This window comes from Accipiter gentilis, chromosome 17 (genome assembly GCF_929443795.1).
Source record: "Accipiter gentilis chromosome 17, bAccGen1.1, whole genome shotgun sequence".
In the NCBI taxonomy this organism is placed as follows: Eukaryota; Metazoa; Chordata; class Aves; order Accipitriformes; family Accipitridae; genus Astur; species Astur gentilis.
This window is the reverse complement of record NC_064896.1, coordinates 459,228-599,127: the sequence shown is the minus strand read 5'-3', so window position 1 is coordinate 599,127 and position 139,900 is coordinate 459,228. Positions and strand designations below refer to the sequence as shown.

The 139,900-nt window shown below is 49.3% G+C and overlaps 7 protein-coding genes across 19 annotated transcripts; 2 read left to right on the top strand and 5 right to left on the bottom strand.

Moving 5' to 3' along the window:
- The first annotated feature begins 27,237 nt into the window (after nucleotides 1-27,237).
- On the top strand, nucleotides 27,238-29,383 carry MANEAL (mannosidase endo-alpha like). The gene is given in 4 exon segments (XM_049820563.1): nucleotides 27,238-27,560; nucleotides 27,677-27,812; nucleotides 28,228-28,304; nucleotides 28,753-29,383. Coding segments are annotated over 4 exon segments (1,167 nt in total).
- A 1,122-nt stretch (nucleotides 29,384-30,505) lies between these two features.
- YRDC (yrdC N6-threonylcarbamoyltransferase domain containing) lies at nucleotides 30,506-33,875 on the bottom strand. The gene is made up of 6 exons (XM_049821216.1): nucleotides 33,693-33,875; nucleotides 33,374-33,569; nucleotides 32,976-33,090; nucleotides 32,505-32,624; nucleotides 31,628-31,770; nucleotides 30,506-31,300 (listed from the first exon to the last, which is right to left on the bottom strand). The coding sequence occupies exons 1-6, from the start codon at nucleotides 33,862-33,864 to the stop codon at nucleotides 31,237-31,239; spliced, it is 810 nt and encodes a 269-aa protein (XP_049677173.1). The 5' UTR covers nucleotides 33,865-33,875; the 3' UTR covers nucleotides 30,506-31,236.
- A 5,926-nt stretch (nucleotides 33,876-39,801) lies between these two features.
- Nucleotides 39,802-56,831, bottom strand: MTF1 (metal regulatory transcription factor 1). Of its 2 annotated transcripts, none has more exons than XM_049821208.1 (11): nucleotides 56,755-56,831; nucleotides 55,907-56,371; nucleotides 48,851-49,089; nucleotides 48,280-48,411; nucleotides 47,684-47,757; nucleotides 47,007-47,140; nucleotides 46,113-46,190; nucleotides 44,951-45,053; nucleotides 43,815-44,371; nucleotides 42,860-42,926; nucleotides 39,802-41,818 (listed from the first exon to the last, which is right to left on the bottom strand). In XM_049821208.1, the coding sequence occupies exons 2-11, from the start codon at nucleotides 56,318-56,320 to the stop codon at nucleotides 41,430-41,432; spliced, it is 2,187 nt and encodes a 728-aa protein (XP_049677165.1). In that variant the 5' UTR covers nucleotides 56,321-56,371; nucleotides 56,755-56,831; the 3' UTR covers nucleotides 39,802-41,429. The 2 variants fall into 2 exon arrangements, with proteins under 2 accessions (XP_049677165.1, XP_049677166.1); XM_049821209.1 differs by lacking the exon at nucleotides 39,802-41,818 and adding an exon at nucleotides 41,854-42,770.
- Nucleotides 56,832-57,067: 236 nt separating this feature from the next.
- On the bottom strand, nucleotides 57,068-80,047 carry INPP5B (inositol polyphosphate-5-phosphatase B). Of its 8 annotated transcripts, XM_049819910.1 has the most exons (23): nucleotides 79,945-80,047; nucleotides 79,591-79,658; nucleotides 78,855-78,950; nucleotides 74,301-74,398; nucleotides 73,898-73,927; nucleotides 73,336-73,446; nucleotides 68,414-68,507; nucleotides 66,878-67,048; nucleotides 66,066-66,167; nucleotides 65,547-65,661; nucleotides 64,762-64,878; nucleotides 63,713-63,900; nucleotides 63,002-63,113; nucleotides 62,728-62,837; nucleotides 61,674-61,809; nucleotides 60,963-61,073; nucleotides 60,188-60,350; nucleotides 59,796-60,031; nucleotides 59,080-59,193; nucleotides 58,618-58,702; nucleotides 58,109-58,236; nucleotides 57,831-57,942; nucleotides 57,068-57,491 (listed from the first exon to the last, which is right to left on the bottom strand). In XM_049819910.1, exons 1-23 carry the CDS (start codon nucleotides 79,957-79,959, stop codon nucleotides 57,367-57,369), a joined length of 2,637 nt encoding a protein of 878 aa, XP_049675867.1. In that variant the 5' UTR covers nucleotides 79,960-80,047; the 3' UTR covers nucleotides 57,068-57,366. The 8 variants fall into 8 exon arrangements, 7 of the variants coding, with proteins under 7 accessions (XP_049675867.1, XP_049675868.1, XP_049675869.1 ...); XM_049819911.1 differs by lacking the exons at nucleotides 78,855-78,950; nucleotides 79,591-79,658; nucleotides 79,945-80,047 and adding exons at nucleotides 74,816-74,895; nucleotides 75,047-75,176; XM_049819912.1 differs by lacking the exons at nucleotides 78,855-78,950; nucleotides 79,591-79,658; nucleotides 79,945-80,047 and adding an exon at nucleotides 78,550-78,669.
- A 5,392-nt stretch (nucleotides 80,048-85,439) lies between these two features.
- Nucleotides 85,440-94,080, bottom strand: SF3A3 (splicing factor 3a subunit 3). Its single transcript, XM_049819918.1, has 17 exons — nucleotides 93,929-94,080; nucleotides 93,801-93,848; nucleotides 93,553-93,605; nucleotides 92,953-93,058; nucleotides 92,405-92,477; nucleotides 91,915-92,006; nucleotides 91,381-91,463; nucleotides 90,862-91,000; nucleotides 89,876-89,944; nucleotides 89,437-89,504; nucleotides 88,975-89,082; nucleotides 88,579-88,648; nucleotides 88,030-88,194; nucleotides 87,805-87,915; nucleotides 87,309-87,399; nucleotides 86,346-86,401; nucleotides 85,440-85,735 (listed from the first exon to the last, which is right to left on the bottom strand). The coding sequence occupies exons 1-17, from the start codon at nucleotides 94,022-94,024 to the stop codon at nucleotides 85,658-85,660; spliced, it is 1,506 nt and encodes a 501-aa protein (XP_049675875.1). The 5' UTR covers nucleotides 94,025-94,080; the 3' UTR covers nucleotides 85,440-85,657.
- Nucleotides 94,081-101,030: 6,950 nt separating this feature from the next.
- On the bottom strand, nucleotides 101,031-132,622 carry FHL3 (four and a half LIM domains 3). Of its 5 annotated transcripts, none has more exons than XM_049819957.1 (6): nucleotides 132,420-132,622; nucleotides 105,790-105,971; nucleotides 105,535-105,709; nucleotides 104,694-104,863; nucleotides 104,326-104,512; nucleotides 101,031-103,041 (listed from the first exon to the last, which is right to left on the bottom strand). In XM_049819957.1, the coding sequence occupies exons 2-6, from the start codon at nucleotides 105,943-105,945 to the stop codon at nucleotides 102,890-102,892; spliced, it is 840 nt and encodes a 279-aa protein (XP_049675914.1). In that variant the 5' UTR covers nucleotides 105,946-105,971; nucleotides 132,420-132,622; the 3' UTR covers nucleotides 101,031-102,889. The 5 variants fall into 5 exon arrangements, with proteins under 5 accessions (XP_049675914.1, XP_049675918.1, XP_049675913.1 ...); XM_049819961.1 differs by lacking the exon at nucleotides 132,420-132,622 and adding an exon at nucleotides 132,017-132,136 and having other exon boundaries at nucleotides 105,790-105,974; XM_049819956.1 differs by lacking the exon at nucleotides 132,420-132,622 and adding an exon at nucleotides 132,017-132,114.
- Nucleotides 132,623-133,283: 661 nt separating this feature from the next.
- Nucleotides 133,284-138,703, top strand: UTP11 (UTP11 small subunit processome component). The gene is made up of 8 exons (XM_049820975.1): nucleotides 133,284-133,524; nucleotides 133,612-133,673; nucleotides 134,350-134,452; nucleotides 134,717-134,830; nucleotides 135,557-135,650; nucleotides 135,956-136,086; nucleotides 137,682-137,792; nucleotides 138,411-138,703. The coding sequence occupies exons 1-8, from the start codon at nucleotides 133,462-133,464 to the stop codon at nucleotides 138,492-138,494; spliced, it is 762 nt and encodes a 253-aa protein (XP_049676932.1). The 5' UTR covers nucleotides 133,284-133,461; the 3' UTR covers nucleotides 138,495-138,703.
- The last annotated feature ends 1,197 nt before the right edge of the window (nucleotides 138,704-139,900 follow it).

Sequence of the window (139,900 nt, the reverse complement as noted above, 5' to 3'; positions counted from 1 at the left end):
ATTATCCCTTAGTCATGGTGTGAGGGTGACAGGGAGGTCATGCAGAGTGAGTCTTTTTCATTTGTCCATGATAAAAGAGGGTAATATACTTTGCAAATGATAATTAGCAATTTACTCCAGCTGGGGCTAATTCCTAGATGCATTTTGCACTCCAGGACTCGGCACTTGGGCAGACTCTAAATAAGGCACCAGCACAGTGTGTCCAGCTCCATTAAAGCTCTCTGGTAATTACAGAGTGCTCACTGTGCAGTGGAGAGCTGGACGCCTTCCCATGCCTGTGGGTGACACCGCTCCGCCTGCCACTGTGCTGGGGTGGATGCGGCCCCCGGAGAGGGACCACCAGGCGCTGGCCACGCTGTCCTCCAGGATGCCCACTACAGGGGTCCTGCCAGCTCCGTCCTGCTGATGGGCAGAGGGACGCTCCCCAGCCCCACGCTCAGCCCCACTCCCAGCCCCTGGCTCAGCGCTGGCCGCTGGCAGAAGGGGCGTTGGGGGAAAAGGCCTGCAGCTCAGGGAAGCAATAAACTCGGTTTCATTATAACAGTGCACTCACATCCCAGGGTGAGATCGCCATGTAGGTTTGCAAAAATACTGCTTAAATAAACAGAAAGGGAGGAAATGCTGGAGAGAGTGTCCAATCTGCACTATAATTAGGGAAAAGAATAACAAATGGCAGAAACAACCTGTTCCCATCTGCAGCTGCAGTTTGTTCCTACTGTATCTGAAAGGCCATGCACCATCCGTACCAGGAGCTTTCTCTGGAAATGTATGAATGTTTCATTCAGCAAGAGTGGAAAAAGAGCATCTTTTTGCATGTATTGCTGATTCTGCTGTAATGAAGCATCAGAGAGAATGTTACCAACACAGACGCTTACTGCTGTCTCCAGTCTGGTAGCAAAAGTGGGGGGCTGCAGCCCTGAAAGGGTCTCCACAAAAAGAGCCAACATGGGGACAGCAGTTAGGGTCCGGAGCTGGGGGTCACCCTGGTGTGGGGCCAGGTCTCTGCCCTGCGCAGCGGTTCAGGGCCACCAGACCCACATCTGGCCACCCAGAGTCGGAGGGTGCAGCGCTCAGTGGATGCGTTTGGACACATTATTCAGTCCCAGACTGACTAATTTATCCACAAACCTTCCTAATGAGGCTGATAGTGTAGGAATGGAGAGAAAGCAGCATTATTATCTGTAAACAGTGGCGGCTGACAGCATTTTTAATCACAGGCTGCATAATGGTAACATCAGTGGAGGACAAGATTAGACACTTCTCCAATTAGTCACACACCAAAGGCATGAACGTGGAGCCTGAGCGTCACTTAACCCACAAACTAGAGGAGCAAAGATCAAAGCCGGAGGCTGTCCCGGCGAGAGGGAGGCACTCGAGGCCGAGGGCCCGCAGGGCTGGAGCCATTTCCGACACCCCGGCTTGCGCAGCCTGCGAGCGGGGAGAGCCTGGGCACCGCCGTGGAGCCAGGCAGAGCCGAAGCCACAGCCCGGCACCGAGTGCCCTGTGCTGCCTTCCAGCTCTGCCAGCGGCCCGCTCCTAACAGGATTTTGCAATCTGTGGTGGATGTGCTAATGGGATAGAGAGGTAAAGAGTTCATCCTACTTCCTTTTCTCTGCTTCTTTCCTTTTTTTTCTGAGCATCTCTCTCCTGGTTTTCTCTGGCTCACCTCTCCCTGCCTCGGTGCTCCTGAGGTCTGCAGATTAAAAGCATTAATAAGAGCCAGAAATTATTATGTGAATCCTATTTATCACAAAGCAAATGGTGTCTAGCAGGCTGCAGCCTTAGGACCCACGGCCATTGGTTTACAAGAAATGCTGTCAAGGCTGCGGGGTTTCTCTTTCTCCAGCCCCTAAGTCTGGGTGACGCGGCTGCAGGCGGGCAGGCAGCTTGCCGGACTGGGGGGAGCGCGGGGGAGAAGAGAAAGCAGCTACAGGAGTCCCTGCCGGTGGACCACAGCGAGAGAGCGAGCAGTGATGGCACAAAGGCAAGTTGGTGGAGGCTGGCAGACTCTGCCCAAACTGCGGGGAAGCATGGGCTGTGCCAGGCACCACGAGGCAGCAGGATATGGCCCTGACCCCAGGGTAACTGGGGCTGTGGCATTCCCACTGCCAAGTCTGCTTCCACAGTAGACAAGATTTTAGCACATGCCCTCTCTTCTTCCTAATCCCAATATCTTGGGTTAAACCAGTAGCTCCTCTGTGGTGAAATCCAGGTGTTTTGATTTATCTGGGAGAGACCTCATTATCAGCTGCAGCAACAGAGACTCTGACCTTTCATGTCAGGGCCCCTTTGAATTTACTTTCTGCCCAGAGGTACAAAAGAAACCATAAGAAATCAATTTTCTTTCCTCCAAGACCCCCTAGTTTTCAAGAACTTTTAAAGGGCAGAGAAACCATAACTGGGCCATCTTCTACCTTTAAAAAGGTCCTTCATCATGTTAGATTTTGATTAATCAGCCTCCTACTCTCCTGTCACTTCCACAGTGGAGAACGCTGGAGACCTCCCTGCAGCCCCTCTCAGGAGAGGGAGAGGAAGGCTTCAGCAGCTGGGGGAGCACGGCCGCCTGCGGGGAAGGCTCCAGCTTCAGTACCAGCCAGCACTCCTGGTCCTGCTCCTGCTCCTGCTCCTGATCCCGTGAGCCGGGAGACACGGTATCGTGCTGGGCACGGGATGCTCCAGTGGGCACTGCTCGATGCTGATTTCTGCTCCCCCGGTACCGCTCACCATGGCTGCCTCCAGGCTTTGAGACAGTTCCTGGGGCTGCACACCCTGAGACTCCCCGGCTTGCTCCGGCAGGCGCCAGACTCTCGGTGCAAGCATCATGCTCGCAGACAAGCCCAAAACCACGGGGGTGAGGCTGCTCGCCCCAGCCCCAGCCCTGGCCCTGGTTGGCAGGCACGGGGGCCTGGAAGCCCTGCAGACTCTGGCAGCAGGCAGCTTCCTCTGCCTGCCAGATGACATGCATAATTCAGGCAAAATATTCATTTAAGACCATCTAAGCCATGGTAATAAAGCAGACATTATGACAATACAGATCAATAAGTCCAGAGAGGATCCTTCGCTGAAACACGCTGCAATTGTTCAAACCAAGTCTTAATTGTGACAGGAATTGATTTCTCTTTTCTAATATCCCTGACTTTTAATTAAAAGGTAGTTAAGTAGACGATACATTTCCAGGATCATTTAGAGGCAGGGCAACATCAAGGAGCATGCACTTAAAATGCAGAAATGGTGCCTTGTTAATACAATGAGACTGCAGCTTGGGGAGTTGCTCCGTGCTGATTCAGAGATGCCCACGGCTGAGCAGGGCACGGGGATGCTGGGACCCCCGTGCCGGCTCCCGCAGCCTGCGCTCCCCTCTGCCCAACCTCAGCAGGGACACGGGCACGTCCCCTCTTGTTCTGTCCCACTCCCCAGGGTCCTCCATCCATCTGCATTTCACACCCTCTTGCGCACGCGAGTGCCTCTAATGGCTCTGATTATCCTGCAGACTCCAGCGCTTTGCTTTGCCCTTGGACGGTGGCACGTGGCAGAGGCTGGCAGGGCAGGCAGCGCTGCTCCCGCGGCATGCCGGGGAAGGCAGTCGCTGCAGCACCAGCTGCCCCAGGAGATCAGCAGGGTGGGCGCAGCCCCAGCACAGCCTTTTTCCCGCTCCCACCCCACGGCCACACGCTCCTTGGGATGGTCCCGAGATGTGTCCGCAGCAAGGAAGAGGCGGGGAGGAGGGAGTGCTGGAGCCCCTGCAAAGGGAGGGGATGAGCTTCTCCAGCCTTTGTTTTTATAATTTGCAGGAAGCTTCTCGTTGGCAGGGGTGGCAGCAGCATGGCAAGACGTGTGAGAAAACCAACTGTGAAGCAGCCAGACGCTTCTCAATCATCCTTGATTAGAGTAAAACAGGCCAAAGCACCTTAATCTGACTGGAGGGAGTCCAGTAACATCAGAGACTCCATTAAAAGAAGAAATGGGCCTTTTATCTACTCATCAAGAATCATAAAGGAGAAAACCTTGGAAGACACCCATAAATCCCCTAACACATCCCCAGGGAAACCCGCAGCACGGCACAGCGACGGCAACTCTGGCAACACAGCTCCTGCGCTATCCCAGCCAGCCAACCCCACCGACACGTCTGCGAGACCAAGGCATCTGCCAAACAATTTAACACGACAGAGCTGCAGCCAGCCATCCATATTGGAGGCAGCAGCATCTCACCGGGTGTCCGAGCCATCCCTAAGGGTGCCCTGTCCCTGCCGAGCAGTCCCTCACGGGAGAGCAGGGCTCCTGGGCTGCATGGGTGCTGGGATGGATGCTGGCAGTGCAGCCCTGTGCCCCATGGCACTGCAGCACTGCCCTGCCTGGACCAGCCCACCCAACCCGGTGGAGCCGAGCATCTGGCAGAAGCCCCTCTCCTGCCTCCAGGATGAGGGGCTGGACCCAGAGCCACAGTTTTGCCAGGTTTACTCTCCCTAGGCACAGGTTTACTCTCCCTAGGCAGATGGGCCCCGAGGGACCATTACCTCCCATCACTTGAGATTTAATAATGGAGCATTAACAGGACTAATCAGATCTCCCCAGTCTTACCACCCAGTCTGGTTGCTGCTTGGAAAACATGTGTGATGTAGTCAGGAAAGTGGCATTTGGACCGGGTCCATAAGAAATGAGCAGTAATTTAGGACTTGCCCTGCCACCTGGAAGCCAGAGTGGGACTAGCGAGTCCTGGCCAAGCAGCCCCTGTCTCTCGTCCCCATCCTTCGGCACAGCCGCCCCTCTGCCCCACACCCAGTGGCTCTGCCAGGCTCGGCCACACGGCTCGTCAGGAGGAAGGGGCTGCACCCCCCCACCCCAATTCATCTGACTGGTCCGCGTGCCCAGGAGAGCCCCTTTTCCCACTGCGCCCAGAAGCGGCACCCGTGCAGCTGGCTCAGACGCGGCACCCTCAGCGCAGGCAGAGGATAAGAGATGCGTGTTACCTCCTCGTGAGCTCTGACCATAGAAATGGGAAACACGGCTGGAGCAGGCGGGCGTCTGGACCACAGCACTTCACCTGTGGGCTCCGAGGGTCAGGATGGGGATGGGCTGCATCCCGGGGGAACAGCCAGAGCCAATGCAGAGCTCAGACCCACAGAGGAGCAAAGCCACGTTTTCAAAACTGACGTTTTTAACCGCAGTGGTTGCAAGCATGTCTTGTCATTGGACTATGGTCACAAGCAGTTGTTTACACTCTTTGAAAAGCTTTTTCTCTTTACCCTTATAAACACACACAAGCACCAGTACAGAGCGGATGGTGAACTGCTGTATCAGTCCTCATCACAGGGCTTTAGAGAGGTGTGATGGGTTGACCCTGGCTGAACACCAGGTGCCCACCAAAGCCATTCTATCACTCCCCCATCCTCAGCTGGATAGGGGAGAGAAAATATAACAAAAGGCTCGCGGGTCGAGATAAGGACAGGAGAGATCATTCACTATTACCGTCACGGGCAAAACAGACTCAATTTGCAAAACATACTCAATTTATTACAAATCAACCAGAGCAAGGTAATGAGAAGTAAAACGAAATCTCAGAACACCTTCCCACCACCCCTCCGTTCTTCCCGGGCACAACTACCCTCCCGGATTTCACCACCAAGCCCCCCCAGCGGCACAGGGGGACAGGGATGGGGTTTATGGTCATCACACGTTATTTTCTGCCGCTTCACCTCCTCAGGACGAGGGCTGATCACACTCTTCCCCTGCTCCAGCGTGGGGTCCCACCCACGGGAGACAGTCCTCCACGAACTCCTCCAACGTGGGCCATTCCCACGGGCTGCAGTTCTTCACGAACTGCTCCAGCATGGGTCCATTCCACGGTGTGCAGTCCTTCAGGAGCACACTGCTCCAGCGCGGGTCCCCCACGGGGTCACAAGTCCTGCCAGAAAGCCTGCTCCGTGGGCTCCTCTCTCCACAGATCCGCAGGTCCTGCCAGGAGCCTGCTCCAGCGCGGGGTTCCCACGGGGTCACAGCCTCCTTCGGGAACCCACCTGCTCCGGCGTGGGGTCCTCCACGGGCTACAGGTGGATATCTGCTCCACCGTGGACCTCCCTGGACTGCAGGGGGACAGCCTGGCTCACCAGGGTCTTCACCACGGGCTGCAGGGGAATCTTCGCTCCGGCGCCTGGAGCATCTCCTCCCCCTCCTTCTTCACTGACCTTGGTGTCCGCAGGCTTGTTTCTCTTACATGTTCTCACTCCTCACTCCGGCGGCAGTTTCTCTCCGTCCCAACTTTTTCCTTCTTAAAAATGTTATCACAGAGGCGTTACCACTATCACTGATTGGCTCGGCCTTGGCCGGCGGCGGGTCCGTCTCAGAGCCGGCTAATATGGGCTCGCTCTCTCTTGAACACAGGGGAAGCTTCCAGCAGTTTCTTACAGAAGCCACCCCTGTAACCCCCCCCCGCTACCAAAACCTTGCCAAACAAAACCAATACAAGAGGACAGTAATTACTTCTCCATACTGGAGTTCCTTGCGTACGTATCCTCCTCTGTATCAATGAACCTGCCTGCCAGAGTCTTGCTCAAAGCTGGCAGTCGTGGAATTTGGAGCAGCAGCACAAAGCGGGGAGAGTTCCAGGCTCCAGAGACCCTGTCTCTGCATTAAAAGTTGCTGGGATAGCTTTTGGCCATTCTTACAAAATATATCTGGTATTTATTCTGCTGGTGGGTACCTAAGTGGTCAGACACTGCGGCAAATCCTGTTTCCCTAGGACTGATTAGATTAGAGAGCAGAGGTGCTTAAGAGCTTGCTGATATTGCCAGGAAAGAAGAGCAAAGACTGAAGAAGATTCTCAGAAACATCCACACCCTGCTATTCTTCCCCAAAGCTGCTTGTTCAGGCCAGTTAGAAATGCAGAAGCACCACCTTTGCAAATACAGTCCATTTATTTATATTATTTGGCTCATAAAATACAAGCCAAAACACAGACAGTGACAAATGGTCTCCTGGCTTTTTGAAACACCCCCCCCAACAGCCCTGCCAGGCTGCATCCCTGCCAAATATGCCAAATACAAAGTGCAACCCCTCCGCCTTTCTGCCCGGTTCCTGACTGCAGCGTGTCCGTGAGCAAGGCACCCCTTCTCTGGCCGTGGGGACCCACCGGGGAGCTGGGGCAGGCAGCCGTCACCTGCAAGGGACAGGGCAGAAGCAGCACCGCCACAGCCTGCCTTCCTCTAAAGCCTCCTTCCTAGAAAGAGGAACTGCAGCAATCCAGCATGTGAACAACCCCTGAGGGAAGGATAATGCTGTCTGGCAGGGACACCAGTCTCAAAAAGGAGTGGGATAGCCCAGACAAGTTCCCAAAGAATTTGTGATGCTATAACACCTCTTCATCCTGTTAAGCTTTTAATTCATCCAGTTTTGTTACCTTGGATATTTTGTTCTCTAAATCAATGCAGCCCCCAGAATGATAAAAACCTTCATTAATACCACTGGGCTATTGCCTAAAACAACAGCATGCAATCTGGTGCTTTTTAGTTTGATTTTGCTGTCGCCTGGGACAGGATTAGAGAGAAATACATCTACTAATTCTTCCAATATCCTTCAGCAAACATCAGCTCGGACCAAAGAGGACATGGGATGCCAGTGCTAGTAATTGGAAAGAAGCTCTTCACCTGCAGATGGTCGGAGACCCTTGATGGCACCCCAGGCTTTGACATAATTATCGCCGGCACAGAGCAGCTGCCAACCAGCACAGTACTTGAGCGAAAAGGAAGAGACCTGCTTAGTCATACAGCCTCTCTTCCTAAAAGGGGGCTTTCATCTTTGTTCAAACCCTTTGCAGGGGTGCTGTGTGAAGCACAAATCAAATATCACGGAAGGGGCTTCCATACAATTAGTGGCTCTTCTCGCTCAGACAGAAATTAGCATTTTGCCTTTAAAGGGGTGGAGGCAGTGCCACCTCCTGCTGCAGAGGTGGAAATAGATGCCAGCAGGACCCTGGCCCGGTGCTGCCAGGGCCCGCACCGCCATCAGCAGCCGGTGGGTCTTTCCTGGCACTGTCCCTCCGATGCGCTCTCCTGGCTGCAGATGTGCCCGGGGATGGGACCAAGCCCTCCACCTGCAGCAAGCCCAAAGGCGTCAGAGGGCAAACAGGCACCTGCGATGCAAAGTGCGATGCTTGAGCCCCTCTGTGCAGCCCTACGAGACCACTGTGCGTCTGCTGGAAAAACCTCCTTGTGAAGCAGCTCAGGCCATTTTCCGCAGCCCAGAGGCTGGTGATGTTGAAGGCCAGAGGGAATCATCTTATGACGCACTAATAAACTCAGGTCTTTCTCCAGTGCAGCCGTTTCTAGCGGATGAACTCTGCTTATAGCAGAAAGAATTGCCAGGCCAGAAGCACAGCAGCGCACTTTGTACGAACGAATTCCATTCCAGTTACCTTACTCCTGCACTTTCCTCTGAAATATTCCAGTGCCCCGAGCCATCAGTGCCCTGTGCCTGCAGTCCATTTCCCAGCCCCAAGGGGTGCTGGATCCCCACCGCCCCTTGCCACTGCCCTGCGGCTGCTGTCTTTACCCAGTTCTTACTCGCCTTGCCGTTCTTGCTCTAATCTCAGTTTGCTGTGTTACAGCCAACAGTTCATCTCACACTTGACTGCAATGCGTGCGGTTTAGATCTCCTGCGCTCCCGTTCTCTGGCAAGTAACTGCTCGGATGCCTGCCTCGCCGCGGTGCGCAGGGGACAGCCTGCCCGGATCGCTTGCTGAGGAACCCATGGTACATCTCATCCCACTTCCCCTTTACTGCTGTTTTTTTGGAGCTGTTCATAATCTAGCTAGCTCAAATGTTGCAGCATCACAGTGGCCTTTCCCAAACAAGCCAGAATTTTCCAGCCGGACACCTCTGGCTTTGCGTCAAGTTCCAGTTACCCAGCCAGCAAGTCCCATTGCCTGCCAGTCATTAAGTTCACATCCAGTCATTAAGCTCACATCAGCTGTCGTCCCGTTGTTACAGTGCCAGGATGGCTGCGCTCAGTGCTGACAGCTCTTCGGGGCTGTTTACACACCTGTGGAAAGGTTTAGCCTCACCGAACATCCCCATAAGGGAATGTGGCCGTTGGGTCTGAGATGACTTCCCATCCATCCCTGTCCCATAGGAAGGCACAAGGAGCACTGCCTTTGCTTTCACCGGCAGCGAGCGTAATTAACACAGGGCCACAGACAGCCCCAGGCAGGGAGCGGGGCTCTGTGCGTCCTCGCGCTGCCGCACACCGCGGGAGCCCAGCGGCACCAGGACCAGCGCCAAGGGAGCAGCCTGGCCCTTGCACTCGGCGTAGGGCTGCGGTTTATGTTTTGTTTTCTCTTGTAACTCTCTGTTCCCAACCCTGTAGCTGTTAACTCTCAAAACCTGACCTTAAGCCTCGCTAAACAAATTTTTCCTCTGCGTTACCGTAAGGGCTGTGCGATGCCAGGAATGATGCTCAATCAAGGCAAGCCAGAGAAGCAAAGGGTCTCCGCAGGGCACACCAGGCATGCACACCACAAGGCTGCACAAGGCTGGGAAGCTTTGCCAGCTGCCAGCACAGACCTGCGCCTCGTAACACAATTGCCTCCCTGCAGAGCAGAGCAATAGCAGAAACCCCAAGGAGTTTTGCAGGGTTGGGAGGCAGCACCAAGTGGGGTCCACAGCCAGAGCCCAGAGCCGTGCAGAGGCCCTGTGGGAAGGAGCCGGGCAGAGCTGGGCCACTGACACGTGCTGTGGTTCGGACAGGCTGGGCCAAGTGCAGAGCAGGTCCCCTGTGCCGCAGGCACGGACCCAGAGCTGGCTGCGACCCACCACGGCACATCAGCTCTCCTGCCCTGGCGTCCCGCTCACCCACTGACCACTGCAGAAGAGCAGCCACAGGTAAATCACAGCAGTGACCATGTCTCAGGAGGGGGAGCATGAGCAGAGCAGCCAGATGCCACGTAGACTTCAGAGAGCAGTAAAGTAATTAAGTATTGACTGAGAATGTCCTAGGCGAGCCCTGGATGCACATTACATTCTGCTTAACTCAATAATTACCATATATATTATCCCTTTCTGCACTCTATCTTTATTAAGCTAAAAGGTCTGTAATTAGCTACTTGGTTTAAGTGTAAGATTTTAATTAATTCATATTATGAAATATAATTGCTTATTAGAGATAACGTTGCACGTTCTATCACACCAGTATCTCTCTGTAATATTTCAACCAAAATACAATAGTTTGTCACAGTGGGTAAGCAGAGGTTTCATTAATCAGACACCGGGATGCAAAACATCCTCTACAAAGCCAAAAGAATCCAACAAATCAGTAAACGATTTGGTACAAACCCACCCTCAGAACCGTTCCGCCTTCCAAAACTGAGCAGGACATGTGAAGCCACTGCAGCCGCACAGCGGTGTCCCCTCCACCCGGGGGGAGGCTTCGTCCCCGTCGGACCAAGGTCTGCAACAGCCCCGTCCACGCGACCGCGCACCAAGCGCACACGGACACCCGCACGGCGGGGCGACGCTCCTGCCGAGAGCTGCCGTCACCGACACGGACCCCACAGAAACACGAGCAACAGACACCACCTCCACAAGCAGTCGAGACACTTGCCCAGTGGCGCTTTCAGAAACAGGCAGGGCTGGCAACACCGTGGTCCCAGAAAAGAGGGGACGGTTTCTTGGCATCGCCTCTGCGGGAGCCCCGTCCCAGCAGCGGCCAAGGCAGACCGGGTGGGCTAGAGAGCAGTCAGCAGGAGCGGGGGCAGTCAGGGTCTGTGGGCTTTGTCACCCCTCCTGACATCCAAGGAATGCAATTAGCAGGGAACCATGTTCTTCACTTAACGAGCCTTGTCAGTAAACCTCACCCGAACTCGTATCCAAAACCTCGTATCCCCTTCACACTGGCTGGCGGCCGCAGAGGGACCCTGGTTCAGCGAAGAGGCTGCAGCTCCCACTGCCGAACCCAGCCCCACCGATAGCACGATGGCCTGGCATCTGCAAATGTATTTAGCTGATGATTTAAGCTTTGATTCCATTTAATTTAGATGTTAGAAGAGTTTTATTTTAGGACTTAATATGTTATTTATGAAGGTATGTCAACACAGCATATCAATTTAGCAGCTGTTGCTAGTTTACTATGAGACGCTGTTTAAGACAGGACAATCTGTCTCGCTATATAATGTCAATTCTGTGGCACTTACACAAATGCAAAATCACTACAACATTAGAAACAAGCAACAGCCATACTAGAGACTTAGAGAAATACCTTGTAAACTGCACAATAAATTATTGACTTTATGGCATTTGGTGCTGAATTAAAATGATAAACTAAAGTTTTTATCTGCTGAAAGCTGTTTCCATGGTGTTGAAGCAGCAGATGGTCTTTCCTGGAGATAAAGGACTTCAAAGCTTTGCCAGTGGAAAGGAGAACTGGAGATTTAACATATGTATTGTAAAATTCAAGAGGAGAGCACCTGGTGGTGCAGCCTGACAGTGGCTGGCAGGGCTCTGCCTCGCAGGTGGCAGCCTGCCGAGTCCCAGCCGTCCCGAGCAGGGCCAGGACCCACCGCGACGCACAGCCCAGCCCAGGGTGCTTTCAAAGGGCTGTATAGACCCAACTGGCTCTTTGTCAGGGGTACCTTCGTACTTGTTCAGCAGGGAAACCCCAACAGTCACAGCCTTCCCTTCATTCACACTAACAACCTGTTCTGGCCCTGGTTTATGAGTCATTAATCCCTAATAAGTAGAAAACTGCATGATGGGCTTTGGATATGAATAGTTTACTGTATCAGAGACAATCCATGATCTAAATTACCAGCTATAAATCAATTTTTGAATGTTGACATATCTTTAATAATGATAAATGAAGAATTTATGGATGCTGCTAAAGTTCACATCAAGATTTTGATTTACGAGCACACTGAGCTCAGGTGGAGCCATCAACCCCAGGTCCAGCACCTTGTCCCAGACCTGGACACCAGCGCATCTCTCACCTGCACTCCGGTGACTGCCAGCCCCTCATCACCCTCCTGCGCTGTGGGGCTGGAGGTCCCCATGGACCATGGCCAGGCAACTGCAGGTGGGTCTGAGCTCCAGCAGCTTCTGCCTCTTTTGCCAGCTCCTGCCATCCTCACCTCCACGCCGCAGACAACCGGGACAGCGAGAGGTTTTCTTTCCGTTCGGTGAAGGATGCTGCCCCTTGCCCAGAACGTCTCATTCTCAGGTGGTGCTTCTCCCTGCCCCTCCACTTCACCTGCAGACACCCATTCTCACCGCCCGTGAGGGCTTGTGGGGGGACAGGCACTAGCATGGGGTGAGCTGTGACCACCTGCAAGGCTGAAGATAGTCTCATTTTGTAAGAGCATCGCGGTAATGGTAGGAGCTCCACCAGGTACTCTACACAAACAAGACACGTGAACAACTACAGACACAGGCACAGCCCTCTTCCGTCCATCTGTCTGCTGGCTCTGCTTGTCCATTCATGCTACCTGGTGCTCCAGGATGCATCTCTCTGATAGGGGCTGTTGTTCTCATGCACGTGCCAGGAAGGCCTTCTGGGCTGGAAAGCTGCTTTTCATTTGATTTCAATTTACTGTTGGAATTAAGGTGGTGTAAAACAGTGTGCGAAGAGAAAAATTACCATGTCTGTTTAGAAAGCGTAAAATAGGTACTTAACTGTTTGACCACTTAGATGGTGGGTTCCAAATCAATTTTCACTCAGCTCAAGTCCTGCCATAATTAATAAGCTGAAAATGATGCTTCTTAGAAGCAAACAGTAAACAATAAATAACCTCAGTGCTTGTCAGTCCTCTCCTTCAGGCTCATACTCTGCCCTTCTCCTGTCTCACCTGCACCCTGGCAAAGCAGCCACGAGCAGCGTTAGTGGGAGCCGCAGCACTTGGGTTCGGGGCTTCAGACTGCGTGGCGGATTTTGGGGGGCTCCCTTTGAAGATGGCAGCCCGCCATGAACCAAAGGCACCTGCAGCACTCAGCCCTGCTGTGCCGGTGCAGGACAGGCCCCAGCCCCGTCCATCTTTGCCGAGGCCGATGGAGGGAGCCCCCGGCACCGGGGATGGAGCAGAAGGGGGCTGTGCTTGACAGAGCTGCTAGACACGTTTCACTTAAAAGCAAAATTACAAAGCGACGTCCCTCCACTAGACACTGTGGGACCTGCCACCAGCAGACCCTGCCCGCGCTCTGCCTGTCAGCACCCTGGCTGCTCCCCGGGGATCCAGCCAGCCCCCCCCGGCCACGGCAGCGTCCCCTCTCAGCACCGGCCTCTCCTTCCCCGGCTGGAAGAGCCGACCCTGATCCGCGTTTCTCAAGTGAATACTACACACGTGTGCCGCGAAAAGGCAAGGCAAGGCGCGCAGATATGGAACTAGCTCGTTCCCGGTAACGAGGGTGAGACCGTGACGGTCGTTACTGGCATCCCCACTCCGGCAGCCAGGGGTGCACGTCGGCACGCCCGGGAGCCCCGGGACGGCGGCAGCTCCCCCGGGGCAGCACCCACCGGCTCTGCAGCAGTGGACGGGTGACACGGAGGGCACCATCCTGCTCAGCTGCAGTTGGGCTGGCAGGGCCGGGGCTGGGGCTGCTCCGGGTCAAAGCAGGGGACTGATTCCCTTCGCCACCCAGCCCCACATTTAACAAGGTCTGGAAGCTGTACAATGAGAAGCATCGAGCTATTTGTCCCAAGCCAAGGCCATGACAGCTCCCCAGGCAGCCAGAGAAACATTAATTGCGAAGCAGGTAATTAGCGGCTACAAAATATGACCAATACAATTACACTGAGGGTTTTTTCCTCTATCTGTCCAGAGTCTTGGCACTGAACAGTCTTATAATTAGATGACAAAACTGACAGGCGGCTCCACTGAAACCACCCGTCCTTGCCTTTTGCAGAGACTCCCCAAGTGTTCTGCACCAATAATTACTAATCAAGTTATTTCCTTCAGTATTAAAAAGGCGTTCCACAGGTAATTTGCCCATAAAAGCGTGGGCCCGGCACTGGCAAACAGCCCCATACCTGCAGAGCCCAGCAGGTCTAGGATGGCTTCAGCTCTGGGCTCACGGACGCTCCCTGAGGTGAGGTGACCCCCCCACCCCAGCTTGGGACCCTCCTGTGCCCCCATGGGCTCCGGGCCTGCTCGGCCGCTCTGTCCCCCAAAATTGCCACGCAAGGGCACTCAGCATGGTGCAGCCCACCGCCATCGGGAGCTCCCCAACACAGCCAGGATGCGAACGTGGGTGAGGGACGGGGCAGACCAGAGAAGCAGAAGCAATACCCGAAGAGCCCTGTTCCCTCCAGCCTGTCATCGGGCACAAGGATAAACGGCGTGGGGGAAAATGAATGGGCATGGAGGCAGCGGCATGCCCGAGCTGCCTCTCCTGGAGGTCCAGCCTGCTGACCCAAAGCCAGGCTCCCCTGCACCTGCATGGGGACATGCCCTCCTCGGCACCGTTTCATCCCAGATGTTCACAGCTGCTGCTGCTGCTGCTGCTGGTGTGTTCTGGCTCAGCGGCGCTGTAATGATGTCATCCATCTGCATTTTCTAAGACTATTTGGAAAAAAAGCCCACGAGTCTGTAATTTGTCATTATAATACAGACCTGGAGAACAGCTGAACAAACCACTAATATTGAACAAACAAACAAACAAAAACCAATAATGGCTTCTATTGAGCAGAGATGCAAAGCTGATGGATGACCTGTAGCAGCACAGGAGAATTATTTGTGAATTGCAATTGATTTCCAAAATCCAAATGTAAATTTTGCCTCACAATTTAAGTATCAGGGGAAGTTTTTGCTTTTATATAGTCTTTTCTCTCCCTGTGACTTTTTTGGGGGAAATAACATTCACTCCAGCCAAGCTCACATTATTCTCGCAGACACAAAGCAAGCTGGTTAAATTCGGGCACCTGCATGTTAGGCCTGGCCTGGGTTTGAGCATCACAGGACATCCTCAGAGTCCTCCTAGACGCTGAAATGGTGACACAGGGGCAGAGCATCCGAGAGTGAGCAGGGTGCGATTCAGGACAAGGGCCTGCAAGGCTGATGTAGCACCAGGGCAAACCCCATGAGCCCCCACGTCTGCATGACCGGCTGCTCTCACGCCAGCGCCGGCAGGAAGGGTCCCAAGCCCTCGCTGTGTTTCAGCACAGAGCATCCCTGCTGCTGGGGTAACAGTGCAAGACTGACTCCCCAAGCACCAAAACCTGTAATTTAGACCCAAATAGGTGCCCACTAAGGTTTCTGAAGGACCAAACACCCGCCGCTCCACCATGGCCCCAATATGCGGCTCCAGCCCACGGCTTTACCCCAACAGCCCATGTCTGTGACCAACAAGCTCTACAACTTCTGCCCCACCGCCTCCAAACTTGGCTCTGCATTTGCGCAGGAGCTCAGCATGTTACTGTGAAATCTAAACCCACAGCGCTCACCCTGAGCTGTTCCATATCATTAACAGAACATCTGCCACGCTGCAAACAATGCGGAGTGTTCAGCGCATCTCCCATCACTTACCACTAACAGCATTAGTCCTACTGCTATGAACAGAGTGTGCAGCAGAAGGCCAGAACCTACTAACGCCTGGCAACCCGAAAACGCTAGAAACAACCTCTCTCCATCCAGCGCAGAAGAGCCAGCCGCTGGTGCCTCTGAGCGATCCTGCCTGGCTCTGCAGACCCAGCAGCCCCGGATGGCACTTCCCACATCAGCAAATGCTGGCGGTAGCTGCCACTGGTGCATGTGCTGCTCTGCTTCCAGCAGCTCAGTATCTGCTGTTCCCCTACGTCCCCAGCCTTTTGTCATTATCTAACCCATGACAAACCCATTACGATGCTAAAGATTGGAATTACTGTGATCCCAGACAGATGCCCAAGAACTGGCCCAGAGAAACAGCAGTGTTTTGCACAAGGCAGTAATAAATTACTGAAGGTCACCTATGATTTATCACTGCTTTGGATTCCAGACAGTGACACTGCTTCACCCAGGGAAGCAGCCTCGTGGGTGCCGGAGCATCTGCTGTGGTTGAGCCTCCAACAGCGATGTTTTTGCTTATTTTATTGGATTGGAAGCATCCCCAATAAGCATGCTGTCTACTTGCTTGAGCGATGCCTTTGCCTTACAACGCTGTGAATTTACATCCCATCCACCGCGCACAACTGCTCTGACAACTGGAAAAGCACCGTCTGGGGAAAGGACAAACTCCAGGTACCACCGGCAGCTCCCATGCAGGGCGAGCTCTGCTCCCCCAGCCCCACATGCGCACCCCCCGCCCTGCCCGGCGGAGCGAGTAAAGGACGCGGCTGCAGCCAGCTTCACGCCGGCAGAAAGCAGCACCTTCCAGCGTGATCCCAGCGGCACAGGGACCTGCAGAGCTGGCCTGGCAAGGGGTACAGACACAGACCCTTCCTCCCGTGCCTCTCCATGCGCTTCGGCCACCCCCCTCCCTGGGGCTCTCCCTCCTGCCGAAGCATCCCCATCCCAGCTCTGAGCCAGAGGTTTCGGCAACGCTTTAGGGGCTCCGAGACTCCTGCCAGCAGACCCTCCTCCTTGCTGACTGTTTACCTGCCCGGTGGGAGGCAGCCCACACGCTGCCCCAAGACGAGCCCTGCCCACAGCGAGTGCAGGCAGAGCACAGCACCACCGGAGAGGCAGCCGGGGCAGCCCCCAGCCACTGGTCACAGCCTCTGTGACGGGTGCGACCCGCAGAACTGACCAGCCATGGATGCTCCCGCGGCTCAGGCGGCTGCAGCGGCTGCAGGACCGCAGCCTGCAGGCACTCCTGTGCCTGCATCCCTTTGCGCAGGGGCTGTCCTCTCTCCTCTGGGCTCCAATTCTGCCTCTCCCGGGGCTGGGAGAGGCCAGTGCGGCCAGGGAGGAGTGAAGGGCACAGACAAGCGCTACTGGCAGCAAGACCCTGCCAGTCCACACTGGCAGTCACAACCTCTCACTTTAGAAGCAGGAAAAATAATTACCAGCAACTTTTGGAAGTAAATAAATAGCTGGTGAGCTGAGCCGCTCGAGTTATTAATGGTCAGTTTAACTGTTCAGACATCTTGGTCGTTACTAACAAGAATATCTGATGCCACTAAAACTCTTGGCCTATTGTGCTGCCAATATAAAAAAAATCCAATGTGTATACAAAACCAGCTACCCTCAAGTGCAGAGAAATTATCCGAAAATCAAGCTCAGAGGCTGGCAAATCCCCCGAGTGCATCCCTGGCGCAGGCTGGGTCATTATCACCAGGACAGGGCAACTACGCCTGCAAAGAAGGGAGCAGGGACCAGGCTGGGGTACAGCTGGGACATCCCAGCAGCTCCAGGAGGCTCAGAGGACCCAGAGATATTAAGAACAGCTCACATACTCTTTTGTTGCAAGTTCAAGGGCTAGACAACAGCACATCAGCTGCCTGCCCAAGCCAGAGGCTGCTCTGTGCCCAAGCCCAGCAGAGCTGCGGGAGACGCAAGACACATTCCTAGTTTCAACCCCGCGGCTCCCCAGACTTGGTCCCAGCAGGAACGAGCCTTTGCCGAGCTTGTGAATGTGCCAGAAACGGCTGCAGGTGACAGGCATTGCCAGAGAGATAAGACTGCACCGTGTTTTCATCTTCAAAGAGCTTGAAGATGCTAAGAAATTAACAGCAGCTTCTCCTGGGCACAGCTTTTGTCCCTGCGTGAAGGTCTGAGACACCACGCTGGCATCGCGGAGACACGCTGCTGGAGCCTGTCTGCAGGCTTGAGCTGCTCTGATTAGGAACAATTAGACAAGAGGGCAGAGAAACCCCGAAGAGAGCGGCTGCCTCTGACACAGGCGCTCGGCAGGGCTCCTGCTGCAGCTGCCAGCGGGAGAAGCTGAAGTGGCACTTGTGCAAGTGCAGTTAATGCTGCTGGAACCTCCACCTCGCTGCAAAGGGAGCAAGGACAGACCGCTCGTAGCCAGCCCTTCCTCCGCCATCACCCACTTAACGGGGGGACATGACATCAGCAGGGGCAGGGTTACCCAGGGTTTGAAACAGACAGGTGTTTTCAGAACAGAAAATGGGGAAAACCCAGGTTTTCTCTGCAAACAGCCCTCCAGCCCCCTGCATGACACCTCCAGCCCCTGGAGCCAGGACCTGCATCCGTCAGTCTCTGCAGCCTCCTTCCCTCCCTCCAGGCCCTCCTGCCTGTGTCCCCAGGCGTGATGGGGACAGGCAGCGTGCCACCACCAGCAGCGCCTGGCCCCATCCTCACGTCTGGCTGGTGGCAGTGGCTGCCTTTCTAGATAGCCCTTTCATCTCATCAGAGGCTGCTAGATTTAATTCCCTGCACTTTAGTATAAAGTCAGGGTCCCATCCGGAAAGCAATTTGTGTCTCCTGGAGCAGGCAGTCGTAACATTTCCCATTAAAATGTAAATTTGGCTAAGTTTTCTGGCATCTCTTTTCCTTCCTTAAGGTAAGAAGAATATGAACTTGTATTATTTTTTCCATCAATGTTATCTTCCTCTAAGTTTTGTGCTAAGTAAAAAAGCTGCCCGATATACACTTTCTGCAAATTAAATTTGAATTGAGTCTGACAGCACAACAGGGATCCAGATTACAAAGAGATGTGCTAGCCTAATTGGAATCATTTCTAAGAGGTTATTCGCAGAAGCGTTAACCACGGAAAGCACAAGTGGAGCCGCACATGGTCTCTGTACCGAACGCTCATCTCGGCCGAGCAGGAGCGGGACGGCTGCCCGGCCGGTTGCGGGACCAGCCTGCTCCCAACAGCAGCAGCACCTTGCTGGCAGCGTCGCCTCTCAGGAACGTGCTGGATGCTGAGTTTAGTTTTACTGACGATTGCAGCCTTCCAACCAAAACCAGCCTTCCCCAGCCAGGCACTGCAGACCCCCACCAGCCGCTCCTCCCGCCAGCCCCTGGGGCTGCCAGGACCAGCCAGGCGCTGGTGGTCCCTGCTCCGCCGCAGTCCCTGCTCCACCAGCGATCCCTGCTCCACTGCTTGCCTCCCCAGCAACTGCAGCAACATGCTGTGCCCCCACCACCACCACCACAGAGGGGTAGGGACATCTTGTAACAGGCACAGGATTTTGGCCAAACATGCTCAGAATAATTAAACCAATTGTCCTGCTCACACTGCAGTTTTTAAAAGATGATCTTTCATGATTAAAACCCCAAATCCCTGTAGACTCACCACTTCTGCCTTCAGACACCTGGAGGCAGGGAAGTGCTCTCTCCATGCCTCGGGAAGCTTGTCAGAGTCTGAAGGGTATTTAAAGGATACGACTATACACCAAGGAGAAAAACCTGAAAATTATCTTTTGACGGTCAGCCACGCAGAAACCAAGGGGGACCAGGCTGCCTGTCCCAGGGCTCCCTGCCCAGAGCTGCTGCTGGACATGGCTCGTCAAAGTCATGCTGGAGCAGAGCAGCTGCAGAATTAATATGGGAGCACGGTGAATTAATTACTACCTCCGGCTGCATTTCTAGTGGGGATAATTTCAGGTGCAATGGTTTAAATGACATCGTTTCAAAGAAGAGTCCCCCATTCTCCTGACTAATTTGAGGTTAACTAAATTTGTTTCTCATCAGGAGACAGCTCATCAGCTCAGCCCACAGTAATGACAGCTCCGCAAGCTCCTGCACGTCCCTGAGAAGCAGGAGATGCTTTGGGGTTTGTCCCCAAGGAGAAGCAGGGTCAAGTTGTGCCATGTTCTTGCTTCTCTTGCCGAGTCCCCCATGGGAGCTCCAGCACCACTGCTCCCATGCTGTCCCATTGCCCCACGTGTGGCTGCTGGCCCCCACATCATCCTAAACACAGGCTGCTGCATTCTGCCTCCCTCAAAGAGTTCCAAGAGCTGCCCAGATCCTGTGCGCAGAGTTAGTGGACAGCATCATCACAGACCCAGGGGAGAGCGGGCTCATGAATAAAGCTGAAGAGCTTCATTGCAAGGAGGGCTCTGATCCAGTGCTTCCCCTGTCCCGGAGACCCCCAGGCCCCGGGGACAAGAGTGCTCCCCGGGGAGCCCCAGAGCCACAGCATGGCTTTCCTGCAGGGCAGCTCCTGACACAGCACAGGCAATACCAGCTCCTGGCAACCAGCACGTGGCTCAGACTGCAATCGAAACCTGTGTCCCTTCAGCAGCAGTAAGTGAATTAGCAGAATCAGCCGGCATTAATTATGCAGAGAATCATTTGCTGGTGAAATTAAAAAAAAAAAAAAAGATGATCTAATTTAATCAAAATATAATTAAATGAATAGTTAATTTAACAATTCCGCAGTGAAAACCCCTTGACCTCCAGAGCTATCCTCCCTGCAAGCACGGGCTGTTCATCGCTCCAGCAGTTGGGCTCTGGCAGCAGTGGCAGCCTGTGGCACCCCTGTCCCCCAGCACATCCCCACCTTGACCTGCGCCGCCCAGAGCCCTCTACCCCGGGACTCACCCTGCAGCCATCTCCAAGGTAAGGGTAAACTACAACCTTTTTGAAAAAGGGAGAAAAAAAGAGAAGAGTTGGGCATACACAGACCACATTACCTTTAAGCTCCTGAAAAATTCCAGTCCCAATAAATATTTTTTTAAGGAACTGGAAAATAGGAAGAAGATGAGCAGCAGCCAGGTGGAATTTCCTCCAGAAAAGGGAGCTGAGAGCAAATCTGACAAATGTGTCTGGAGTGACTTGGGAGAAGGGATGCTGTCTGGGGAAGCGGACTCTCCAGCTGGCCTCAAGGTCCCTTCTGTCTCTATTGTCTATGCTTCTACGGACTAATTCCTTAAATCAGTATCCTGTGGAAATTTGTCAGGCATCCTGCCAACTCCGGAGCTGGAAGAAGGGCTGGAGGACAGTATAAGTGGGTATGCATGTGCAGCATGTAAACGGAAACTGGGTTTTTGTAATAGGCCCCTATAATCTCCAGAGATAAACTCAAAGGAGCATTTTACAGCAGCCTCCTCTCGAGACAGCAAAGCCCTCGTTCAGAGACGCGAGGTGTGTGTACGAGAGGCAGAACAGCCCCAGCCGAGAACTGGCTGTCTCATGGATGCCCCTTCCCACGCACTGTTTCACAGCCCTCTCCTGTTAGAGGCGGACTCATTCCTGCAGCAAAAACAAGAACTGCAGCTCAGCATCCCCCTCTATGTACAAAAATGGCCTAGATGGACAGGATCATCTCTCCTGGCTGTAACCACAGTGAGTGAAAAGTCCTCACTCTGAGCTTCAAGCATCTGGCAAGGCGGACTGTGCTCCATCTGGAAGCATTTCCCCATGCACTGGACTATGTCCTAGTCAAGGCATTATAAGAAAATAAATCAGAAGGAGATTAACATAAATATTGTTTGAAAGATTTAATCAGCTACAAATTGCAATGTTGTGTTTCCAGCTTAATTAGCCCAAGCCTGGTTTTCTTTGCTCTGTACTGTGAAGTAGAGCGAGGGCATTTAAAAGCAGCATTGCAGATCTCAGTTTGCGGCGATGGAGGAAAACTTCTCCCTGGCTGGGGCTAGCAGCTGCCTTGGATAGCAGGAGCTCTGGGGGAGCCGGCTTTTTGCAGCAAGAATGGTGCTCCGGTGGCTTCCAGTGCCACTCTGCGACAAGGAGGATGCTCCAGCCTTGCAGGCACATTGCTGCTGCACCCACCAAAGCGGGACTTAGCTGCTTTGCCTTCATGACATCGGTGGCGTGAAGGCAAAGAGCCCTCAGGACACAGAGCTGGTGTTTGTGAGTCTCCCCAGGGACAGCACCTCACCCCTGCACAGGCACAGGGCAGTTTTGCCAGACTTCCCGACTGCCCCCTCAAAGACATGACTTGAGGCATATCTGCACCTTTGCAGACCATGCCTGTACTGTGGCACTGTGAAGCCATACATGTTCACTCAGGCCTGCAGAGCTTGAGGAAGGACAAGGAATAAATCCAGTAGCAATCACTGTTAGAGATGGCCAAAATTGTGTAAAAAATATTAAAGCAATTAAATACATTGTCTGAGGCACCTTCCTGTAACAAGTTATTCCGGGGTTGCTCTGATTTATGTCCTGCTTCCTACAGTACTCCAAACAATAACCAGAAGTCAACAATAAAGGGTGCTCCAACTATACCAGCTGTGAAAAGTTCTCAGCACAACCACCTCTGCCATGTAACAGCTGCACAAAATAAAAAAGGGTATGAAAAGCCAGAGGATTTAGCCACCAACTGCAGCAGCAAGAATGACATTGTGGACATGGGGAAGCACTCAATGAACATCAGTAGATAAGATCACAGTGAGAAGCAAGAGTTACCCAGCAACTGCCTGACATCAGACAGACCAGATTACTCAGCCAAGGCTTCCAAACACAAACCCCTGACAGCATTTTTCCCCAATGGCTTTAACGGGGATGGAAAGGGTCAGACACTCAGCAGCTTCACCTCTGATATCAACTCAGACTAAACCTGCCTGGTCTGTTGTTGCTCATTTAAATCATTGCTATATGAGTTTGAACTGGCTCTGCTAATGAGGTTCTAAAGATGCATTTTTATTTGGAGGGCAAGTGCTAATTAAAATGCAAACCATGTATCTCCTGCTCTGAGTGCTCATGCCAATGTGATTTCAACAAGGGTTGCAAACACAAGAGTCACCCTGATCTGTATTGCTCCTGTGAATTGGCTTATGCAAGCATTTATAGTTCCACCTACAAGATCTAAAAAGGCATCTCTCTCCACTCCAGCAGAAGCTATTTGTCTCATCAGCACGTCCTAACTGGTGATGAGCCTATTTTCACAATGTGTCTCAGCAGACAACTTGCAGTGCCCCAGACGCTCACCACTGCTGTCGGTCCTGATGCCATGTCTCCCTGCCCGCTGCACACATGATTCCTGGCACTGAGTCTTTGCACAAAATCACTCAGCACAGCACCAGGGTCCCCACTTTGGATAGTATCAAGAACACCTGAATAGGCAACAAAGCCTGGGTTTGCTCCATGCTGGTGTGTTCCAGAGGTTTTGACAGTGCCCAAGTGCTGACACAAAGGCTGGTCACTTTAGCTGGTCCTGTGTACATCACCCTGACAGCTACAGCAGCCTGCAGACACCCAGCAGCCAGAGGAAAGAAGTAATTTATAGCGTCTGCATTTCCTGCAAGGGAACAAGGGCACCAGCCATTTCACCCATGCCTGACGCGTGGCTCATCCTCTTGATGCCAGTGGTGCAAATAAAGCTGTCACTTGCAGGGACACTGAACGCCAGCAGCATGGAATGAGCCAGAAGCAGAGGCACCAGCTGAGATGCCAATCCGTTTCCCCAGTTTCCTGCCCACCAAGGCTGCTTGCAAAGGCCATGCCAAGTTGTGGCAGAAAGACGAGGCTTTGGGCACCCCAGAGCAGACTGCAAAGCCAGACCCCGTAAAGCAAGGCTGCTCTGCCTCAGGCCCTTGCCTCACCTTCTTGAAGACCATCACCCCCCACCCAGCTATGGGAAAACAGCCCTTCCTGGCCACGAAGGCATCACCTCCATCTGCACACTTCTAGAGTCCCCAAGGGGAGGGATGACCTGCTGCAACAGAGACCCAGCAGCCGGGGAAGCGGCTCCCAGAAGGCCCCCGCAGCTCGGCTGGCTCCATCCACGCAGGGCAGAGCCGCGCGCCTGTGCCAGCACAGAGGTCAGGAGCACAGCTGCACCCCGATTATTGATGGCGCAAGATTAGCTTGTCTGAACAGGGAAATACATCACCGGAAAAATAGGAAACATTTGGAAAGTGGATGGCGGGCGTGAGAGTGATGAATGAGTGCTGGAGGAGCCTGGCAAAGATCAATGAATAGCTGATGAGCTGAGAAACGAGACGAGGGGGAAGCTCACCATGCAAATACAGTGGGAGCAGAATCAGTAGGGAAATTGCTCGCTACGGCGAGACGTTACAGGGAACCCCCAAACAGCCTTTACATTCGCAGTACAAGTACGGGGGAAGCCAGGCATCAGGGCAGCTGGTTCTGGCTCTGCTCAGTGTCGGTGTGAACCGGGGGCTGTGGGGAGCAGACTGCCCGCACCCACTGCCTGCCAGGGCCCAAGGAGGGACCCCTTGTGCCCCGCTCTGTCCCCTCCACCAAATCATACCCTCTGCTCAGTGCCTATCCACACTGCAGGGACAGTCGCGGAGGGGAGAGGGTCCTGCGCAGACAGACAAAAGGGAAGCGATCCCTCTTAGTTCCCTCAGCCCCTCTATCCTGCAGGATACCCAATTTGGAAAGATGCAGTAAGAGCAAAGGGTCAGAGAAGGGGAAGCACCCAGAGACCCCTCACGCACACGATTTGCAGATGACAGTAATTCACCCAGCCTGGTGCTTCTGGGCTTTTACAGCAGAAGCTCCCCAGACAGGCAATTTCTGTGAAGACATCATTTTGGGGTCAGCTCTGTGTGTATTACAGTCCATTAGCAGCGACTGAGACACCTGCTCAGAGCAATAAAGATACATAACCACTCTGTGGCACTCAGACACTGGGAAAAATCATCCCAGCGTGGGCTTTGCAAGGACCACGCACAGGCGGGAGAGCAGCACCACATCCTGCTCTCCCCGGCAGCCGCTCGCCTGCGGCGGGCAGCTCCGCGCGCAAGCCACCACCTGCGCCAAGCCCCTGTCAGCAAGGCCCCAGCGCAGCACTCGCTTATTAATGCTTTTAAGCATCCATACACACGTCAGCCAGTTCAGCCGCCGGCTCCAAGGCTCCCTGCGGTGGCCTAGCTCTATCTAGTGGTGGGAGACACGGCTCCAGCGCCTCGGCCACCCTGGAAGCAAAAAGGCTGGAAGTCCAGCTCAGTTCATGGGGCTGCTCAGAGAACAAACCTGTACGGGCAGAGGCGTCAGGGAAGTCAGCGTGAGAGTCGTTTAGAACAAGCATCATCTCCAGCGATGCAGTAGTGAGAAGCATCCTGGAGCAGTAATTTTTGGGATCTCATCTTTCTGGGCCTCCTGCACTACAGGGCAGTTGCGTCGGGTGGGCTCAGGGACGGGAGTCCAGTAAAAGCTGATCCTTGCGATACTGCTGGAACACATATCACATGGGCAGCGTGGAGACCCAGACTGAGCCACACCACCATTTTACCCAGTTAGATGTGGCTGTTAGACCTGAAGATCCCGACCCATACACCATGCACCCCCTGCTCATTGCTTCCAGATAATTTTTATTTAGATGGTTCTGCCCTGCCTTCAGGTATTTCATCTGCCAGTTCATAAACTAAATGTCATAGACAGTTTCTAGAGGTATTTAATTCACAGATGGAGAATAGTGACAGCAAATTCTCTGGTCTGCAGATTTCTGTCCAGCGTCCTTGTCACCAGATACAGAAAGAGAAAGCTCTTCCCACCTCCCTGGAGCATCCACCCTCTGCAGCCTGACCTCTCCAAGTAGCCTGAAGGTAGCTATTTGAAAGAAAATGACAGCAGCTACTTGTGGGATGATGGGCTGAACAGAGCAATTTAAAACTGTCCATCAAAATGAGTGGTATTTAGCCCCACTGCCTCCTTCCCTGAAGCTGGTTCTTGGTGGCTCTAGTGTGCTCAGGCGCAAGGGTCTGCCAACCAGGAGGTCACAAACAGCAGCATCCTTTGCACAAGCCAGTGAAAGAAATGACTCGGAAAAAGACTACGAACACAGCACCGCTAGCTTCCTGAGCTAGCTGGCTCAGCATGATGCTCACTACACTCACAACTGGCAGCCGTGAAATCAGATTAAAAAGTGTCCTCATCTCCAGCAGATGACAGTAAGTGAGAGGCAAAGCAGGGAACCAAGCTCACCGAGTCCCTGAAGAGGCCAAAGCGGATGTGAGCTGATGAATAAACACACAGGAGTGTCACCCCCCAAGCATCAATCAGGCCTCCAAAATTATCACACTGGTCTTAAAGAGATTTGAAGAATAAATGGGGGAAGCAGGAGAGGCGTTTGCCTGCCTTATACCCCCCAAGCCACTAAAGTACATTTGCGCCATGGTTTCTGCTATCTCCCTGCAATCGGGAGGTCCAGCAGCTTCCTTAGGAAGTCGTAGCTGCATTTGTGTTCTGACCAAACAGATCCAGAAAGCAGAGAGGTAAGAGTCGGATGCCTCTCTCCACCCCTCTGGGTACAGCATTTAAACACAGAGATGAAGTAGTCCTAGAGCAAGTCCCATGTGTGCAGAGTTCAGGCTCCGGCAGCACTTGTGCCCTACACCCAGATGAGACAAAGGACAAAGATGCGGTACTCCGTTTTACACAAAAACCTGCTCATCTGAGCAGGGAGACGTTCCTTGCTGCTCTTCCAACACTGGCTCTGTGCTGCTTGTAGGAGCCACATATGGTGAAGCATGAAATACAGCTGGGACTAGGACTTGAAATAGCTGCTTTGGAGAGGACGCTGGTACCCCCAGGAAGAGAGGAGCAGGCGTCACCCCTACAGCAGGGCTGGTGTACAAGCACCAGGGAGAAGTTTGCCATATCTCTTTGGCAAACTCAGGTGGCAAGAGGCCAAAACGTACCCAAGGCAATAGAGCGCCCCACAGGATCACACCAGGACTGGCCAGGCACTCTCCTCACTGGAGTCCCAGCACACCAGCCAGAACCGGGATGCTCTCCCAACACCCCTTTCCACTTTTGTCCTACCAGAACCACTGCTGCCAACCTGGCACCCAGCCCACAGTTAGTTCTTGCATGCGTCTAACCCAGCCAAAAAAAAACACATAAAGCTCTGAAAGGCAAACTTCTAGCTGTCTCTACAGCTCGCTAACGCTTACCCACACTCCTCCTGCAGACCATGACTCTGCATGGGTGGCTGTCGTGAGGAAATGCTGCCAGAAGGCTCCAGCGCTGTGGGGCGGCACGAGCTTCAGCCAAGCAGAATAATGGAAGCCCCAAAGCTGCTGGAGCGCCTCGGAAGCCTGTTTCTGATTTGCAGGCAATTTGTTCCCTCGACAGGTTCATCTCATTACTGGGTTCCCATTTAGCAGGAGTTTTATCGCCTGTAACATTTGTGCATAACAGATTCACCCAATTAAAATGTTATTTCCTTTAACAGCTCGGATAGTCACACTTCAGTGTTTGCTGGAGCGTGTTTTCCTTTCCTCGAGTAAGTTTAGTCCTTCATCAACAACCCATTTCAGCAGCTGCACTTCGGAACCGAACACGGGCGGCAGCCCCTGCCCTTGCCCATCACCGGGTCTCCCCACCACCGTCTCCACCAGGACAAGCTATGGGCCGGTCTTGCGGGGAGCATCGTCGCTCCTGTGGGGGATCAGTCCCCGGCACCAAGGGACCCACCACACATGCATCCCGGTCCTGCCGTGATGGTGGGGGACACCGGTGGGGGACACCAGCGGGGGGTCCGCCAGCACTGGCCCACCAGCCACCCTCCTCTGTGGCTGCAGGCGGCCCCGAACCCCCCCAGTCATCGACCCCAGGGGAAGCCGACCGTGCCAGGCACGGGCACACAGCAGCCCCCCACCACCACCCCACAGCCCGTCACCGGGGCCACCAGCGGCTGCGGTCGCTCCCCTCCGCCGTGCCACAACACCCCAGCACAGGGCACCCGCGCCTGCTGCCCCCTTGCCGGTGCTGCTGGCACACACGGGCCCCGACGGGTACCTGGGAGTACCGAGTACAGCCTCTCGTAACTGGGGCTTAAACACCGCAGGGCTCTAAAGCGCTGGAGTGACAGGAGACGCTTACTGCTCTGCCACTGCACGGGGAGAGGAGAAGCTCAGGCACAAGAGACATTTGACCGAGACCTGCTCTGTCTGGTGCCACTGTGGGAGTGCTGGTCCCACCCCGGTACCCACCTGGCCCAGCAGACTACAACGGTGAGCTGTCGGACAGCCTCGTGCTCTCCGTACTGGATGCTGCGTGCAGGTATGCCATAAAGGTAAGGCTCTTGTCTGCTGGCGGAGGCCATTAAAGTCGCTGTTCAACTCCAGCATGAAGCCGATGCTGTGCTTGGGCAGAGGCCCTGCTCCTCTGCTTCAGTGACCATGTTAAAATAAATGAGTACTTGTGTTTAAGACCATGGGAACAATAGCTAAATACAGGGCTTTTCCTCTTCTTAATAATTGGGATTTTCAGTTTCCTTTTTACTAGCATTAGGGAAAACCAGTGAAAGCCCCGGCTTCACCGAGTAGAGCTGCTGTATTCTACATGTGTTGTGAAGTGGTCCGCCCAGTCTGGCCACAGTGGGCAATAGAAGGTCCTTTATGGCAGACCTGTGGTCTTCTGGGAGGTCAGGGTGCAGAGAAAGCAGTACCATGTGATGAAAATAACCATCTCCATGGGCTCTTTTGAAGGTTGCCTTTCATATCCAGCTGTACAAAGGGCGCGATGACCACACCATGCATGAGAATATCAGATACATCATGAACAAGTTTTTCATGTATGCTAAATCCAGCTGAGTAATGTTGCTTTAAGCACAAACAGCGTGCAGACCTTTGAATTAAAAGCATCAGAATAGTGTCCAAAAAACCAGTGCGCAGGGGAGGGAGCTGCCTAGAGCGAGCCAACAGGGCAGTACTGGGCAGGGGTCACAATCTAATCCCGCTCTCTCTGGCACTTCAATACCTTGCCTTCAGAACCCAAAATTGCTTTCTTCTGCTCAGGTTTCTGAACTTACCTCCTGTAGGCTGGCACCTCTACCCTTTCTTTCAAAAAGGAAAGGAGCAGGCACAGGCACTCCCATGAAGACAGAGATAAAGGTTCTGGGAAAGGAGGCCCCTACAGCAAACCACGTCTCACACCATGCTTGCCTTATAATAGAAGTGCCTGCTGAGGGCTTATCACCCCCGCCTCTGAAAAAGCTTTGTGTTCTCCTCTAGATACAGATCACACGCAGCTTTTTATAAGTCCAAGACCAGCACCGGCAATAGTCTCCCACTGGTTTATATCTATGATTCCTACTTGACATCGGCTGAATCCTGAGCCAACGTTCTCACGTCATCAGGCTCCCATTTTCTCCGCAACACCTCTTACAACGCTGTGTTTGTAGCGCTGCTGGTGGAGGAGGGACACAAGCATGAAATCCTCTCAGCAGGGTATGATGGCATGTACATATACTTTGTGTCCAATGGTTTCTCTTTTGGCTCATCCCACCAGAACTGGAACACAGTCAAAACTTTCTGCAACTCCAACAAGCTGATGTTCATCCCCAGGGTTGGCCCAGGCTATGTCGACAGCAGCGTTCACCCCTGGAACAACCTCAACACTCAGAACAGAGTCAATGGGAAGTACTATGAAACAGCTCTGCAGGCTGCTCTCATGGTCAGGCTAGAGATCATCTCCATCACATCCTTCAACACATGGCACGAAGGCACCCAGATCAAGAAAGCTGTACCCAAGAAGACGCTGACACGCCTTTATCTGGACTACCTTCCTCATCAGTCGAGCACATACCTGGAGCTGACTCACAGGTGAGCAGAACATTGCAGCAAAGAGATGACGTCCCAGTGACAAAGCTGCACCATTGAGCAGCACTTCAAGAAAAAAGCACTCAAGGAGATGCAGCCACAGAACCTTCAGCCTAACCAGGGTGCTGAACGTGAGCAGCCATCTGGAAGTATCCGAAGGACTGTGTAAGCCCTGGCTACGGACTGACAGGAAGAAGCATTACAGAGAGCAGGAAATCTCCAAGCAGCAGTCAAATCTAATTTTCTGCAGATTTAGCACAGATGACCCTTTCAGAGCTCCTCTGGAATTCACAAGGGGTGCTGGCTTGGGGGCCAAAGATCTGGTTTTCCTTACCGTGTGTCTGTTCTGTGATGTTTGACATGGTTAGCTGGGTTCCAGCATGCATTTCACCATACACCCTTGACCCACTGCCTGCAGTGATCACATATCCCTCACTCTGCTAGCAACTCTGTCAAAGCATTTCTCTATCAGCTTACTGTAAAGAGGAATAAATATTCCTCCCAACTGTCTACTGTAGGTGAAACTAAGCCATGCCATTACATACCCTCTACTTTATCCAACCCTCCTATACCAAGGAATTCTGCACTGGGCATTGTCGCTGTGGTCCACTGTGTCCAAATAACTAAAGATCATTAGAGCTGGAACGCTAGAGACTATTTATTACTAATACTGTATGTGTTGGAAACCAAGGACATACAATAATCTATACTAAAAGCTCTTAACTGACTGTTTAGTGTTCCCTGTTTTGAAAATTTAGATCTGAAGTTGCTTTATCCCCTTTAGAACCAAGGAGAAAAAAGTATTTGCAATAAAGACGCAACCGAAAAACACCGTTAATTTGTGATTTGAAAGAGGTTCAGCTCACAGTAGCTTTCCCTTTTTTGTGATTTTAGCCATGCTCGGACCCTTCTAAATTAACCATAAAATTCATTTATAGTTGTCTGTATCAATAAAATGAGAGAAGGGGCAGCTCTGGATGTGAAACAAGGTTCTACTTATGATGCCTCCATACATGTTCTCGCTAGCCACGTAAGTCCATCAAAAGTGATGGACAATGTCTAAAAACAAGCATTTGTAAGAAAATCATGCAAGTTGCTTTCCATTTTTTAAATTAATAGCAGCTCCATAAACTTTATTTTTCAATGAAGAATAAATACCAGCAGAAACTTTCATCCATTCCCTATTTACTTCAGCTTTGCATTGTTTTCAGAACAACATCAAGAGAAGGAAGTCCACATTTAAAAAATGAAGATCAGCAAGCTAAGAGCTTGTTTTCATTCTTTGTATTATGAGGAAGCCAGCTCCTTCTGAGCAGCTCTTGTCTAGGTAGGGACCATTTGAATACTGCTAATTTTCAAAAGCACTTAGTTTCATCTCAGTAGTAGGTTTTGATTACATTTAGAACAGAGAAAAACAGCGAGAGAACACCACAGCTATAACATCGTGAAAGCTCGAAAAACCTCTTTTCTATCTTTGCTTCTCTTTCAGTGCAGATACAATAAACAAAGACATGGAATAAGTATTAAGGGGAGGGTAGATCAGACACTATCTTCATCACCCCATCCTAAGAATAGTCTAACATTCAGACTACTGTATTTCAAAGGCCTAATCATGTTAATAAAACAGACAGGTATTTGGGAATGGTATAGCAGCACAGAGAGGTCAGCATACATATTTGGGTGGGTTTCTCAGACCACAGCAGATGTGATATTATTTAACAGATACCATCAACTGTTGCTTCGGGTTTTTAATCTTTTTTTTAATCTTTTGTTTATTAACCTTCACATAACCCATTGACCTTATTAAACAAGGCCACAAACGCCCATTTCCTGAATGTGCAGGCACACAGTGCCCAGCTTTACCAGCTCTGCAGAGCCTCCTCAGAGTCTGAAGTCTCAAGATGATTCTGGTATCAAGCCATACTTCTGCCTCAGGATTTCAACTGTAGGTGTCAGTGCACTGTGGGGTGAAACAGAACCATCAGAAAAAAGGTGTTGAAGGATTAAACTCCATTTTCTGGGAAAGAGCAATCAGCTAGACCCCGTATTGCATTTTGAATCGAGGAGAACTTGAACTCCAGGAACTAGAGTGTTTCACATAGAAGCTTCTAGAAAGGGGTCTCCTGTGCTTGGAATCTAGAGCACTTCCAGTATTTCTGAGCTTGCTGGATTAACATGAAGGTTCAACTGCTATGGGAAAAAAAGCAAAAACACAACCCACCCTAACTTGAAAGCTTCGTTTAATTTAAAGAAAAAGCTACAGTTCTACTCAGCAAAGAGTGCTCACCAGCCAGGACGAATTATGGTGAACTTCCCTGACACAGATAAGTCAACCACAGTTGACCCCAAACGACACTCTGGGCTCTGGATGTCCCCTATTGGGCCTCCATCGATGATTAAGGACAACTGAGGCCACAGGTCTTGGAATTCCTGAAAAAAAGAGATGTGCCTAAGAGTCCCGAAGATGGCTTGCGATTGTGTTTTAAGAGACACTACTGGACATTCTGTTGTTAAGGGAGGTGGTCTCTCCCCTTCTGCTATCAGGTCAGCTCACTTTTTTTCTATCATGAACACATCTCAGTTTGATTTCTTAGAACAGATTTCTCTCAGATATGCAGGAAAGCCATAAGGATTCTCTGGTTGAAGACTTCTTAGCTGCACCACTGTTTATTAAGGAGCGCACAAAAAAAGCCAGAAGTCTATCAAGACATGTGGGGGCAAGGACGAGGTGTCTGTCTGCTACTGTGCCCAACTACACCATCACCAGGGTCACAAGCTTTGCAAAAAGATATCTCCTTGAGTTACTGTTCATTACCAGGCTGCAAGGAGCTGTACAGGCAGCAGCAGTCTCATTCCACAGCCACCCCTCCTACAGCCATTTCCATCTTTCAGATTTGGCACCCACTTCAAAAGGCATGTATAAGCCTTTAAATACTACTTTTCAGCTCTGCCCTCCTCGCTTTTCAAGGTGAGGATCACAGCAAGACAGCTACTCTACACCACGTATCTGCAGGCTGTTTTAACTAGAGATTATCACTTTAAAACAATATATAATAGCAGCAGAGAAATTCTTGGTTTATTGCTAAAGCTGGCTTCCAATTGTGAGAGCCTGGGGCTCGAGAGACTACCACAATAACGTCACTTAGTGGCAAAACCGGCCTTACCGAAACCGTCAGTGTGCTCGCCTGACAGCTGATGTTAGCACTTGTTAAAGCCAGTGGTCCAGAGCAAGCTCGTGCCAACTCCCTAATAAAAGGGTGGTTTGGAATACGAACACCAACCAGCTACAAGGAAGAAGAGAGCTCGGTGTTACACACAGTAACCATTTTTAATCTCACATTGTCTAAAGCCCTCTTGACTTAAAGCTGATACTCGAGACAATCTGTACATCAACACCTGCTGAACTAGCAATAATACAAGATGTGTCTTTGTAATTTAGCCCCCAACACCAGGTTGTGCCGTGTTCAAATAAGTCGCAGGGAGCACAACAGCACAGGGACCAGCTTTGGGAGAATGCCCGTCACTGCTAAGCATGCTAAACACACACACACCAGAATAAAAGCCACGACAGCAGAAGCGCAGAAATAGCTCCCCGTCCCTCAAACCCTGAGATGTGTCCTGTAGCAAAGACCTACCGATGTGAAAGGATTCAAGTCTTTGTTTAGTTCTTCTGAACGTTTTAAGACCAGGGTCACAGGTCCTGGAAGCAGGTCCCGCAACAGCTCATCCGGCACATTCACCTGGCAGTACCTATGCGGCAAGAGGAAGCATTAGAGGGCCCGGACCGCGGGTGCTGGCCGCTGCGAAGAGGCTCCAGCGCAACCCTTCCCCGCGGCCTCACGCTCTGCAGCGCGGAAAGCGGCCGCTCCCCGCCACGAATGGCACCGGCAGCCCCCAGCCGCCCCGTGGGAAGCAGCGCCGTGCCGCTGGGCTCTGGGGAAAGCTCGGGAGCCCAGCAGAGCCCCGCGGACCACCGGCGCGGACCGCCCAGCCCCGGGGGGCTCCGCGGGCTGGCCGCAGCCCCCGCGCCCACCTGTAGAGGCGGTCCACGTCCCCGAGGCAGATGGCCAGCGGCTTCTTCCCGTTCCGCCCCTTCAGGCTGTAGATGCTCCGCACCGCGCCGGAGTCCTGGGCCAGGCACGCCACGCCGTACACCGTGTCCGTCGGCACCGCCACCAGCCCGCCCGCCTGCAAGGCACCGACGGCGGCCGCCACCGCCTCCCTCCAGCCTGCCCGACACCGGCGGGTCAGCGAGGCGGCCCGGCACCCCCCGTCCCGCCCAGCCCAGCCCAGCCCAGCCCGGGCCTCCCTCCGCGCCGCCACCCGCGCCTCCCCCCGGACCCGGCCTCCACCTTGCGGGTCGGGCTGGGCGGCGCCGCCGGGCGGCAGCAGCAGGCGAGCGCTGCGGGCGAGGCCTAGGCCCAGGCCCGGGCCCAGGCCCAGGCCCGGTGCCGGTGCCGGGCCCGGCGCTCCCTCTCCAGCCCGAGCCAGCCCCGCCAGTGCCGCCCGCCGCACCCTCAGCATCCAAGAGCTGCTTCCGGTCCGCAGCGGACGGCGCGGTGACGCACATCCGGGGGCGTGGCGGACGGCGCCGTTCCCATGGCGACGCGGGCCGTACCTGCGCCGGCCCGGGATGGAGGCGGCGGGGGAGCCCCACGGGCGGCCCGCGGTGGGTGCCGGCGGGGCGGGGGGCGGCCCGGCCTGCGGCGGCGCCGCCGCCCCCCGTGACCGCTGTTTCCCCCGCAGGTGGAGGAGGACCTGCGGAGGCTGCGGAGCCTGCTGGAGGCCCGGCAGCGGCACCTGCGGGCCCGCATCGCCGCCTGCGAGCAGCTGACGGCGGAGATGGCCGCCCTCCAGGCCGCTCTGGGCGCTGACGGCCGCCCGCCCTGCGGAAGCGCCGGCCCGGGCCCCGGGCCCGGCCCCGGCCCGGCCCCGGCCCGGCGAGGGGAGGCGAGGTCGGCCCCGCGCCCGCCCGTCCCTCCCGGCTCTCCGACTCGCCCGGCGCCGGGCCTGGCCGCGGGGAGCCCCGTGCCTGGTGGCGGGGTGGCCGCGAAGCCCTGAGGAACCTCGGCGAGGGACCGCGGCGGGTCTCCTCGGGAACGGCTGGAGGAGTTCGTCTCCGCGGGGGCCGCGCTCCGAGCCGGCAGCACCAGCAGGGACCAAAGGTTTTCACTCGGTTACGGGCTCCGTCGTATCGGACATACCGTTGGCACGTCGTACTGGTTAGACCGATAAGCCCGTGAACGTAGCCAATTGCCTCAGTTGCGGCCTCGGACTTCGCTTTCTCTCATTGCACTGATGCCTTATCTGACTGAATTTGCACTTTTAAAATAAAGCAAGACAGGCTTAGTCTGTATCTCACCCCTGTGCCTGCGTAGAGACCAGTGGCTTCTTGCTGAAGGAGGAACGGCCTTCAAACAGATCGCGCCGGTTTGTCTCAAGTGTTGGCTCTTTCCTTGACAGTTAAGGGAAGCAGGACTAGCTAATGCCTGACTTGAATTCAGAGGGGCTGGGGAAGCATGAAAGCTGTGCATTGTTCTGTGCACCATCTCCAATAACTACAATCCTGCAGTCACAGACACCGAAAAAGCTACAGCTGGCCAGGTCTGGAGATGGGGAGGTAGGGGTTTTTAGCCACATGGAAATGTTCTGTCACACTGAAAGCTCGATTTATTCAGAGTGGAGAGTCAGTCTGCTTTCCTCATTGCCACTAGCTTCCCCCAAAGTCCTCATTCTCTTCATTAGAAAGTACTTAAGAGCTAAAACTTTCAAAGGAGGGATGCTAAAACTACCATCTTTACCACCAGAAATTTTGCCTTTCTTGCTTCCCTACAGTGCCTTGCTGGTGCTCGACATTGTGGTACCTGCACTGAACAGAGCTGGTGTTTGCATGAAAGGGACTATGCAAGCATTTCCCATTTTCACAAATGAAGAACAATTTGCCAAGTCACAGCATCTGCTCTAACTCTTAGCCATAACTGAGTGAACTTAGGGATATGAGGTTTATGAAGGTCACCCTTGATGGGGGAGGGAGGAGGGTGCTAAGGCAAATGCTGTTGGTTGTCAGGATTTGGAAATACCTTCATGCCCTGACCTGTCCGGAGGGGGCAGGGGAAGGATGCTCACACATCTCCCAAATAATTTATAAATCCTCTTAGGAAAGACTATTGTAAGACAACGTTTAAATAAGCATTTAATTAGGATTCCATTAGTATTAATATTGCTTTCAATTCCAAAAAAGTTAATTTCCACTTCTTTGCAGATATTTCAAAGTACAATATTAACTTCATACAAAATGAGCAATTAAGCAAACACCATTATTTCACATTTTACATTCTTCAAAAAATACAAATTCATATTTACTCTTTTTTTGGGTTTTGGAGATGCTCTTCCTTTGGAAGTACTGTACCTGTAACTAACATCTTCACATTGCTCAATGTAAGCACATTTGTTCCCATGTTTCATAGTTAAATAAATTCCTTTAATACCATACACACATTCTTGAAAAACTGGGGTTCCTTTATTTTGTCATCTCCAAGACCATTGCCCAGCTCCCCATAAGTGTCAAACAAACAAAAAAAAAAAGCAGTAAATGGACAACCTACGGTTTTCCTTAGACCTCCTGGTTTGACAATGCTGCAGATGTTGATGCTGAAGACGACTTCGGTAACTAACCAGGCTCAAGGTTTGCACATCCCTGCCTGCTGCGCCGATGTTGGTCTGTGTGAAATAGAACTGCAACTCTCTCTCTCCAAAACAAGGGTCAGACAGATAGCTCCGATTCAGTAAGCAAGTGGAAGGACACAAAGCTACACAGCAAGAAATACCAGCTACTGTAACTACGGTACTGCAAAAACATACCCTTGATTTTGCTGAAAAAGATCATATGAAAAAAATTTCTTTTAAGAAAAAGTAGAAACTGCATTTATTTGAGAAAGTGTACACTGCATAATGAACCAAATTTTGGCCAGCTTGCACACCACCAAAAGCATGGTGTGGGATTTTTAAACTAGTTCCAAGAACACACACACTTAGACTATGTACACTACTACATAAATATCCAGTTTAATTTGCATTTCTCAGTGCAGACACAGAATCCAACTTCTAGAACATATGATATATATCAAGACAAGACGCAAAAAAGTTAAAAGTTCAGCCCTGTCCATGAGTATCAACTACAGGTAACATTTATAAAAACTTGACATTGTTTCCAAAATATGTTACGGAAAAAATAGTGTACAATTAAAAACTATGCCATCAGAAATTTGTAGGGTTTATTAAAGACATGCTTTTGTTTTTTGCCTTACAGTCCAAATTGAGTCTAACAGTTCTGCCCAGCTAGCTCAGATCACTAATGCCAAGGACTTTTCACCCATAGATCTCAAAGCATCTTACAAAGACAAGTTTCATTGTCTTCATTTCACAGGGAGGAAACCAAGGCATGGAGAGGTGAAGTGACTTGCCCAAGGTCTCACAGCCAGCCAGCGGCAGAACAAAGAACATGACACCAAGCTCCTATCTGCTCTACAACACAGACCTGGCTGCCTCTCATTTCAGTTGCCAGCTGTGCTCCCCCCCCCAAATCAGGAACAGCTTTTCATCTCCAATCAACTCCAAGGTCAATTAAACCTTAACTAATCTCCCCCAGCAGTTCCATAACCAACAGGCCAGTCTTTAGTTCGTTCTCCAAGCCTTATTTATAATTGGTGCAGGAAGAGTACTGTAAACAGTTTAACAATGTTGCTGCAGTTGCAAAAACAATATCTTGGATGACTACAGACACGCCATCCTCCATGAAGTAAGGCAGATAACATGACATCAAAAACGATCTCGAAGACAAATTTTAAAGGTGCAACATGCCTGTTTCAGAACAGCTTGTCACTTCTGTTCATACTCGTGTGGCAGAACAGAGCGGAGGACAAGGGAGAAAGGATATACACCAAGAAACACAGCTGTGTCCAACAGAAGTGACAAGCAGCCCACCAGAAAGCGTGAGAGAAAAGGCCTGCTAAAGCACAGTGCTCTCAGTGGAGTATTTGCATAGATTGGACGTTTGCTAATGATGCATAATTTCTCTTGGGTATAGACAGGGAAGGGCAGTATGTCACTGAGCTAGTTACTATATATATTCAGTTAGACAGACACAGACAGACCGACCACATGGGACAATGATCTTTAGCTACAAGTATTGCACCAAGTTAAGTGCTCATCTTTGCACACCCCTGTTAACTTTTACTCAGAGCAAAAATAAACTTTGTGAAAGTATATACAAAAGAAATTGCAGCAATTGGGTTAAAGATAAAATAACCTAAAGTGCATTTTAGATACCAGTATGAGGTTCTGCGAACTAGTCTTTCTGGACACAGTCAGCATTACAGAAGTGCCCAATTCATACTTTGTTCTATATAATTCAGTACCAGCATTTAAACAGTGCTGATTTTCCATCCCTCTACCATCTACAAGCATGAAAAGCAACTTCTACAGCCTTCAACTGCATGCCAAGTCTGCTTGCTTGGGTCACTGCTTGGCAGCTTGAGCTACCAATGTTGGTAATTTGACCCATTCTACGTTTAAGCTTCTGCACCCATCTAGAAACTGCATGTAACCAAGGAAATCCCCACAAGCCACAAAACAGCAAAACCCTTAACACAGAATGACCCAGGAGCAGTGCAGTTTTGCTCTCTGACTCATAATTAAAGGGGTTCATGAAATGCAGATTTTGCAGAGGGAGGGCACACTATTCTCAGAGGCTGCAGTGTATTAACAGAACAGGCCCCTTTCTGGGAATTCAACATCTTAACAGATCTGCAACAGTTGAAACTCTCCCCTCTATTAAAAATGTTATTGTGATTATGCTAAATGCTGGGGCAACAAGGGGAGAAAGACAGAAAATTCTCTGGCATCGAGGAATCTCAGGGCTTTCCTGCGACTGCCCTTTCTTGCCAGCTGCTCACGGATCTCCTCCCATCCAAGCATGTTAATGGCCACCCCAGCAGCACAATGTTGGATCACACAGCACTGGGGATGATGCAAATGTCCACTGTGAAACGTATCAGATACATGCAGCATAGAACACTCTGGAAAGCAGACCAACGATTAAACAACAGAAGCACACATCTGTACAATGCAATCAGGTGGGTTGCACAGTCCGTGGTGCAGCAGCCTGTGCATTCACAAAATCACACTGCTCTTGCCTCATTACAAGCTCTAATTAGTTTCACCTAAATTGCAGCCTGCCTGATGTATGTACAAGAGGGTAATGGCAAACCCAATGCACCTAAAAGTCAGCATAAACTTGGAACACATTGCTTTTCTTAGAACACACCAATAGAAAACAGTAGCTATGAAGAGAAAACAGCAGAGAGGTTAACCTCTGACACCCACTCAGAAAGGACATGTGCAGCACCTCACTGCTGCCAATCACCACACTTCCAAATTAGCTTCCGATTTCAAAGCCTTTGGTAGATTCTTATTTCTGTCACAAAGGAGTTTCTGAAGATGCTATCTGGTCCAACCAGAAGCATGTTTTAGGTGGACTAAGTCAGGAGTAGGAAAAGTAGCATGGAAAAATGCCTCCCTGAAGGACAGAAAGGCTCAGAAGAGGTTGCTAAATCCCCCAGCTCTCACATTTCAGGCCACATCTGGTACCCTTGTCCCCATCAGAGAAAACTCCGCAACTCCAGGGGAATCTACATGCTCCTGCATTAGCAGAGTCTCCCACATGCACACATGCATACATCCACTCACCCTCAAACACCACTGCTGCACTATGCGCCTCACGGTGGCCTGTGCCCCATGGGGACCCCCCCACAGTCCCAGGCACCGCTCGCACTCCTCCGAAGCAGAGCTCTATGCAAGAGAGCTGGCAGGAGACTCATCCCTGTGAGGACAGTCCCAGCAACACAGGTTTGAGACACCTTCTTTTGTGTTCAAAGCAGTTCTTGCTGCTGTGCAACCAAACTGCATCACAAAATGAAGCTGTAGGAAAAAAAACAAAGGGGGCCACAATCTCACTGCCCTCTAGGGATTACCATTACAAGAACAGAATATAAAACGTTTTGTTAATTCATGTTTCGTGGATGCAAACCTTATTGCCGCAGGACCCACATCCCTGCTGCGATAGCACTGCACAGCACTACAACACACACCAACGTGCACAGAAAGGAAACACAATTAGCATGTTTCCAGTTCAGCTGGTATCCCCAGGCTCATCACTGCAATTACCAAAACAGAGCACTCTGCCCTGGTAGAGTGACACAAGACCTCCCAGGCACAAAGCATTCTTTGCACAGCCTCTTCTCCCTCACGTTCACCCTAACAGGACACAGTTTTACCCTTCTGCACTTAACAACTGGAAGACAGTTGTCACAGAGGTGAAAAGCCAGTTCCCTTCAACCCATTTCCATCTGTGCTGTGACACCACATTCGCATGGGAATAGCACGTGAGATCACTTAAGCAGTGTTGGTAAGGCTACACAGAGCATGTCACAAGAGGGTTAAGAAAAACCTGCTAATCATCCAGCATCCTGGGGAGGTCTAGCTGCACTCATACAATTCTCCCCCCAGCAGGTACAGAGAGCAGCTTTGATCAAATACAAACAAAGAGTAGAAGATCTCTATCCACTAGGAGCTGGTATTCCTAAATTTAGTGAGCAGAGACACTCCACATTAATTGGCTTACAGTCATTATCTTTGTATCTCACTAATGACAACACTGTAAACTGAATAAAGTCTATTTAATATTCTTTCCTTTAACACAAAAGACTGACAGCCAAAGCCAAAAAGATGGATAAAACACTATAAAATTACATCTTTTAAAATAATGCAGCATAAATAAACCATTTAGAATGAGACTGCATTTATTGCAACATTACAGGCTTTTTGGTGGAAGGGGGGTTTGTGTTTTATTTACCCTGAGTAGGTTAGAATATAGACTTTCAGTTTGATATGAAAAACTACTATGTTGTGTAACATCTTTTCATCAAGAAATAGCCCCGTGCACAAAAAGCTGGCATCGCAGTAGGTTGGAGGCAGATTTAGGCAGAAATTATATAGCTTAACAGAAAAAAAGAAAGCATTTATGGACAGCTGAAGGATAGACTCACTGAATTCAAACTGAATTTATGTTGAATCATTCTGAAAATTTTCCTAGAGTTGTTCTTGACAGGTGAGAGTAACCAGCAAAGGCACCATGCTCCTGATTAAACAGTCACGGGGGTTAAGAGGATGACTTGTTTCTGAACAGAGCCAAATAAATCAAAAGAGCAGCAGGCACCAATCTGACTACATCTGGGACTCAATGCATCCTTCAAAGAGAGGCAAAGAAAACAGACTCGAGCCTGAGTAAGCAGGGGCTCCAACTGTGTTTCCATGTTGTAAAACAGTGTCTGCCACCACACTTTTAAGTCCTAATGAAATTAAATGAACAAATCTACCAGGAGCACAAGGTACTTGTGCTCTACTGAAATAAACTTCCCAAAAGTTTCTGTAGGCTTTAGTAACAGCATTAGTACAAAGCAAACCCAGGCATCAGTTCCCAACTCAGTGATGTGACAATCGCATTCCAATAAAATTGCAGATAAATCATCTTCTACAATAATGCCATTTTCTACTACAGCAAATTCCTTCCCTGGGCTCCCCTCATAGTGCATGGTTAGTATCAGACATAAGAGACAGAAGAAAATTATAGACCCAAGGAGTTGTAACAAAGACCCACTTGCTGCCAGTACCTTAATCCCAAACATAAGTGATGTGCAACTGGAGACAAACTAAACCCCCTTTTTCTTTTTAAAATCTTTTTGCACACGAGTAACCTTAACTTCTGTGTTCACATATGACAAGCAAAAGTGACAGACAGTGCAGCCAAAACAGTTCATATATAACTTAGCTTTTTTTTTTTTTTTACCTTTTCTTTTTTTAGATAGATTCTCAAAGATGGATGTACCTGGGACGTGACTAAGATGACATCTGTGAAGCAGAAATAAGCCACAAAACTTCCAAGAAGGAAGGAAAAAGAATTGATCCTTCAGTTTCTGCTTCTAAGGAGAAGGGTTTTACCCTCCAGGTGCAAAGGAAAATCTGGAACATCTTCACTTAGAGAAGCTGCTATTCAAACCAATTTCTTCCTCACCCTGCAGTAGTGCTTCGATTGGAATTATATTAGATGGGGTTTCAGGGCTTTGGAGGGACAGGAAGTCCGATACATCCATGGCACTTAATGTTTCAGTCTGTGAGTCTGAAGGGTTAACTATCTGACTGCTCTGCCCACATGAAGGAGAAGGTGAAGAGGAAGGAAAGGTCTGAGGCTGCAGCTGGGGAGCTGGCTGCTCCAAAGCTTTTGGATCCGGTGAGGAACATTCCTTCTTAATGGTGGCTTTGTCCTTGGCAGAGTCTCGGCAGGCACACTGACACTGGCAGGCCTCCTCCTGCTTTATAATAATGACAGGAACACTGAGACCAATCTGCTGAACAGGGTTTCCTGAAGGTGAAACAAAGACAAAACAAAACAGAACTACGTAATTTCACAGCAGGGAGAGACAAATCATCTTTGTTTAATTAGATTGTATGCACCTTGCAGCAGAGATTACATGTTACTTTGTTCAAGTACAGTGAACACCTCTAGCAGATGAAAAACAAGAAAAAAGTGGCAGATACTATCTGTTGATGAGCAACCTCTTCAGGTTGAACCCAAGCATTAGAAGTCTGATCTAAATTTTTTTACACAGCACAGTATGTCTCTTCTCTGACAGCCATGGTAACTTTCACTGCATAAAATCCAATAAAGAATGGCATTCAAATGCCCCAGTCCCTATGCACCAATCTTTGAAGATGATGATACAACATTACACCAGCAATTCTAGTCCTTGACACCAACACAGGCATCATGCTGTTCACTTTCTCCACTCTGCTTTCTTCTCCCATCTTGCTTCTCATACTTCCTTCTCACTCTTCCTATGCTGCTCTACTTGCCTGGCTACCTTTCTTTTTTAAAATATAAATTTTAAACTTACCTGATCTCTCTTGATTGACTGATTCATCTTTGCAATATAACAACACTGTGTAGGAAGCATGTTATGGAACAGAACTTCTACAGTTGTGTATCATTTTGATGAATCTCACAGATAGTGCTTACCAAAAACAATTGCTAAAGAACCGATTAAGTTTACTAGTTTACTACCCGTTTTGTGTCTTCATTTAAAAGAACAAAAAACAAATTATGTCCCTGCATTTCTGTCTTTTATTCTTCTATGTAAGTTCCATTAAAGTACCATTTTTATCAATACTGGATCTAATTTGTGAACCTGATTATCTTACAAGTTGTTAGAGAAACTACTACAGGACAGATCTCAGCACAAACCTCTGAGCCTGCAGCAGACTGCACTTAAAACCTCAGGAAGGTAAAAAAAATGAAAGGATTTTCTTCAACATTTCTGCAAGCAAAAAAATCACCACAAATGCGTCAAGCTAACAGTACTACAAACGGAGAAAGAGAGAAAAGCAAGTTCAGTGTCAAGCTTACCTGTGTTGCCAGCTACTGGTAATGCAGTGGTAAAAAAAACCTTTTCTACTACTTTTGGAACTTGTGGCTTTAAAAGAAAACAAGAAAAAAAAGCATGAGTTGGTTCCAATCAAATTTTTACTATTCAAATTCTAAACAGCTGCAATCAAAAGAAACAGCTACACACTTATTCCAAAGAGAATGCACAGGAAAATAAAAAAAAAATTTATGACATTTAGCTTGGTTCTGGGCTATGTTCTGGCTATCCCAAAACTCAGAGTATTATTTCAGTAGTCCTAAAAATGAGGAGTAATCACCCTCCACACTACATGCTTGTTAACCCAGCTTGTGGTTTTTGACAACTGAATGACTGAATTCTTGAAAAACTGTTGTGCTTGCTCATACTCCTTGTACCTGCACCCATTCACTCTTGACCATCTGCAACTGAGAAAGCCTAAAGGTGGCAACAGTATTCTTAAAGATAAAACACTTGAAGTCTCAGCTATCCAGATTTACTGGAGAACCAGAAACATTCTGTTTTCCCAGAAAACTTTTCATTATTGAGCTAAATTAGGAAGAGACAGAGATTACAAAATACCTAAACACAGAGTCTTTTGCGTTTCTACTTCTCAAAAGTAATAGATAAAAACCCAGATATATTCTCAGGCCACATGGTGCACTGTCCTGGGTAAACCAAGCTGATACCTGCTGTGAGAAGTCTGCCACTAGGGAAAAAGAAGAAAGCAAGATTTTTCTGCACCCTGGATTTCTCTATATATTTCTATTTATTTCTCTATTTTAGGGGCTACATTGGTGACATGTTTATGCATATTAACATGGTAAGCATTATACAATACTCCATCCTGGTTTGTATCTTACAGTTAGAGGTTTGATCTCCTTCCTTTTCAAAAAGCAAGGACTCTAGGAGGAAGAGAGATGGTTCAAGCTGTTTCAAAGCTGTGCTGGGTATACTAACCATTTGTTCTTGGCTTTGCGGAGAACCAGTGGCACCATTTAAGATCCATTGTAAGTTTTGCTCTCCCATGACAATGCTGGACTGCAGAATAGCGGTGCTCTGAGAAGGAGTAATTGTTATAGTTGGATTACTGGTCAGAACCGAGTTCGCACCAACAGGCACAGTCTGAACTACAGCTGGCAGGGGCTCAGTGGCACTTGATGCTGTTGGGGCAGATGCCCCAGCAACCACTGAAAGTCCTTGTACAATGGGCTGTGGCGGTGTCTGAGTATGCTGCAGGAAGTCTTGGTGACTGGCTGCAAACTGTGTGCTGTGAGGAACAGGCACTTCTGGGGATTGTAAAACAGTTGCAGGATTTCCAAATGCAGCTTGCTGTGAGCTGGTTCCTATGGAGGAGGGAGCAGCAGGTGCTGCTGAGGCTTGTAGTGCTGAATGCGAAGGCTCAGAGATGCCAAGCTGCAGTACAAGTGGAAGAGACAACGATGCCGAGTCTCCTGCAGAAGGCGGAACAGCAGTGACTGAGTCTGCATCGCCGTTAAAACCTTCAATCAAGGCAGCTGCCAAAAGAAACAAAGAAATATATAAATACATCAGTCCTTGTACAATCTGAATAAACAACTTTCTTCCATGAACTTAACAGCTAGCTGATGGATTCTTGCTAAGTAACCTCTTTCACATCTTCAGACTAGTGCTCAAAAACATGTAACACTAGAATCTAAAAGTCGGTCCAAATTCAGGAAGGTGGTAACGCTGAATACTACACACAAGCTGATCGGCCTCATTAGCTTTCTCTGAGAAGCCCTTTTTATCAGCCAGTTTGTGCAGCTACATCAAGAGAGGAAGCTTGAAAACAACACTTATGTGGAAAGTCCAAGAGCATCAATGTCAGCATTATATGACAACATGCTGTAAATACTCAGTCAGTTCCCCTGTCACTGCCTGTGTGTTACACCGTCTGTGAATACAATGCATTTCAACACAAAAGAATTTCAACACTGAAGTTAAAGTTCTGTTTGCTACTTCGAGTTATGTGGGGCAGTAATCTTCAGTCTGAAATACTGAATTAAGTACCTGTATGCAGAGGGGGGAAAAACTGTCAAAAAGCTCTCTTAAAATACTGCAGATACAATTTGTACCTGTCTGCTGAGAGTCATCCTGATTTGCAGTGTGATCCGGGCTCTGAAACATGGACTCAAAGATGCTTGCTGGTGAGATTGTGCTAAGGTCTTGTCCGTGTGTCTGGCAAATAGAAAATACAGAGGAAGACATCAGATAACATTATATTTCAGGTCTCCATAAACTCCAGTCAAGCAGTGTATGAATGTCAGAAATGCCTCTCCAACTAACTAGCCACCTTCAGGAAAGGCAATATATTTCACTTACCTATTGTAAAGTGACACTTAGTTTTTATTACCCACAATCAAGTTTACCAACATAATGAGCAAATCCTTACAAAAATAATAAGTCCTTCAGAAGTAAAACATATTCTTCTGCATCCACACTTTGTTTAACCCTTATTTCTTGTAATACTCTGTTAGAAACAGACATTAATTTGTTCTTGGCTGTTTGGGAAACCTTTTCTGGAGCAAAACCAAAATAGCTCCGCTTAGATTATATCCTGGACTGTCTGTCCACTTATGGACTCTTATGCACTACTGTCACCCACCCTGCTCTAGGAACAGAATATATTAAAAAGCTGCACACTGCTTCCACATCAAAGCACAAAAGAATGACACAGCCTCATCAGTATATAATTTTCCTCTATGTAAAATTTGAGCTCAGTCAACAGTTATCAATAAGCAAGAACATTATTACGGTAAAATCAGATGCAGAGACTTTAAAAACAGGTTGGATTAAGCACTGCATATTTTGGAGGAAACCCCCTCTTTCACTCAAGTTATTCTGCTTTTAGACAGAATTTTTTTTTCCAACATTCCAGAAAGGACAGCAATAGTATGTCATATTTACAGGCTCAATAGGGTGTGTAAGAAACAATCATTTTTTCATCAAGACAGTGCCTCCTGCAAACTGCCAGAAGACACAAAAAAACCCCAAAACCAGTATACAGTACATCTAAAACAATTCTATGTAAAGTCACTTATTCTGTGAAAGAGTACGTCTCATTCACTAGCAAAATAAAAGCCTGAAGTAGAGTATGCTGGAGGCCTGAACAAGAGAAACAGAAGCCACCGGCCATCCGTATCAAATCTGCTGTGTTCTATTTGACAGGACAAGCACATTGCCAGAAAAAAGCAAAACTCGGATTATGGGTGAGGCAATTCCAGGACAGTAACTCACTGTATTAGAGTTCTCCCGCAATTCTGAATCTGTTGATATGAGGCTTAAGTCACTCAGACAAAGTGAGTGGCTTGTATCCTGTAAAGAAGAAAAATAAATTGCGTTATGTATTAAAAAAATGTCAGAAGTGTTTTAAATTACTTTCTAAGAGTCCACACAATTCTGCTAATACAGAAATTTTTTTACCTGTATGTGACCCAAGTCTCATTTCTAAAATCAATATTACTAAGCAAAGAATATTTAGTAGCTATCAAGGATTCTTAACATCTCTTTCACATTACTTCAAAAAAATTAACCTAGAATTTTAAATTAGCACAGGAACAAATCAGCCTATAGAAAATAAAAAATTTAAACCTTAGCAGTTAGTATTTATTTTACTTCACACACTTATTACATAGTATTGATTAAAACATAAGAATCTACAAGGAAAGCATGATAATATATATAATTGTCTATAAACTTGTGTCAGTATGTGGCATCTCGTCAAAGCAGCAGTAACCTAAGTGTTAATTTTAATGTGATTAAAATTAATAGAGAAATTTAGATGAGCATTTCTAAATAAAACTTGGTAACCAAATACCATGCTAGAAGTTTAAAAAATACTGATCCCATTGTTTCTTATCAGCACACTGTAAACACAGCATATGAAAATAAACCCTACGCTGCCACCTTGAATGCCAGCAATTTCAGAATTCAAATTGAATTCTTGCTTCAAAAGAGGCACCTGTGGGTCTCTTCATGGGAGACAGGGCACCAAGTAGTTACAATTCCCTTTGAAAATCCCAGTCTTAATTGTTATACCTTTAGAACACCCTACAGACAAAATAATTTCTTCCCCAAAGTATGGTTTTATCTCCATCTAACACAGAAGCATTAGGAAGAAGTGATACTAACCTCAGATACATTGTTATTGGGAAGTGCATTATAGGCATGTCCTTTCTCATGACCTTTCATGTGACTCTTCAGGCTATACTGTGTACTAAAAGTCTTCTCACAGCCATTACTGGGACAGAAGAAGGGCTTCTCCCCTATAAGCAGGGCAAAACATATATAACAAACTTACAGACATTATATCAGACACATACTTTTAAAGCACCTAGGAGAGTAATAATATTTTATACAAACAAGATTGTTTAATGCCACTTCACACGTTCAGCATTCTTGGGAGTCTTGCAGACAAAAGTTTCTGTCTTACCACATGAACTGACACAAGAACACAACATTTAATTTTTATGCATCATTACTGATACATTTGTGAAACACATTCATGATATTCAAGACCTGTCAGGCATAAATGGAAGTGCATAAGTGGAGTATTGGGGATTATCCTGATCCAGGTGCAGGAGTTAGCACTTGGCCTTGTTAAATTTCATGAGGTTCACATGGGCACACTCCTTCAGACTGTCAAGTTCCCTCTAGATGGCATCCCTTCCCTCAAGCACATCAACTGCACTGCTCAGCTTGGTGTCACCCCCATATTTTACGTAAGTATAAATATATATTAGGATTCTGAGAGTTAGTATAGACTGACTAAGCTCAATTAAGGAAAAAAACAAACCCTATGGACTTACCAGTATGTGTCCTAACATGTGTTTTAAGGTGGTGGCTTGCAGCGAAAGCCTTTCCACAGCCGTCATGCTCACACCTGAATGAGGCATCACAGAAGAGTTAGCATCAGGCTTCTTTGATGCATTAGTTGCAACCTTAGATCACACTTTACAATAGTCCCAGGACTCTGAAAAGCTGGCCTAATGCTAATCTGTGTTAGCAATCAGGTTATCTCCCAACAGCTGCTATGCATGCTACAAAGACTATAGCAGGGCTCTGAATAGGACTCAAATTCAAGCATGATGTCAGCATTTGGGTAGTCCTCTTTCATGGAATAAACATTGCATCATAGCAGAGCAGCAGCAATATGATTTAAAAACATGGTCTTTGTGGCACACATTTACATTAAAAAAAATAGCTTGACTATTCTTGTCTTTGAAGACAGTCATTTCACCCACTTTTACGGGCAACTGAGAGAGCTCTAGAACAAACATGCTCAAATGCTAGCTGCCTTCACTTTTTTCTCATGAGAATAGCTTTTCATTTAGGACAGTAATAGATGCCTCTTGGCCCACTACATAAAACCCACAGAAGTAAAAATTGCCATCCAGCAACTTACCGAAATGGCTTTTCTCCTGTGTGTGTTCGAATGTGCTTCCTCAGGTCACTGTGCGTTGTGAAGTATTTACTGCAGCCTTCTGATTCACAGTTAAATGTTTTCCCTGTGTGAAGCCTCTGATGTGCTTTCAACCTAAAAAGCATGCCAAAAAAATCCCTCTTGTGACTTGTTGGATGAGACAGCCCCTACCTGAGGCAAGCAAGCCATTCATTTAAATGTGCAGGACGGGATCAAAGGCTTAACATACTCTGAGCTGAACGTAACTAGCTTATGAAAGTAACTGATATCACTTCTGAAGTTCCCAAGCAAATCTGAGAATTCCTTGTGTTTGTCCACCACCTTCAATACTATTGTAATATAAATAAGCTAAATATGTCATCATAGGTTCTGTCATCCTACTTCTGGTATAGCATTTCCACATGGGGGGGGGGGGGGGGGGGTGCGTGCATTATATTCATATCTGTACTTGGAAGAAGCATAAGAATTGTATTCAGACACAAACAAAAAGTAGATGCAACTTGCAAAACAGCAACAGCCACATCTACAAGAGAAATAGGCTGAGACTTCCTACCTGTACAGTGTATTGAATGCCTTTTCACAGCCCTGCACATCACATTCAAACGGCTTTTCCTTAGTATGCACTCGAACATGGATTTTGAGGCTGTAGGAGGTAAGAAAGGCCTTGCCACAGCCTTCTTGATTGCAGACAAAAGTATATTCTCCACGATGTGTCTTTTGGTGAGTGCGCAGGTTTCCGGCAGTGCTATAGGTGCGTGGACAGCCCTCAAAGGTGCACTGGTATCTCTTAACCTAAGAAACAAAATGCTGCATACTTAATTTTTAAGCATTTCTGGAATCCAGACAGGGTAGAACTGCAGTTAAACAAAGACAATGGAATAGATTTTGACCCCAAAGGCAAAAAAAGAAAAAATATTGCCTTTTAATTATCAGGTAACTTAATATTTCTGCTGCACTATGTGAGGAAGGAGTGGCAAACATTGGAAAGCAGGCCAACCTTATAGAAAAATAGTAATCTAATGGGGGGGGAAGGAAAAAACATAATTCAAAACGTTTCTATCTAAAAATCTGATAGAACAGTTAGAAAGGATGCTAAGAGGCTATCAAACCTATCCACTATTCCCATATGTAGCACCTGCATTTAGCTCAGGTGCTTCTAGCAGAGCTATTTATTTGTGGAGGATGAAGACAAGGGAAAATACACTTTCACAACATGACCCTCAAAAGCACTGCCCTGTGCGCTGAATTCCCATCAACATCTTGAATGAGAACTATAGTTTTTCACCATCTCCTATGGTCTAACCGTCAGTCCATTTATTACTTCATCTCAAAAGCAGCCTTTATTGTGCTTCATTCTTCTCTTCAGTGTTTACTGAAGTAGTCAATGCCTGAAGTGTAATGAATCAAACAAGGTGCTTTACATCAAAAGGCAAGTGTTAAGATTTCTCGGCCAGCTATCTAGATCACCAGGAAACAATTTCACATTGAACTAGATCTGGTAGCCTTCCCAGCTTCTGCAACAGGCAGAAATAAACCATGCAGAAGCTTCCAGTGTGCAAGTTATAACACTTAATTAAATCTCATTCTCTCTTGTGAAGTAGAAGGAATAAGCCATCTGATATGCTTGAATAAATTTATCTTCAATATTAATTATCAGACTGATGGCTTTCATTTGACTGTTGCAGTTGAGAAATCTTAACATCTAAAAGCAATTATAGAGCCCAAGAGAGGACTTGATGGTTGACAGGCAAGAAGCAGAAGAGTATTCCAGAAGATGTTGATTTGGAAATGTTTAGAAAGGGGCAATACAAACTCACAACAGAGAAGCAGGAACTTTCAGATTTAGTATTCTAACAAGTAGTCAAGAAGATAATATAGCAGGACATAAGCCAGCAATTTTCCTCTTTTCCAAGGCACAAAGCACCTATCTCACAGTTCCTAGTATTATTGCTTAGAAAAGGCTGCAGACTGTCTTCAAAAAAACCAGATACTGAATCGGAGGTTGATACCAGGAGAACCAGATGAACCTATACATAACCAGTGGGTAACACTTACGGGTTTCTACCCATCTCATGGCTCATCAGCTCTTCTTCTTTATATACACCCAACAGAAAAGAGCATTCAATAATCACAGTTCTTTACTACCACAGCTTGGAAGCTGAGAACAGAATAACATGGGATGCATTGATCTATTGTCAGGTAAGTATAAAATCACTTTATTTGAAATCATGCTCCTCTCAGAATAACAGGAGTTTAGGCAGATCCATTAAGTAGAAGTAACACCAAAACCATATCGTTCTTGGTGTGCCTAATTAAGAACTGCATATTATTTAATCCTTCCACAAAGTAACTAATTTGATTAATGCTTTGTGCAATACCACACAAATGAAAGGAACAATGGGCCCTCAGTAAAACTACTATGAGGTCTGTAAATGGCGCTCTGAAACACATTTGTTTTGTCCAAGAATTGTCTCCCATTCATGTACTGCAATGGCACAAGAATAAGGACAGTCGAGGGGATCTTGAACACATTATTTATTATGCTAACAGTTGCTGGTACTGTTGAAGACCACATCAGTGCTGTAAGGTCCAAAGGAAGGTACACACCTTCAGATTCCTTTTTCTCAAATAGTCAAAGTAACAGCCGTTAATGATGTCAATCTGAGCCACGTGCGCTCAGCATTTTCTCTTAAGAGAAAAATGCCTACTAGATCAAGTACCTGAGAACTGAGGCACCCAAAAGATATTTCATTGCATGCTTTCACTCCTCTCTACACATACAGGTTTAAGGCCTTCATGCCAGTAACTACAGAACGAGGGCCTAAAGCACCAAGGCACACCTCTCAGGGCTGTAGCAATCAGGTTACACAGACCCAGGCTCTACCTGTCCAGAAGATCACCTCTAGAATAAGAGTAGCCTGGGAAACAAGCTCTTCAGTAAGGGCAGGGGTTTCAGTTAACTAAACACATCACCCCAACAGCTTCCCAGGAAGCACTGTGGTCATATAGTGCCCTGGCACAAACTCATACCAGGTATAATTTAGGTTCTCAATGGCTCTCCGTAAGGAGAGAGAAATAAATAGTCTTTCAGTTACTTCCAACCTGTTTTGTAGGGGACAAATATGCCAGCAGGACCCCTTTAAGAAAGCTTTAAAAAAATCTGAGCATATAGGAGTTGAGTAATCTCTTGTATAGTCTCAATCTGTAGTCTCTTGTTGATAGCACAACAACAGACTGGCATCTACCTTCGCCTTCCTTTGATAAAACCTTAGTATTTGGAGAATATTAAAGCAGGTTAGACATCTAAATAGATCGTTATACAGAGCATAGAAATATCTTAACTATAAAGTTAGCAAGACATACGACAACTATAAAATAACTAGAAGTAGTTTTCATTTTGACTAGTACTGAATTCAGTTCCTGCCTCTCATATATAGGTGATGCTAACAGCATATTGCTAAATGGAGAGGAGTATTCCAAGCTATTTATCATCAACACTTATCTTACTACTCAATTAATCCAGGGAGACACTTTACTCTCAAATGCAGACTTGAACAGACAGTTACACATCCAGGAACTAGTTCTCCATGCTTTTCCAATTTCATGTGACAGTTGAGAAGCAGCATTATCCCACAGAATTGTAACTACCATGAAAAATATTTAGCTATTGCAAAATATAGTAGGGGAAGAAAGGATAGCAGAAAGAAATTACAGAGTATAAAGAAAGAACATGTATAAAAAAAAGCATTTTGTCCCAGTAAGACTGGCAGAAAATTACCCATACTATGGGGCTTTTTAAAAACTACAATTCAGGAGACTTACTGCCAAAACCCAAAAACATTTCTTTACAAAATATCTTGCCCTGTTGAAGGGCTGCTTCTTCCAATCCTCTCTACATTCCCACTTAACAAGGGAGACTGTGGATTTTTTTTGTGTTTGTTTTGTTTTGTTTTTATAAAACAGATGGGGAAGAGGACCTATTCTATGCCTCACTGTAACAGCTTTAAATAATCTAAGAAAAAAAGCTAGTTAGGAGATATTAATTCAGATTCTTTTGATACTATATTTTATTTAAGATACACTGTTTTCTCCTTATTTCTGTAGACTGTAGTTACCCAGGCTGCCCTAAGTACAGGAAACACAATGAATTCATACAAGAACATGTAGGAAAACGTCATGTTTGGACTGATGACTTGGCAGCCTACCATGAAATTCACAATAAAGAGCAAATTCTCACTAAATGTTTTTCCTCCTGCAATCCAAGGTTTACTATAAAGCGTTTAACTTACTACAGATTTACTAGTCAAGAAATCCATGTATGCTAAAGCAATGGAAGTGGTACACTACACCAAAACCAGCTGTTAAATGTTTGCATCTGATTCTCCCTTGATTTTGTACAAGACAGTAAGAAGAGGAAAGAGTAAAACCATCAAGTGTTTAGAATGAGCAAATTATCTAGATGATATGACCAACAGTAACTTGAAGAGGAAAAGATTTTGGAAGTCTTCACATTTTTACCTAGTCACTTAGCATTATTAGAAGCACCATACAGAGAAGGAAAAAGTAATTTTACTGTGAAGCAACTTGCCCTTAATTTATAGTTCAAATCAGGTACAAGTTATCAATAAATATCCAAGCATTACAATACAGTTACAACATAATTAAGAAGTTTGGTTTTGTTGAGTCAGCCAAAACACAAGAGCACAGACTGGTAACACACAGACACAAGGTCAAAAAGTACATTTTATTAGATGAGAAGGGGCACATTAACTTCACCAGGGATCATCAGATTAAGTACAATTTCTGCATCAGTACTGAAGTAAATGTTCCCTGTTTAGAGTTTTAAGGCAGCTGAAAATTAACATTTTACATGCTGCATTCAGGACATTCTCCACAGTACCTCCCATAATACACGTGATTTGACACAGGCATGAACTACCTAAAAATCAAGCGAGGAGTCTGTTAAGCTTTCTAGGTGTTTACGGGTAGGTCTAGAAAGTGAAAGAAAAGGAGAGTGCTAATTATAGATTAAGGATTTGGGTCCTAGCTGCCAATGCACATATTTAAAGGAAGATGGCAGTAACACTTTCAGTTTAATGGCCTGAACTATGACAAAGGCCTTGCGGTGCTCACCCTCTTCTCAAAGGCCAAGTCTTTATTTCACATATTATTCCGAGAAGGATACTGCAGACAGAAGCAATACTACCACCATGTTCTAAGCAAAATAAAACTTTCTGTAAAGCAGCAAAGCATTTAATTTTTTTTCACGTTAGGAACATTAGCACATCAAATAAGCACTGATGATACACATAAAATTATGTAGAGATATTGAACATGAAAGACTTGGAGTTACAGCAGCAAGTACTCAAGACTATCGTCATATGCAAGCAACAACAAAAAAGAAACACGGCAGCAAAGGAAAAACCACAGATGGCTAGGATACGAAGTGTACAGAAACAAGTTGCTTTGAAGACAAAGGCTGTGGCTGCATTACATACGCTTTTTGCAAAGGACAGCGTGCTGTCTCTCCCAAGGAGATGCACCACAGGGAAGCTGGAAGAGTCTTAATTAAGCATTTACCTTAGAGGTAGGAACTAATTGTCCAATAAATCAACAAGACTGTCAAAAGCAGAGCCTGATACACTGTGCCAAAGCCTACTTAAACTGCTCAGTTTGCCTTTAAGTCATCTTGAGTTTACAAGATTCCCCTTAAACTTCTAATATTTCTGTCATCATTGAACAAAAAATTTAATTAATTTGAAATACAAGACTATAATCACATTTATTCTCACAGACAGAATTCTAGCGAGAGAAGTATAACAAAAGGAAGTTAAAGGTAATTAACAAAGTGTAAAACCCTCTTTTGCTTCATAAATGTCTAAGACTGACCTGAAGATTTAAGTCTTTAAAACAGTTATCTCAAGTGTTAGAACTGCTACAGATGTTTTGGAAGTCCCAAAGAATTGGACTGGTGACTTTTAGAGATGAGCCAAATGTTCAGGGGTTTTAGAGGTTTCCCCTCCCCGTCTCCAGACAACTTATCAAGCATTTGAAACAGCAGGACAAAAAAGGGCTTTTACAAGATAGAGGAGTGTCACATATGCTTAGGGCTTATTTCCACTGCACTCAAATTATAGTGTAACTCCTCCCTGCCCCAGAAAATTAACTCAAGAGATGGAAAATAAGTTCAGATAAAGGATTTCATTAAGAAATTCCAGCTCTTACAAGCCTTTTCTAAAAAGGAGAGAAGAAGAAATAGTCAGTTTAATTGCACGTGCAGTCATCAACACCTGTTAAGCTAGTACAAACTGTTCTCAGACACTACAGATTGCAAGCTTATTATCCTATAAAAAGAAAGTACTGATATGACTGACGTAGAAAAATTAAATATTTTAGCAACTAAGAAGGTAGGATACAGCAGCTGCTAATATGAATAACAACTGAGCAAAAAGAGTTCCTTAGACTTAAATGGGCTTCTTGAGCAAACCTCAGTGCAGAAGTTTCGTAAGTGCAGAGCTGACCTCCTACAGCCCCATTTCCTCACTGCCGAGCAAGCAATAATGAAGGTTCCCTGCCAATCTAAATTATTCAGAGCATTCAAACCCAGCTCCCTTTCTCGGCAAGGGCTCATTTCTGCAATTCTCTCTGACGCTGAATATCGGTTACACAAGTAGTTGATACTACTACCATTGATACTAGCACAGACACTTGTACAGATCATCCCTTATTTAACTTAGAAGGGCCAAAAAAGGAGCAGAGAGTTGTCACTATGTTGGTATTTCAGTCAACTTTGCATTGCTTTTGTACCTAAAAGCAAGAATCCCAAGTCAGTCTGTATAAGCCCTCAGCACTTTGCATGCAGGTAGAATTAGTTAAGGAAACAGAATTCAAAAGTAACCACCATTTTAAATAGGTAAACTGACTTAATCTTTCAAAATACAACAGACAGTAGTTTAAAGGTTTCCTTATTTTCTTCTCACAGTTCCCCTGTGAGTGACACGATAAAACTACAAGTCCTTTTAAGGTTGACATCTTAAGTTTCATACTTTCACTACCGCCAACAGTCTGGAATTTAACCTGTAACTTAGATGCCCTTTTCTCAAGAATAACACAGAACGACGACAGAATAAGAGAATTCATGTTCTTTTTAGTTATCTCTGAACTCGGGAAATAATTGCCCAACCAAAAGAAAAAAGAAAGACCGCTAAAATCACACAAGCTACTAATACAAATGCCTTTTCAGGACCATATTCTCCTGCTATCTAGTGTGTTACTGCTTGTCAAAAACTGCTTCCTGGCCGCTTCACAAGAACGCAGCAGGACATTAGAGTGAAAACTGATGACGCTTACAGCTTTGCTGCTGACCCACTAAAGCGACTGTGGGAAACAGTTATGCCTAGCAGCACAAAGCAGTACTATCACTAAAAGTACCAGCGGATTTAATGGAGTGTAATTCACTCCGCTATACAGTAACCTTTAAGAACAAGGGAAACTTCTGTCGCCTCCCAGCAAACAGCTTTAGAGAAACGCATTTTCAAAGCATTTAAGGTCACCAGGTGAAAAGCACTCACAATTAGCATAAAATTCAGAATCACATTTAGCTACTTACTTCTTTAAGCTTGGTTTCTGGGCATTCAGACTGCAAAGTGAGCGTTGCTCCTTCGATATTTCTTGGCATAGGAGTTGAACCAGGATTTATCGTTAGATGAATCTGATCCGGAGAAATAATATGTTGCACATAACCCTGGGACATTCCTTCATGATCTGCTATTAAATGAAATCCTTCTTCATGACCCTCTGGTAAAAAAGGCAAATGATCACCACACTGTCCTTCATCCTCGTCATCTTCCAACACGCTATGATCCTGCTCTATTAGAACAGTTGTCCTGTCATAGACCGTCCCCGGTGACGAAGAAACCAGCCCGTTTTTATCAGCAAACCTCATCATATTGTCATCTTGCGTTAAATCGTCTTCCTCCACTTCATAGTAGATAACGTTGCCTTCGGGACTGTTCTCCCCCATGGCTCACCGCCTCTCAGTACGATATCATGAGCTTAGACCGTAACAACTCATCTGCAACAGAAGGGCGGGCGGCGGCGGGTCAGCCGGCTCTGCCCCGGGCCGGGCCGGGCTGGGCCAGGCCGGGCCCCGCTCCGCTCACAGGCACAGCGCCGCGCGGCCGGGCAGCCGCCCCGCCGCCCCGGCCGCCCACCCGGCCTCAGGGGTGCCGGGCCGAGCGGCGCGGCCCCCGCCCCGGCCCCGCGGGCCGGGGAAGGCGTCCCCTCCCCGAGCGCGGCGCTACCCCGGCCCGGCCCCGGACTGCCGCGCCGCGCCGCGCCGCCCCGCCCCGCGGAGAACCGGCTAGCCAGGGCCTGCGCGGGGACCGCTCCGACCCCCAGCCCGGCCCCCGAGACGCGGCCCCGCCGCCCTCCAGCCTCGTCCACCGCCGCGCTCACCGAGCTCCCGGCAGCGGCGGCACCTCCTTCCCCACCCCAGCGGCACCATGATTACCAGCGCACTCACTTCCGCTTCCGGCCGCGCACGGCCAGACGGGAGCGCCGCGCCCACCGCGGGGCCTGACGGAAGGGGCCACGGACGCGCCTGCGCACTCGGCGCCCCCCCCCACGGGGCCCCGCCCCCGGTCGGACAAAGCGTCACTGGCAGCGGTGCCAGAGCGACAGGCCCCGGCCCGGGAAGGGTGACTGAAATCGCCGTCAACAAACCAAGAGCCTAAACCGGGCAACGTCGACAACGGGCAGATAAGGCTGGGAAAATACACCGCGCTTTTTATTTAAATAACGAGGACTTACAAATTATGAGCTTTAATACAAGTTAAATAAAATACAGCGTGAAGATCAGCTTTTAGGTTTTTGCTTGTCTACATACAGCTTATTTAGAAATCTGATACACTTTACAAGCTTGAACAGGTTCAAACAAACAACTGGGCCTTCAAAAGCAATAGATTGTATAAAATACTGTGATACCCAAAAAAAGAGCCAGTATGCTGTACAGCAAAATATTTTTACAGTAATTTGATATCTAAAAATCAGATTAGCTGCATCTGAAATTCATGGTAAATTGTCTTCTCTCAAGAGGAACTGATGGATGAATTGCTGAGCTTTCCTCTTCTCGGTTATATCAGGTGTAGGATGTCCAGGAGGAGGTCGAAGTAACAAGCCACCAAATACGCTAGCTGCATTAAAAAAGGAAAAAAAAAAAAAAGACACAGGCACACGGTAAGAGCCTGTCAGCAGCAGGGTATCAAGGGTGATTCCACCAACCCCAATCAGTCAAAGTAGGAGAATGCCTGGCTTCAGAATGGCATCAGATAAAGCTGATGACCCACCTGCACCTGAGTCACTTTACAACTTTCTTCAGGCTATTGCAATGACTGTTTTTCTATGGACTGTTTGCTCATTCTTAAATGCTTCAGAACAGTAGAGGCCATGACGGCACTCACTTTGGAGAAATGTGTTTTGTTGTACAAAGTGCAAAGCCCTTCTGAACAGAATGGTTATTTTGCTCGCCTTACCAAGAATATTCACATCCAAATGGTTTTTCCCTGAATTTTTCAGTAGTTCTCGTAGAAATGCCATTAGATATTCAAATACATTTTTATGGCACCCTGGCAGATTAGAGATAATCTGAGGAGGGGAAAAAAAACAAAACAACATTTATATTGAAGACATGGCAATGGCTTGGCAGCTTTATCTACTACCAACATCACCTCGTTACTGGTCTGGCATAAAACAGTTTGCCTCCCCTCCCTCCAGAATTACAGAAACAGTCTCACAGAGAAGCCGGTGATACCTGGCTGCTCAGCGAGTAGTTGCTGGCACTCTCCAAACAGCTGCTGTAGAACCTATAGCAGATGACAGGCTCCGGCAGGCTTTCCAGGAAGAGCAGCAGGGCTTCTGCTACTGAGTGGTTGCTGCCAACTGATCCAAAGATGGTTAAGGAAGAGGCAAGCACAGCATGATCTATTTTGGTCATGTTTCTGCTGAAACATTTTGCTTAGGTCTCCAAGACCTCCTCCTATTGTTCACAGCTTTGAGTTAAATCATTTGACTCCACATAGCAAGCCATTTCCACTGGCAGTTGGACACGTACGTAATTAATCAACAATCGTTCACCAACATCACAAGGACTTAATGGGGGCATTTGTCCTGATTGCAAGGAGTAGTGCAGGTCTCGGTTACCCCAAGATGAGAGACGGTAATTTAAAAAACATGGTGGAGTATAGAAGGCTGATCAAATCTTTTTCAGCTTTGATCACTAAGGCACAGTAAGCCTTACCAGACATCAGTCTAAAAGGATACAGAGGGTATCATGCATTCCTTTGTCCAAACAATCTCGGATTTGCTCAAATTCGGATCTGAGGCCCGGTTGCTGAAACAGGTCCTCCTGCAAAGACGACCATTAGTCAGTCTCAGGGAAAATAAGTGTTATTTGGGTAAATAGAGCAATATAATCTGGCTGGAAAAATCTCGCCAAATTGGCAGTTATCAGCACAAATCTCACCACAAGCAACTCTAGTAAGGCTGCAGCACTGCAGTAGAGAGCAATGCAGGACAGCTGCTGATGCGTGCCACACACAAAGTCACCATCACAAAACAGTGCAATCACGGCACCAGGATCGCTTGCTACAGATGTCTTTTATCTCTCTTTACCATTGGCCAACCACCCACAGTTAGCAATGATTGCTATTACCAGTACCTTCTTCAAAACTAAAACTAATGCAAAACAAATTATTTTGTGTTTCCAGTACAAACACTGCCAACCTGCTGGGAAGCATTGCGGTACAAGTGATCCACCATCATCCACAGCTCTTTTGGAATGTCCATAGGCTTTTCAGCTTGAACAGCATCATCACTCATTTCTAGTGGCATCAGGGTCTGAAAGGGGGAGGTGTGTGTGGGGAAAAAAAAAAAAAAAAAAAAAAAAAGAAAAAGTTAGCTAGCCAAGTTCTTATTCAACTCAGCAAAAATGCTTCACAAAGCTTATACATGAGAATTAAGGCTTGTTAAGAAACCGTGCAACTTTACTCACCAGTCTTCATACAAGACTAGTACAACAGGCACATTTATATCAAAAGTCCAGACAGAAGAAACAAGCTGCTCTCATAAACACACTTCACATACACTCAGCTCTGTGGAAATATTACATCGTGCCTCCACATATACACACACACCTCCATTCAATGCGGAGAAAGCCCAAGGCTCCAGATAAAAGGTCTACATTTGGAAGTTGCACACCTTTTTAAAATGTGCAGGCAGAGCAAATGGGATCTTACTTTGAGTGCTCTCTATATGAAATGGGTTGGTTCATCCACGTGAAGAATTAATGCAAGGTGTGAAGATGGTGCACTGGAGAGCATAAGCTGTTATCAGCGACTATGGACCAGGGAAGTGGAAGAAGGTTCTTTAGCAATAAACAGGACTTAACATCGTTTTAATGGTCCTTTTGGGTTCAGAAAGGAATCTTGTCTTTAACTCACAAGTTTCCGAATGGATTCTGCTGGCATGTCCTGGATCGGTTCCCTCATGTAACAGAGAGTATGAATAGGAGACCCAAAGCAACTTGGCAAGTAGTTGCCTGTTACAGATAAAAAATAATCCTTCCCCCTGTTAAGATGCAAGACCAAGATATCTTCAAGTTTTTCCTCTCCAGAGTTTAAGTGTGTAGCTGTTGATTTATTAACAAACACCTCCAACTCAATTGTGATCTCAGCATCTGCCAGAAGATAATAAAAAAACCCGTACTCAGTTCAAAAAGGTATTAAACCAATAAGCCTGCAAATAGGCATAGCATTCTCAAAATAGCAGAGAGAAGTAAGCCAGAATGTGAAATATTAGCTCATTAACATGAGATGAACAACGAGGAGCTCACCTGATAGAAGAAAGCCCTTACTGGGATTAGCAATCAACCACTCCTTGCAGTAGGTTTCCTCATCTGGCTTGCTGATAAATTCAAACTGGCAGGGCACTTGTCCATTGCGGATTGTAAACTTTTCTACCTGCAGCTGCATGTATTTAACATCCTCAAAATGGAACTAGAAACAAATGTCAGTCAACATCATCATTGAGCAGCAAAATACCTAGATTAACCCTCTTGCTCCTGCACCCCATCTCTACCAGGATTACATAGGATTACATTTGCTTACTCTGTATGCCAAAGTCGTTTGCATCAGTGGGCCCTTTAAAACAAACGCTCACCTCAAATAACCTCAATGAAATTTGAGAACAAGATAGCTGTAGCCTCAATGTCTCATTTGCTTATCTTTTTTAGGCCCCAACACACAAAGCAAATGCCGGTTTTATGACCTTCTCCAAATCCTTCAGATTTTACATTTTATGTTTCAAACAAGTCAGAGCAAGGGCCACAAACTACCGTCTTACTCTCTCTCTCACCTCCCGCCTCAGGGAGTAACATGCCCTACGTTTCAGCCTGGTACTGTGAATAGAATTTAGCTGTATCTAAACAGAAATAAATATTTCTAGGGCTTGTAAATAGAGAACAGCTGGAAGTCAAAATATTCTACTTCTTTGGAACCAGACCCCAGGGTCCAGAATCCATCTAACGTACTTCTACCACTGGAATACACTTCTGGGGTCTAAGGTTGCTCAGTTTCTCTAGCGAGTCACAGCACATGAACACACCCTACCTCTCTCTGGGAGAGGGTCACCGAGGGAATGTTGGCATTCTCCAGCTTATCCAGTGAGCGGACTATTTCCTCAAAGGCTTTTCGATAGAGGTCCTCATTCACAACCTTCACCTGAAAAGAACACACACTGCACCAACTGGCATTTACTATGCCTCTGCAGGACAGCTGTAACACAGCTGGAAACATGAAGTGATTTGATTTTAGCAGCACACTAGCATATACAACACATGTAACAAACAGAGCCCCGTGGAGCACTAATGCTGCAAGATCTCATCAGGATCCAACAGTAAAGGACCTTGCCAGAACTAGCAAGAGAGTCTCCCAGTCAGTACTAGATCAGCTTTTTTTGTTTGTTTTGTTTTGTTCTAAAAAACACTACTGTGCTGTCAATGATGTAGCACTCCTGCACTGCAAGTTTCTGTGAAAATTATTAGAAAAAGGCAAAAGAACACTTCTGAAAAAATACCTACAGATATTAATGCATTATTCTGCTTAACTGAAGTATCATTTAACACAACCCTAGCTTACTATGAACAACAATCCTATCTCAGCATCTTATCTAGCCCACCTTTTAAGCCATTGTTCTCTGTGGATGCCATAAAAGCAGGATGAGAGGGAAATCAGCAGGAGAACCTCCCTCCCTCCATCACCCTCTCCCCACACAGAGGACGAGGTCACCAGAGTTACTTCCTTCAGCACTGACGTACTTACCCCAATATCAAACACAGAGCTAACTGGCTTATGATCACTGATCTTCAAAGCCATATGGCTGCGATAGCTCAGCTGAGAAATGTTCTGCCCTTTCCAGAGTATCCGATCACACCATGCTGGAACACGACACTTCTCACTAAAACAGAGGTCAAAATTACAGCTTCCAGGCACAGTTCAAGTGGAGTAACAACGCAAGGCAGAATACTGCTCTCCCCAAGACTCAGTGTTTTCCTGACCTGGCCTGGAGCTAGTTCTCTATCAAAGTTGTATTTTCCAGTTTCTTTGACTAGTTATAAAAAATTTGATTGTCTACTATTAGGTATCTCTATATCATGCTTTACCTTCTACTTCTTCAAAGTTGCAATTATTTATTTTGTTCTTTTGATACAATTAACATACAAAGCAATACTCAGAGATATTTTTGACCATAAGAACCATGAAAAATAAGAACTCCGGTTCTACATTTAAAGTTCACGTTTCAATTTTATTATTTTTTTTTATTATTTTTTTTACTGACTGCTGCACAGATTTCATTCCTGCACTTGAAGCTGACATTCCCAGTTCACTAAGAACAGGTCAGCCACTCTGTGTAGTGCATTACAGGAATGATGGTTCTTGCAGACTTTCAGAGAATACGCGCAGTTACAGACAGCACAAATGCACCATTTCGAACCCTAGCTGGTCTGACCTGAGTAGATATCAGCAAATAAAAGAACCTAAAAATTTTGCCTGGTATAAAAAAAAAAAAAACCAAACAAAAAGAATGAAACTAACTAAAATGATTCCTTCATTTTGTACACCTCTAAGAGGAAACCCAATGGATTATTCCTGGAGAAAACATTAGGAATATCTGACAAGTAGCAGTGGAAGAAAAGCAACATAAATAGATGTAAACTGGAGATGGATTTTGGAGCCAAGGGAGAGGAACAGCCACAATCTCAGAACTGTTCCTATTTATAGCCATTAGATCTGCAATTCTTTTTAGCTTTGTTTTTACTTCCTTCAGTGGTAACATTAGCCGTTGGTAGCATCACATATGAGGCAATCACCGTACCTTGTGTCCCAGTCATCACAGCCAGCATCATATTTGTATGTTGGCTGGAAAGAAATCTCTCCCTCTGTAAAGCCTTCAAAGACTGCATTTGCATTCATTTGCCTCTTTAGCTACGAAAGAAAAAAAGATGAAAAATTTAATTTTAAATAACCTCACGCACAATTCCCATACGAGCTATAAGGGAGATGTTTGGCACTGAGAAGGCCAAGGAGTACCTGTGCAGTTTCTAACTAGCACCCTCAGCACCACCTGCAGGTAGGTGAGACATCAGTACCTGGTCATATTGGCAAAGCTCTAGAAATGCTTTCTCATCTACAAGCTGCTTCACTTTTGCCACATCCAGGTCCTCCAGCCGATAGTTGAGGTCACCCAACCATAAGATCACACTGAAAGAGAATGTACACCAGAAGTCTGCACAGAGGCCTGAAGATGTCCAAGAAGCAAGCTGGCCATGAGCTGGAAGCACAGCTCTGCAGCAGGGCTAATCCATCTAATGCAAGCATTAGCTCTTCTAATCTCAACATGATCAGGTGGATGCTGTGTCTGCTTCTCCTTCAGAGAGAACAAGTAAGAGTGAAAACTTGAAAGAGAAGCTACATTTTCTACCCTTGCTGTTTTTAATTCCTGTTCTGCATGTTTGTCACTACCTCTTAGTAACTGGTGCTTTTAATATTCCACACTGACTAAATCCCACAACCTGCTGGGGAAATTGATGCGTATTATTTATTGCCCCATTCCCACTGCATGCTTGAAAATAAAATAAGGCCTGGAAGACCATAGGTAGCAAGTGACTCGTCAGAACTGTATAGGTGACCACTCTCAAAACCAGGGTTAGAGTAAAGCATTTCTGGCCCTTCCAGGCTGACGATTAGATCACTGGGCACCCCTTCTCGCATCCCTGCTAAGAGAACCTCACACCCCACTACGCTCATAAGGTTCTTCCTTGCCACGTGCAGTGATTCACACAGTCAGACAGGAAGCATACTCGTGTTTGCCAATAGTGAGAGGGGGCAAATTTGGATCCGATTGGCAGAATTGCATCCGAGAGCAGATGTCTTTGAAGTCCTGGTTCCTCCGCTCGTATTCCTCCATGTGAGCTGCAAGGTGAGAATTCACAATGCACACACTAGTGTTATGGAATTTAAACCTTATGGCAACACCACCTTTGTTACCCTGAAAGATAAAGACAAAGACGTTGGTCAGAAGCTTCTACGCAACAGATGAATCCACGCATGAGTTACTAGCAGTGGACAAGCCAGAAGACATTGAAGCAGACCATTTAATTCCAGAGGAAGGAAAAGGCTGAAAATGCCAATTAGTGATAACTACTTCATGAAGTCAAGTCAGTAACTCATGTGAGGGTTGCACACAGCAACAGAACACAGCAAGCAAGCACATGGAACTCAGTTTGTAATTCAGGAATTAGCTAACACAAAAGGAAATTATAATCAGTACGAGAGCTGGTCAGTTACTTCAGCAAGTCCCAAAACCTATTTAGCAACAACTGGATCTTTCAACACAAACTGTAAAAAAATTGTAAATGGAGGAGGAAGCACATGGCTGAGCTGGTCAAAAATACCTTTGACAAGTTATAGCTGCAATGTTCACAGAAACTACATGTAAAGGGCACAGACTTCATTCCAGTGGTGTGGAATGGCAAGAGGCCAGGAAGTCCTCCTCAGGAAAACTAATCTGGATAGACATGTTTCTTCTACTCATGTTTCCTTGTGTTATTTGCTTTGGGCAAAATCACAGCCAGCATCAAAATCACATGAGAGCAAGGCCCCACACAGCCCAGCACAGGCAATCAGAAAAAAAACCCTTCAGAGAATATTCTCCTCAAGGTCTTTGAGCCTTTGCGAGCACATGGCAATTCCCTCTAGCAATGCCCTGAGCTCACTCAGGGACAGGACTATGTGCTTCTAAAGGCAGCCGCATCCCTTAGCTGGAGGAATAACCACTACATCTAAGGAGAGGGGCTCTCCAGGGATCTTCTAAATCTCACACCTTCTCATGCACAGTTGCCATTCTTACCATCCTGCCCATGATTCCAGTTCCCACAGTCTCAATTTCCACCTCGGAGATGTTCAAAGCAAGGTCTGCTTTCACATATAACAGAAGCATGATTCCCACAAGCCGTACAAGTTTCACCTGAAAAAGAGATCCTGTTCCATTAAATACTAGAATGGGAGAGGTTTGATGAGAGCAGGCACAACGTCCCCCCGTCCAGAACACAGGTCACCAAAATACAGATGAAGAAAAACAGAGTTCTAGGCTCATCCGATGGACCAGCTGGGCTCACAGTACACAGGCACTCCAGCAGCACAGCACAGGAAGGAGCTAGGGACCATCACCCCAGCAAATGAAGTTGGAGCCCAAAGCAAAACCTACAGCATAGGCACAACCCATGGAAGAAGCTTCCTTTCAACAACAGTGACAAGAAACAAAGCAGACCTAAGGAGCAGGAGCCAAAACATAAGCAGTATTTCTACCAAGATACCTTCACAACTCATTCCAACATGCTTTGTGGAGACAGACATGGAAGAAGCTAAGATACTTCCTATTCTCTTCCCCCAAGATAGCACGAGCTTCCTTTATGCGCGGATGCCTAGCTCTGGTCTCCTGTCCTGCCCCCTGCCTCAGCACCCTGCACAGCAACACCACCTACTTCACCTTCAGAGCACTTCTGACTGAGCAAAAGCCTGCAGACAATGACCCTCTGGAAGATACAGCAATTGAGAACAAGAAAAAAGCAAAGGGAAAAGAGGCCCAAGTGGAAAATGATTCCACACTCAAAGCTCCCCAAAAGCCACATTTACCTTTGCGTATTTGGCATCTGGGTGAAGACTATCAGTTACAGCTTTAAACCATTCTTCTTCTTTCGGTGTGTCATTGAAAAAGAAGGCTTCTTTACTCAGATCAAGCTCCTGGAAACTGTGTTAGAGGAAGGAACCCATGGATGCATGCACTTGTTTATAACTCTCCAGCCCTTTCCTCTGGGGAAGAACTAAATCAATTTATACTCACTAAATTTATAACTGAAAACTCAAATTCAGTTATGCTGAAAAGATGTTAAATGTAAAGCTATATTACTATTAGTATTAAATTGAATGACATTAAAGATTTTGTAACACTCCAGTGCCAAAGAGGTCAAACACTACCAGAGTAACAGCCCTTTCAGGCTATGCAAACACACACTCTAAAACTGTGTGATGGCGTAAGGCAATGCAAACATTCCTCCGCTGTGGTGCCTTAGCTGAACACCTCCATGCTACAGATTCACAAGCAAGCACCCAACAGTCAAAGCTTGGAAGAACAGGCCAGAAAGAGACACTCACCCCACACAGTAAATGTCTGGAGGCTCAGCATCACATCTCAGCCAAGGCTGGAGGCTTTCTCTGGGTGACTGACCATTCACATTGTATGTCCCAACAAAAAATCTGCAAAGAAATTAACTAAATCCCAGAGCTGCAAACTGTAGAGCTGACGGAAATACCACTATTATTAACCCATGTGCTTAATACTACAAATAATTACTTAGGAGTAACATGTTTCTGGGGGGAATTAGGAAAATGTGACAAAGTGCAAATCCCTAAAATGATTTAATTACAGTAGCATCTTTACAGAACGATACACATTTTTACATACAGTATTAAAAAAAAAGACAACTAGAGCTGTGCAATAGCAGTTTGAAATGATAAATTACTAGAATGACATGCATGAAAGGATTTCAACCACAGTGAAGTTTTGGTCCTAATTATGTATTTCACCCAAGCTCTTACGAGCTTATTGCAACAACCAAATGCATAAGTAGTGAACAGAAGCAGTGAGGGAGAAGGCCAGAGGTGCACAGAATTGATGCATTTCTAGACACAATCTGAAATAAGCACAGGAAAAAGTCATTTCAAAAGGGCCATTTTCTCAACAAGAACCATGAGGCAAGCCTTGACAGAGATGTGAATGAAATCCTTCTCTGCTAATGCCTAAACGAGGAAGGAAGGCTTTTCTGGAAAGGATGGATCATATTTTTCTACAAAATTTCCTATTTGCAGCTATACTAGATGAACTAACGAACATGAGTTATTTTGACAGCGTACGCTAACCAACTTACTCCCTGCAAAAATAAGTTCTTCTCAGGAATGATAATTACCTGAAGCTCTGGATGTGTGTGTAGGAATCCTCCATTTGTACAAGCTGAGATTTAACAATAGTATCTCTTAGTCCAAACTTTGGTTCTGATAAGATTGAAGTCTTGTTTGAAACCATTATGTTGGAGGACCGTACCATTTCAGTTGTCACTTCAGGTTTGAGTTTGTTTTGCCTGCAAACGAAAACAAAACTGCATGATGAAACCCGGGATATACACACACCCTGAACAGCTTATTTCTGCCACCGAGGACTTGATTTGCATTTATCTGTCTGTTTCACTAAGGATAGATAATCCATGTTTGGGAGAAGCAAACAAGAATGAAATGAGCATTTCTTAGAATGGTTCAGATCTCTAGATAAAACCAGTTTAACTGCCTGAAGAAACAAATGGTTTTCACCAACCTGGTGCAGCCTGTTGATTCAGCATAGGCCTCACTCACACCTGGATGTTGATACAAAACACTTTTCCTGCTTACTGGAACAAGGAGATGCAAATCTCATCTCCTGCTGCCTCTGCTCAGCCCTTCTGACCTCAGCAGAAGAATGAAAAACCGTGTTTATTTAAAAAGCCTTCTGGTGGAAAACTCCCAGCTCTGCCTAGAAAGGAGGCAGCACAGAGTGGGTGGAGGTAGAGGTGGTTTTATTAGTTCACATGGCTCTGTGAACTGCTTTTGCAATAGTAATAATACCACAGCTTGGGAGTTCCCACAAGCAAGTGGATGATATAAATTTAAGGTCAACAACCTGCACACCAGTGCCAAGGACAGCACACAGACAGACTTTGAAGGATATGCAGCATGGTCCACAAAGTCCTGGGAACTGGAAAATGAAACTACCATTTTAAGAGTGTATCTATGAGACACGGTGGCCCTAAGCCAAAGCTCTCTGAATTCAAAATAAACAATGTTAGCAGGTCCTGTCCCACCAAACAGCAAAAATATGCCCAAATAGGGGACTAGCAGGACTGTTTCTGAGAGACTGTGCTGAAATTCCCACTAAAGTTTTGACAGCGTGCTTATGCTGAACTTTTTTCTCTCCTAACTAGAATCTCCAGATTTTCTTCTCAAAAAGTTGTAAACTTCTGCTCTAGATCCCACCACCTCTGGGGACTGCAACCGACACGGTCGCCGGCAGATGGAACTAAATAATGCAGCCGCAAGATTGCTCGAGCGCTGGTGTGTGCACAGACCTCATACGCTGGCACCAGAGAGACCAACTTCCCCACTGGGTTTCCAGCTGAAAACCAGGAAGCCCAGACAGAAAGCTCTCTGCACTTTCTTTTCCTTCCTCTAGACATCAAAGCATCAACAATTTGCCCACTGCAGATCATTCCGTCCATACACAATCACGCAGAAGTACCCAGAACTTTGGTGCTACATATATTTACTGTCTGTGAAGGGGAGGCATAGCTAAACCAGCAAAGAAACATTGCCACCGCTTTTACTCCTCACTAGACCTTCCACAAAGAGCTGATGTGCACAACTCTCCCTTCAACTGTTTCACCAAACCTACACAAGAAGCAAGAGAGATACCATACCTGGGAGCACTTTTATCAGTGCCGTCATGGTTCCGGTTCTGACTAACTGCAAGCTTTTTTCCATTCTGTTTGATGCCTTCAGAGCCAACCGCCTCTGGAAAAAAAAACCAAAGTTTCACATTAAACACAAAGTGTTCTTTAATTTATCAACACACCTATGCAAACACTGGCAAAAATCTGTGAGCAGAATATAATTTAGATTTGTGTGGAGAAATCAAGTGCCCTGCCATCTCTCTTTCAGTTATCTGATAGATTTAGCTTATTTTGACAGAACTGTTCTGTGACAATGCAGCTTCTCCTCCAGAGGAAGAACGGACGCTAGCATGCCGTGCGGCCACGGAGAGCAGCAGAACTGCTGTATGCTGCCTGTTCACTGCTGGAGCGGGTGGCTGTTGGGTCCCCCTTACAGCTAAGCCAAACCAGGACTTAGCAGCACAAAATCCAGGGCTTTATCCTGGGAATCCAAAAAAGTATGTTAATGACAGGTTTTTCTTTTCTGAAGCAAGACAGGAAGTACAAAGAAAGGAAGAAAAAGGGGAGAAAGAAAAAAAACAACCAAAAAACCTACACTACTATTTAAAGGGTTTCTACCTATCTGCAAATACATAGCAAAGCACAAGCGTCTCCCCCCTCAAGACAGTGCAGTACAGAGTCACAGTATGAACCCGCTGCACCTCAGCAGAAACAAGTGCCTCAGTGCAAACTGCACATTAGTGAAAAAATAACAGGGCTGCTACCATGCAAATATAAGTAAATACAGGTGTGACACTAAACACAACACATTACGTTAGCAAAATTTGACCAGTCTTTCAGCGTTTTGTCTCAGTTACAACATGCTGCTCCTACAAGTGGCAAAATAACAGTCAAAAAAGAGGATTCTCCGTGGGGGTCTCCATGTTTAAGACACACAAACAGCAACCTCAAGATTATGCTATTTAGCACACAAATCTAATGATGACACATAAATTGCTCTTAAGATTATAAGGTTCTAGTCATTCAGCTGAGCTTCTCCTTCAGTGAGCACAACCCAGCAAAACTAAAATGTTATTGCTGTCATAGTGCATTCTCCGGGATGAGAGCACAAACCAGAAACAGAACTTGAAGTACTTTACCTAAGCACTCAGAATATAAACAAGCTGACAAGAAGTGGCCATATTCTAGCTTGGAAAACCTCTTCTGCCCAAGAGCCCTCTGAGAATAAAGACTGTGTAAGAGGATTTATCAGAGGTTGGTTGCAGAAGAGCACGTGACTCAAACCTCACTAGAGATCACTCAGCCAAAGTAACGCAGAATTGAAGAGGAGCGTAGGCAGTTCAGAGATGCACTGCGAAGCACGGTCTCGGTGAGCTGGGACAGAGCTGTAAATATTCTCCATAGGCATTAAGTACTTAATCAGTGCTGCCTGAGCCTCTGCAAGTTCTCCCAATAGAGACCATGCAAGGTATCTTGACAGCGACAAGAACCAACCTGAACTTCTGTACTTTTGTAACAGGGAGGGAGCAGAAGTTCAGGCTTTATTACCCATATAGGGCAATGCCACTTCCCAGCATGCAGAAAGCATTAGTGCCAGAACGGCAAGACTTGCGTGCCTGCTCAGTGCTGCCGACGCTGCAGCTATGTGATCCAACGATCACAGTCATATATCACACACTTGCCTTCTAACCTCATTAGCGGAAATCAGTTTCAGGTAGGTTTCTCCTAAGAAAGAGATTAGCCCTGGAAAAGGGCTGTTTCCTTTAGATAAATTTATTATCTAGATACAGATTGCTCTAGCCAGAGGGATCTATATGTTAACAATCTGCAGTGGAATATTTTAGCAAGATAATGACCTTGTTCAATAATTGAACTGGAACAGAAATAAAAAGCTATGTGCAGAGATTACAGAACAGCAGAATGTGTACGGCCTGAGTCAGACAGGATTTGCAGTTAAAAGAGATTTAAGCAGTAATGAAGATGTTCTTGTTAAAAATGTGCAGTGACATTATAGTACTGTTCTACAGCAGGAAAATGTATCACACCTTCTGGATAAAGTAGGATCTATGCTTAGTGTTCAAAAGGGAGAATTAAATTAGCCTTGCCATTAGTTACATGAGTCTTAGCCAGTGTCCACTCTTTACTTAATGAAAGCGTAAGCAACAATCCATGCAGGACTGCACTACTCCGGGCTGGAGGGAAGTTTGGTTTTTTCAGGGTTCCAAACAAAGTGACACTGCATTTGTGACTGTGACTACACAAGCATGCACACACATAGGACTTAGGTAGGGGGTTTAACTGAAATTGTGAACATAAACTGTACAAGGTAAAGCACATTTAAATCCCTTTACAGATGGTCTCATTCATTAGCTAGCCTTAATTCACAGAAGATATAATGAGCTAATATCACTCTACTAGCAAATGGTAGCATTTACACAGTATTTAAACGTGCTTTGATTTGTGTATGAAAGTCACTAACTCAGTATGCATGTTCGTTTACGGACAGAATGAGTTACAACTATTCCCAGAAAACAGCAGACAAAATGTCATTCTATATCAATTTATGTTCCAAAAGACCCCACGTGATGGCAGAGAAAATTTTCTTCTGCTAATACAAGGGGGTTTGAGATCCCTAGACTCCTCTGACTCAAGAAAAACACAAGAAAGCCTTGAAAATGCAACTCTGTCAAAGCTTAAAGGCATGATTTGATATCAGAACTACTTCCCAAGGAGGTTACCTTTCAAAGAGTGTTACTATGCTCTAGATACCACAAAAACACACCAACAACGGAGCCAGGGTGGTGTTTCATTCAGCACGTTTTTCCACCTAAGCACACAGATATGCCCGAGTCTGTCCGAGTCAGTTCTAAGCTACAAGTTAAAATACCACTTCTGAGGGGATGTTCCCAGGTCCCTACCGTGGCTCGAGCAGTTCTGTGCTGTTCCCTGAGTTACAAAGTTCATCCCTTCTCTCTTTTTTTTTTTTTTTTTTTTTTTTTAATTAATACACTACTGATAAACACAGAAATAAAAAGAAGGAATGCCAGCAATACCAGACTGTGCCTTCAGGAATTACGTGGAGCCCAGCCCAAAGGTGGGTGGGCAAACTAGAAATGGTATAATTCAGATTTTGAATCCCACACTGACTTCCAGGGATTGCTTTAGCTCTCCGCATCTTCTCACACCTGTGCTCTGCAAAGAGGGAGAGGGAAATGGCACCGGGAGGCATGGGGATTTGGCATGTGCAGGGAGCACCGACCCCACCGGAGGAGGAGGCCGACATCCCACCAAGAGCGTGCAGCCCACCCAGCAGCGCCCAGCAGCAGCCAAGAGCCGGCAAGCAGCGGGCACGGAGCGTGGCACCGGGCTCGCAAAGCCACAGGAACCCCGGCGACCTCGCAAGCAGCCCCGGGACCGCCGGAGGCTGCCGGGTTCTGGACAGGGCGATGCTGATGGAGCCCCGGCACCGCAGGCAGCTCGGCTCATAGAATCGTTTAGGTTGGAAAAGACGTTTAAGATCACCGAGTCCAACCGTCAACCCAACACCACCGTGCCCGCTAAACCATGTTCTGAAGTGCCTCGTTACGCGTTTTTTGAACACCGTCAGGGACGCTGACTCCACCGCTTCCCTGGGCAGCCTGTTCCAACGCCTGACAACCCTGTCAGTAAAGACTCTTTTTTTTCCCCCGACATCCAATCTAAACCTCCCCTGGCGCAACTCGAGGCCATTTCCTCTCGTCCTTTCACTAGTTACTAGTTACCTGCGCCATTTGCTTCGCTCCCGCGACTCACCTGCCCGCCGCCGCCTGCCCCAGCCCGGCCGCGCCGCTCGCCCCGCGCCGGCTCCCGGCTCCCGGTTCCCGGAGCTGCAAAGCGCCGGGAGCCCCGGGCGGGCGGCCCCCGGCCCCGCCGGCCTCGCCTCCCCTCGGCCGCCGGCGATCCCCCCCCCCCGCCACGCCGCGCCCCCGCAGGGCGGCCGAGCCTCGCCAGAGCGCCCGGCGTCGGGCGGCCCCCCGGGCCCCCGGGCAGCCGCCGGGCCCCGGCCCGGCGCCGAGCCGGTCAGCGCGGCTCCCCCGCCCGCGGCGGCTCCGCCGCCCGCCCCGCTCCCCCGTCCCGCGGCGGGAGCCGGCGGGTCCCCGCGCTCACCTCGGCGGGGCCGCCCGCCCGCGGACATCGCCGCCGCTGCTCGGCGCCGCCGGCCGGCCCGGCCCCGAAGCCCGGCCCCGAAGCCCGGCGAGCGCCGCAGCCCAGCGCCGCACGGGCGCCCCCGGCCCGGCCGCGGCGGCAGCTGCCAGCGCGTCTCCCGCGGGCGGTCGGACCCGGCGCTGAAGGCTCCCCGGGGCCGCCCAGCGGGAGCGGCGGGCGGCCCCCTCCGCCCGAAACCGGGGGCCAGGGCCGGGCCGACGGCGGCCGCGGGCAGGGAGGCGAGCCGGAACCCGCGCGGCCGTGCCCCGAGCGGGCAGCGCCGGCTGCCACCCGTAAAAAACTGCCCGACTGCGCCCGCCGGGCAGGCGGTTAAGAACGGCGGGAGGGCAGCGGCGGGAGGACGGGGACAGGGACGGGCGGGACGGGGGGGACAGGGGGACAGGCAGACTGGGGCAGGAGGACAGGGAGCAAACTGCCACCTTAGGAACTCCACCTGGTCTTTCACAGCACCGGCTCAAAACGAATTCCCGTTTGGCCTTCGGACCCCACAAGCAGCAGGCTGCTTGTTGCAGCACTCGCGTCTGCTCAGCCAAAACGCCGCTCACCTCTGCTGAGCTGCCCCGACCATGGAGAATCGTCGCACTTGCAAACTGTTGCAGTTCTGCCCAAGTTTCAGCAGCAGAGAGGCCGATGCTGCTCTTCCACAGCGAGAAGATACGCGCAAACGCAACACGCCGGCTGAGACTGCCAACGCCTCCACCACCGAACCCACAGGCCACATCCAGCGCACACAGAGCTCGTACCTGGGCTGCACCTGCTGACCTCCTGGAGGAATGTGCGTGTGTGGGAACCAAAAGGCAGCCGCACCATGAGTCGGTCATCCGCTGAACTTATCTGGATAGTCACGTCAGAGCCTAAAGACATTGGGAGAAAAAGCTCTTGTGGTTAGTGCTGACAAGCCTTCAGAAACCGAGCATTTTCTCTACTCTACAGCAGCAGCAGACTTCAAGTCTCCTCACACTTTCTCATCATGGCCCTTTTCCACATTCTACATGAGAATGCCATTCCAAAAAATAAAAATAAGCATTTGTAATTTTGATTCTGCTCATTCAGTGACAGTAATTAATCTTCCAGTAGCAGTTTAAAAGCGTTTGGAAAAAATCGCTCCTTTGGCTGAACTGGGGTGATGATACTTGTTGGCATGAACTGAATCGTGGCAAAGAGCGTGCTGAGTTCCCCAACAGCAGCAAGACAAGATCCCCCCAGTGAACAGTCTGGATCACAAGAGCCCCCACTCCTTCCTCACGTGGCACAGGGCCCAGGAATGCCTGTAACACAGGTGTTAACAGCAACAACAGAACTCACCGATGACATGGAGGTCACTGTCAAGTACAACTGTAAAAGCAAAACAAAGTCTGGTTACAAAGCTAAGCGACAGGTTTGCAGACCGCGCTGATGCTTTGAGGTTAGCGAGCCTGCCAAGCTCCTCAAACCACAAACGCTGCTTGTACAAACAGCGCCAGGCAGAACAGACCTGCCGGGGTAGGAGGCCGTGGCACAGGGTGCTCTGGGTTGCAGAGCAATTCATCTAGCAGGGCCCTTCCAGCTATGCCATTTGACACACAAGCGTCACCAGGGATTACAAATTCAAGAAAAACCGCGAAGGCTGAAGAGGTCCCAAATCTCAACAAGCAGAACAACAAAACACAGGCTCCAAACCCCTGCATCCCCTTCTCTGGAGGTGGCCACTAAGCCACCAAAGCGTTACCTTCTTCCACCGCGAAGCCTTCTGTGATCGGGATAACTCTCTCCAGACAGACATCCTCAGCTGTGATGGCCATCCGCCGGTGAGTGTACACATAGATCCTGCAAGCACGGAGCAAACACGGAGGCAATGCCTCCTCGGTTCTGGCATCTCCGCAGGTTACGGGCAGACCCCATCCCATCCCATCCCACCCAGCAGCACCCGCCAGCGCAGCCTCATGCAAATCCCAAAGCGGCTTCTTGGCCGCATGCCCGCCCACCCCGCCATCCACAGAAGAGCGTGGGTATGTTCCCGGCGAAAGGCCCCAGACCAAAACCTCCGGGCCGGGGCTCCCCTCGCCAAGCACCCACGCCGTGCCGCGGGGGGAAAGGCTCCGGCCCGGCCCCGCTGCAAAGCCCCCGGGGTCGGAAGGAGCTGCCGGTCGCTCTCCGCGGCCTCCGCGGGACCCGCCGAGCTCCCGGCGTCCCCGCGGACGCTCCTCCCGCCCGCCCTCCCGCCGGCGCGGCCCCGGCACCCACGCGTGCTCCCCGCAGCTCTCCACGAGGCCCAGCAGCCGGCTCTCCACGCTCTCTCCGGCAGCCAGGACGCCCTGCACCGCCTTCAGCGGAGGGTCAAGGAAGAGCGGCGACAGACGGGAGCCCCGCGGCTGCCGGGGGTGGGGGGACGCGGGGCGGGACGGGCCGGGGGGACGGGACGCGGACGGGGACGGGGACCCGGCCCTCCCCGCGCTCGGCCGCAGCGAAGGATACGATCCGGCAGGTCGCCCCCTCCGCCAGGCTCTCCTGGATGGCCACCGACTGGTCCATCCTCCGCGCCGGCAGCGCAGCGGACGCCGCTCGCCAGGCGGGGCCGCGCTCCCCGCCGGCGCCTGCCCCGGCCCGGCCGCCCAGCGCGGCTGTCGCGACGTGTCGTGCCCGGCCGGCGGCGCGCCCCCCCCCCGACACCCCCCCCGCCGCCGCCGCCGCGCTCGGGGGGGGGGGCGGAGCCGCCGCCAGCACCGCCCCGCTCCCGCTCGACCGGGCCCCCCCGCGGCGGCGGCGGCGGCGGCCCCGCGCCCCTCAAGGCGCTCCGTTAGCCCCTCGCTCCGCGACCGGCCGCTCGCCGGGCCCGGCCGGGAGGAGCCTCGGAAATAACGGCGGCCCCGCGCGGTGCGGCCAGGCCCGGGCCCGGAGCGGCCGGCAGGTCCCGGCGCCCGCTCCCCGCGGCGGGCAGCGGGTTTCACAAGCGCGAACGGCTGGGGAGGCCGCGGCACCGGCGGGGGCTGGCGGGCAGCGGCCGGGAGCATCCCGCACCCCCCAGGGGAAGGAAGGGGAGCGGGGCTCTGCCGGCTCCGGGGCCGGGGAGGTTCGTCTCCTGCTGAAGCCAGGGGAGGCTCGCCCTTCGGTAGCACCTCGAGTTGTTTTGCTGTTGAATCCCGAGAAGACCCAGCTGGCCTAAGCCAACTTCTGAGCTAGCGGTTTATTATGCAAATTGATTAATGCGGAGCGTGTAAGCACGCGCTAGAAGATGTCACTAGACATCTAGAGTCTTTTGCGTAGCAGAGATAGGAGAGTTTGGCCTAGGCCAGCTCTTTCCACAGACGTAGGAGAGCAACGGCCAAGACCTAAAGAGTAGGAAAAAAAACCCAAGCGGTGTCTGTTCAAGTAACCACTCTGCCGTCTGCCTTTCCGCTTCCTCCGCTCTAGCAGCCGTGCGGAGCAGACGAGACACTGCAAAGAGGAAGTGAAAGGAGAACAGTCTGAAATAGCTGCTGTGAGTGCTAGCCCTCTATTCTTAAAAGAAACGTGGTGCTGGGCGGTATTTCTGAGATAGAAAAACCCTGCGTTTCATCCTACTTTCACTTGCTAGGGATATGCTGACATTGCAGCCTGAAACAAACACATGCCCCAAACCCTGTTGCTGCAGTTTCCATGCTCCAGAACAGCAGGCTGGCTGGGGCTGCCCTGCAACGTGGAAGGGGCCGGCTATCGTTTCAGTGAGGCTTTTTTCATCCAGCCCCACATCCGCTGTACAACGGCTTCACAGCCTGCAGCACCTCGTAAGGGCTGGCAGAGCAAAGCCTTTCTGGTGGTGAAGGCACGAGGCTTCCATGGGCCAGCCAGCGCTGTGCCTCAAACCAGCACACCCAGGCTCTCCCTCCACTTCCCACGAGTCGCGTCACGTTCAGTCACGCTCAAAACACCGTCCCTGACCAGGAAACCAACACACAGATTTTTCTATTTTTGCAATCTTTTTTTTTTTTTAGGGAGACAACAGCAGCAGAGGACAGCAGCATCTTTGCATGATCGACAGCGCGTTGACACCGGTGAATTCTGCCCAACAAGCTATGCACCAGCTCCGGATGATGCGTTAACAAGCTGGGGGGAGCACTGGGTGGGTGGCTCACGTTACAGGCTAATAGTGCTCACATCTCCTCTACCTTTAGCAGTAGAGAATCACAGATGTGAAACAGGATCATCTAAAGCATGAGACGCTTTTAGATTCATCCCATTTTCCTGCCTAAGAATTGGAGGTGAAACATGGAGTTACTAATTTTACCTACCCAGACAAGAGATATTTCAATACCAGAGCAGCTTTAAGCTAACAAGTAAGAGCGTGCCCAGAAAGGCTGCGCTGCAAGCAGATTATTAACTAGAACAAACCCTGTGCCTTCAGTCAAGGCAGAATTTTCCAGTTTTTAAGCAGGCTTAACACCCTCTCCTGAGGTCACTCATTCTAGCATCTGCAGTCCCAGCAGCACAGCGGCACACACTGCAGCAGCTCTCACAAACAGTAATTTGCTTGCAAGTCTCACAGGCCTACAGGTTTTTGGCAGGGCAGGGAAGAATACCTCTTTGTGCGTAGATTAAGTCTATGCACAAAGATTATGCCTTAGTGCATAGACAAAGTGCTTTTCCTCTGGATACACTGGGGGAGTCTCGGTTACAAGTATTTAAGATTCACTGAAATGTAAGACACCAAACCAGAGCCAGGACTCAGCAGTCCCAGGAAGGTGCAGGACTTACAGTGGGAGCTTAGGAACAAGGGGTGGGATTTGGGATCAGCAGCAGGGTCCTGTGCAGGGCAGCTACTAAGCCAGGCGTAGTGAACTCCAAGCAAGCGTAGCTGCCCAGGAGCAGACACGGAGGGCCAGCTAGTTGCTAGGGCTAGTTGCGCAAGAGCAGCAGTCGTGCTACCACGCTGCACGAGCAGCGCCCAGGGGAAAGAAGTTTTCCTTGCGTAGGCTTCAGAAACGGCTTCAAACAGCTCGGCCAGCCATCGGTAACCTGTACCCTGCCAGCTGGGCCAGGAGGGCCCCAGCCCTTAGGGGGATGCATGAGCTGCTGTCGGAAAGATGGGGAAAAACTACTGCTGCTTAAGCGTGCTAACAAAAGGGCTTTCCTGCCAAAATAGCCACCCAGGAAAGGGGCACAAGAGGAGACCTGGCTTTCGCCTCATGCTTCAGCGTCCCTCACACACAACATTGGCTCAGGTACCAAGGGCCGCTCACAAAGCACGAGCGAGGCAGTAACAAGGCCCTGGGGCACCTGGAATTCATCCTCTCCCATTGTAACCCAGAAGAGGAACTGAGACAGGGAAGCAGGTGGAAAGGGTGGTGTAACAGTGGAAAGGGGAGAGCATCCCGCAGAGGAGGGCATCCCACAGGGCAGCTGCTCAGATCCTCCCTGCTCTGCAGGAGCTCGGGCAGGGAACCACTGTCATCGCTGTGACTGGCCAGAGGTATGAAGCAGAGCGCTGGCTCGCCACACCAAGCAGGACCCCCTCATCCACCTGTGGTCAGGACCTGCCATTCACTGAGCAGCTCAAAAACGGGAGGAATCCCCGGGCAGAGCACTGAGCAGATGCCTGCAGCCTCTTCTCGAAGCAGAGTGCGCAGGAACATTGTGCTGCAGGACAACATGGACAGAGACTGGAGCCCATGAGGAACCTGCAGCCGCTGCCACTGTGTTTCAGCCAGAGGCCTGGGGTCGCCCCGTGGGTGGGAGGCACCTGCACGGGGGGAGAAGCAGCCATCTGCAACTGGGCCACCTTGTTCCTGGGACAGGGACGTAACAGAGAGCGTTCGATCGCGGCCTTGACTGAAGTCAGAGAGCAACAGGGATCCTAACGAGCGCTGCGGAGCTCCGCTGCAGGAGAGCAGGCTGCAGAGCACCCAGGCTGCTGCTTACACCCAGAGGGAAGCGAAGACCCTGTAATTCAGGAGAGGGACCACCCCACATGCCACAAGCTTCATGAGCGGGGCCAGAGTCACCTGCCCAGCACTATTGACATGAACTTTGCCGTCCAGTTTCAGACAGCTAGCTTGCAGGGTAGCTGGGCAGCACTCCTGGTAACAGGCAGCCTTCATCCCACCAGCACAGACTGGTTTGGCAGCCTTGCAGGCTTTGCTACATCCCGCCATGTAATTCAAGCCTGTCTTCTTCATCTGGAAGGAGGAGAGAGACATTAGCCTGGGGGTCCTGCCAAGCCTTTAGTATTCGCATTACAGGAACCATGCAGGCTCCTGGGCACATCCCTGCATCTGGGCTGTCCTGCTCTTTAGCCCTAAAGCCATACCTCACAGAAGTCATGCCCGACAATGCATCTAGCAACAGTCTTCTTGCCTTTGAAACACCCGTCCCCGTGACAGGAGAATGCTGCGCACACTTTCCCCTACAAGAGAGGGCCAGAGGAGAGACTGTATATTCATCAGTCTGGAGAGCAGGACTCCCAGGACGAGAACTGAAATTCAGACAGCCCTTCTTTCATGAGGGCTCCTTTCCAACCCCCCGCCTCTGTTCTGCGGTTTTTGGCCAGTGCTGTCTCAGGCATTTTAGATACAGAGATAAAAGATTAACTGCGCCCCATCTGAAATTGCAGGAAACTTTAGTGAAACACCAGTGTAGCAAATAAGTTTCAAAGCCTCCTTTTCCTTCCTCTTAAGAGGGCTCTGCAAAGATAAGCACCTTCCCCTCCACATAGGCTCAGGAAAAGGCTGCAGTGCCCCATCGGTCCCCCCACCCTCCCTGCGGCTGTGAGGAAGGGTCACCACGCAGTTCGTTCAAACTCTTTGAATGGATGTTAAGTGCTGGGCTTGGGAGCAGGCCTGTTTGACAGGGCTCCTTATCGACTCTCTTCTTTCAAAGCTCATTAAGGATTTGTTCCCCTTCCAGGCCAGCTTTTCACCCTGTAAAGCAGGTGCAGGAGGGACCTTTCCCTCTCCCCCCTCTCAGGTGGGAGCTCAGCCACCCCAGTGGCTGCAGACCCCAGGAGAGCCCATGGCTGCAGCAGCATCTGCCCAGCCGGTACCTACGTTTCGGGGGGGAGGCCGGGGGGTGGTGGCGGTGGTCGTAGGCGGTGCAGTGGCAGCTGGCAGGTCACCTGCAGACACACGAGGAGCCCCATGAGGCTGCGCCCAGCAGACAGCCTGCGCGGAGGCCTCCACAGCCGCACACGGGACAGATCACCAGCACGGCTCACGCTGCGGCTGGAGCTGCTGGGCCACCCTGTCCCCTCACCCGGGTCCGAAGGAGAGAGAGCCCCAGGGCAGAGGAGATGCAGCGATGCAGCTGCAGCCAGCCCTCTGCAATGGGTTTTGCCCATCCGTCTCCCTCCTGTGCAGCAGGATTAACCTCAGACCGCTGCCGGGGACCCCATGGGCAGTTACCGTAGGAGCTGGCATTGAGCTGCAGGCAGAGGGGAGAGTCACAGCAGTCCAGGGCACACTGCTGCGTCTTCACGCTGCTGTTGGTCCTGCACATCTCTCTGCCACACGCGCTGCTACAGCTGGCTGTGTAGTTCATGCTGGAGAAACGATAAAGCTGCAATAGCAGAGCCAAAGGAAAAAACGCTAGGAGTGTGAAGAGATGCTATTAGAAGGAGCAAAAATAACTGACAGACTGCCACAGAGAGAGAAGGGAAACAGGAGATTGACACAGACTTAATAGGGTACTGTGGATCCCTGATATACAGAAAGGGAAAGCAAACTCTCCCTATCACAACCCCCCTGCAATCCCATCTCAGCAAGCTCCGTACCTCACAGTAAGTCTCATTATGGCAGGTCACTGTTTTGTTGGCGTGGGCTTCATCCTGGTAACACCTCTCTCCAGAGCACTGAAAGCTCTGGCAGGTGAGCTGGAGGGAGAACACACGAGGGTGTCACCGTGCAGCAAAGCCTCCTCGCACAGCACCGTGGTGCTGTCCCCAACCACAGCCTCACTGTCTGGAGGGGCTGCCTCCACACGCCCACCCACCATGCCCGAAGTGCTCCCCTTCCACCCCAGGAGATGCTCTCATGGGACTCCTGGCTCTTGTGAGAGACCAGTTGGACTAGTGACCCTGTCCGTGGGGCTGCAACAGCCCAGCCAACAGCCCTCTTTCCATTCCTTTCCTTACCAGTGTTTCTTCAGTACCATTCACTGAGGCGTTGGCGGCCACCGAGGCGTTGGCGGCCACCGAGGCGTTGGCGGCCACCGAGGCGTTGGCGGCCACCGAGGCGTTGGCGGCCACCGAGGCGTTGGCGGCCACCGAGGCGTTGGCGGCCGTGTTGTGCTCTGGAAGACACAAAGTTCCCCCTCAGTGAAGGAAACACCAACCTCATGATCAGCAAGCCCTACATCCCTTCCCGAGCCATGGCACAGTCCAAAGGGATCTGTGGGAAGCATCAGTCACATTGTGGTTGGGCTGTGGATGGCAGTCAGTGACAGGATGTCCCAAACAAGTTCCATTTGCAGCCCAACAAGCAGGTCAGAGACAACAGGCCACCGCAGCAGCACTATGGAGAGATGTTACAACAGCTTCTCCCTCCCCCTTCCAGCCACATTGCATGTGAAGAACAGGCTTTTCTGGGGTCAAAACCTTGAGAAAAGGTTCCTCAGTGCAGCTCCATCCTACAGAATACAGCCTGGAGGGGACAGGGACAGAGTCCCTGTTGCACCACACTGCCTTTGCCCCGCTTCCCACAGGACCCCCACATTTCCCTTGGGGTGCAGAGCTCACCTGCTGTGGCAAAAAGGTCCTGGACGCAGAGGTGCAGAGCCAAGATGCAGAGCAGCAGGCCTGGAACACAGCAGGGATGACTGAAACCACCACATCTGCTGCCTGCCTTACCCACAGCCCAAAGAGCTTCCCCAGCAGTACAGGCAGGTCACCCTCAAAACACCAGATCCAGTCCCCACCAGCCTCCCTGGAGCAGGGTGGTGGCCAGTTCCCCTCAGGGAGGTTGTGGGGAGCCCCGCAGACACACCTGAGGTCAGGGACCCATACTGGCTGCAGGGGGCCAGCCCTGCTGCGAGAAGACCCCACCACCCGCCCAGAGCCACAGGTGACTGGTGGCCGTCCCTCGCCCCAGGGAGCCTCTGGCACAGCCTCCGACAGCTGGGAGAGGGATGGACATCCTGGGCACACCGGGACAGACGCTGCTCTCCATGCTGCGGCAGACCACCCGTTACCTTGAATGGGGGGGGTGAGCCATCGGCAACCTGCCATCTTCATCCACCAGCAGCTTCACCCGGGACCTGGCAGGAAGAGGGACGGTCAGAGCTGGGGAGCAGGAGGGGACAGTCCAGCGGTCGCTGCCACAGTTACTGTGGCACGTGGTCCCTGCGTCTGCCTGGCACGTGGCTTGGGACGAGGTGGCAGAAACAACATCAGGACAACTTACATAAGAGATTTTTCCTGTTGAGGCTAGTTTTTTTTAAGAAACCTTTCTCCTAGGAAATTCTACAGCCTTTATTCTGGACACCATGGGACACCAGAGGAATCCAGATTGTTCGGCACTTCACATTTGGTCCCCACAGTGGCAGGACATGCTTTTCAGGCGGGATTAAGTGCCTGGCAGTAACAACACCCACCAACAGCACCTCTGAAAACTGCAGTCCAGGTTTTCTCCACAGGCTCTCAATGCAGAAATCATCTAACATATAAATAACCAGATAATTCAGCATCCTCCCCTGTCACTGTGCTTGCCTAGACTGTAGGGAGCAACAGGCAGGCCCTTTCGGCCACAGCTGCAACAGGGGGCCGTTGAACAAGCGCAGAAGGGGCCTGGGAGCTGCCTACCCCAGACTGAACCTCCCGAGCCACCAGCACGGTGCTGGTCAGCACAGCCACACACCCCAGCAGCACTGGGTGCCCAGTCCCCTGCTTCTCCCCTGCAGCTCAGTGCAGCACAACCTCTGGCTCCAGCTCTTGCACCAGCAGCAGTGCTCCCCGCGCAGGGCACAGCCACTCTGCTGAATGGGAGTGGGCGCTCTCCCCGGGGGTGTTTGTGCCTGGGGTGTGCAGGAGGCCCAGAGCACCCCTGGGGCACCGGCTGCAAGCACCTTTGGGAAGAGAAGGCACCTGCTGGGGCTCGCCTGGCTCCTGCCTGTGCTGCTGCCAAGTGCTGCAGTCAGCTGCTGGAGGCTGCAGGGAGCTGCCCCCTCAGAGGCACGGGGCAGACACCCCAATACAGGTCTGCGCTCTACCTCCAGTATGAGCCCCAGGGCTGCAGCACTGCGCTGCGTGCGGCCACATGCTTGCAGGAGCGATGCTCAGCCCTGTGGGCTCAGCCCCTGGACATCCACAGTCGCTCCCTCTCAAGAGGCTCTCCAAAACCACCGAGGCTGCCGCAGCCACATGCTGCAGACGGGGCCCAGGGGTACGGCACAGCTGCTGGGGAGCAGGAGCCCCTCCGGGAGCCACCTGCTCCCGTTGGTGTGGTAACCCTTCACTGGTGCTCACAGGCAATACACAGAGCTGCAGGCAGCTGCCAGCAGCACGAAGGCAGGGTAGTTACACGTGACAGTTCTTTACTGATGCTGTTGCAAATGAAGATGTGACCCACCAGCTGCAGCACCCATCACAGGAGAACCCAAGCCCACCAGCCCTCAGAAGTCAGGGCAGCCAGAGAACCCTCCATAGCAGTTCTTGCTGTGGATAGACAAATTCTGGTGTGAAAAATGCCTGTTTCCAGACATGCCTCTGCAACAGGCCCTCAGGACCTGGCAAAGAGCAAAACACAGGCCTGTTAGTTCTGGCACACAACCCGTGGAACATAAACAGGAACACTTACAGCTAAAGTAGCTTTCACTAGCAAGACGTGGAAATGCTCTGGATCATAAAGAGCCATTGCACTACCAACACTCAAATATTTCTGGTTAACTTACAATAAACAGTCACATCCTTCCCACCTGTCCATCTGTGTGCATGTCTCCCCTCCCTGTCAGCCCAAACCGCAGCCCCCAAGCCCAGAACAGTGGCACAAACATCCCTTTCACGCAGAATTTCCCATCTGCCTGGTCTGGGCACCACGGCCCTCAGGCTGCGAACAGCTCGCTGCCAGGATTGAGCGAGGAAACCAGGCAGCACTCCTGCGAAAGCAACACAGGCCAGCCAGACGGGGTGGGAGGCAGGTCTGCCATGACAAGAGAGCTGCCTGGCAAAGCTGCTGCAGCAGCTTGCTCCTGAGGGTGGGCACTGGAGCCACCACTGCTTCATGGCAGGGAGAGCGGAGTTCTGCCAACAGTGGCTAGGCTTCATGACAGAGCACGTTCAATGGACAGAGGTTTTCTGCTGTAAAGCTCCTGGTTACATCCTTGCATGTGCCTCCAACACTGCTGTCAAGTCCTGACTACAAAGAGGCGTTTGCAGTTTCTCATGGCCCAGTCCCTTGTCCTGCTGCTCACCCCCATGGTTTGGGAAGTTCTACTGGCTTTGGTGCTGCTTCCCATGACGCCCAGCTCTCCACTGTAGGAGTATCTCTGCTTTCCACTCAAAATCTTCACCTGCTTAGCTAGGCAAACAGTGGAGACGTGACTCCATACAGGTTCCAAGGCCAAGTTCTCCAAAGAGCACTGTAACACTCCCCTCCTGTCTTATGATTTAGGTCCAGTTAGCATTCCCCAAGGACCTGCAGTGGCTGAAGCTTGCATAGTGACCACTGAGGCTGTTCATTCAGAGTGGAAGAGAAGACAAGGCAGGCTGGCATCTCACCTTCCAAACCAGAGCAGCCACCACCCAGACCAGGTTAGGACAACCTCACTGAGCAGGGTGCCTCTCCAGCACAGCCCAAGCCAGCTCCAGAGCAGGCTAGGAACAAATGCCCACCAGACACAGCCTCATCCCAAGGAGAGCAACTTTCCCCCAGAGCAGGGAAAGGAAAGAGCCCACAGCATTGACTCACCCTGTCCGTCTGCTTCCCGAAGCCCCAGCACAGCAGCGAGAGCCTGTAGCTGCTGCTAGCGGTATAGTGCCTCCGAGCACCGACAGCAGCTGTGGTACCTGTCGCACAGGCTCACACCCTGGTGCCAGCAACCAGCCCCATCCCTGCCAACCACCGGCTGCACAAACCATCACTCGGGGGAAGCGTTTGTTACCTGCTGCTCCATGGCATCTGGCGATGCAAACAGCTCGGCACAGTGACAACAGAGAAAGGGTTTTTTTTGAGGCTAGAGATGTCACACAAGCCAACTCTATGCCAAAATAAAACCCCACCTGAGGGGCTGGAGGGGGCACAAGGACTGCCACACACAATGCACATGGCCTCCACACAACACCTTTTCTCCTCACTGGACTTGCAATTCATGTGACAGCATGAATATCATGGCGTTATGTACAGACATCTTTAAGCATGGCACTGAGGAGCGCAGAGAATGCTCCTGAAGTCACAACGGTCACATCTAAACACATCATGTGTTGTTCCCATCCCAATCCTCCTGCATCACAGCTCAAGAGTCACCAAAGAAAGGATCTGTGCTAGAATCTACCACGTCTTTCAAATCAACAACAGTTCTGGAGAAATTACCACAAACTGCCCACACAGCCCAACCTAAATCAAGCTCAATTAGTAATTCCCTGAAAAAAATCCCAGTGGCCAAAGCTCCACAGGGAGACAGACCTGAGGTAAAAGCAGCAATGTAAGCTAAATAAATTTGTTTCGCAAAGGAAACCAAAGAAAACCATACGGTTACAGTATAGTATAGGACTGTTACTCATTGTCCCCATGCAATGTTCATGTGTGATTTACAAAAAGCCAATCTGCATCATAAAAATTTCCATCAGAACAGGAATGAGAGAAAAACAATTGTTTCTGACAATTCAAACTGCGTAAAAAGCATTTTAAAAATACCGTAATCAAATCTCTTCCTTCCAGTATATGAAAGGAGACAAGTTTCTCAGCACTTCCTAAATTAAAATTGGTTTATTTTTCAAGGGTTTTTTTAATATAAAATAACGTCACAAGTCTGCTTTTCACAAGGGGCTTACTAGAAAGTGAATCTATAAAGTATCCTTGAAATCTATACTCATGCACATAGAAAATCCAGAAACTGAAGAAGAGTCAGAGCTGCTGATGCTTCTCCACTTGCTTTTCAGATGTGAAATCCTTCACTTGGGAAAAGCTACAGCAACCCTTGACGTTTCAAGTCTTCATAGGTCTTTTTATTCACCACATTCCCACTGGAATCCTCATATTCCTCCTAGAATGGAACAAACAGTTTAGAGACACCTGGACACAGCCTGACTCAGGTTGTACTACAGCATTTGAATTTTAGCTCCAGCAGCACCTACTGAACATGACCACCCTGCCAAGAACCTCTCTACATGAGAGTATGCAGTGGATCTGCCAGCAGGCTCCATGAGAAGAGCATATTCAGAGTCAGAACAATTACATGCTGTACTACAGGCTGTATTTCCCACAGTTGCCCTGCATGCTGTTGAAAAATGGTTTGAGACAGAAGCTTAAGAAGAGACACTAGTATAAGTGAACACACTGCTCGTAACAATTCCTTTTTCTTCTCACGAAACAAAGGTGACATCAGTACTGTAAAGCAGTGTATTAAAAGATTCTTACACAAGGGGCTGAATCTGTCCTATCAGAACTCCTTTCCAATATAGCACAAGAAGTGCTTTTCATACATCACCACTAACAGGAGCTGTGCAACCAGCAACGTAGGTTCTTGCTCATCTCTCCAGCATGCAGGGGACTCTGAGAAATACTTTCGACAGAGCCAGACAGTTCATGCAAGGTAAATGGGGGGTTCCCAGGTACACAAGACTAGATATGCAAATGCCTCTGTAACATCTCACCTCTGTATCAGGCTGCCATCTCTCTGAAGCCTTCTGTTGTTTCAGCTTTGCCCACACTGCAAATACAAAGTCATACAGGATCTAATGCCATTTCCCTTGAGATACTAGTTTTTCACCTAGTAAAACATACACGAGGGGATTTTTGTTTTTTTTTTTTTAAAACACTGTCACTTCAACAGTCCAGCAATGTATCTACTATCCATTACAAATTTATTGTTCCCCTGTACGGTTTACTGAAAGGCACAGAACAACAGCAAACAAGGCTTTAAAATGACGATTCAGGATTGGACACAAAAGACAAAGGTCCAAAAACACTAATTCAGAGATACGGCTCCAACGGTAGTAATAGCTTGTTTGGGAAATCAAGGCTCTACCTGTTTGGTTTCTTCTAGGCAAGAATTAATTTATCTCCAGGAACCATAACCTGTACCTGTTAACCTAAGCGGGGCAGATTCAAGAAACAATCTCTGCATGAGGTAGCCTCCTCAAAACATCAGCACAGATTAGCTGCATTAAATTACAATCACTGTAAGTCCTAAATACTGTAGGCTTTCAAAATCTGCCTATAGGCTCTACTGTTTCTGAGATGTTGACGAACATCAATTAAGAAAGAGTTATATGGAATGATGTAGCCACATTCTGCCTAAAGAAATGGTGGCCCATTGCACTTGGCTGAGATTTCATACACAAAGCATCACAGACAAAACAGCTGGCAACAAATGAATGCTTCACTGGGAATCTCAGCAAGCATCTACTCCTGCAGGTATCCAACAAAGAAAAAAAGCCACTCTCATTTTAAAAGCTGGGATGGATGGTCCAAGGAAGGATCACCCCCTGCATGCACCTGTTTCTCACCCTCTTTCCTAAAAATAGTCTCTGGTCATAGGGTAAGACAAATTTTTGGCAAGAGCTAACATGAGCGTTCTTATGCCACATGTTCCCTGTTCTGCCACCACTACTTACATGAGACTGCATCCTCAATCTGCGTGACATTGGCAAAATGTGCCGTGTTGGGAATGCCCAGGCATCTCATCCCGTGAGCATGTCGCCACTCCTGGGGACAAGAGGCAAGAGGTCAGTGTACGAGAGGGAATGCCACTTCATCTGCAATGCCAAAGACTAAAAAGGTATATTAACATCTGGAGAGAGTGAAACAAATACTATCAAAAAAACAAATCTACCAGTCCTAAAAACCTCTATAAAAATATTTTTTCTGTATTTCAGATAGTAACAATACACTGGCAGTCAATAGGCACTCTGCACCAATCAGATCTGGGTACTGGAATTAAGTGTTCTAACAAGAAGGGACTGTACAGAGCATGGCCCTGCAGCATCAGCCCAGGCCCACATTTTAAAAGTGGAAGAAGTGCCACTCAGGCACTCCAGTGATTTACTAGTTACTTATTATAAAGATTATCTGAACGCAGTACTGATGTTTTTGTAGCAACACGTTACTTACTGCAAAGTGACGCTGAAAAGCTTTGGGCCCTCGGTAGGTGTAGTTACCACAAATCTCACAGTTGTAGTTGATGTTTAAACCATGTAATTTATATAACCAGTATGGGATTGGCTGACAAGTGAAGAGAAACAAAGATTAGGCCAAACGGTAAGGCAGGTTCAAACTGAAGAGTAGTGTGGAGTCAGTGACACCTCCCACTTTTCCAGACCTGACAATCTCAGTTACCTTGCCATCCCAACCAAGAGGCAGATTTTTAGGATTATAAATAATTTCATTTTCTTCATCTTCACTCTCACTCTCGCTGATCTGCTCTTCCTCCTCCTCCTCCCTCTCTTCCCCTGTCCGTGCTTGCTTACGCTGCACATTCTCGTGAGTGAGGTGTCTCTGTTCCTAGGGTGTGAGAAAAGAGAAGGAATTGTTCACACAACATGACAGCAACAGAATAAGAGCAAACTCTTGCAGTGTGAAACACTTCCTCAATGTACAGAGACAGGGGAATGGAAGACCAGGACAGAACAGAGAACTCCCATTTTGCTTACCCTAACAACTTAAGTTTTTAGTATAACATTTTGTACTTCCAAAGAAGAATATTCTACTTACTGACAGAAAAAGCTATCTGCTAACATGCACTTTAAAACCTTATGACTCTGGACATGCAAATAACTCTTCTGGGCATGCTGTCTATGAAAGCACTGGGTAAAGATGTGGATGACCTTCCAATCACTATTTGACAGCTCTGAAATAAAAAGCTCAAAGACAAAATTAAATCCTTACCCCAAGAACTTCCACATATTCATAAATCTGAGCTTCCAGGAATGCAAGATCTTTATTTCTTTCAGTGTCTCTGGAAATAGATCAAGAAACTTTATGAAGTCTGTTCCAGAACTGCAAATATCATGTGTACACTGAACTCCTAAAGACACACTTGACTTGTATACAGCAAGAAAACAGAAACAAGTACCAAACAGCTCATGTAACCTAAACTGCACACAAACACACAAATTTAGCTCTGGTATTTTCCATTTCATTCAGGACTATTTGGTGCAACATGAAAAGCTTCTAACACTCCAAGAATCTCTGTCACAACTATACAAGAGTGATTTCTATAGAATACTTCTCATCCGAATGAAGAGAACACCACCAACCTCAGAATGACCTTTAGGAACTCACCTTTTGCTGCCTTTTGTCTTTGGATTCTTAGCAAACAAGGAAGGATCAAGTGCTTCTAGGGATTTGCCTTTAGTGCTAAAAAGTCTCTGCGCACGCTCTTCCAGAGTCCTATGGAGAAGCAGGGAGGAGATGAGTCCAAACCATAGTTTTACACTTCCCGAGAACTATTTGAATTCATGCAACAAAATTCTAAATTTAGCTTTCAAGAGATCATGAGATTTCCTATTATCTTTGTCTTCATTCCTTAAGCCAAATTCTTCTATACAAAAGACATCAGTACAGGACACTTTTCAAAACAGTATAATAGCAGTATCCCCTGACTGGTTCTCAATGTTTTGTCTTTCAAACATCATTAAGGTAATTCTTGCATAATGGAGATGACAAAACAAGTATCCCATAAAGGAATGCAGAACAGGAAGGCCCCAAAAACTGAAAAGGAACTATAAAAAGACTGCACCTTACCCGCCACATTTTAGTCCCAGGGCCAGTAAAGCTGATTTTAACCTGTCCAGTCCCAGGGAGGCCAATTCCTGTTCAATTAAATTAAATCACAATAAGAAAGGAGCTATTAAACAAATACAATATGGATGTATGTGTGTTTTAACTCATTAAAAAAACCCAAACAAACAAAAACCAAAGCACAAACAATGTACAGCACTCAAGAAAGGACCGTCAAGGGTGCACCACTCCTCACAGAAAAATGAGGAATGTGACAAATCCAACCTTTCAAGTTAATTTCTCCTATTAGGGGGATGTAAGTCATCAGCATAATCAAAGTTTTATCCACAAAGCATAGAGCCAGAGACGAAAGCTCAGCAAGTAAAATTATGAAAAGAAACAAAATTACTGAGCTTCCACCTGCTCAAAATTTAGCACTAAGTGCAGAGCACTGAAAACGTACCTCCCAAGAGGAAAATGCTGAGAGGTCCAGGTGGGCTCCAGCGTGAGTGAGTGCACTGCTGGTCTCTTTCTGCCAAGAAAAAACACATGCAAGATATTTGTGACAGCCTACAACACTTCATGCAATATAATATTCTAACCTCAAGAAAAGCAGTTCATTTAACAGAGAAAAGTCTCTCGCTAAACTGAGCAATGGAACAATAGAAAAGATACAAAATAAGCAAACCTTAAAAAAAGGTTAGTTTCAAACTGGTTACATTGGTTTTCAAGTAAGCGTTAAATTGCATCTTCCCGATTGTCATGGTTTAACTCCAGCCAGCAACTAAGAACCACGCAGCCGCTCACTCACTCCGCCCCCCACCCAGTGGGATGGGGGAGAAAATCGGGAAAAAGAAGTAAAACTCGTGGGTTGAGATAAGAATGGTTTAATAGAACAGAAAAGAAGAAACTAAACAACACTAATAAAATGGCAATAGTAATAATAAAAGGATTGGAATATACAAGTGATGCACAATGCAATTGCTCACCACCCACCGACTGACACCCAGTTAGTCCCCGAGCAGCAACACCCCACCCCCCACCCCCAATTTATATACTAGACATGATGTCACATGGCACGGAATATCCCTTTGGCCAGTTTGGGTCAGCTGTCCTGGCTGTGTCCCCTCCCAGCCTCTCGTGCCCCTCGAGCCTTCTTGCTGGTGGGGCATCAGAAGCTGAAAAATCCTTGACTTTAGACTAAACGTTACTTAGCAACAACTGAAAACATCAGTGTTATCAACATTCTTCGCATACTGAACTCAAAACCATAGCACTGTACCAGCTACTAGGAAGACAATTAACTCTGTCCCAGCCAAAACCAAGACACTGATACACAACTGCACACCTTGCTATTAGACTTAACCTCAGTGATGACTTTACACATATGATTCACAGAAAACCTATCACAAATACAGAAGCATTCACACAAGCTTAATGACTGCTCACCGGCCAGCCAGGGAATGTTCCGTTTTCCCACTTCTTCTCAAACTCAGTCTGAATTTTCCCAAAAAGTTCATTCTGGTCCAGTAACGGTTTCACTCGATCTGTGTAATCCTGTAGGTACTCGAGAAGCATTTCAAGGTACCTGGCAGAGTAATCATAAGCACAGGTAATTCAGTATCAGTGTATTTATTTCTCTAACTACATCTTTTGGAAAGTAATTACCCTCTAGTACTTCAAAGGAAAATCATCAGGATTATGAGTTTTCAACACACGTTTTCTAGATGCAGCAGTTACAAGGATGAATTAAGATCCTTCCACAGAGTAGAATGTGCCCTTCCACATTTTTGCTACACTGCATGTTTTCTCAGGGCTCAGACACATGACTGAGTTACTATAGCTCAGTGACCCAATTTACATGAGTTAAGTTTGACTGTTAACTATATTCTTAGCAGCTGTACACTTAAAAAGCAAATTCCTTCTCATCAACTGTCATAAAAGAAGCTTGTAGACAAAAAGGCTCACCTCTTATATTCAGCATTTTTTCTCTCCTTGGGAATATCGAAGAGTTGGTCAAATGTGGATAAGTAAGTGATATAATCCAGTTTCTAAGAACAAAAAAGTTTGAGTCAGATTTTATACACATGCAGCCAAATAAACATCCAGTTTCCAGTTACCAGACCTAGGTACCTGCAGACCTACCAGGCACTAGCTCGTGCCATTACTCTGGACTACAGAGGCCCAGTGTTCTCTGTGCACTAACACATTGCCTTAAACACCTATTGGTACTTGGTAGCAGAAAACAGAGGCTTTTTACAAGGCCATCATTACATAGACAATAGAGAGGTCTCAGCTGAAGACGACAAAAGAGGACAGTCATGAAGCAGCACTCAGAATTCAGATGCTGTCAAGCTATATATGCAACAAAGTGACTTTGAAATAGGTATTTGGAAATAAACGTACTTACTTAAGAAAAAAAACCAAATAACCATGAACCAACCGAAGAAAAACCCCTAGGCCTTAAGCACTGCAGATGCCCAGACACATGCAGCCACTTACCTCTGATGATTTTAGATTAATGTACTTGAGATAACAATCATGCAGATCTAAGTATCGTCCATACCCTTCTTCATCTGTAAACTCCACCAGATCTGTAGGAAAGATCATGTAGAGCTTTATTATGACCTTAATCTTTCCTACTTATTATACATATGTTTCAGAACGTGAAAAGGATTAACTGTGGACTAATTTATGCTTAAGGAAGATGTTTACAATGCAAGTGAGATACTCATCGATCAGACACCTGACTGCTTCTCTGCGTACCCACACTAGAACACTCCTCAAGTGAAGCACCACTACTGTGGAATATTCCAGGGGGCTGCAGTTCAGAAGAATTTAAATGACAAAAGAACTTTCAGAAGTCATTTAGTAAAAGGGAGGTGGAACTCTGAAACATGCAAAACAGATCAAACAACTCATTAAATAATGCCTCTCAAGCAAGCACCATATTTTCACTTAAACTGGCCTCTGAGAAAAACTACAAACTTACTTTGAGCTTCTTCACTTGGGTTGTCTCTGGCCTTCAACAGTTCCTCAAACTCCACTGACATCGGAACACAGATCTTCAAGAACAAACAGAAGTTACACAAAACCTTATGACTTCAGTTAATGTCCAAGAACAATTAATATAAAATCACAACGGGTTGTAAATAAAACTGCTAACTGAAAAGGTATCCAAAGCATATCTTCACCATTACGTTTGCACAAAGAAAAGAAGTCTGACTTCAGCCAGCATGAGAAAGGCAAGACCAAACACCAGCTCAGCAGCAGAACGTTCCTGAGCTAACAGGCAGCATACAGAGAACAGGGTTAGCATCTTGCATCTTCTCCTATTCATATGCTCTCACAGGAGCTTTCAGACTGCCTCTGAAGCATTACCTAACCTTGAACTTCTTCTTTTCCCAAGTGACATTTTAGTGTACTTAATACTTGTGTATTAAGGGACTTAAACTGGAAAAAAAAAAAGTCTGTTTATTGCAGGGATGAGGTCCAACAGACCACAAATCACCAATTCTTATGAAGTAGATAACTACTTACCTCATTTGGGTGCTTCCGGTGAAATTCCTTAATTTGTTTCAGCCTGTTGTAGAATTCTGCAAATTCATTTGGCCCTGAAATGGCACTGAGTTCTTCCTTCCGCAAGCTGAGCTCACAAAAAAGGTCAGATTACAAGTGGAAAGGAAAACACGTTGACACTGATAGAACCTTTTTCCACATCTAGCGCTGCATTTTGATCACACAAAGCTCCAGCAAGACTGACTGCAAACCCCCTGAAAGTCACATCAGATCTCACAGTCCACCAGGCTCACAGTTTGAGGTTCCGGGTCACATCTCCCACTGAACATGCTGTAGTCTCCACTGAGAAACCTTCAAGCAACTCAGGGCCTCCCTCCCCCGACTTAAACCAAGAAAAGAACAAAATGTGTATATCCAGCATGCACATATCCAATGTGCAACCTGGGTCCTGCTGTAGCAGGTTTAGTCTCCAAAACTCGATTCCTGGTCTCACACACCAGCACTACTTCTCATGTATTTACGATTGAGTTAAAAAAGCCCGCAGGTTCTTTGTCTGGAAAACACGTACAGCAGACATTCAGGTGGCCACGCACCAGACGAGGTGTTTGTACAAGCACTTACCCGTCCTTGTCGTCGTACAAGTCTCTCAGGTTGCCGCTCACTTCCATGTACCTCTAAAAAAACAAAAGAAAGCCCCAGATGCCACCGAGGACGTTACCGGGGAGAAGACCGGCTCGTTCCCGGGCGCTCTGGCAGCACCAGGCAGAGGCCAGGCCCGGCCTGCGCCGCGCTGCTCCCGGGGCCGCCGGCAGAGCCCGCCCCAGGCCTGCCGGGGCCCCCGGTCCCGGTCCCGGTCCCGCCGCACTCACGTCCTGCATGGCCCGCGTCCGGTGGTCCGAGTTGATCTGGTCGCGGAGCTGCGGGGAGAGGCGCAGCGTTAGCGCGGGCGGGCCCGGGCCGCGGCGGCCGCCCCCCCTCCCCGCGGCCCCGGACGCACCGTGGACTTCTTGGTGAGCATCTCCTTCACCATCACGTCCATGAGCCGCTCCCGCTCCTCATGGTAGCGCCGCTGCTGCTCCAGGATGGTCTCCATCCTCCCGCGCCCGCCCGGAAGCCGCCGCTCTGCCCTTCCGGTCCCGCCTGCGCCCCCGCCCGAAGCTTCCGGCCCGGCCCGTGTCCCGCCGGAAGGCTCCGGCCGCGCCCGCGCCCGGCGCGGAGGTTCCGGCCCGGCGGCGGCGCTCGGCCGCGGTGCTAGCGGGGCGGGGGGCAGCCACAGGGCCCGGGGCCGGGGGCAGAGGGGCCGGGGTCGGGGCCGGGGTCGGGCCGCAGTGGCGCGGCCTCGGCCGCCAGCAGAAGGCGGCTCCGGCCCGGCCGTGCCCCCCACGCGGCCACCTCAGGCCGATGCGTCCCCGTCCCGCGGGCGGGACCGGATCGGTTCCTCTCGGTTCCTCCGGGCACCCTCACGACGAGCCCCGGCCGTCACCGCCCGGCCCGGGCCCGCCTCGCTGCCGAGGCAGGGCTGCCTGCCGCCTCGGCCCCGCCGGTGTGGGGTCCCTTGCCAGCACGGTGGCTGCTGAGCCGACCCCTCCGGAGCAGGAGGCTTGGGGGTGTCCACCTGAAAGTATTAAAGCTCTAAGGACAAGGGAGGTGTGAATTTTTTTTGTTTCACGCCCTGCATGTGAAAAAGTGGCCCAGCGCCATGGGGAGCTGCCCAGGCAGAGCCGCGGTGCGGTGAGTGGGCACCGGTGGCCCTGGCGTGGCCGTGGTGGGGATATGTGCCACCTCTGCAGAGATGCCGCCGGGCTGCGGAGAGGCCCGCAGAGATCCGATAGCCGCCCGGGCGCTTCCTCTGCAGATGGGGAGCCGGCGGGAAGGGATTTCTGCCGTCAGCGTTTCCTCCTCGCACAAGTAACCTGCGCTGCGGTTTTAGGCGCGGTGATCGGCAGAGGAAGGCTGCTAACCTGACAGACACCCAAAGGAACAGCTTGCTGTTTTCTGTCCCATCTGCCCCCTCAAGAAAACAGCGGCAGGGTCTGAGGCCAGCAGGAGAGGTGTTTTGGTGCCAAGAGCAGCTGGTGGAGGAAATCACAGGCTTGAAGACCGCGGTGGTACCCACCCGGCACACTGCAGCCACAGTGGCGGGGTCAGAGGAGAGCGGGGAAGCAGAGCTTGTGCCACAGCCCACATCAGAGGAGGCCTGAGGAGCTGGAGTCCCCTGGGAGCAGGTCCCAGGCATTTCTGTGGTCTCAGCTCCCCAGTGCCTCAGCTGCGAGCAGCTATTTAGCCGTTCTGTTGCCAGGGAGAGACGGATCATTGCGCAAGTGCCAGAAAAGCAACGACAAAACCAAAGGTGCCGACAGCATGACCTGGACAGAATCTGGGCACTGGAGCCTGCAGAGGGGCTTGCAAAGCTCCCCGGCAGCCCTTTTTCCTACCATTTCCACCAGTGCTGTTATTAACAGGCTTGACGTCCTGCTCTGGCACAGGCCTGGCGGCACACCGCGTGCCCCTTGCTGCTGAGGCCATGGGGACACGCTGGCCAGGACCCCAGAGCCCCAGCCGGGTGGGTGCATGCAGGCAGTGCCTCCGCTCCACTGCCGGACCCCTCTGCCGCAGAGCACGTCGCCCTGGGACGGTGGCTGGGGGCGAGGGTGTCTCACCGAGAGCCTGCATGTGTCAGCCTGGGAGCAGGGGGACTAGTGGCAGACGTGGCGGCAGTGCTCAGGGCCCCCCCTCGCCTCCTGGGTGCCCCCTTGCACTCCAGCCCAAGGCCAGGCCCTGGAGCTGCCCTCTCTGCAGGAGGGGACACAAGTCTGATGGTTGAGAGAGAAAAGGGGCTGGGGTGGGAACCCCAGCAAGGGACAGGCAGGCCCCCGTGGCCAGGAGTGGGGCCCTCTGCAAACCGCTTTCAGCAGAGTGGCAACTGCTTATGCTTCCTAGTCTAGTAAATCAGCATGAGAGTGTCGTGTTGTATGAGGCCATTAGCTTAAATTATACTCAAATAGTTAGCAGTCACCCAGAAAATGCTGTTTTATGCAGAGCAGCTGGGCTCTGTGCTGTCCTGGCTGCACAGAGAGACGGGGTGGGTGTGCGGCAGTCACTGCCGGGAGAGGAGGGAAAGCCTCATGCCCAGGAGAGCTGCAATGCTCCACAGCCCTGCCCATCTGCCAGGAGTCCTGCCTGTCCCTCTGTGGCAGCGGCTGGACCCCGGCACTGCAGCAGCCCAGCCCAGCTCTGCTGGGCGCAGGGCCCGGGGGAGTTCTGCAGGCAGGAGCCCTCCCGGTGGCTGCCTTGCAAGCCCCTCCAGGCCTGCCCGCAGCTCTCCCCAGTGCTGACCATATGTGGTGGCACAGACTGCCCCGAGGTGCTGGTGTTGGATTCGGGATCAGGACTGACCCCAGCCTTGGAGGCACAATGACCTTTCTCGAGAAGCATCAGCAAAGTGGAGAAGGCAAAGTTAAAAGCGGGAGATCCTTGGGAAACCATTCCCATCGCAGCAGGCAGCAGCCTCAGGGCAATCTTGAGGGGTGGGAAGGTGCTGGACTGGTGTCAGAAGGTGGGAGAGAGGGGAATGGAGGAGGAGAAAGCTAAATAGATACCCAGAAGTCTTGTTCCAAACAGTGCTAGCACAGGTGCTTTCTGTAGTAGTATGCATGCACAAATGCAACTGTGCACTCTGAAACAGCCTTGGCACCTCCCAGAAACTCAGCACAGCATTCAGCCTGGTGGCACACATGCCTGAAGTCCTCCTAAACATGGACAGCTGCTCCAAAACTCGCTCATATGCCCCATGCAAGCACAGGGCGTGCACACAACACACCCTCCCTGCAGCCACACAGCAACTCCACCCCGCTCAGCATCCTTCAGCCATGCACCCACACGCCACCCTCCACATACACACGCTCTTCCCCTCTGCCACAGCATTGCTGCAGAACATGCACAACAAGGATAGAGAAAACAGGAAGAAGTACTTAGAAAATGTCATGGCTTTAATTACCCTTACCAAAATTATTGTGAGCTTGCTTAAATAAACATTCGCCCTGCCACGTTCCAGGACCCGTCTGGAAGCAGAAGGCAGCCTTCATGCAGCATCGGGGCCCCAGCCGGCCTGCCTTTTGGGGAGCACTGCTCCTCAGGGCTTGCCTGGGGATGGGGTGGGCAGCACGAGCATCCCGCCTACACAGCACTGGGTGCTGAGAGCCAAGGCAGAGCGTGCAGGGACTCTGTGCTACCTGCAAGCCTTCCTCCACCTTGTCTTCCTGAGAAAACTCTTGAGCCCCAGGAAGCAGGACAGACTGGGTCACGCAGGCATGGTTGCTTAGCCCAGACGCAGTTGTTCTACATAGCACACGGCTTGTAAAATCACCTCCTGCAGCTGGGCTTGAGGTAAGGGCTGAATGCAGGGCAGGGAGGGAATGCCCAGGCTTGGCACTGCCAGGCGTCCCTGCTGCCTGCGCTCATCACAGCCGCCCAGGCAGAACTCTTGGCCGCATGGCCAGCACCGTGCACCCACCCCAGTACAAGCCCCCATGCCCCTGCAGCCAGGGGAGGAAACCCTCCCCATCCTACACAGGTGGGATGCCAGTGGCTGGCAGAGTTGACAGGCTCCAGCAGCATTACATGGTCATGAATCAGAGTCCAAACTGGAACATGCCTGAAAGAAAGAAGCATGTAGGATCTGGTATGCAGCCCTCATTGTCTCTTGTGGGTCAGAGCTGTTGCCCTTGGTACCTGGGAAGTGCAGAGTTTTGTTGCCTGACAGGCTTTCAACAACATGACTGTGCTTGAGTGACACGATCCTGGTGGAAGTCCTCCCACAGAAACCATGGCTGCAACCTTCCACTTTCACTTGGATTTTAATTGCCTTCTTCAGATCCACCCTAAATGTCAGGGAGAGATCATGCTTTGCCCCTACTTTGCCAAATGCAAAGCTATAATTAAATTTTAACTCACAAATAAATTATTCATATTTTTCTACCATGCATGATAAATTACTTTCAGCCAAAAGCAACAACAAAAAAAATTGGGCTCAATTATGGCAGACAAACATGATCCTGCCCTGGGAACAGCCAATTCATTGAGGAGAGAATGATACTGAAGGTAAGAATATTGTCTTTAATTACTCTCTTGTACTACAGGCTGCCTCAAAGTACGTCATTTCTTCTTCATGAATGCCTGTCTAAAAATAAAAATGGAGATAAGGTTCTGAACTTAGTGTTCTTCCATTTCCCTTTGCATGAAACTTCATCCCTGGAAAGGGAAGGAGCTGAAATCTAGCATTGTCCCATCCAGCCACATGGCCTCTTTATTTTGGGCTGCTGGCATTAGGAGGGTGGAGGTGGGACAAGACCAGCCCCTGTGTGGCCTCCCTCCTCCTCACCCCACGAACTGCAGCGCACCTGGGAGAAGGTTTGCTCCGGGAGGTGCCGTTCCATCCCCGGGCAGCAGCGCAGCCCCTCGATGCCATTGTCGCAGCAGCAGCAGCCTTTGTGCCTGTGACTGCAGAACAGACCGGGGAGGGACATCACACAGTTTTCCTGGAAGGAAACGTGGGATGATGGGAGCAATCCCACTTGTATTGAGCTACCAGTCCTTCCCCACCTTCCCAGGACCCTCACTAGGCGCTGCCCTGGAAGGGTGGGGACAAAGCCACAATAAAAAAGACCTGGGGGAGTATTCACAGGATACCTGCAGGGTTCAGCCTGGCTGTAACCACATCCCTACCTCCTAACACTAGAGACACAGGAGAGCTATTCACCCTTTAACACTGGCTCTCCCACCAGCCCTGCGACCTGCAGCGATTGCCCTGGAGACCTGCCTGTTACCATTGTGGGGTCAAGCCCGAGCCTCTGGCTTCACCCAGCACCAGCGCAGCCTCCTGACCGGTCACCTGGAGGGACGCAGGAGCAGCTAAGGCAGGTCCGTGCTTGGTTTGGGGAGCTCAGATGAGGCATTACCGGCACAGTAATCTGACATGCTGTCTGAACCTGTGTGCAGCTACAGCTTGAAAAGGGGCAAACGCCGGCAGGCAGCTGGGAGCTGAAATTAGTCCTTCCCTCCTGCCCAACCGCAGGCAGGAGCAGGCAGAGCTCGCTCCCCAGCCATGCAGCTCTGGGACACCAGCACACGTCGCTGCCGTGCGGACTGTACCCAACACGCCGGTGGCTCAGCTCTTCTCCGGGGGAAACTCTGGCTGGAAAGAGAACAAGCCTCTGGGAAGCGAAACCGCTGCCTGCAGCGAGCCTGAGCCCAGAGCAGCCGTGCCCATCTCCAGGGGAGGAAAGCACACAGCCGGCATGTGCCCAGCGCGGGCACCACTGCACATCCAGCAGCGAGCAGCCATCGTCACCGTTGTGCTAAGCTGCTTCTGGTGCCTTGGGCTGTGACACAAGGCTGATTCCAGGCACCGGGGAGCATCACGTCCCTGTCCACGTCCAAGCCCTGTGGCTGCACCAGCCAGCCCATGGCAGGGCTCTGCTCTCACCCCGACACGTGGCCTGGCCCAGAGCAAGCAGCCCTTTTGGGACACCTCGCTGGGGTCAGTGCGGGCAGTGGCTTGGACCTGGCTCTGCCCATTGGGGCTGCAGACACAGTCCCCAGTCCTGTGCTGGCGGTGCAGGGGAGCACAGCTCGGGCACGTTTGGTTAGTGCTGGGGCCTCTTTCTACACCCCCAGTGCTGCCCTGGACTCCCAGCGAGTTTCCCTTCTCCCACCTCACCCCACGCAGCAGCCCCGGCCCTGCCCTGCCCTCCCCCCTGCGCTGTTCGCCTGTGCTTAATAATATTTTCACGACTGTTTTAGACCCACACTCTGGGAGTCTTGGGGGATGTTTGTGCATGACATCACCCTCCCCCTCCCGTAAATCAGGCACTGGGCTGTGCACAGCCATGACCCATTCATGACAGGGATAAAATCCAGATGTTCCAGTGCTACGTGCAGCTGGGTCATTTCCTTTTTTGGCTGAAAACGTGAGGCTCTTGAGGCTGACTGAAAGAGGAGCCCGGGGGCCCTTTGTACAGAAACCTTTTGTGGTTAATCCCTGGAAACAGCGCTGCAGAAACAAGGGTTTGTGGTGCTCCTGTGGAGGACAGGCTCAGCTGGAAACCTCCAGGGCTGGAGCTGCTCGCTCACCCTTTGAGGCTGAGCAGCAGCAAAACCAGAGCCCGGCACAGGTCACAGGGCGGCAACAGCAACAAAAATCTTACTTGAAAAAACCCATTAGCCACCGGAGAAGGAGCCTTTGAAGGAGCCGAGAACGTGCACGCACAGAGCCAGCGCCGTGGTCCCCCGCAGCCCCGCGGGCCGTGCCTGTCGTGCTGCTGGAGCAGCACCCGCAGAAGCCAAGCCGCTGTGCAGGGGGAACAGAGCGGGGTGCTGGGGGCTGGGGCCGGCGAGCCCAGAGGAAGTCGTGGCAGCTGTTAGTAAATGTAAAGGAATCTGTGGAAAATAGTTTCAGATGTTAGGGGAATAAACGGCTCCCCGGCTGATAAAAGTGAGTAATGAGCATGCACTGCTTCGGGGAAAGCTGCCAGGAGACCACTGTTACCCCAACTGGAGACTACAGCAACTTCCCCACCAAACCTCCTCCCGAGAGCCTACGTGTGCAGACCGGGGAGGACATATCACAGGGGGAAGGAAGTTTTTCTGCACAGCGGGCTACGATTCGGTATCACAGCGATCCAGGCCAGCTCCCGCAGCAGTGCAGCATCCTGGCTGCTGCTGAGCCTGCCTCGACACCCAGCCCGGAGGCATCGTGCCCATGCAGCACAGGCACCAGCTGAGTCCTGCTCGGGCCCGTCCTGCAGAACAGCCTGCCCGGACAGACGGCAGGCACAGACAGACAGGCAGCCCCGGCACCAGGAACCCACTGCTGCCCCACAGCAGGAGGAGGGAGCTGACGTTCCTCCGCCATAACCCACGGGACTGGTACAGCTGATGCTGGGCCTGTGGTTTGGGGAGGGGGAAGCGTGAGCACTGGGGGGATCGGCCATCCCCAGTATGGGGTTGGGGGCAAGGACAAAGCTGAGCACAGAGCTGCAACACTGCTCAGACCGTGCTCTGCCGTGTGCCTGCTGTTCAAGAAACACATGAGAGCAAGCATCACTAAAACAGTTTATTATATAAAGCTGTAGGAAATACACAGGAGGCTGAGGTTTAGGACACTTCCTTCTAGAGACTGCTCCAAGCTCCTCAGAATAGCAAACACAAACTCTGATTTGCCTGCATCAAAGCTTTCAAACAAGGGTTCAACAAGGATGTGAATACAGAGTTAATAACACTTCAACATGCATAACATTTTCTGTTCCTAAGTGAAGCCTGGGGGTGGAGGGGGGCTAGCCCCTTCATCCTGCAGTTGGTTACAAAATGACAGATATTCATGACAAAAGAATACAAAAGGAAAAAAAAAAAAACCACAAGAAGATGCTTTCAGAAAAGCACATGGCTGTCTAAGCAAGAAAGCAGGGTCAGCTAAGTGCCCCAGCAAGACAGAAGCAAAAGGGATGTAGAGACAAGGCAGGCATGAGCATCCCACTGCAGAGGGGCCTTAGTGGGGCCCTGGGCCAGCTCAGCCATTGGGCAAGGATGGCTCAAGCCCTCGTGCAAGTCTGGAATGGCTCAGGATGTCCTATTTTGCAGTTAGGGTCAACGCAGGGACTTGGGAGATGCAAAGCCCCTCCTCAGGGCAGCCCAGGTGCACCTTTCCTTTACTTCTCATTTGGGACACAGCAAGGGATGAGGGTGGCTGGGGGAGCTGCCGCTCTCTGCCCGCCCCGGGGGGACATGCTCAGCCCTGGCAGGAGCAGGCTGTGGACACCCCAACTGCCCCCTCGGCCCACCTCCGTGCTGGAGCCCTGCGCTCCCACAGACCCTCACCTCCAGCGCTCCCACCAGCCAGCGAGCGCAGGCACAGCCTGTGGGCAACGCTCTCCTCCCCGAAAAAAACAGAAGGTCTTCAGTGTCAGCTGTGCCGCTGGCGGCTGGGCTCAGTAAGGCAGTCCCCATCCCACGGTCCCCCATGAGAGGGATGGGGCAGGTGCTCCCAGCCTTCAGCACACCCTTCTCCAGGGCTCAGCCAGGCACATCTCAGGGGGGACCACCAGCGGGCCAAGACCCACCATCTCCAGCTCAGACACTGCAGAGGCAGCCGTGGGAGATCATGGCACAGATGGATGGGTAGGGGGCAGGGAGGCGGTGGGAGCAGAACGCCCCGTACCTGCGAGCAATTTGAGCTCCTCATCCACCTCTGCGTGACAGCATCTCCACGGAGATGTGCAGAGCAAAGGGTCTGGCCCGCAAACGGTGAGGTGGCTACAGAAATCCAGAGGTGGATCCCATCTGGCAGGACACATGCTTTTCTCTGGGCCACACTCCAGCCTGGTGTCCCCAAACCTCCCAAACGGGGCAGAGCACGCCCTTCGTGCCCGGGTTGCTGCAGGCCAGCCGCACGTACGGAAAGGCTGTGCTGCAAAGCCATCCGCTACACAGGCCAGCACGGCCAAGCCGCATGGACCAGGAGCTGCTGCCTTGTATCACACAGAGCAAGGGAAGCACATGGGGAAAAGAGGAAAGTCAGCACTGTGCCAGGGGGAGCAAATACATGCTGCCAGCGTGCAGATCCAGCAGCCCAACACTGAAGCTGCTGCTGCTGCCCTTTACTCAGCTGGGGCCCTGGGCTCAGCTCGTGCCTGGTCAGACAAGAAGCAAAAGGAAAGAGTAAATAATGGGGGGCCTTGAAGCTCCTTTTTCAACTTTATTTAGCTTTGACTCTGCACAGAGCCATAGCGTAGCGTACTCTAGCCTTCAGGGAGAGGCACAGGAACCCCCTGAACACACCACGGTTCGGGGTCAGCCCCCATCTCCTGTGCCTTGTGCCCTGCCCCTGAAATGTTGTTGGGGTATCTGGCACAAAGACCCTGAAGAATAGAGAATGCCCCTGCCCCACGGTGTCCTCGGAGGCTCATAGGTCGCTGCTGCAGTCGCGGCACAGGATCTCATCGTTGTCAGGGATGAAGCCTTTCCCAACCAGCGAGGTGTTGCAGCGGGCACAGTTAAAGCAATTATGGTGCCAGTGACGGTCCTCAAAGGAGACATATTTACCACCGCCAAAGCCTACGGAAGGGACAGAGTGCAGTATTAGACCCCTGGGGAAACTGGGATGAACGTCCTGCACAGACTGAGTCGTCCTGTTCATCTCCGAGTCAGGTCTTCACACGCAGTGCTGCACTGTGGCACCCAAACACCCCCCAGTACCAAATACATGTGAAATACAAATCTCCACTCTTGGCGGAGGAAGAGCACCAAAATGATTTCACACCAGATTTTGCAGGGTTGAGATCCTCGGACCAGAATCACCATTTTCTCCCCAGACAGGAGCAGGGAGCAGAGCTGCACCACCGCAGCAAACGAGGGGCTGTCAGGAGCTCCTGGCAGCACTGCCTGGAGCAGCTCCTTCCAAGGACAGTGCTAGTGAAATCCTGGGAAGCTCCCTCCTGCCACCAAGCCCAGACCCGGGCTCCTGCAGAGGCTCCCTGGGCAGCTTCCTTCCTCTGCCGGCAGCGGGTGGACTTGTGGGCTGTGACCCTCTTCTCCCCGGGACTGTGACAAACTGATAAGGACCAGACGGGAAGCGGGGTGCCCGGGAGCTGCCCTGTCCTCAGCCAGAGTCATCCTTTGAGTCACCAGCTGATTCATGGCTTTGCCTGCCTTCCCAGCAGCACGAGACACGGGCTGCAAAGGGAAAGGTCAAGTGGGGGAGGACAGGAAGGAGGCCAGACCCTCTCAGGGGTTTCTGCAGAAGACGACCCCCTGCTTCCCCTGTCTTAGGCAGGTGCAGCAGGTCCAGACTCCCCTGCAGCAGTTCCTGCTCCAGCTATGGCTGGAAGTCTCTGGCTTTCCCTGTCTGTGAGCAATCTTTCCACAGGACGTGGCAACCAGCCTCAAACAAGGCAAGCTAGAGACATGAGATCACGCTGTGAGGGGTCATTTTGGGAGCCTTTACCCCTGGGCAGAGGGAATTCCTCCCAAAGGGCACAGTTCACTGCTTTGAAAGATGCAGATGAAGGGACACAAGGAGCCCTAGGACCACTGCAACAAAGAGATCCTCTCTCATGGGGTTCCTTGGAAAGCGGCTGCAGTTGTTTCTGTGGGGGACATGCCTGAGGACACCGTGCACTCCCCAGCATTTGTCCTCGGGAGGCCTGAAGTGCCTGGAGACACTTGAGCAAGCCTGCATGGTGGTGGAGATGTGTACGAGCATCGTGTGGGCCTGGGTCACAGCCAGGGCAGCTGAGAGGGCAGCTTCACCCAGAGAAGTCACCACATGACTGAAAACAGGGCAGGTAGGTCATGCCCTGCTCTGCAGAAGCGCCCTGTAACCACGGCCATTCTGCTCACCTGTGATGGGCTTTGTGCAGGCACTGCACTTCTTGGCATAGAGGTTCCCAAAGCACTTGATGCAGTACGGGTTGTCATCCTGGGAGGTGAACTGCTGGCCAGCCAAGGGCGTCTTGCAGCCTGTGCAGACGAAACACTCCTTGTGCCACGGCTCATCCCGGTAAGTCACTCCTCCCTTGGTCAGGGTCTGCAGGAAGAGAGCGCACGCTGGTGACACACGGGCACGGGGAAACGGGCCGCAGTGCAGAACCAGCAGCTAGCCAGGGTGCTGGCACCTGGACCCTTCCCTGGTGGGGCTCAGACAGGGGTGGGGAATGTGCCCCTGGATCAGAGAACTCGGGGGCTTTGGGCTGTCAGGCCAGACATACCTTTTTGCACCGAGTGCAGCGAGGAGCAAACTTGCTCTCGTAACAGGGGACACAGTAATAATCCTTCTTGTCTGGGATGAAGGATCGTGACCCGATGGGCTGCTGGCAGCTGCTGCATATGAAGCAATGTTCATGCCAGGTTTGTCCGTTGTACTCTAGCTTACGGGATCCTGCAGAGAGAGCCGTTCACAGTGACAGGAGGGAGCAGCACATGCACACATAGGGGACATGGGAGGCTATGCAGGATACACTGCAGTCCTGCACACCTGGCTCTGTGCCTGCCCTCTCCCAGCAGTGCAGGACCACAGGCAGCTGGGAACAGGAGGCCCCAGGCCCACCCCACAGCCGCGAGGGAAGGGCTGCGGGAACATGCCCCCAGCACTGGCACACAGGCCGTGGCAGGGACCTGGCAGGGACGCCTGTTGTAACCTACATCTGAAGACTGTGCCAGAATGGCCAAGCAAAGACACTCCTTTGCCTCAGGCCGTCTCCAGAGACGCTCACACACCTTCAGTCGCTCACACACCTTCAGTCGTTCCTTCTCTTCTTGTCAGCACACATCAGAAAATGCCCAGGAAACCCTTTGTTATCTCCTCCCCAGCTCACTTCCCCATGAAAAAGGGGAACAGACAGACAGGGCAGCTGTGGTGATCACACAGCTCAGGATCCTGCCCTCTTGCCAGACAAGCAAAGTGCCCGGCCCACTCTACGCAGTGACAGTGGGGCAGGAGAGGAGAAATTCAGCTCTCTTCCTTGCTGCCCTAGTGTTGGACCCTGCAGCCCCAGCTGATGCTGCTGGGATCAGGAGCAAACTGCAGTACTCAAGTCTGTCCGCTCCTACCTGGCATGACTGTCTTCTCGCAGGCAACGCATTTGGAGGAGAACTCGCTGCAGTAGCAGTCATTGCACAGCAGCTCCTCGCCTTGGCAGGTGAATGGCTCGTCGGCCAGAGAACGGTCACAGCGGAAGCAACGAAAGCAGTGCTCGTGGTAATGGCGATCCTCGTAGTACAGCTCCTGGGGAGGACAGCCGAGATGAGGAGGGGACCGATGGCCCCAGGGAACTGCCCTGCCCAGCTGTGGGGTCCCATACTCACTCTGCAGTCGTGGCCGATCAGCTCTTTGCATTCGTCACAGGTGTTGGCAAAGTGGGCATCGTAGCAGGGGATGCAGTACGGGCCATTGTCCATCTGGATGTACTTGCGGCCATACAAGGACTCCTTGCAGTTGTCGCAGTCAAAACACTCTGTCATGGTGCCAGTCTGAGGGCCTCCTTCACCTGCTAAGAGATCAGCGGAGATGCTGGGTCAGTATCAGCTTACACTGCCTGAGATGTCCCTGCACAGCCCTGCCATGTCCGGAGGGCAAGGACCACGAATCCTGCACTGAGCCAACAACAGCCGCTATCAGGACAGGACACAGACCTGAGTTGCTGTATCTGCTCTGTGGCTGTACGCACTTCCAAAAAAGCCTGCACATATTCTGGGCCCGGGATGAACCTTGCTTCAGGTTTATACTCAAGGTCAACAGCTGGAGCACTTAGGCACCACTCAGAGAAACCTAGACATGTAAGCGTGCAGTTGAGCTTCTCACTGTCTGCCTCCTTGCTGGGAAGCAAAGTGTAAATGACAACCAAAAGAGACAATTTTTTTGCATGAAAAAGTTTTGATTTGGCACTGAAAACAGGACCATGCACACACTGTGTGGGTGCACATCCGCTGTCACATCAGAGAGCCAGCCACCTTGAGGCCGATCTGTCTACCAAGCAGCCCTTCAGAGACCCACGCTCAGCCACCGGCATGGCCCTGGACCAACAGCAAGATTCCTCCTGACGGCCTGTGAGCTGATGCCCTGCCTGATGGGGCTGTCAGCGTTTCAAATTCTGGACCTTCTCCAGAATGTTAAAGCAGCTGCTCCACAGGGAAGCAGAAATCAGGCACCTCACGCTGTGCCCAGCTATGAAGCCACATCCCAGCAAACCATTTTGCACATGTTGCTCCAACTACAAACCACTCTTCAGGGAGAAAGTGTTGGGGAGGGTTGGTGTTTTACAAGCAATAGAGGTGTTGGGGGTTCTGCACACAGGAGATCAGACATCTCTTGTTGCCCCTCGTCTCCCTCTCAGACAAGAAAGACGTTTGTGGAAGTATTTTGATTTCTTTGGGAGCACTAACTCCAGAACAAGAGTATCTTCCTTCTGTTTGGTTTAACGTGGTTATTCCTAAATATGGAGTTTTCCACTTGCAAAATCACACCCTTCTTTAATACAGGTTGCTATCAAGTGTAGACAAGCCCATGGAATTACATCTGAGCAGTCAGCTGCAGAGTGCCGCACACTGCAGTTTTCCTCATGAACCCACCCACTTCAGAATGAGGTATTCTGGCTCAGTCTACACTTTAGCATTTAATGGGGCAGGGAGCTCACCGCCAGCCCCTGCACCTCCCTCCTCATGGGCTTCCCGGCTGCAGTGGCAGCCTCCAGGGCAGGAGCTGATCCAGACAGCTCTGACTCACGGCAGTAAGCTCCCCAGGGCTATTCTTGGTCAAGCCACACAGCTCCCAGCTGTTGTCAAGCCTGGTATGTGCCGATAGGACTGCCGGTGAATAAATCTAGTGTTCCCACATGGCTACGTGACCAACAGAGAGGGAACAAAGTCCCTTTTCAGATGCTCTCATTGCCCAGCTGCTGCCCCGGCCGCTGCCTGCTCCGCTGACCGCTCCGTGCCCTCCAGCGTGGCAGGCTGCTGCGCGTGGCTGCGGCTGCGGGAGCAGCTCCACAGCATGCCCCTGCGAGCAGTTGCGGGCTTGGGGCCACCGCTCCGCCGAGCCCGTCCTCAAGAGCCCCAGCTGGCAGCCCCAGACTCGCTGCCCATGGAACGAGGTGGCCCAGGCCAGGCAATTTCCAGTCTGTTACTGGAGACGGGGCAGCTCGGGGTGGTTTGCACAGGGGAGCCGCATGGGTGCCAGGGTGCCGAACTGGAGCTGCTGCCCCAGCTGTGCCCCCAGCCTGGGCTGGCCCCCCGGCACCCCCTCCCTCTGGGGCAGCCCCTGAGGTGGGTGCTCACCCTGCCTGCTGCGGGCAGCAGCTCCCGCACCCCCCAGCACCCCGCATGGCTCCTGGCTGCTTCTCACTCACTGCTCCTCCTCTGCCACCCCACTTGCCTTCGCTCCCTGAAGCCACATGGGACCTTTCTCTCTGGCAAAGAATGAAAATCAAATTAATTACCCTCCTCCTCCCAGCGCTGTTGAAGGGAACTTTCCAAGGTGTGGCTGTAATAAAAGGGCCGCTAATGAGCACTCCTACCCTGGGAGCCATGGTACCGCCAGAGCGGGGAGCTGCCACGCTTGCTCACTGCGCTTTATCTCTGTGGTCCTGCAATACGAGGTCAGAGGACAGCAGAAAATGCGAGGGAAGGAAAACCAACTTGAATGGAGAAGCCTTGGGTTTTACCGGCGACATGGACCCAGCCTCATGAGCACTGCTGCACCTGACCCTGACACCGTCCCTCCGGGAGCCCTGGTCCCCAAACTCAAAACAAGGGACAGCATTTCCCTGTGCGGCAGGGGTAGGAGGTGGGCAGGATAAACCCACCAAGGACTGCTGGGGCTCTCGCACCCCTGAACCACAAACTACCGTGAGGAGGCGGGTGCTGCTGCCCCAAGCAGGCGCCGGCCCCCGGCCCCACAAGCACCCTGGGGACCCAGTGGCAGCCAGCAAACCACAGGAGAGCTACAGCAAGTACAGCAAGTGCTCGGGGCTCTGCTCGGGGACCCCTGCTCCCCTGGGGCAGCTGAGCTATCACCATGATCAACACAGGGATTAAAAAAAAAAGGTCACAGGTCAGGAACATTTCAATCCCAAATGCTGCTTGTCACCCAGGCCCCTGGCAGTGCCAGTCCTCGTCTCCTCCACCACTGAGGGCAGCTGGCACTCCTGAGCCCACCTGGCACTCCTGAGCCCACCAGGACCCCCAGCTAGCCTTCTGCGGGCTGAAGCCCTCGGCCTGCGCTCACTGGCAAGACCGCAGGCAGTGCCAGTGGGTGCCCTGCAGCGCTGCTTTCTTCGCAGGGTGTGCGACACAGAGCAACTGCGGCAGAGGAAGTGAAAACCATGTAAACCCTCTGAAGGCGATATACTGAGGAAGACCCTAAAGCAGCATGCCGTGCTTGCCTCCACTTTGAGTAGTTTCTCCCCAAAGTCTACCTATGTCTGTAGCACGCTGCGTGAGCCAAGCTCCTGCTCTCCAGGCTGCAGGGTCCGAGCGGGCTGGCAGATGCATGGACTGCCAGCAGAGCAAGTCCCAAGAGCGTCACGTGGCCGAGAGTGCTACGAGACCGTACGGGATCAGACTCTGCACTGCCTTTTCCACAGAAGAAAGAACAGGCCCAGGAAGTTTGCTCAGGGTTATTTGTATTAGATAAGCTGTTTGCTCTCTTTGTTCTGGTCTCACATGCAGTGCTGGGCAGGGGTGTCAAAGCCCTATGCAACGCCAAAGCAAATTCTGCATCTTCACCCCTGAGGACATGGTACTGCCAGAGACCAACTTCATGGAGAAGAGGAAGGTGGGACAAAAGAAATAGAGTAAAAGAAATAGCACAAGAGCCCACAATTTTTACTGTGATTGTAATGAGGAACCTGGAAATTGTCTGCACTCATGATGAAAAGAGGTGGAGTTTTAAAATGCATTAAAAAAACCCCTTTAATTGAGGCTCAGATTTAAAAGGCACAATATAGGCAGTCACTATGCGTGCTAATTAGCATGTGCTCATACTTTGCAGTCCGCACCACCCTGTAAACATTAGCTGTGTGCTAGGCTGATGTAAGTAACACCCTCAAATGCTAACCAAGGTGTTGCCCTAAAATGACGGGATTCCAGTTGCAAAATGTTTGCTTGCCCATTACCAGATGGCTGTGGTCCCTGAGGGACAAGGTCTACTGAAGCAGGTCCCTTGTATGTGGGGGACGGTGGAGCTGGATGTAGGGTATTCTCTCAGCTGTCACGCTAGCTGTCTGAGGGCAAAAATAAACAACAGATATATGCCTGCCAGCTGCCTACCCTTTCCCGTTGACAGATATAGCTGTGCTCATGGAGGAAAGGAAGTTCAGTTCCTCTCCTGTGCCCATGAACAAACAGCCTTGGGAACAAGAGCTCCTCTCACAAACAACATTTAAAGTGCTCCGGGATGCAAATGTGATCAGTCTGGAACAGAGCTCAGAATAGCTTCACGTATGAGAAAGGTCAGCAATTTGTCAAGGACACACAGCAGAGTCCACTTTCTAATTAGAGAGCAACACGCACCTAACACCACCCCGGTGTCATTGTCCACAGCAACACAGCAGATGGCTTAGCAACAGCCCCAGGAGATTATTACATTAATTTTAGTGTCCATAAACTGGGGACCTATTATGCAAAGCAGACAGTACAGACTGTCCAGGGCCAGGCTTCTGCTGCATGCAATCCCTTAAGAGTTTAACCAGCCTTTTGAGACGATTCCTGCTACAATGAACTCCCTCAGCGAGAGGTCCCATGTATGTGGTGAACCTACGACCCTGTGTAACTTCACACCAGTTTGTTGTTTGTTGTCAGGTCACAACCAGCTGCTCCACAAAGTGATCCTAGAGCAACCCATAAGGCTATTCCTAGGGAAACACTTAATCTTTCCGGGACACAGGAACAGACCTGCCTTTGACAGTCTGTCAGGTTCCTGCCTATTCTCATCTTCCCTGGTCTGCTCTGAGCACACCTTGTGCAGTTGCAGTTCACACCTAAACAGGCACGCAAAAGAGAAAGCACAGCCACGCTGGGACAGGCGAGCATTCCCCATGTAGGGATGAAACCATCCAGGGACAAGGCTTTGGAAGACGGTCCTCAACGCGCTCCAAGGTCAGAAGAGGAGAAGAACGTTTTTTGTTCCTGTTGGCTTTCCAGAACCATTATGGGTCCTGGAATCTGCGTGAAATTGTTTCTGCCTGCCACCGACCCTAAAAGGGAAACCAGCTGCTTGCTCTGAGGAGCAGCTCCAGCCCCTCCGTTAGGCTGGGAACGTTTTCAGTCCACAATTCCTGACGCTGTTTCTGCGGATCCGCTCAGGGTCACCGTGTGCCCCAGCCAGGGGCTGGCACGGCCAGACCAGGCTGTCCGGGGGGGGAGCGGGGGCTGGCTCTCCGGGGTGCTGCGCAGGTCTCTCCGCACTTCCACACGCTGCTACCTCTGCCTGTACCCTCTTGCTCTGCTCCCAAACCCACGAGCGCGGCTGTAGACCTGGCACAGTGAGAACAACATCCCCCATCTGCTGTTACAGGAGATCCTGCTTTCGGGTGAGAGGCTGGAGGCAGCGTGCCAGAAAGGTGCCGAGTGTTTCATCAGGGTAACCCAGCCAGACCCAGCCTGCTCGGAGCACCCTTCGGAGCGACGTTGCGTCAAGCCTTCACCCGCCTGCTCGCAGCACCACTGAGTCACTTGCTGCCCTCAGATCTCGCCTCTGAGCTTCCATTCCAGCCTGAGCCTCCCCACGGACAGCTCGGAAATCTCAGGGATGAAGGGCTGCTCCGGGGGGCTCTGGCACGGTGAGGAGCAGAGTCCTCGCCACGGACCTCACCTGGCAGTTCCCCCATCACCAGCACAACGTCATTTCTCCAACATGTAGGGAAAATTTGGTTCTTACAGTTGGCCTCAGAGGAGGCGGCAGGAGACAAATGAATCAGCTGGGTGTAAAGCCACGCAGCCCCCACCTGCACCGCTGGGATGCGGTGCTTATGCACGTGCATACGCTGAGCTCTGCTGAGCAAGCTGCACCACAGTCGCTTCCCCCAGCTCCGGCAGACCGACCTCCTGCCCGGAGCAGCCCATGACTGCTGTGAGCTCTGCAACAGATTCAGCAAAGTGGCTGGCACACTTGCAAGGAAACAGCCTGCATTTCAAATGAAATAAGCGCTGTTAGAAATCACCCTTGCTCAGCAAGGTGGGCAGCTTCCTGAAAATGCCCACAACTTTGAGAGGAAGAAGTAGCAGAAACTGTTCAAGCACCTGACAAGTCACAAGGTAGACCTAGATTGTCGCACGATTTTAATGCATTCTGAGAATGGCAAATTAACCCTAATGTTCAGAAGAGATCTCTGAGGTGCCCTCCACGCAAAGAACAAAAACACATCCCATGGACTCCTCCCGACAGTTCTGCATATAGATCCAAGTAAGTGCTAAAAGCACAACGGTCCAACAAATGTCTGATCTTACCCTTAAACCAAGGGAATCTCACCTGACATCAGCCCACAGCCTGCCCAGAGGCGCCCTGCAGGAAGCACTGCACTGTTTGCAGTCGTGACTGAGACATCACACCCGCTCCGAGGCGAGCAACGGCGAAGGGCTGCGGTGCAGGGCACGGCCGCCACCGCTGTGCTGGACCCGCATGAGGTTGCAGCTGTGCAGCAGAGGTGTGGGCACGCCAAAGCTGAGCGGTGCCTTCGCACGCAGCACTGCCTGCATGGAGCAAGAGGGTTCCAGGAGGGTGCTGCTAAGGGCAGATACACAGAGCCCAGTCCTACCCAAAAGCAGCCTCCTGCAGAGAGGAGAGGCTAAAGAGTGAGGTTACAAGTGCAATGAGAGCGCATAGAGACAAAGCCTGGCTCTGGCAGGTACAAGAAGAGGTGCCCTCTGCCTCAAACAACAGGCTGAGACACAGGAAGCATCTTTATCACTTTATACATTAGTGACATGCCACAATATGTATGCTAATATTTATTTTCTGTATCAGCATTATTCTACAGAGGAGGAGGTGATGGGATGCATCTCCAGGAGGCACCATCTCCAGGAGGCCAGGCTCACTTTCATGCTTTCTTGTAACGCCAGCAACACTGATTCTGGGAGGAAGAGGACCACTGACACCTGGTCCAAGTACCTGCTGAATTCTGCCAGACCAGATATACTCAAAAGATCTGGAAAGCGGCAATGCTTTTTTAAAGTTTAAATTAAATTTTTGAATTACCACAAACGTTTGGCCAGGTCTCTCAGGAAGGCCAACAAACCTTAGAGAGACCATACGCAGAGTCAGCTATCCGCACATGGAAATAGTTTTGGCCTTGATGTGCTTACAGACTCTCCAGTAGGCATGGCTGGGTCTGCAAGAAATCTCAACACCCTGAGGCCGTGAGCTGTTGTGCCTGCGGGAGTGGGGAGCCGGGCTGTCAGGAAGTTCAGGGTCCTAAGGAACTCCAAAACTCTGCTCTGGTTTCATAACACCAATCAGTTCATAGACCTTTTTCCCCCAGTACTAAATTTCTCATTCTTTCTCCTAAGATAAGGAAACTTAAAACAAAACTTTTCCTATGCGAAAGGAAAACCTGCTGCTAACAAGTCAGGCTCTCACAAGGCAGCATCCCCATACAAGGTAATGGGACAAAGTTCTAAGCCAGTATTTGTGCACTCTGGGACTTTTGCTCCTTCTCTACCCTTTAAAGAATCTCTTTTTAATGAGGCCGCAGTTGCAGGGGGATCCAATTTTCCATGCTACAGTGGAAAACCAGGCGGGTTTGCCCATCTGAGATTCAAATTGTAATTTCTTGTGGCCAAGACCTTGCTTTGCATTTGGTTTTCAGCTCCTTCCGTCCCTTTCCTCCCCACATCCTTCCTACCTAAGCAGGTCCCCTGAATCCAGCTGTGAGCTAAAGCATCCACACAGTGAGCATGAAGATATATGGTTTGGAGGAAGAGAAAGAAAGGATCTATTCGAACAACACCAGTGAGAAACGCCAAGCTTCCTTGTGGGTGCCCACCTTCACTGTGTCCAGCCACATTCCAAAAACTCAACAGAGGGACAGCAGAGTGCAGGCTGACAAGGAGAAAGGCAACAGACAATTCAGCCTTTGCTCTAGACTTATTTTCTTTAAGGAAAGTTAATTCTACCAGGGTCAGAGTAAGAAGCTTAAGAGTCCCTACTATGCAACCATAAAATGAAAAAATCTGCCCAGAAAGAAAGGAAGGAACAATTTCAGAGTTAAAAATTTATTACTAAACACCTGTAAGGGTTAATTAACTATTTCAGGTTCTGAACAAAATCCCTCCCCTCTATCGAGAGCACAGCTAACAGCAGCAGAGCTGTTAAGACACATTCAGAACAAGCAGCCTATGTCATTCTGCTGACATTAAAACCCAGTGTTTGCTCAAGAGATCAGCTGTTAATCTTATTGAAAATCTATGCAAAGTAAGCAAATTCTGTACACTCAACAGATCAGGAATTGAAACCATTTGGGCAGTTTGGGCCTGTCATGATTCAAAGAGACCACTTAACTGAAGGAGGAAGTCCAAGAGCAGAGGAGTAAGATATGAACACATCAGAAACTCCTCCCCAGCCAAATGAAGTCCCTTTTACCAGACGGTTAAGAAACCTGTGGCTTAAAAACATGCCAGAAGAGATTCTGGCTGGTCTCTGAAGAGGCTTGGGAGAACAGAGCGCCAGCCTGGCCCAAGCTCCACATCGCAGGTACCTTCTCCTGCCATGTGCAACACTGACCAAGCAGGAGCCTGCTGGCAGCAATAGCTCGCACCAAGCCAGTCTGCTACTGAAGCTTGTAACTGGCTGCAGGGCAGCAGCTGCAGACATGGCCAGGTTGACCATAATAGGAAGAAAGATGCTGGAGCCAAGTTTCGAGAGCGCGACTGATCATAGGAGCTTCGGTGTGATCAGAGGAGTGGGAGTCACAGTCCAGGGAAATGGTTGCTCGTATCAATTCTTAAAAAGAAGCAAGGAACAGGTGTGCAATTGCTTTCTGAACTCCTGCTCCCTTCTCCTCTCAAGCACATTAGTCATCTCATTTAAGAAAGGATACACTCCCATTCATTTATGGTAACAGTGACATCAAAACCATTGGAGTGCACACAATCTTCAGGCTTTCCTTATTTGTGACAGTCAGGGGGCGTAACACCAGCCCAGCAGCAGCACTTCCAGTGTCACTGCAAAGAGTCTGCCAGTGTTGGACTGCACCATCCGCTCACACAACATCCCCACCATGGGAACACACATAATTCCCATCTGCCTGTCATGTCTCAGCCTCAACAGCCCTGGCAAAAATGCCATCAGCTAGTGGGTGCTTGCCAAATCACATCATGAGAGTCTGCCAATGTCAAATCCAGAAATTCCCTTAGTTTTCCTCTTTCAACTTGAAAATCGGGCAAGAACGAGGAACTTGTTGCTCATAAGCTTGTGCTTATGCCTTTCAGACATATTGAGGAGACCGTACCTTAACCATCATCCTACTGGCAACAAACAGTAATGCAAGAACACAAAACAAACCCTAAAGATAGTCATCAACCATATAAAACAAATTAATGGGCAGTGGCTGGCCTCCAGGCCCCAGGTTTCACACCAGGTCTAGGCAGAAGCTGATGTGGGCCGTGAAATGCCCATTGCTTAGAAGTGGTATAATTTATCTGTGAACCTTCTTTGCCCATGTCATTATGAAGTGACGGACAAGAAAAGCTGGTGGGAAGGGATCACAACTGGATTAGGTTTCTTCAAGAAAGTCATGAAGAGAGTATATATAAATGTACATGAACCTATGAATTGGTAGATAAGGTGCCTCATGTCACCTACCTGTTGTGCCATATGTTTTCTTGTTCCGTGTGCTACAGCCTCGTAACACCACACATCATTGCAATTACAACATTGCACGAGGTACAGGGCCCCTGCATGAAGTCCGTATTCTCCAGAAACAAACATATGACCACAAAGATCAAACGGCGAAATGCATCCATGCCCCAAACTCAAAAGACAGAACTCTGTTGCACAGAGCCTAGGATGCCCTAAACCTTCCAAGTGCAGAAACCCAGTGAGATCTTTATAAAGCCCTGACTATTACAGAACGAAAAAGGGAGTCCCAAACAATAAGCATGTTGTGAGGATTATAATCTAGCAATGAAAGTTTAATTTTGGACTGAATTGATTAATGCCCGTGTAACCCAGCAAAGTTGGCCCATAGCCATATAAATGCCTAACTGCTTATCCAACTGCACAAACCCAGGACTCCAGCAGTAGTGTTTCAAAATCTCTTTGCCCCATGAAATAAAGGTCATATCCAGTACACTAGAATTCAAACATGAAAGCATGACAGGAAATGACTAACTGCACACTGAGGCCAATTTACCTTCATCTTAGATCTGCTCAGCACACAAGAATCTTGCAATTCAAACAGACATCACAGCCTATATGCAGAGGAAATAATCTGACTGTTCTAGCTGCTAGCTCTTGGGGTCTGTGCATCCCAGTACAGATAGCACTGCAAAATAATGGAATTCCGCTCTATTTCCCTAAAGTTCTCTTACAATTCTAACCTTGTGCTGTAGTTTTCACTTTTCTTTCCCTTAGAGGCAGCTGTTTTTTAAATTGAGGATGAAGCCATTCTTATTTCTGAGGTGACACATAATTTAAGTTATTGTTTACAAAGCTTTTTATAGTCCCTGAATAAAAGGTACTTACGAGATTATACCTCTCTTTTGCACGTAAAGGCAATCAGGGGGCTGCTTCTGAACAAGCATGCACGTGAGCTTCTGGACAGGCTGCAGGGGACGAATGCAGTCACAGTGTGCAGTCACAGTGTGCATATGCTGAAAAGCAAACCTGCGTGGTCTGAGCCCAATCCCTTACTGTCTTCTCCAGAAAGCCTGGCAGCTCTTTTGCTGATTAAGGCTCTCCTCAACTTCAGTTTTTTTTTTAAATAAACAAAGCAACTTTGACTTACAGTAGCAGGAAAAGACTTATAAACCAGACATGTTTTATTTAATGCGTGCCTATTACTTAAAGGGCAAAGTGAATTTTTTCACCAAATTTGGTCAAAATATTCCCTTTTCCGATTTGATTCTTTGTCTCCCAAACATGAGCATTTGTAGTTGGTTTCTTGCATATAAGCAGACATACTGGCTGAGAAAGGTAACCTGCATTGTAACCATGGCAGTTTTGTGCCTTTTAGGGCTCTCCACCTGCATGCAAAATCAGCAGAGCGAAGAGAAAGCCAGGAGGTGACAGGGGAGACGCTGCAATGACACTCGTGGGCCACACAAGCTCTTGCCCAGCAGCCTCTCTCCCACCGTCCCAATCACTAACCCTGTGCCTCTCCACCTGTGCTGGCTATTTGCACTAGAAGCAAGGACAGTCTCCCTCTAAAGTACTTTTTACAGCTGCTGGTGTCCCTTGCAAGCAAAGGCAATCACAGCTCCGTAGCCTGCAGCATGCGAGCAGCTTCTAAATCTGGGGAAGGACTGAACCCTGCCAATGACAAATTGTCTCAGGTTACCATCCCGAGAACTGCTTGCCTGTGATCGGACACAAAACTAAGATCATCTGTTGCCTGGGAGATGCTGTATGTGCCAGCTGCACCCCCCCGAAAAAAGGTAGGGCTCTGCAAGGAGAGCACAGCTGAGCCCTCGAGAGTTCAAGAAAGCCCCGAATAGGGCCAGGCAGGGCACCGCCGGGAGAGGAAGACAACCTCTTCCCTTAGCCGCTGCCCTGCCAACGTCGAAGGGAAACAAGTTTCCTTCTGTGGCTGCAGATTTCTCTGCTAGGTGATCTGGTCATCAGGTGTCATTTACTTTTACTATACAGTGCTGGTTATCTTCAGATCAGTCTCCTCCCTGACGCATTTCTCACCGGCCCCTTTAAAAGTTACTCTTAAGTACTCTACACTTTAAACAATAGAAGCCATCAATTGTAATTGTCACGTATTTTACATAAAATCTCTAAGAAATAACTCTGTGCAAGCACTAAAAAGAAATCTGCAAGATGCAAAGTACTTTCCAATTTCTGCCATGCTGTGCTGCCACACTGAGATTAAGAGTCTTTGGTGGTACCCATGAAAGGAAAAATGGGTGCCACATCCAAAAGACTAAGTGGAAACAGCTATTTTAAGGGGCACAGATGCTCACAAAAATTTACGAACGCCTTTACATCATGCAGCTACACATTCAGTTTCCAACACCTATGGCCCTGCCCGCTGGACGCGTCGGTCTGAACTAGTGCTGCTGCTCACCACGCTGGCAGCACTTCGGTCTGGGCAACATGGAGCACTGCTGCTGGCAGGCGGCACGGTAAAGCACATGTGCTGACGGTGCCTAAAAACTCATAAAGAGAGAAAAACTGCTCCTTTACAGGAAAACCCCCACATGAACAGAAAAGAAGTAACAATATTAGAGAGCCCCTGATCCAGGTCTGTGGCTCGTTTACAGAACCTCATTCTCTCAGTCAAATCTGAGATTTACAAGGAAACCTACATGAAACACATTTGTTACAGATTAAAAAGGAACCAAAAGGTCAGAATTTTAACTGAGGCTCCTCCCATGACAACTTTCAGGTGAAGAGCAAGAAGAGTTGATGTTTCAGCCCCTGAAGCAGCAGACGTGAAGCAAAGCCCCCTTTTTTTTGCTGCAGAGAAGATGCTCCGCGCGCGTTCACTGAAGGAAGCAACAGCAACCTGCTCTCTGACTAGATCGAAAGATTTCCCAAAGCTGTTTCCATGCTCAGGCAGTTTGAGGACCATGAGCTTCACTGCCACAAGATACCACCAACACTCTAATAACCCTCCCTCTGTTCTCCTAACCAACCAGAACAAAAATGCTCTATTTACAAGCTACTTGTCCCAAACTAGCAAACCCCTGGAAACAAAAACTCACATCAGTTCTCTGTTACCTTGCATTGCAGAACGGGATGGACCGGCGTCAAACCCAACAGCCTCAGCGACAGCAGCGCCCTGCGAAGCAGCCGAGGGTGGCTCTCCCAATGACTCACACCGCAGACAGTTAGAGCAGGTGCGACCAGCAAGGGACTGCACTAGTAAATCATCACTTCGCTAGCACAACACTCAAGTGCTTGCCCAGAAACAAAAAGCAGGCACATCATAAACCAGAGGGTGACATCAGCACAGGGATTGCATTTCCTACAGAGGTTTAAATGTCATTACTTGTGACTAGAAATTGGACACTTACAATTCAAGTTACTCTAAATTTTTGTAAGAGACATAAGAATTCAGATTCCAATTTTGTGTAGATAGAGTTCATTTCCAAACCCTTTCTATTTCTCAATGTCACGATGACAGGAAAAAAAAAAAAAAAAAAAGAGAGAACAAGCAAAACTCCTAACAGAAAGTGAAAAGCTAATGAACATTATTATTAGCCTGACTTACCAAGTCAGGTGCTAACCAGGTGAGCCACAGAACTCCTTGATTTCCACTGGAAAGGGCCTGTGTTATTCAAACAGCATGATCTACTTGCGACTCAGTTACTCAAAATCCCTGGATTGCCCTCTTCCACTCTTATTCAAAGTTCTGCTCTGTGTCTTTTTCTAAAGTTAAAACTCAAAGCTATCAAGGATCTGAAAGCACTTACTTCATCGACTTCATCATTCCTTAGTTGAGTCATTGTTTCACAGAGCATGAAGCATGATATAGTCTGTGCATATGGTCTAACACCTTCACCAACCTGAAATGCATTTCTGATTTTCCACATACAGCTCTTCAGGCTCTCCAAAAGCAACACATCCAAGACTTCTATACAAGCACAATGGGCCAGATTTAATCTTCCTGTGAGTTACATGATGTTTGCATAGGGTTGAGAAATGCTAGAAATAAAACTTCTTTTGGCTGAGTTACATGCAACACACTGTACTTTTTGCTATTAATGACTCTTTAGTAAGCACCACTACTACTCTACATATTCCAGAACCCTCCGAGTTAGGCATCACAGCAATTTTCTTGATACGAAGTGTTCACTGGGTTAAAGGTAGCCACTGAAATGCCTTAAAATTTAAAAGCTGACTTTTCTGTTTGAAAATTTCCATGTGCTGAGAAAAGAGGCAGATGAGAATAACTAATCCACATTTAAGGACACAAGCTAAAGGATTAGTTTCTTTACTTGGAAAGTAGTTTAGCTCCCTGACTCCCTACTGCAAATAACAGAAATATTTATGACGATCCAGTGCAAGACCATAAATGCAAGAGTGCTCAGTTTCCACAGATCTGGCACCCCTGTACCTCTCATAGGATTGCTGCTTCCTCAATTCCGTAACAGCTGTCACCAGCAAAAACATTATTTACCCTTATAATACCTGCAGGGCAGGGTGTTATTTTATCTCCCTACTGGGATTTGCACCTCAGAGGGTTTTTGGCACAAGGCAAGCCTGGTAGAACTAAAAATGGAACCAAGATCCAAGTCCCTGTCCATCTTTCTTCTCCTTCTGAGATGCAGCACATATCCCCGTCAGCCTGGGAACTGTGACACTAATGCATGTTATAGATGTATGTCCCAACAGATTCCACAAACTGAACTCTTTGCGAGACGCAGGGGAAAAAGGAAGGAAGACAAAGACATGATCTTTAAGGTCCCTTCCAACTCAAACCGTTCTATGACAGACAGACACAGTGCTGTGCAAAGTACAGTTAATCCAGACTCCAGATCTTTCGACCAAGTAACACCATGCCTTTGCTAGTTGCTCCTACTATTGAAACGTTGGGCTTTAAAAGTGAGCATGCTGAGCTGAAAGAAGGCACTGGAGTAGTGTAGCACCAGGAGTTACACACCAGTTCAAACTGTATTAGTTCTTGAGACTACAAAAAGCCATGTTTTCCTTAAATGAGGGTAGTGGAATTCCAAGATGAGGTCAAAAGCCTGGCAAAAGTCAGCAGCTTAGGCTAGTATGCGATGGTGTCAGCGTGATGCTGACAAAAGTAGTCCTTGCAGTCAGAGACAGTTCTGGACCCACTTTTTTTGTTGCTGTTCTTTCTTCACCATCTTCACATCCTAAGCAATATCTAGGAATACTGCCATCAGATGTGGACCTCAGAGAGGAATTTTTGTCTTCAACCATGCTGAAGTTAGGCCTTTCAGATAGACATATCACTCATTTTCTTTTGTTTCATTAGAAGAGCCTTAAAAAGCAGACATTTTTCACCAGCAGTACTGAGTTACTATGCACGCAGTTTTAGCGGAAAATGGCATGATCTGCAGCCACACATATCTAAACTACAACAGAAATTACCTAACCTCTGATACACTCACATGAGGGAAATCCTGTGGGCTTGGATCATTCAAGAAATAAGGTTGCTTTACAGTTACAAAACCAACGCATGTCTAGAATGGGCTCTAAACTGGTAAGATACAGCCTAAAAAAATCAACTGCTAATTGTTTTTACAATTTGCATTTTATATTAAAAAACCTCCCAAAGACCTCAGGAGGCAGAGCTCAGCCTGGAAAGGATTTTTATGGTTACACTGTAAACCCACAGAAAGCAGGGATCTAGAACGGAAACAGTTCATTACAGCTAAAGTACTGATCCTGGGTTCTGCCTGAAACGGCTGGGATTATTTCTCCAGTTAAGCAAATTCCTGTTACTGAAACCCACTCCGACATTTAAAGAAACTTGGAGAAGATGCTGAGTAGTCACTCTTCTTCCCAGATAACGAGATCGGAACCGCATTAATTGATGAATTTCTAAGTGAACACTTGAAATTTGCGTTAACAAATTCAAAATATCAAGGCCGTATTTATATTCTGGGGTAATAATTAAATATTTAATATCTTGTGGTTCCAGTATTCTAGGTTTTTCTATGCACCAAAATATTTAGTCATGTAAAAACCATCTGTAGCAGCTGGAAGCCATTCATTTGGCCCGCTAAGATTCATTAGTTTAAAAATACATAAATAAAGTGTTCATTTTATTTCCAAAAAGCCAACACTGCCGCTTTCAGCTCTGTTAGGGTGCTTGGTGAATAATGCTTATGCACTATTCTCAGCAGGAGGTATCAGATGCCACAGTTTCACAAATGCATACAAATATGTTAACTAAAACAAGTCTTGTATTTAGGTTAGTGCTCTTCTGTACTAACTCAAGTCACTATTCACAGCAATATGAAAACCAGCTTGCAAATAGTTCAATCCCTATTTTTATTCTTTCTCCTATGCTCCCAAATCCCCAGTGCCGAAATCACCTTTTAAAAATTACTGATGAAATTTCTCTTCAGAACTGGTATTCAGATACCTGTGTTAAAGCATTACAAAACATAAGCCTCCATGCATGCCTTTTCTCTCCAAGAAGTTCCTGCATAATCTTCATACAGCTTTTTAAAAATCAAGTAAACAAGAGGCACAGCTGAGATTGTAAAAAAGAGTTGAATTTGGCTTAGTATCCATAGGGATCACTTTTCTGGCCAACAGTTTGCAAAGGGTTATTTATTGGATAGCCATTTTTCTTTTGCTGGAAGATGCTGAGGGTTTAGCAAAGTTCCTGCAAAGTATGCAACAGTATTCAGCATTTGCTCAGCTAATGAGTTAAATCCCTGCAGCTCTCCGTTGACTTGAAGATTATGGGTGTAGGAAAAGGGAATGCTCGGAGAGGGGAACTTTCAGCAGTCACCACCAAACTGCGGTTAAAACAGACACCAATGACTCTATTCAGCTCCCAAACCTCAGACAGTTTCCATTTTCTCAATAACAAAGCATTTTTGTGGAATGAGGTAACAGCCTCCATCTGCCAGGTCTAACTCTCCACGAAGATTTCTCAAGAGCCTGGCTGAAGGAGGGCTGGCCAGCTGAGCCGGAGAGGGCTGCAAAAGGCAGGAGTCCCTCACGCCTGGGAAACAAAGGACAAAGCTGCAACAGGACAGGCATGGAGAGGAGACTCTTTGGGACTGCTGCACAAAGTCTCCCGGAGTTTGGATCAAAAGTAGCCTCAAGTGAGCTCCAACCGGTGCACAGCTGGAGAGTGCAAAAGGTTGAGGAAAGAGTGAGACTTTTCACTAAGGATGGACTGGGGCAAGCAGGAGGGAGCAGAAGACAAACGGGTGCCACAGGTTCAGTGTTCAGCAATCCATCGTAAATGTGTCACGAGTACAGAGCTCTGCGATTGAGATGTGAACGCAGTCTGTGAGCACGTGTTGCGAGATGCACAGTGCCAACAGGAACACAGACACCCTGCTCTCCAGAGGACAGCACAGCTCCTGGGACCAGCTGCTCAAGCTGGGAGATACCCTTCCACACCTGAAATGTGTGTATCTGAGCCAGAGCAGGTGCAGCCTCAAAACAGAGGCTGGGAGAGTTTTTTGTTTTGTTCTTGCCTTGTTTTTGTATTTGGCAGCCTGCATCTTAGCCTCTCAATTCCAGGGATGCTGACCACCTATCCATCCTTTTGATTTAAGGCAAAGTCAGCTCAGTTCTTCTGAAAAGCAGACTGTTCATTTAGATTCAGATGAAGATTCTTCCCAGCCCCCCCCCCCCCCACTTACTCTTGCCTCCCTCTGTAAGCAGCCACTTGTTAGTCAGCTCCCTTGCAGTTCTGAGACTCTCAGCTCCAGGTTCAACATCTCAACTGCCTGCTCTACCAAAGGATGAGCAAAAGAGAACACCACAACCCCAGGTTCACTCACGCAAATAAAGGTAAAAACCTTGGAACAGCATGGAGAGATGAGGCCAGCTGGAAAGAGCTTGGAGGAAGAGGTGGCTACACAGAATGTAACATCAGGAAAGGATCTTCGTGGTATATGAGAGTCTTCTGATCTACTCCTTGTCCCTGCATATATAAACGTCTAAAAAGCAATGCAGGAAATTCTCTGGGACACTGCAGCAGCTGGTGCAAATGGATGACCTGTGACTCGGGCAGGTCAGAACATACAGGATCCAACTTAGCTACTACTTTGGTAAATAGTGCTGCCAAGAGCAGTTATTCACAGCATTTGGAGCCCTCATTCTGCTTGTGTGGCAGAAGACATTTGAATATAAATTTTAAGAATCACAATTCAGAGGGATTAGAAAACATTTCTAGAAAATCCATTCTTATTGCATTATTTTAGTCTGGTGCATCAGGTTTTCTATTTACAAGGACAGCAACAAAGATTCCCAAGCAGAAACTGCCCCAAAGCCATTTTGCACAAATTTAATTGAAATTTGCAACCTCCAGATCTATGATACTACTGCACTACAAAGGAAGAATCAATGAGGATAGAAATGTAAGTGCAGATAGTCTCATTTAACATTCACCAGAGCATCAGCTTTACACACTTCCGCTATTCTGCCACAAAACTTTGTAGCTAAAGACTCAACAACAAAAGCAAATACATTTAACCCTGGTGCTATTTAGTCCTAGGGAGATGCTGAAATCTGTACACTCATATATAGTCATGTGCGCTAACAAGTAACAAACTCATAAAAACATGTGGAGCAACAGGAACTCAACTCACCTGCAACCCAAATTGAGCAATGTGCTAATTAGGAGAGAAATTTCACTTCCAAAGACGCCAATTCTCTAACCATTAATCTTTATTTCTGCAGATCAGGCACAGCCTCCCAGACACAGGCTGATGCAAACCAAGGAGGAGCTTTTTAACATCAGAAGATAAGGGGTATACTCCCACCACTGCTGCTAATTTCCTGAATAGCCTCATACAACTTCCTTCTCGCCTCTACATCTAGTTCTCCCATCTAAAGCAAAGGCAGTTTTTCAGTTGGTTTTCTAAAGGCCTTTGCGTTCCCATAGCACTTTCTCCTGAAGTTTTGAAAACTTTAATATTGACCTCCTCACTTTCTAGTTTAATACCACATACCCAGCTGGATACCTGGAGAACGCAACTAGAAAGTGGCATACCTTCTTTCCCAGCCAGGACAAAACATTTCCCAAGCCAGTTTTCTTCCTATGAAGAATGCTGCTGTCAAATCTCAAAAATCCATGCTGCTAATACTAGCCTCAGTGCAAGGTCAGCCAAAGAGGACTTCCATCAGAGATGAGCTCTGCTAGAGAAGATTCCCTGGAGATTATAAGAATAGTACAGTCAAGCCCAGATGGCAACAATGTGCAAAGCACATTTCCAGCAAACACAGTGACTGGGCAGAGGACTACGCAAACTAAAGTCCACCCTGATTTCTGCCATCTGCTAGCTAAACCCTGAAGTCTAGGCTGAGGCCTTTGGGAAAGGTCAGGATAGTCTTACAGGCTCTCAAGATACTGCTTTTGTTCTCACTATTTGCTTCTCAATTCCTTCGTTAAAAGATACTAATCTCTCTGTAAGGCAGTTATTTGGAGCCAAGAGTTTAGATATTATTGCAAAACATATGCTTAAAAGAGACTGGAAATGATGTTGGCACTGTTACAGAGGGGAGCGAAGCGCAGCTTTGGGTCAAAACAAAAAAAAATAAATCTAAGCTAGTAAGCAATTCCCATGTGATAGTTTAGGAGAGCCAGCAAAGTCTTCTTCTAGAAAGAAAACAATACTGTGAGAACGAAGCTAACAAGAGCTGGCTCTTGGAAAAATAAAACGGCCAGTAATGAGCCAGAGTATTGCCAACAGCACATATCCAAGGGAATCTTTCTGGGAAGCCGACCCAAGTCATTACACTGGAAAGCCCTGAGGGACTAGGGAGCTTGAGGCTAAAAGCTGGCAAATTGCTTCATCAGTTAAGGTTGGTCCCAATGTTTTCTACTGTGTAAGAATAATTTGTTTTAGCCTACAGGTCTCTACAGAGCAACGGGTAAATTCAGGCTGCTTCCTCTGGGAAGGGAAACGGAGTGCTCGGCAAAGCCCTGCCCAATGGGACGTTTTTTAGGTTTCCCACCATTGCTGACATCCCTTCAGCCCAACACCCAGCCCAGCGCGCTCAGGCTGTTGGCTTTGCTTTCCTCCCTGCACACCCCTAGTGCTCCTTGGTGCTGCTGCTGCACACCAGGCACCGCCTGCCCATTACCTGGTGGGAAAATCATGTGAGCTATTTCGGCCAGCACTCCACCAGTGAGCGGTTGCCACAAAAATGTGATGACTGTGCCTCCTCAAAAGCATCTTCTGGAGACTCATTCACCCCAAATGGATGCAGTTAGAGCAATTATTCTGATGTATCTTGTTTTCCAGAGGGATAAAGAGAGGACCTTGCTCTCTCTCTCTGTTTCAGAGACATTAGTTAATACACCAGGAAATAGGTACACTGATGTGGGGTGATAAAGGCAAGGCTTTTGTTTGCAGCCTTCTCTTTTATTTCCAGTCCAGCTACTCAAAGTTACAGGAGTGTACAGGGAGCACAAAAGACAACAAATATGATCTCTAACTGTGCTTCTGTGCTGGCAGAGAAAAATCCTGCATTGGCAGGGAATGTCAAGGTGCCGTCTAATGACTTTCCTCCTCTTCCAACTTCTTTTCTGATTCATGCTGCCATCTTCCTTGCAACTGACCTAAATAACATGTTCAGGCAGCTCTGGAAGTATTTCTGCCTCAAACTTCAATAGCAGCAAGATCTCCGCATCTGGAAAGGGTATTTCTCAGGAAAGTCACAGCACAGGTGGCTTAGGAGCATCTTTCCCAAGAAAGGATGAGAAGCACCCTGCCTTGTCTCATTTCACCAGTAAATAAGACTTCCTGGCTGCAGGAGAACAAAGGTTGCCCAGGAGCAAAGAAAACACATCCTACGTCTGTGCCCAAGCCCCAGCAAATCTGAACAATGTGGGCAGAGTATGCAGTTACCTCATTTCCAGGTGTGCTGTCAGCATGAGCCACGACTGGCTTGGGATGAAAGAGGAAAAACTGTTCCTAGATCTGGACTTGTCTGCATCGTTTATGGTAATTATTGCCCAGCAGCCTTTAATCCTTTAATGTCATATCACACTCTCAAGCCCTCAGTTTCTCTATAACCTTTTGATCGCTGCTTGCCATTCCACTACAGAAGAGGCTGGAGGACAGAGTGCAAGACCGTGCTATCCCACCAGAGCCAAAGACATGCCAACCCACGCCTCAGGAAGGGGAAAGCAAAGAAAGCCACTGCAAAAGGACTTTGGCAGGTCAGCCATCTTCAGACACACAGTGATTACGTATGCTAGCAACATACAAGCACTTAAAACAGTTAGAGTACCTTTCCAGCAATTCACTTCAGCACCTTTTATAACATAACACAGTACCCAAAAGCACTGCATCACAGGAATACAGGGACAATCCAGCCCCCACCACTTCACAGTGGCTTCACACACGGGAAGATTTTTGATCCTCTCCTGATCTCATTCTTTCCTTTACCATAAGTTTAGGCACTCCTGATAGCCATGTAGCTATCTCACCTCCTTACAACCCCCCACAGACTACTGATCTCAATGGTATCTTACAGCAATGGCCTTCACAGGCTGCCTAATGTATAAATGAAAAAGTAAAAAGTCAACTGAAAATGCATCTATTGCCAACAAGGAAATGGACTGTGGGGAAATACAGGAAAGTATTCCAAAACTGCATGGACTGCCACCACACTTCCAGCTCTCAAGTGAGGAAGTGCTAGCCTGGGGTTTGTGCACTATACCTTGGAAGGCAGGCACTGGATCCTCAGCAGCCTAACAGAGCCCTTTCTGATTCAAAGCATACACATAAATACAGTTCCCCTATCACAGCAGAAAGGAAGTTATACTTGATCTGTACCACCTCTTTTTCAGCTAATTGAGCTTCAAAACTAAAGCAGAAAAGATGCAAGCAAAACTCACACATCTCTGTGCTACAGCATGCCTGTTTAGTCCGCAACAGCTAGTCTGTATCTGTTATCTCTACATTTTTTATTAGCTCATGTTTACTTTGGCTGCACATCCAAGCAGTCATTTAAACAGGGTGAGAGAGGAAAATCTTGGACCCTCAACAATGGCCAAGCAGTTTAATCTGCCACTGGGGACAATGACTTGACTCCTATTGGCGTTTAGTGCTGGCAAGGTCAAGTGTAACATGTGCTGAAGGAAGCACTAGGGAAGCAGATCCACGGCCGTTCCAATAACACTGAGCATTTCCTTGAGCTATTCAGAGGTCTCTTTCCCCCTGGTGTGTAGAGAAAACAGCTCCAGCTGTCCAGTCACCTGCACTGGTTTCTCCACTCACTGGATTTATGACATTGGAGGCCGCTAACAGCTCCAGGTTAGATACAGCACATTCCTCTGGCTTACAGCTCAGACATTCAAAACTAAGTTAGGAAGCAGTTAAGATTATGTCCTTGGCATCAGCCACCAGGTTGGTGCTGGAAGATAATTTATATTCCTGAACAGAACTGGTACTGGGCAGGTTGGGCATAAACATCAACAAACTTTCGTCCAGCGATGACACCAATGGGAAGGGTCTAGAGTTAATATTTATCCATGGTGCTGATTTAAGAATTTTTTTTTTGTATTTGAGAAGTTCAAAATGCTTTACACAAAAGAACTCTGCAACTTGCAAGACTAGGACAATCTACAGTAACATATTCAGAGGCAAATAAAAAATGGTATGAGTTAACTTTAACAGTCATATGACCACAGGCCAAATAAAGCCAAAGGGAGACTGCACTAAGAACAAGAACATAAATTTCAGGATTTTTATTCCACTGCTATTTTGATTCTGTGTTAACATATTTCTAAATAACTCTTGATTAACTTAGCCCTAATGGACATGTCTTTCTGATTCCTCCCACAGTAATATTATCCTTTTGGTGGACTCCTGTTGAGTAAGGGCAGAATCATTTGTTAAAACTGTTCTCCATTTAGCAAATATCAACAGACACAAAGTGAGTCACTCAGCAGAGGCAATTCTGCTAGGATGAAATACAGGAAGGTAGAAGCCATGTGGCATTCTTCAATTTCCCCTTTCCCTTCACAATCAGACCCTTGATATTTTCTTCCACAGGAAAACTGACACTCCTCCTCCCTGTAAACTGCTGACAACTGTGTTTTACACCTGGCAAAACCAGTGCAAAACGGAAGGAAGAGAAGAAACAAAGACCAAGGACTTTTCTCAGCAACTACATCTCCTCAGAATGCAGCATTTTTCTTTCCAACTGTAGCTAAAGACCCACCACTTCTTAATGGACAAAGTCTAGTAACTACGTATCAGCCGTCATGGGAAATGCCACCTCCTCTGTGGAACGGCTGCAGAACCGAGAGCGCTGCAGCAGCTTCACAGAGAGCAGTCAGAGCTGTCGAGACTGGCTGTAGGACCCAAGTCCCACTGAAACCAACAAAGCACATGCAGCTGAACCCCTTTGCTTGCAAACTCTCAGCCCTTGTACTTGAATGACCCATTCTTTAAAAGTGATCCTAAACTTGGTAGCAATCTGAAGATTAAATAATACTGGTAAAGTTTCTCTGCCCCCTAACAACTGGTCTTTTCCCTTTCCTAGATGCAGCTGGTTTCTACTGTTATAGATGTCCTTTTTTTTTTTTTTTTTTTTATTTCTTAAAACAGAGTAAACCATTTATATTTGTTTTCATGACATCACGAGGCAAAACACTGTCAAGTTCTTTCTGAATTTTTCCAGTTTGGCCATCAAAATTGCACCTATTTCAGCAGAAATAGTCCAAGTCCTCTGAGGAACAAGGTGTAGCAGCTTGCGCTCTGGTGTCAAATGCTGAGCAAAACTGCAAATGTCATTTGCACCACCTTCTTGCCAGACCAAGCTGGGTGCTCCATAGTGGGCACAGGCAATCCAAGAACAGCAGATGTCAACCAGGGATACCGAACACCAGAGGAGAAATGCTTTCCTTACTTGAGCAATTAGAAGAAATTATGAAGCTTTTTGCCCAGTTAAGAAGTTTGGCTTTTATTCAGACGAGCCAGCCAGTCAGCCCCCACTTTTCTGTAATCACCTTCATTGTCTATGGAAACTTCCTCACACGAAAGGTGAAGCAGAGACAGAAAGGTTTACAGTCATGTCTCTCTCCCAAGGCTACTGCTGCAATGAGGGCTCTTGAAGCATGACCTCATGCAAGCTATGGACAGTGAAAATCCTACAGACATGAACCAGGACCCCAGAGGGCCACCATGAAAATCTTGTGTATCAGTGCTGTGACTACCATAAAAGTCCTTTTCCAGGGAGAGAGGGTGGGAATCACTTGAGCACTAAAAGTAATCAGTTTATTCCATTTTCCGCTGGCATTTCAAAAAACAGCAGGCCATGTAACAGTATCGGCTCAGCCACAGTTAGGAACACAGTAGAAAGTATCTTACCTCATAGAGCAAGTGGGTCCTGGCTGTGAACAGAACCAAGTGCTTCCAAAGTTGGTGCACTGGGAATTTCAGTAACCTAGAAGTTTTTCCTGGCTCCATCAGTTAAGGGTTCACCTCTGTCTTAAAGCTGGGAGGTCCAAAACCCAGAAGAACATCACTGAGCTGATACCTCTCAAATCTATTGACCAGTGAACACTACCTATAGCCACACAAGGCTGGCACTCTACGGGGGGGGGGGAAGCACGTGTCATCAGGGCAACCACAATGACACGGGCCAGGAAAGAGACTCCTGCCTTTCCTCCCCATGATGATCTCGGAGAGCTGAGCCACCCAGCTGCCAGCTGTGTCCTCAGAGAGCATGGCTGTTTCAGAGTCCGCTCCAAAACGAAGTGCAGTGTAAACAGGAAGCAGAGCTGACAGCAGACATGCTGCAGATGGCTGCAAATCCTGCAGAGGGAATGGCAGGGACCTACTGTCCTCCCAAACACCAAGGAGCCAGCCTGATCTGCAGCACACTAGTCACCACTCAGCTCTTCGGGTGCTACTCTGCAGGCAGGTGAGATGTGCAGATTTTCCCCCAAGAGGCACCTCAAAAACATCCAAGATGGAAAGACAGCGGTGCTCCAGAAGCTGAGACCATGGAACTGTTCAGAGGGCTTCCTGCTAGGGAATTCTGGATATTTCCAAACACCACCCTGCCTTCGGTGTGTCCCCACCATTCCTTATGTACAGGTTTAAGGAGTTCTTATTCCAAACCATACTTTTTGCTGTAGAGCATCCACTATAATTAGTGCCCACAACTAACTATATTTTTGTCTCCTATGCTCTGCCACCAGTATACAAAATTACAGACCTAGCTGGGTAAGAATTAAAGTAATGCTCACAACTCTGTGCCTCTAAGGAAGGAGCCAGCAAGAGAAGCAAGAGAACCATACAGTCTCCATCCTAGGAAAGGGAACAAAAATGGCACAAAAGAAAGACAGAAGAAATGTCAGACTTCTCCTTTCCTGCTGCCCTGCTGATGGCCTGCCTATCAGGAAGTTAAACCATACTTTGACAAAGCAAATTAGGGAAATGTGACAGCTTCAACACCTTTGTGAACAACAGAAAAATATTACTCATGCCAAAGGCAGATACTTAAATACGAGAGACTCCTAAGGAAATGGCCAAGAAAATGCTTCTCAAAAATTAACAGTAAAGGAATATTTGACAACCACACATTCATGGCAGCTAGAAGAGCCACAGATTTCTAATGATTTCATAGAAGAGTCAGAAAAGTAAAAGAAATCTCCCCGCACTCTTCCCTAGCTGTTTGCTGGTGGCCTGTGCTGCCACCAGGACACTGCGTTCATCAGACCTTCGGCCTGTTATAGGGTGGCTTTCCCTGTGCTCCTGTAACAGGTTTTCCACTTTGGAAAGATTTCTTTGTGATTTCCAAAACTGGGAAGCAGTGAATGCACTAAATTCAAATCTAAGTATAGAGACTTCAGTATCAAAGCTTGCACTGTGAAGATAAGTAACCACCATCATATGCCATCCATTTGAGCTTTGAGTCACTAGAGAGTAATTCCTACTAACATGCTTCACCCAGGCTAACTATAAAGTATATCCAACATCTCCATTAATCCTCATGAAAGAGTCAAAGCGATTAATGCAACAGCAAGTACAAAATACCAACAACACTGGAAACCAGGAAAGAAAACATTACCTGTAAGAAAACATAACAATCTGAAACAAAACTGTGTTCAGTAAAAAGACATTTTGAAAAGAAGCTGAGCTATTTTTTAATAGCAAGGTTCAAACTGTGACTTTTGAGTCTTTGTTTAACGCTCACAAAAAAAAAAAAAAAAAAAAAAAAAAGAAGCAGCAAGGCTGTGAGTAGTCTTTCCCCGTACCTACCCTGGGATTCTCTGGAGAGACAGCAACCGTTTAAGATGTGTTGAAAATTTCTCTATGCTACGTTTGAGCATTTGGTTTAAGTTTACTTCCGAGTTTTATTGGTTAAGTCTTGGAGCTTTCTTAATAAAATACCAGTTAAGCATTGCAACTATACAGTCTGAGAGAGAGAGACACGGCCGAAAGATTTGGGTTTTTCTTTCAGAAAACGGTGCAAGCTCTGCTTCCCAGAACGCACCGAAGCGGAGCTCTGAGGGCGAGCCACATCCCGGATAACGACAGACCGAGCCAAGCCGGGATGCCCGTCCCCGCAGAGCGCCGGGGACACCGGCGGCGGAGGCACTCTCCCTTCCGCCCCCCCCCCCCCCCCCGGCCCGCCGTCGCCCCGACCCGCCCGGGGCCGCGGGGGCCAGAGCGGGCGGCAGCGGCGGCTCCCGCCGCCGGCCCCCCCACCGGCGCCGCCCGTCCCGTCCCGACCCACCTGGTCGGTGTCCCGGTGCCGCGCCCCCCCTCGCTGCTCGCCCGGCGATGGGCAGGCTCGGCGCAGCGCGGCTCGGCACTGCTCCCCGGCCCCGCGGCGCGGAGCCCGGCCCGGGGCGGGGCCGAGGGGCGGCGGGCTGGGCTGGGCCGGGCCGGCGGGCTCGGCCGTCCGGTGCCCGCCCCGAGAGCCGGGAGCAGTTTACGCCGCCGCCGCCGCCTGCGAGTGCGACGCTCCCGGCAGCGGGGCCGCCTGTCCCCGACCCCCGTGGGAGGACCCCCCCCTCCCCGTCCCGAGCCCGCCGCTAATCCCCTCGCCTCCCCCGTTCGCTTCCGAGCGGCCACCCCGGAGCCCGCCCGCCCGCGGCCCCCCCCCCCCCCCGGGCCGCGCTTCCCCGCTACTCAGCTCGGCGAGGCGCGGGGCCGTCCGCAGGACGGGGGAGAGCGGCGGTAGCGGGCGCCGGCAGAGCCGGCCGGCCGCGGGCTCGTCTGTCGCCGAAGGGGCAGCGGGGAAAGACGCCGGCTCCGGCCCCGTAGGGGAGCCCCCGTCTACGGCTCCCGGCGCCGGGCACGAGGCAGTCCCGCGGAGCCTCCCCGCCGCCGCAGCCCGTCGCCTGCCCTGCGGCTCCCCCTCCCGGGCGCGGCGGCTCCCGCCCGGCGCGGCTCTTCCCCCCGCCCAGCCGCGGGCTCGCAACCGGCCCCACGGCTGAAACGCACGGCGGGGGATGGGGGGGGGGGGCCGGCCGCGCCGACCCCCGGGGCTGCGGTTCAGAGCCCGGCCTGCGCGCCGCGGGAGGGCGCGGACAAGCCCCGCCCGGGCCGGGCGGGAGCCCCCAGCGGCGGCGGGGACCCCTGCCCAGGATCCGAACCACCTGCAGCCGCCCGGCGCCGCTCCCGCCCGGGCCCGACGGACGGGGCCCAGCCTCCCGAGCGGGCTCGGCCACCGAACGGCAGCAGTCCGGCGGCGGCAGAGCAGCGCCCGGGGCGCGGCCGAGAAGGGCCGCGGGGTCCCCGCGCTCCTGGCCGGACCTTCGGGGCCGTGCGCCGGCTCCCCCCAGGGGAAGGTCGGGCTCGGTCGGAGCCTCCTGCCCGCGCAGCACCGCCGCGGCTTAACGGAGCTGCGCTCGGCCTCCCGCCGCGGCTTTGAAAGGGCAAAGGGGGCGGCGGGGCCCAGCCGGGCAGGAGCCGTGCACCGGACCGGACCGGACCGCACCGCGCCGTCGCCAGGGAGACGGCGCCACCGCCCGGCGAGCCGCGCGCCCGACCTTTGACTCCCGGAAGCCCCGCCCCTTCCGGCCTGTGCGCGGCGCCCGGCGTTTCACAGCGCGGGGGCTGTAGCGGCGGCACCGGGGGGATCGGGCGAGGCCGGGGCCGAGCAGGGCCAGGGCCGAGCAGGGGCACCGGAGGGCCGAGGGCCGTGGCCCGTGTCAGGCGAGCGGGACCGCCACTATGTCGGCCGCCTTCAGGAAAGCCGCCAAGTCGGGGCAGCGCCCGCACCGCGAGCGGGCCCAGGTCAGTGCACTAGGCCGGGCCGCCGTCCCCCTCGGCCGGGCCCCGCCGCCGGTGGCCGCTCACGCCGTTCCTTGCCTTTCCTCCTAGCCCGCCTGCCGGAAGAAGCTGGGCCTGCTGGAGAAGAAGAAGGACTACCGGCTCCGCGCCGAGTGAGTGGGGCCGCGGCGAGGGGAGGGCGACCTCGGGGACGGGGGCGAGGAGGCAGGCGGGCGGGGGCGGCCGGCGGCGCTCGCGGGTGCCACCGGGCTCTGGAGTGTTGGCCTCCGGCCGGGCTGGTCCCTGCACCGCGGTGGCAGAGACGACGGGAAGAGCCAGCGGGCTCGGCGGCACGGGAACCGGTGTCCCTGCTCCCAGGTAGCGGGCACGTCCGTGGAAGCAAGGGAGATGTGCACGGACAGTTAAGTATCCCTGTGGTTGAGTCGGAGGGAGAGGGATTGCGGAGGGCGAAGGCCCCACAAAAATCGTTCTTACTGTGATTACTACAAAACCCGTAAGCATCATCTTCCATCTTTAATGGCTGATTCTGTAGAAGATCTGGGAGTCCTAAGCAGCTCGGTAAGCTTTGCAGAACGGGTGAACGTGTTTCCGTTACTCCTCTAATGCTTACTGTTGGACGCTGTTCCTTTCCAGCTTTGTTAAGCAATAAAGTGTAAAACTAAAGTCACTAGTTGGTGTCCATCTCTGTATGTGGAGCCTGGTCTGCTCCTCAAAGCTCTGAGCATCGCTTTGAAGGACTCGGCATCTCATCAGGGAGTGTGAACATGGAGAAACTGCTGAACAACTTCTGTATGGGTTTGTTTTGTTTTTGTTTTTTTCCCCCCCTAGTGACTATCACAAGAAACAGAATGCCCTCAGAGCACTTCAAAAGAAAGCTCTGGACAAGAATCCTGATGAGTTCTACTTTAAAATGATACGTGCAGAGCTCCAGGTGAGAATCTAAATTGCCTTCAAAATTGCCTTCAAGCAGGGTTACGCTCTGTTGCTCTAAGTAACATAATTTGTTTTTCTACCTTGTTTTGTTTTTAATATATGAATTAGTAAATAAATTAGCAGACTTGCCTTAGTGCCTTTGGAAAGCTTTGAAGAAATTGAGAGGCAAAGGACAAAAAAAGTTATTTTGCTTTGATTATTAGGACCCATAGTACACTATAGCTGGAATGGTATCTAAGTGCTATGTTCCATCTGGTTTTAGGATGGAGTTCATACAATAAAGCAGCCAAAGGATGAAGTGACCCCCGAACAGGTGAAACTGATGAGGACACAGGATATTAAATATGTGGAAATGAAAAGAGTGGCAGAAGCCAAGGTAATACTTTTTCACTGTTTTCTAGTTTGCTCAGAATTGTTCTTTTTATTGTGGTTTTTTGTTGGTTTTAGCTATTATGTTTATCTTTAGTGAAATCTGATTTGTGCAATACTGGAAATGATAGATGGGAATGTCAGTGGAGCTCTGTATATAGAACCTAAAGGTATACTGAATAATAAAAACTGTACTGTGCATTATTATAAAACTTGCTGATTTCTTATGTAAATTTCAGACATTAAACATGTACTCTTGCTTCTCATATTCATAAAGAATTGAGGATTATTGTTACTGAAGTAGGTTGTTTGAATTTGGTAGGCAGGCATTCAACAGAAATGTGACCCACTTCTGAAAATATTTTATGCTCTGATGTTGATCCACACACCGTTGCTGCAGATAAAAAATTAAAGTCAGCTTTGAATTTTCATCCACGCTTTTGCTAGTGATTTCATGGTAATCATTCCTACTTTGCCTATCTGCCATACAGATAACTTACTGTTCTGAAAATTGATTTGTATGTGTTTGGCTGAGTAATACAGGAAATTACTGTTAACCTCTACGCGAAAAGGTTATGAAGACATGACATAAATACAGACTAGATGTATTTTCAAAGATTTAAAAAAAGAAAAAAAAGGAAGAATTCAGATGTTTGAGAAACAAACAGGAGTTTACTTCAGGGAGACATTACTGACAGATGTTTGCCAAAACAGATTTAACTTTTTCCTGCAGAAAATCGAGAGGCTGAAGTCGGAGCTCCATCTGCTGGATGCTGAGGGGAAGAAACCCAACAAGCACATGTTCTTTTTCGATACCAAAAAAGAAGGTAAGCTTTAAATAGGTTTTCTGATAAAACTTGTTCCGTGCTGTTTTATTGTAGGCTGTTTAAAATAGTATGGTGCTTTCTTTATGCTGTTATCATTAAAAAAAGGTTGGGTTTTTTTCAGGAATAATAATTCAGGTGGTCTAGAAATCTCTTTTGATTACTAGATTAAGACCTCAGTTTTGCAGGAGCTATGTTGCTGGGGCTTCCATCGCTGACTGTACTTAAGCTACGTGTTTGGAAAGTTTGCTGAGCATTAGTCCAAGAAGTCCGTATAAGTTTATTCCTAAATTTCTTTTTATTTGTAGTTCAGGAATTTGATATTGCAACTCATCTGGATACTGTTCCAGAGCTTGTAGACAGAGTGTACAACCGACCAACCATTGCAACGTTGCAGAAAGAGACACTGAAAGGAGCTACTGATCCTGCCCGCTTAAAGGTAGTTTGTCCTGCCACTATTTGTATTATAGTTTTCTTAATGTTTTACATCTTTCATGTAATAAGCACTAAAGAGGATTCGTTGGACTATTGTGGAGGAGAACAAAGTTGTTTTCTTGTCTTAGAATTTTTATTGGTGACACAAGGCTGTAGTGGATGTCACTTAATCATCAAGTGCCTGGAGCCTATAGTCAAATCTCCTCCTGGATTGACATGGAGAACTCGTTCTGTTGTATCCCAGTCCACTGTGGATTATAAATCAAGAGTTGTGACGTATGGGCCAGAAAGGAATACTGTAGATATGATTAGGCAGTTTCCTTGGCAAAATTGGTATATTTCTTCTCCATTATGTGACATACATCTATGGGACTATCTTTTCAATAGATTGCTGCAGTTTTAAGTGTGATTTTTGCAGCATCCACTGTTAAGTCTCCCTTCACACCTCCCCCAAAACTCTTGCTTACCTGAATAGCGATGTGAAGCTTATTCCAACATAGATATTTGTGTTGTTGGGTTTCTGATCTTCTGAAGTTGCTTGAGATTCAGGATTTGTCATCCCTTTTTTCTTCTTAAAGGCATTTAAGCTATAGTCTCATTTCCTGGCTTTCCAAATTCAAAGTGTTTCGTGATCCTTCAGGATGAATTGCTTACGCAATTGCCTTTGATTCTGATGTTTTAATATCACAGCATTTCTGTCCTAGAAGTAGCTACGCGTGGCTTTAACACTGTAAATAGCGCTTAAATAGTTTAGATATACTGGGCAGTCCTATAAGCTTGAGTTAGTATGTGTAAGGTAAAAACAAAGTTGTCTAAAATTGCCGATTGGTAAATTTGTAACCTGTTGTTTTCTGAATCAGATGTCAGATAACAAACACCCTGTGGTCCCTTTCTTCTTGCCAGCTTTCTCAGTTTGGCTTGTCAGTAAAGCAGTTGGACAAGTTGTAGACTGACAAGTTTTCTCCTCTAAATCTCTGAGTCATATTTTAAGCCTGTTGGGATCTGTTCTCCTTAATTTAATTACTTAAATCACACCTGCAGTAATACCATTTTTGTGGTGGGAAAGCCATCCATGCTTAGTAAGTAAACGTGACCAAACAAGTTGCATTTTGGGAGGCCTCTGTGCAATTTCTAAGCACTTCAGGAATTGGTCTCTGGTCTCTTTTTTTTTTTTCCTTCCACCCCCCAGATAAATTGGGTTTTTGTTACGGAGTTAAATGTTATCTTGCACTCAACATTGAAATTAAGAGGATTTGGAAAAATGAAATTCCAGCCACATACTGAACAAGGTTACACAGCATCTAAACTAGGTTAGAAGAGGTTTGGGTTTTTATGTTTGGATTTAGGAGATTAAAACAAGCACAAAGAATTAAGTCCTAACTAGAAAACCTCTAGTATGAGAATCAAGATGTTAAAACGGTTCTCTGGAATCTAGCCACAGAATTGAAGCAGCATTCTTTAGTATGATTATGATTTTAAAATGTAAAAAATGTTTGTGAGGTCCAGGTGCCTCAGAATAGGTCAGTTATAGGCCATAGTGTCTTGTTCCTCTCTCTGTCTTAAAAAAACCTTTTTTTTTTTTTCTCCCCCCCCCTCCAGAAATTAGCCCAGCAAAGGAAGAATCAATATGACCTCCTGAAGCAGCGCATTGAAAGAGAAAAGGCCATGTTTGTTATTGCACAGAAAATCCAGACGCGTAAAGATCTTTTGGTGAGGGATTTAGTTCTGGTTCTTTGAATCTGTTCTGTTAAGGTCATTAAGTCTAGTTTTGTATATATGCATTTCTTCACTCTGATTTTATACTGACACTTCCCAATAACTCCTAAATATAAGTAATCCTCTTTTAGTATGGAAAAAGCAAGGAGATGAAGCATTCCAGTTGTGCCATGGCTAGTAAATCATACCTGCTAGTCCAACTCTTACCATGTCAGCAAGGACAAAGACTCAACTTCAAAGTGCTGCTCACAAGTCTTTTCTAAAATACTGTCGCCAGCTTTCAAGTACTGAATTAATACTTTCAAGTAGCAGAGACAAGGAACCGTATCTGTAGGTTACAAGATCTTAAAAATCCCAATGATCAAAAAATTATTTGTCTCAATGGGACTCGCCATTCACTGGTGCTTGTGAACAAAACAGATTGTGCCTGACAACCTAAAGGTGGAAAGACCAGACAGAAATATAATTCCAACCTAAACAGTGGAAAGCGACCATTTTTCACTAATGCCTTATCAGTCCTAGCCAGGGACTTTATTATTTATATGAGGGTGGGTTTGTGTTTTGGTTTTTTTTAGATGCCAGCAACTATTTATTTCCTGTTCTTTTTTCTAGGACAAAACTCATAAAGTAAAGGTGAAGAAAGAGACAACAAATGGCCCAGCTATTTACAAATTCAAATTTCAGCGGAAACGTTAGCTGTTCCATTAAGTAATTGTTACCATCCTTGCTTAGAAAGAAACAGGGTTGTCCTTATGAAGGAGGAGTGATGCACCATATCGGTTTGTTTTTCACTGCAGCCTAGCACTTTGTTAAAACAAATTACTGTGGGCCTGTGGTAGCCATAAATATATTGTATCTAATTAATTGATTAATAAATCAGAGAGTTTGTTCTCTTGGTATTTACAGTGGGAAGCCACAAGAGGTGCCTGAATGTCCTAGTAATACGTACCATAAACAATCCTTGAAAAGTCAAGGTCAAAATCCAGAGGCTGGGCGATGGGTTGCACACAGCGTGTGGACAGACAAGGTGCTCTGGGATTGTTAGTTCAGCTCTGTGACCGGTGACCGTGACACATCCAAAACTGTAAGAGATTTCAAGTCAGCTTTTTTAGGTATCTTTTCAAGCAGGTTAAAGTTGAATTATCTTTCTAATCACTACCCCCCCCCCCCCCCCAGCCCCTCTTTAATTTTCCCATTCTGCTTTATCTGCACAAAGTATTTCACTTCAAAACGTAAGAGGTGAAAGGCATTGCTAAGGGCGCATTGCTAAATTGAGGCACCATATTAGCCAAAGACTATCCCCGTCTTCTCCCGTACAACGGGGTAGTGCCTGTGCCGTGCCGAATTTCCAGTGTTGGCTCCCAGGTTCCAACAGAGGCGATACTGAAGTTCACATATAAGGAGAAACAATCCAGAAGCCAACTGTGGGACAAAAGCTTGTCCTCTTTGTTTAGACCGTGCTGGTTGCAGTGTTGGTAGTTGGAAGGGGGAACAATGAAGACACATCCTTGAGTGTCCTGGAGCAGTTCGGGCAAGTTAAGAGAGCCTGGGCGTAAACATTCCTTTTCTTATCTCCCTCACTTGTACTATGTCTGCCAACAAGCAGCACATGCCCATGCAAGATGGTGGGGAGAAAAAAAAAAAAAGATGCTCTTAAGCTCTTCCCACTTTGGGAGTTTTCCTGGCTTGTCTTGGATGAAACATGACATTTTACGTGCTCAAACGCAGCTTCGGCCATTGTTTCTGCCATTGCAGAGATTCCCAGCTTGGCAACAGTTGTGGGGTGAATTTTTTTTCTGGGAAGCATTAAGGGAGGCAGCATGCTTTGCTCTTAAAAGCAGGTGAGATGCTCTCTCCTGCCGTTTCAGCATTCAGGGCACACCATGAACCACCTGCCGCCGGGCGCCCGGTGGTGGAAATGAAACGCGCCTCCCGGGAGGGCGTTTCTCCTTCCTCGCCGGAGAACAGCGGCACGACGGAAGGTTGCACCGCTCTTTCTCCCCGTGAAAGCGGCTTCCCCGCCGCCGGCAGAAGCGGCGAGAGGCGGCGGTGAGCGCCCCGGTCCTCCGGGGAGGCCGCTGGCCGGGCCCGGCCGGCAGGGG

Bases quoted from the DNA above. Each gene is read 5' to 3' on its own strand.
- YRDC (XM_049821216.1), bottom strand. From the start codon at position 33,864: ATGCTGAGGGTGCGGCGGGCGGCACTGGCGGGGCTGGCTCGGGCTGGA. The intron at 33,091-33,373 runs GTGGGCGCGGGG...CTTGCCGCATAG, and splicing joins GACGTGGACCGCCTCTACAG to GTACTGCCAGGTGAATGTGC. The intron at 32,625-32,975 runs GTAGGTCTTTGC...TCTTCCTTGTAG, and splicing joins ACTTGAATCCTTTCACATCG to CTGGTTGGTGTTCGTATTCC.
- MTF1 (XM_049821208.1), bottom strand. From the start codon at position 56,320: ATGGGGGAGAACAGTCCCGAAGGCAACGTTATCTACTATGAAGTGGAG. The intron at 47,758-48,279 runs GTAAGTTGCTGG...TGCCTCATTCAG, and splicing joins ACAGGAGAAAAGCCATTTCG to GTGTGAGCATGACGGCTGTG. The intron at 45,054-46,112 runs GTGAGTTACTGT...TCTATTTGCCAG, and splicing joins TGCGGGAGAACTCTAATACA to ACACACGGACAAGACCTTAG.
- INPP5B (XM_049819910.1), bottom strand. The intron at 78,951-79,590 runs GTAGGTACCGGC...CCTCTCTTGTAG, and splicing joins CCCGGCCTCCCCCCCGAAAC to GGGAAAGTGTGCGCAGCATT. The intron at 73,928-74,300 runs GTAACGCTTTGG...TTGCTTTTACAG, and splicing joins AGGCTTCGCGGTGGAAGAAG to TTGTACTTGACAGTGACCTC.
- SF3A3 (XM_049819918.1), bottom strand. From the start codon at position 94,024: ATGGAGACCATCCTGGAGCAGCAGCGGCGCTACCATGAGGAGCGGGAG. The intron at 91,001-91,380 runs GTGAGCCTTTTT...TTACTCTGCCAG, and splicing joins AAAAATGCTGAATATAAGAG to GTACCTTGAAATGCTTCTCG. The intron at 89,505-89,875 runs GTACGTTTTCAG...TTAATTGAACAG, and splicing joins CAGCATTTTCCTCTTGGGAG to GAATTGGCCTCCCTGGGACT.
- FHL3 (XM_049819957.1), bottom strand. From the start codon at position 105,945: ATGACAGAGTGTTTTGACTGCGACAACTGCAAGGAGTCCTTGTATGGC. The intron at 105,710-105,789 runs GTGAGTATGGGA...TGTCCTCCCCAG, and splicing joins TGATCGGCCACGACTGCAGA to GAGCTGTACTACGAGGATCG. The intron at 103,042-104,325 runs GTGAGCAGAATG...TCCCTTCCGTAG, and splicing joins CTGCACAAAGCCCATCACAG to GCTTTGGCGGTGGTAAATAT.
- UTP11 (XM_049820975.1), top strand. From the start codon at position 133,462: ATGTCGGCCGCCTTCAGGAAAGCCGCCAAGTCGGGGCAGCGCCCGCAC. The intron at 133,525-133,611 runs GTCAGTGCACTA...CTTTCCTCCTAG, and splicing joins CGCACCGCGAGCGGGCCCAG to CCCGCCTGCCGGAAGAAGCT. The intron at 135,651-135,955 runs GTAAGCTTTAAA...TTTTATTTGTAG, and splicing joins TTTCGATACCAAAAAAGAAG to TTCAGGAATTTGATATTGCA.